Raw genomic sequence first — 141,933 nt, forward strand, 5'->3', positions numbered from 1 at the left:
AAACCTTTTAAACTGAGCAGGGAGAGGAGCTCAAGCTAGAGTCAATCTATCAACCTCAGCTGCGGCAGTGGCAATCCCTTGGGTAACTTGGTCCCATACCATTTAGGGCTTTATAGGTTACAATCAAAGTGATGCATAGCTATAGAAGTTTTAAGTTACGGTTGTTACAATTTAACTATTTCTATGACTGTCCTTCTATTAAGTTATTACTGTGGTGCCTAGAGGCCCCAACCAGGACTGAGGTTCCACAGGCCAGAATTTCTACATACACATGCTAAAAGACAGACCCCGCAGGCCGCAAAGAGCTTACAGTCTAAAATGACAAGACAGACAAAGGATGGGACAAAGAATCCAGTTTTAGCAACAGGAAGTGAGGCATAGAGAGATGAAGTGACACGCCCAAGGCCACTTTGGAAGTATATGGCATTGCTGGGAATTGAACCCAGATCTTCTGGCTTTCTGTACATTTCAAGGGTACCAGATCACTTGCATATTTCAAGCAGAGTGCAACTCTGTTAATAGTGGCAACTGTGCAGAACTTACAACAACTCCCAATGGTTTCAGTAGAAGTGTTTCTCTCGCTTCCACCCAGCTCCACTTTTTAAAGAGAGAGAGAACTAGGAAACTAAATGCAAAAGGCCACATTAATGCAATAATGAAGTTAAAAATCAGTCAGACAAGGCAAAAAATGAAGGCTTCTATAACAGTGTTATCTCTGCCACGCTGCATATATGTAGTATTTTCTTTTCCTCTTTTCTTCAAAGGCTCATTCCCGTTAACTTCAAAACGAGGCACTGTTGTGGCCACTATTTAATGTAATCTTTATATGTTCAATGCATAACAAAATACACATATTGCACAAGGGGCAGGGGGACAAGTTAATGTTGTGGAATCCTTTGACCGTTTTCAAACAGTGCTAATTTAATGTGGTATTAAAGTAGCTTTTGCATTTTTAAAAAAACTGTATAATATTTTATTACATATTTATGTTATTTGTCTTTATTAATTATGTTTATGTTTATAACCATTATATTTTAAGAATGGTTGATAATTATTTGTAGAACCACTCCTCCCTCTAGCTCAGCCTTTAAAAGTCCAAAGACTATGCATTTCTTATGAAAGAATCCCACACGCAAGGTACTGACCCCATCATACTAACCACCCTTCATTAAAAATAAAAAGTTATTTCAAGGTTTGTCACCAAGCATTTCAATAAGAATAATGAAAGCAGAGAGGGGTATAACTAGACTGCAGTTGGTAGGAAATCACCAACCAAAGAAGGTTCATGTCAGGAACAATGGAGACTTCAAAGCATGGAGATCAACATGAAGGGTGAAATGCACTGTGTGCGTTGGGGAGGCTCTCGCAGATGGAGATTTTATTCCAAGGTTTCCATTTCTATGTCATTGGTGTAAGCACTGGTGAAATCCTCATGCTCACCAGGACAAGATCCAGCATCTTCCCAAAGGGAGGGGAGCTCAAACTCATACCAGGCTTTATAATTCTTTTTAATTGCTGCAAGGATGGCCACCATGGAAAAGCCAAACTCAACGATGCTGTGCAGCTGCTTATTCTTTTTATATTTATAACCAGCGGTGTGCATGGCCACCAGCTGGCCATCTGCATTGAACACCGGTGAGCCGGAAGACCCAAAGAAGAAGCTGGTGTCATAGGTGACTACATTGGGATTGTTGATCACATGCTGGAAACTTCTTTGGGTGAACATGTGGATGCACTGCCTGTCCTCTGGGCCACATTTGACATTGTTGCACACCCCCTTCTGACCACGCTGGATATGACAATGGCACTCCCGTTTCCGCTTAAATACAGGGACCACAGTACAGCCATCTGCAGATTTCGCTTGCCCATCCGGGTGGCCAATTATATAGATTAGACCATTAAATGGCAATGGGTAAGAAAATTGCACTAGACCTGCTGGGAACAAGCTTCTATCTCCTTCCAGTTTCAGGACAGCAAAATCAAGATGCTTGTCAGATATTTCAAACCAAGGAGCTAGTGAAAACCAGCTGTTTTCCTTTGGGTATTTATCTTCATAAGAGAAAGTCACACGGGCAGAGTGACTGATTATCGATGCCCAGCCCTTCTCCTCCACTCCTTCACCAACAATATGCCCTACCACATGATGACAGGTAAGTACATACTTATCACGCAAGACAAAGCAAGTGGCAGAGCCATCATTTCCATTGTTGGCCCACTCTATAAACCCCCCAGAATCACTGAGAACACCAAGGCGTTTGTGCACCTTAATAAGAGTGGAGTTCTTAGTCTCCTTCCCGAAGTTCTCCCTGTACAGTTTGAACACAGCACTGTTCAATTTCCCTTGCTTCAAGGCTTCTGCAAAGGCTTTTGCGAAGAGCTCGTCAATCACTGCACTTTGTTTCTTCAAGTCAGAATACAGGGCCAGGATAGCACGTTTAAAGTAATGGTAAGTCTTCCCCTGCCCCTCCTCGGAGGCCATGCAGGATTGTTCATTCCTTGAACAATCAACCTTCCAAGGCAGGGGCTTAGTTTTAACCACCACCTCAAATGACCTGTTGGCTAGATTATCGACACAGTAATCACTAGGTCTGTACTTCTTGTTCTCCACCAACTGCCACTCTTTTTTCTCCAGGCAAGAATAAAACCGGCCATCTTTGTACAAGGCATCCTTGATGGTCTCCCCTTCTGGGGCAAAGACACACAACTTGCTCTGGTCTTTAGCAAGCTGCTGGCACCAAAGAATTCTGTATCAAGCATTGTTCTCCCATCTACTGCCAAGAGAGGAGACATAAAATGTTATGCATTTCTTTCCCTTGCTCTCATACTGTCGGTGTCCCACCGCACCTATTTTCTGATTCAAATTCACTTTGTAAAATTTCATTTCAAAGTGGGAATTCTCAGGAATGTACTTGAGAGGCATCCCCAAGTTAACATACCCCTCAATCCCTTTATTCCCCAGTAGATGCATCTCCTTGCCCTTCTCTTTTTTCATCCGAGCACAGATGTCTGGTAGCGCCGTCAGGGCTTTGTAGATGCTGTCATGGGTTCTGCCTTTCACCACATGCTCCTTGCCACCATCACCCAAGTTGACGGTGAATTCTTGCTCCTCTTCAGTGGATTTCTGACTGATTAAAAGGCTCTCTCTTGTCTGTCTCTTACTGGTGTCACGCAGAGGAGGTGTGCTGTTCACAGATCTCTTCCTTTTGGGAGGTGGGTTTTTCAAGGGAGAGTTTTGCTTATTCCTCTCATTGCGCTAAACAAAACAGAACAAAAATAACTGAAATAGCACCTTTCTGTGGGGACACCTGGTAAGGACTCCATCCCACTACTGCCCAAAACTCCATCCCAAAATTGTTGATCAAACAGCCCTCTGCCCAGCCACATGGAGCTACAGGTTCCTCACCCTACCGCCACCTAGGAGCAGCTGAGAGAAGGAACCATCAGATCCTCATGTGTCACTGTGACAGGACTTTTAAAAATAACAAGGACTTGGATAATGGCAGCATTTGAACCTAGTAAGAGATAAATGGGGATAAATGGGGAACTGTTAAGTTTTTCCATCTTTTGACAGGCAGCACTGGAGGAGTACGTGTATATATATATATACACATTTATATCCCTTTTCAAGCCTTGCCCAGACTACAGCTAAGCTTTGTTTTGAGCAGTGGTCCCCAAACTGTGGGATGCACCCTCCCTAGGGGTCACAGAGGAACGTTTGGGGAGGCACAGTGGGACCGGGCATGGCCCAGACCCTACTCGGGGGGAGGGGTGGGGCAAGGAAGAGAGTGCCACCCATCCCAGCTCTGCCCCTGCCCCCCCGCCCAGCCCTCATTCTCTCTCAGTCCCCATCGCCAGTTCTGCCTTCAGCCCAAGCTCCTCTGCTGAGCCAACTGTGCAGTAAGGGGGGGGCGCGCAGACAGATTCCATTACTGGTAAGTGGGGGCGCAACTGGAAAAGTTTGGGCACTACTGGTTTTGAGTCTAAGCCAGCCCGGGCTCAAGGAATCCTCAAACATGGCTACAGATGTAGATTCTTGCGTGAGAAGTACTGTGAGATATAGGGAGTGGGGGAGCCACAGAACATGCTGAGGCAGGGAAAGGGACAAAAAGAATAAGCAGAAATAGCGTAACATCCAAGGTTGTTGAAAAGCTAGCACTGAGCGTGGAAAGACTCCAGCATTCAACTGCTCATTCCCTGTGCTGCTGGGACTGCCTCACTGCAGTGGAAAATAAATCTGGCATCCAAGAATCAAAGTACAGTTTGAGAACCACCTCAGTTCTTTAAGAACTCAGGTTTAATGATGACCTGCAGAGTAAGTTTAGAAAAATGGACTTCTGTTTTGCTTCCTTAGGAGTCACAAGGGCAGCCTGATTAGAAAAATAAAAAATGTAAAGTTCAGTCTTTCCTGGAAGAAATATTGGGACTCTTACAGCATGTGTATTTCAATTGCTCATATCTTAGGTGAAAAAACAAGGCTTCCCGCTCTCTGTGGGGTTGGTACAGCATATGGAGAGAGCACACATGCACACCATCTGACAACAGCAGCCAAAGCAGGGAGCACCTTTCACAGCTGCATAAGTGGCTTTGTGGGGAACTCCTCACCAACCCTCCCCGCTCCATCCTTCCTCACTGAAGGCGAGAGGTCTATGATCTAGACTGTGCAGAAAAGCCATGGCGGGTGGCTGATGTGCTCTCTGCTCTGGGGACCACCCTCTTTGCAGACCAGCAATTCACACACGCACATGTCTCTGAATCAAAGCCAGGGGAGATTGTTTTCATCCAGCTGCATCACAGACAATAGCCTGGTTGTTCAGTGGGCCATGGGAAGCTCTTGAAATGTAGCAAGAAGGTCAGGGGCTGTGCTGGAGAGAATGAGTGAGGCCACCGGACAGGAGGGAGGGTGAGCAATTTCCTGTGGGGTAAGCCTTAGAGCAGATCTGAGTTAATGACGCCACCTTTCCAGCCTGACCGACCCTCGGCCACATTCAGGCTCTGGCTGCACTGGGATGCTTTCACCTGCCACCCTAAAACAAAACTGTTGTTGTTCTGGGGGAGCAATTGCACAGTCATAAAAGAGATCTCCAGCTGGTATCAATCGGCCATAGCTCCATTGGAGTCCATGGGCCAGAACCCAGCTGGAGTCAATCAGTGAAGTCTGTTGGATTCATTGCAGCTGAGCTGCAGTGGAACTATGTTGAATTACACCAGCTGAGGATCTGGTCCCCAGTTTTACTTTTCTGTTGGAAGCTTCATTTTAGATCCCCCCGCTTCACACCTATGCATGCGCACACATAAATCTCCAGATAAACCCCCTTTCACCTTCAAATGTCTTTTAACCAAAGCTGAGCAGGGTCGGGTCCAGTGATGTGGCTCAGACACACCATAGTTGCTCATCAGAGTTTGGACAATTCTTGTACCACAGCTGGGCCACATCTTATTCACAAAGCCACTCAGCCTGCAGAGGATGTTGCTGATACGAGGCTCTCAGAAGGACTTTTCCCTCTCAGGACTCAGTGCTGCACTCACAATCTTTCCTCGACTTTTTTCAGTTCCAGCCAATGAGACTCTATCGGCAGCAGGAGCCAGACCAGTGGTGACAAAGTGTAAGAACAAGGCTATGCTACCATGTTAGGATATAGCTATTCAGGCCTGTCTAGAAAGGCCTATACTTTAAGAATTTAGATGTATTCTTATCACTTAGCTAGTTATAGAGGTACAAAACAAGAATTAAAATCACTGTCTGCCTGTGTAAGGACCTTTTCTCACTGTGACAGTCTGAGGCCCTGTTCTTAAACTAAGGCCTTTGGCTAAGCAGCAGGGGCAGCCATAAGCTGGGAAATTTATGGTCACATCCTCACATTTCAAACTAGTCACATGGAAATAAGGCAATCTGGGGCTGTTAGAAAGGTGATTCGATTTATCACCTTCAGAGAAAGGGGAGAGCCTAAAAGATTTAAAGAAAACTTAGTTTGATAGCATCCTGCTGGCAAGAACTTACTTATCGATAGCTAAGCTCTGAAATCCTTATTTCTTTGTTGTTCTACCACTGTAGTCCCCACTTCTTTAGCCCACAGAAGCTTATGCTCAAATAAATTTGTTAGTCTTTAAGGTGCCACAAGTTCTCCTCCTTTTCATTTCTCTATTGTTTGTCTGAATAATCTCTGCCTGGTTCTGTGATTGTTTCTGTCTGCTGTATAATTACTTTTGTTGGGTGTAAACCAATTAAGGTGGTGGGATATAATTGGTTAGATAATCATGTTACAATATGTTAGGATTGGTTAGTTAAATTTCAATAAAATGATTGGTTAAGGTATAGCTAAGCAGAACTCAACGTTTTACTGTATAGTCTGCAGTCAATCAGGAAGTAAGGGGGGGAATTGGAATAACGTTTTGCTAAGGTGGTGGGAATGGGAAGAGGGCCACAGGTAAGGCTCTGTGGTGTCAGAGCTGGGAAGGGGGACACTAAGGAAGGAAATTGGAATCATTGCTTGCTGGAAGTTCACCCCAATAAACATTGAATTGTTTGCACCTTTGGACTTTGGGTATTTTTGCTCTCTGTTCATGTGAGAAGAACCAGGAAAGTGAGAGGGTGAAGGAATAAGCCCCCTAACATACCACCCTCTGGTGTCTCTGCTAAGCCACCTCCAGCCCCCAGGACTGGAGATGGGGGAGGTTTGCAGAATGTGACCCCATGTCTGTTCCAGTCACAGGTCGCTGTGGAAAATACACTGTGTTTTTAGCTTGAGACTTTACTGAAAACAGCAGGTTGGAAATCCACACAGGAGTTACCATATTGATTATTTTAGGGCTCTCTCACTGGACTATTGAGGGGCACCAGCAGAGCTGGGGAAGGGAAGCCAAAGGTTGGGCTAGCAGGGAGCTGTGGGTTGGGATTGAGGGGCACCGTTAGAGCTCTGTGTGTGGAGAGGCCAGGGCTGGGATAGCAGGGGGCTGCGGATCAGAATTGAGAGGCACTGTTAGAGCTGTGGAGTAGATCAGCAAGGCCAGGAAATTCCCCGGCAATGGCTGTCCTAGGGTCAGGCTCGTGCACCAGTCTGCCCCTCAGTGCTCACCTCCCCAGCAATTGTTTGCACCGCGTTCTCCCTCGCTGGCCCCGGACCCAGGGCCTCTCACCCGCGGCCCCATGCAGCCATGTGCAAGGAAACCCAACTGCTCTTTCACACTAAGGCACAGCCCATGACCTCTGGGCCAGGCCTTGATTGTCTGCCAGAAAGAGGCAGCTGTGGGGAGGAGGGGAGCAAGGAAAGGGTGTGTGGCCTGGGCCCCACTCTGGACAGCCATGGGAGATATTACTGAGCAGGAGGTCTGCTCCCCAGGACTCCTCTTCTACCCATGCTCAGCGCAGGAGAAGGGTAGAATTTTGTTAGCTATCCACGTCCCTTTAGGGCGCAGGCACTCCCCCTTTGGGGCTTAACCCCTCCACAGGCAGAGCCCAGGGCGCACTGTGCTCAAGGTGGGCAGAGATCTGGGGCACTGCCCTAGTGGGTAGGGTCAGAGCAAGGCAGTGGACAACTGAGCCTGCAACATCACACTTTCCCATCTTCCTCCTCCCCCCTGCAGCCCTACAGGAGCCCCCCCATCCCCCTCAGCTGACATCAGCAAAGGGCTGCCAGATGCCTCCCCACCCTCTGCTTCCCAGCCCCACAGCTCTAGGTCTTCCTGCTCCAGGCGTGGCTGCTCCACACTGTGCAACTCTTTCAGTTTTGCTCTGGCATGGGGCCTCCTCAGCCTAGGGAAATTCCTCAGCTGGAAAAGCCAAGGCAGGCTGAGTTTGCAGCAGCCAGGGAATCCCCTTTTCTCTGTGTCCCAGCCACAGGCAGGTTCCGACTGGCCTATGATGGGGGCTGGAAATTCCAAGGACTGACACCAGTCTATTTTCATCTGCTCTTCAGGGGATGGTGCTGTGGGGAACTTTCTGAAAGCATCTGTGGCAGGGCTGGTGAGTGTGGATGGGCAGGGGAGTGTGTGGGCTGGGGATGCAGAGATCGTTGTGTTTTCGCTGGGGAACTTTTCAGGGGTAGGTTTCTCTTCCTCTTTTGTGGGGATGGTAAGTCAGATGATGACTCTGGTGACTTAGCTCTGGGCACGCCCAGAGGCCTTGCCTCCACGAAGGCCATTGGACAGTCTAACAGTTCCTTCTTTTTGGTGCACATTTAAAAATCAGAGACTTCCTGGAAAAGGAACCTCACTGGGGAAAGAGTCAAGCCAGCGTTTGGGAGAGAGAGGAGCCGGGAGAGAACACAAGAGGAGCAGGGGCCGCGTCCCACTGAAGGAAGCTCGGCTACAGGACGGCGCAGCCATGGTGCCTTGGCTCTGGGCTCTGCTGGTGGCAGCTGGGGTGGGCGCCTTGGAGGACGGCTTCCAAGCTTGCAAGAGGGCCCTGAACGTAAGTGTGCTGGAGGTGCTGCCAGGCGGGGGCTGGGACAACCTGCGCAACATGGAGGTGGGGCGAGTGATGAGCCTCAACTATTCGCAATGCCGCACCACAGAGGATGGCGAGTACCTGCTGCCGGATGAGGTGGAAGTGGTGCCACTCCGGGAGAGCAGGGTGGAGGTGAATGCCGAGCTGATCGAGGACTGGCTCTCCTACACCGACGCTTTTGCCCACTCCATCAATGCTGAGGCCTCCTTCCTGGGCATCCTCAATGGAAAGTTCTCTTCTGGGTGCCAGGAGACCAAGACCCACAATGTCTATGACCAGACGGTCACCACCCGGGTGCAAGTGCGGCACCACATCTACTCGGTGAAGGCCCAGCCGGCCTTCACCCTCCACCCCAGCTTCCGGCACCAGCTCCTGGCCATCGGCAACCAGCTGGAGAACAACCACAGCCAGGCGGCCACGTACCTCGCTGAGCTGCTGGTGCTGAACTATGGCACCCATGTCCTGACCAGGCTGGAGGCTGGAGCCAGCCTGATCCAGGAGGACCAGGTCAAACTGACCTTCCTGCAGGACAAGGTAGCCGAGAAGGCGAGCATCACTGCCTCGGCCTCCGCTTCCTTTTTTGGCAAGGTCAACGTGGGGATCGGTGCCGCTGCGCAGGTCCAGGATGAGCTGACCAAGAGCTATCTAGAAAACACGGTGGACTCGCGCATCGAGAGCCGGGGCAGCATGCCCTTCTACCCGGGCATCACGCTCCAGAAGTGGCAGGAGGGGATCCCCAACCACCTAGTGGCCATCGGTAGGGCTGGCCTGCCCCTGCCCTTCTTCATCAGCCCGGAAGCCCTGCCGGAGCTGCCGGCACCCACAGCCAAGAGGGTGACAGCTGTGGTGGACAAGGCCATTCATCTTTATTACGCCATCAACACCCACCCAGGCTGTGTCAAGGCCGACGCCAGCAACTTCAACTTCCAGGCCAACGTGGATGATGGCTCGTGCCTGGGGGCCAGCACCAACTTCACCTTCGGGGGTGTCTTCCAAGAATGCCGCGGGGTGTCGGGCCTGGACGGGGAGGAGATGTGCCAGCCATATAGCACCCAGAACCCACTGACGGGGGGCTTCTCCTGCCCAGAAGGCTTCACACCCATCCCGCTGCACAGCGAGGAGCGCACGGCCAGTAAGCCCCAAGCTGAGTGCCACGAGCAGTGCCACTCCTGCTGGCTCTTCTTCTCCTGCTGCCATAAGGAGTGCGGCGTCCGCTACTACTCCACCACTGTGCGCTTCACAGCCTACTGGTGTGCTGCCACCGGCCCTGTGCCCCAAGACTCTGGCTTCCTCTTCGGGGGGCTGTACAGCGCCGGGGAGGAGAATCCACTCACCGGGGCCCATGCCTGCCCATCCTACTTCTACCCGCTCTCGCTCTTCGGTGGGCTGAAGGTGTGCGTGAGCGATGACTACGAGATGGGCGCCCGCTTCGGCCTGCCCTTCGGTGGCTTCTTCAGCTGCCAGGCCGGCAACCCCTTGGCTGGGCCCCTGAAGGGACAGAGCCCTGGGCTCCTCCAGGATTTCTTCTACCAGGATTCTGACACTGCCTACCCCATGAAGTGCCCCCAGGGGTACAGCCAGCACAAAGCCTATCTGAGTGACGGCTGCCAGATCCTCTACTGCCTTCAGGCTGGGAGCCTCTTTGCCCAGCAGCTGGCTCCCATCAAGCTCCCGCCCTTCCTCCGCCGGCCGTCCCCCAATGTCAGTGTGGCCGAGACCATCCTGGTTCTGGGAGAGGGCAGCCAGGCCTGGGTGAAGCTGCAGGGCAGTGGACGCTGGCGGCCAGCCAATGTCACCGATGAAAGGGAGATGGCCCAGATCTTCCAGGCTCAGTCCAGCGCGGGGCCCACAGGGGGCGCTGTGGCTGGCATCTCAGTGGCTGTGACGCTTGTCCTGGCAGCGGCTATTGCGGGGGCTGTCTATGGCACCCGGAGGTACAAGAGCAGGGGGTACCAGGAGGTACAGCCCCCCAGCCATCTAGCAGAAGAGCAAGGGACCTACGGATCCACCACAATGTCTCTTGGGACTAGCTTAGCCTGAGACCCTGGGAACTGGGCCAAGGACTCTCCCTGGGGTGAGTTGTGAATGGCTCACACCTCCTGGGTGAGGGGTATGGGGCGTGGCAAGGCTGGGGGAGCAGTAGCTTTTAATCACATGAATGCATTAGTGTTGCAGGCTGCGTTCAGGCAGCTCTCTGATGCACCCAGGGACGGTAGCGGCATCTTTAAGAGAAGCCCCATCTGTCTAGAACAGCCCTAGGAACCCCCTATCAACTGGAAGGAAGTTCCTATGTTTAGCGGAAGGGGGGCACTGTTCCACCCACCAACAGGGACAAAGGAAAGTAGGTGTCTACCAGTGAGAAAATCTCTCTCTTAAAGGGGAAGGGGCCACATATGGATCCCAGGATTGCCAAGCCCCCAGGTTCAAAAATCATGAGATTGATTAAAATAATGTTTTGAGGGATTTGTTTTTCTTTTGTCTTCCTGGGGGTTGCCAGCGTTGTGGGGTCACGGTTCTGAGCACTTCCCTGCCACCCTCAGGGCTGGAAACGTCATTAAAAAACAAAAGCTGAGAATCTCAGGGACTCTTGGGCCTCCAGGAGCTGGGCCTTGATAAATGTACTAAATAGCGTAATGAAACCAGTGAGCGTTGGCCATGTGGGGATCCCGCCCGCCCCCACCAGTCCAGAACAGCCTCTAGGGGATTCTGAGCCTGGCCAGAGACCTTCACCCCAGCTCAGAACTTCACCATCTCTCTTGGGGCTGCCATTCTGCACAACAGCTGCCCACAAGCCTCTGCTGTAGGGCAGGGCTGAGCCTGCAGACACTTACAGCAATGCTGAGGTTCCAGATGGAGGAAAACTGGGCGGATTTGGCAGCTGGGGGGAAATTGTGGGATGGTCGGGATGGGGGATCAAGGTTACTTGTCAGCAGTTTACAGGAAGATTGGGACAGTGCTGGGGAGAGGAGGGGGTTAGGGGCTGTGATGGAGGTTGCATTTTGTGGGGGAGGGGGAGGTGGTGGGGAACAGAAGGATTTTCAGTTGCTTGCTGATAACCGGAGGAGGTAATGGCGTGGCAGGGAGGTGGGGGGATATGAGCGGCCAGTAACAGAAGAGCCATCAGCTTGAGGTAGGTGGCAACCAGCTATGGGGGCTTGGTAGGGAAACGGGAAGGGGGGAGTTTGCAGCAGGGGATGTTGGAAGACATGGGCCCTGGTGGGATGGGGGTGGGGAGCAAGTTAGCAAGCCTGAGGAGGCCAAACTGCAGCAGTCTAATGGTTAATGTTCCAGGCTCACCCCACCAAGCAGTTTCAGGGCTTTCATTATAGTTCTCTCTCTTCCTTTTATGTTTGGTTGTTTTTTCTTGTGTGTGGGCAGCAGGGACAAATGGATGCTGTGGTGTAATTTGGGGGTGGGGGGGACAGCTCAAAGCCAATTACATTGCCATACACCCGCCCTTATACCTCTTCCCCCACAGAGTAGAGTGTGTGTGTCTGTCTCTCTCTCTCTCTCAAACCCGTCCTTGGGTCATGCATGGTTGGTTTTTTGCTAACCAAATAAATGCTGCACACATATGGATGTATCCCTTTACATTACTGCCCCCTGTGCTAAGGGAGGGTCTGACAGAGGCCCCAACCACAAGCAGGCAGCACAGGTCCTGGCCCCCTGCCAAACCCTTTCCAGGAGGCTGCACAGGCTAGTGGTTAGTGCTGAGAGCTGGGAAGCAGGAGTTTCCTTCTGGTCCCAGCTCTGAGTTGCTCAGCAGCCCCTTGACCACTAACCTTTGTGTCTCAGTTTTCCCCATTAACCATGGGGTGATACTTGGGCAGGGCTGTGAGGCAGATTCACTCCTTGTATTTGTAAAGTGTTTTGAGAGGTTGCGCTGCAGAAATATTCATCTTTTCCCCAGCACCCACCAGGACAGTGATCCTGGGGGAGTATATCCCTGTGAATATGGCGCAGGGTAGAAAATTTTAGGAACCACTGTTCTAGGCTGACTATTCTGCATTCCCATGTGTAGACAGGGGACATGGTGGGCTAAGGCAGGCCCAGCACTGCGGTCCAGGGGAGGTATTAAGACCCCGCCCACCTGTATTTTCCCCACCTTCCTTTCCCCAAGCCACCAAAAGTTTTGTTTGGTACATTCCATGTCTTATTTCTCCAGTATGAAACAGCTGACAGCAATGATCTCCCCAAACTACACTAAACATTTCAACTCCTGCTAAGTCTAAAATATTGTATGTGTCCACAAAAACTAAACAAACCCCCCCCAAAAAATAAAAGTACTCTGTCTCTAACAAAAATTGGTAAAGCAATGTTTTGGGGAGTGAAAAAGCAAAATCATGATATGCCATTTAGGTTCAATTTCTTTCTGCATCTGTTTGTTACATTCAGGAAAATATAAGAAAACATTCTACAGGCCAAAACAAATCACTCCAAGATCCCCTCTACGAGAAGCAGAGATCGTGAAGTGAGATTGTAAAATTACAGAGCGCCAAGTTTCATGGGTCATTATTAAAATATCGCCAGTCACAGATTAAATTATTCCTTCTAATTTTTTGAAAGCAAAAAGCCAAAAACCAGTCAGATCTAGACCATCTCACATGTGTCAAAATATTTCATAGAACAGTTCAACCACATAGTACAAACCCAGCCATGGTAGAAGGATAGTGGTTAAAGGTGAGAGGAGGAGGAGGAGAGTGGGCGAGTGAATGTGTGGCAAGGTGGTATGGTCTCTTTTACTTCTTTGTAGAAAAACACATTGGTAGCACATTGTAAGAGATGAAAACTAGAGAAAACCCTTTGTTAGCTACATAGATTTAAAGGCCTGAAAGGGCTGTTTTTCCATATAAAGAAACAATGCAAAGTTTATTTTTCTGCTTGTGTTTTACATTCCAAATATCAGGATCAAAGTGGTGTATCTGGTTGGGCACGATAGCTGGAAGGAAGGCGCAGATCTGGATTTCCAGCTCTCAGCCCTCAGTTGAATTTATTTTTAACAGAGCTCTTCTCTCCCACCTGTTTGCAAAGCGCTTGAGTTAAATGCATGCTTAAAACAACAACCCACAGTCTGGATAAAAGTCATTTCTTTTCATGATTAATCTGGATCTTTCATGCCAGATCCTACCACTGTTCACCATCTGTTCAAGGAGGCAGTCAGGAAAACCAGGGCAAACGAAACAGAACATGCTTTTCAAGCCTTCTCTACACATTGGGAGGCTGCTCTTGCCCCGTCTCCAGAGCAGATGCAGGAGGGTGTGTGTGGGGGTGGGGTGGGGAGGGGTATAGGCTGAGAACAGTCTTCCTGGGAGCCTCAATGGAATTTACTGAGGGCTACACCCACTTTGGGACCCTGAGGGTTGCCCAAAACAAACACAGCAGGGCTCTCCTGGCAGTTGCTCCTCCCTGTTCACAGATCCCACGTGGGAGTGTCTGACCCCAAAGCAGCCAGATCAATCAGTCCAGTTTTGTGGGTCACATGGTTAAGGGGCAGGACAGGTGGGCAGATCTCAGCTCCCCTCCTGTGGCTGATGCAAGCTTCTTGTGTGACCTTGCCCAATGCCATGCCTCAGTTTTCTCACCTGGAAAATGGGGATCAGAGTCTGGAAAGGGCTTAAGGTCCTAGCCAGACAGTTCTCACGGTTCAGCGAGCCAGCTCCTATAGCATCTTCAACCACCTGCCCTACGTCAGGCAGAATGGGTCAGCTGCTCACTTGACTTTCACATCCTTGAAGCATCCACCTCTGGGTTTTATCCTGCTGTCCATCACCATAGCATCTGGGCATCATGTCAAACCAACAGCAACAGCACAGGCCCTAGTGGGTTTCATGGAGTATCTGCTGCAGCCGCACGTGGCCCCCAGCTCAGGAGCGCCACCAGTCTTGGGCCCCCGTCTCCGCGTTAAGCAGGAGCCATTACTTCCTGGTAGCTCTCCAAGTGCCAATACACTGGTTAAATGCAGCCAAGGCTGGGAGGGGCGGGAGAGGAGACCCCAACTTCCATGGTCGGGGGGGCAGTGAGATGAAGAAGCTTGTCTGGCCTTCTTCCCTTAAGAGCTCAGCCCCCGGTAGCAAGACCATCAAATAGAGCAACTGTAATCTCAGGGCAGGGAACACGTGGTGCTAGGTGGGTACTCGGTGATGGCCTCAGCTGGCCTCAAACCATGTGGGAGGTGGGTAGAACGCCCTGCAACAGCTCCAGGTTCCTCCCCAACCTTCTACCCTTCTCCCTCTGTCTCAGAGAAGCCCCCCATTTCCCTTTCACTGCCCTGGAAGACATTGCTTCCCACCCCCCCCCCCCAAGTAGAGATTTCACTCCACTCCCGCCTACATCCGATCTGCTCTGAGCTGTGTCCCCCTCTCATGCCTGCCTCCCCAGTGCCAGGGCTCAGCCTGAGCCCATGGCTGGGATCAGCTGCGGGGCAAGCTGTGTTTTCCCCCAGGAATTGAAATAGGGTGGGGGGGTCAGAGCTGATGAGGGGTGAGACCGTGAGGGTGAAGGGGGGCTGTATGGCACCATAGTAAAAACTGAAAAATGTTTCATGACCATTTTATTAGATTTTAAAATCATCACACAAATTAAAGCTGGCTACTCAAGCCTTCCATGAAGCACGACATCTACATCCTTCTTGGTTTCTTGTTATAATTTTGCACAACTCTTATTGAACTTCTTGAATGCAATGCATTCATCTTTGGTGGCTTCTCCGGTACTTCCATTCCTTCATAGAATCATAGAATATCAGGGTTGGAAGGGACCTCAGGAGATCATCTAGTCCAACCCCCTGCTCAAAGCAGGACAAATCCCCAATTTTTGCCCCAGAACCCTAAATGCAATCTGGTCCTGAAGCCTTTCCCCCCAGCCCCCAACGCATCACTAGCTGTCAGGGAGAACTCATTTAGACTTTGCTTATAAATCATAATTTGAAATTATTAGGTTGGCCAACATCACTAAAATGAATGCTCTGACATGGTCATAAAAAACAAGAGCTGTATAAAGAAGCTAGTCTATGTTCATACTTTTCAAATCTATTATACTTTTTCAGATACACATATTTTATGATACACGTTCTATGCTTTTAAAGTGTGTATTAATGTTTCAATTTTAATTCAAATTTCCAAAAATCACTGCATGTAACTAGTTCACAAAACTGTGGGGGGTGTTGGGGAAATTGGGGTGGGGGGGTAAACACCCCTGTGGGGGGTGTAGGGAAATCCCTGAGAGGGAGGCAGCTCAGTGGGAGAGGGAAGAGGGGGATCCCAGCTGGGACATATGGGGGATCCCTGCAGCAGCCCTGCCTCCTCTTCCCAGCAGGGCAGCCCCTGCCCCCACCCCTGAGGAGCTCCAGGCTCCAGCCACTTCACAGCTCCCTCCCCACAGTGAGCAAATGGGGCCATCGGCTTCTAAGCTGAGAAGTGGGAGTCAGGAGACGCCTCCTGTCCCCCTCTCTCCACACACATATCCTTCCCCACCCTGTGCTGAGCCACCCCAGGTCCAGAGCCATCCCACCTTCCCATCTGAAGAGGAGGGGGGAATGGACAGAGCAGGCACATCAGGGATTTGAGCTCCCCCACCCCCACCTGGCCATCCTGCCTCTTGCCACAGCAGCCCATTAGCCCTTTGGCACTGGCCAGTGCCCACTTGGTGCCTGCCCCCCCCCACGAAGAGCCAGCTGGCTTGCAGAGCTAGCAGGGATGGTTTGGGAATAGGTTCCGCCTATGGCCCAGCTGGCCACGCTGTCGAGGAGGCTGAGCGGGATGCCAGAGTCTAGACTTGGCCCTTGGGTGGCAGAGCACCCCTCCCCCCCTGCCAAACCAGCTCTTGGCTTGCTGAAGGGAGGGGGGATGGGGAGGCACCATCTACCCCAGTGGCAGGGAGGCAGACAGCCTCATTCCTTCTGGGACTGGTTCCCATGGGCAGTGCCAGAGCCCTGGCTGTGCTTGGCAACCTGGCGCAGGTCTCGCACGGACCGCACAGTCCAGTGAGCCAGCTCCTGCAGCACCTTCAGCCCCCACAGCTTCATCTCAAACAAGCTGCGATGGCCTGGGGCCGGCTGCCTCCCAGGCTGGCCTGCCGTGACTCAGCAGCGCCAGCAGCTCCTCCAGCTGGTAGGCCAGGGCCGCCACCTGCAGCAGGATGGACTGGATGGAGGCGTGGAAGTCCATGTCCAGCGGGGTCAGGTGAAACCCCTGCTCTTCCAGGACCTCACCCAGCAATGTCTGGAGTGCCCGGTAGGCCTGCAGGTTGGCGCCCAACCGCACAGCCACCGTCAGCTCGCCCCCTTGCTCCATGGCCGGACCTGGCACACCCTCCACCGAGTCCAGGCTGATGGTCCTGTCTAGCCCCTGCCTCTCCACCTGAGGGGGGAGGTTCAGTAACAGAAAGATCAGCCCTCCACTCTCCCCTATTAGCCCCACCCACTCCCCTCCCTTCTCCACCTCATCAGCTCCCCTTTTCCCCACACCATCACCCCAGAACCACCCACTCCACCTCACCAGCCCCCGCAGCCAAACCCACTCACTTGTCCTCACCACGCCAACCACTCACTCCTTTCCTCATAACCAGAATCCATGCCAGGGAGAAGAGAAATCCCAGTGTCACTGAGACAGACTGTACCCCAAGTTCACCCTTTTCACAAGACCATGATAAATTTTGTACAAAGTCTGCCTTGTGAGATGGTATTTAAAAATCAATCTGCTGAACATTATTGTCCAGGTAAAATGTGTGGCAACATTGTATGTAAAGTTATAAGATTCTACTGTGTAACATTGCTGTGATATGTTCCAGAGTTAGAAATGCAGGCCCAAACCAGTTCTACAGAGACAAAGACACACTGGCACCCCGGCCACGTGTCAGCATAATCAATTGGACAGTCACCTAGTTAAATGGCCATTCTGTGGCTGGAAGAAGGGTGTAAGCATACTTTACATATTGACAATAGGACAACTGGGAACTTCCATGTAAACAGACTGCCTGTTGCCTGAACCCCAGTTAGAGGTAATCCTCCAAGAGGGGAGACGGGTATAAGAATGGAGAGGACACACAACACAAATCACCTCTCTCCCCCACATCTCTACTCAGGACAGCTACAAAGCTTGAAAGACAAAGGAAACATCTTTGAACTGGGGGAAGGGTCCTGGCTGGGAGGCTTTTCAGCCAAACCAGACTGCTGTAAGCATATACTGAGAAAAATCTTTTGTTTTTAAGTTCACTCCATTTGTTAGGTATTAGCTGGTGTTACGTTTTTATTTTCTTTGTAACCAATTCTGAATTCTATGCCTCATTACTTGTAATCACTGAAAATCTCTCTCTTTCTTTAGTTAATAAACTTGTTTTATCTAAACCATTGTTGTTTGGATTGAAGTGTTTGGGAACATCTACTTGAGATAGCAGGGTCTGTGCATATCATTGTCCTTTGATGAAATTACAACCTTTCTATGAGCTTGTATCATCCAGTGGGTGTTGGGCTGTACAAGATGTACATTTCTGGTGAAAGGTCTGCCACTAGGAATTGGCTGGTGTTACCCTGTATGTAATTCATGAGTGGCTGGCCAGAGCAATCATGTAATACAGCTGGGGGTGATTTTGTATGCTAAAGGCTGTGTGTGAACAGACCAGGAGTGGTGGCTCTCACATCAAAACAGTGTAAAAGGCACCCCAGGCTGGAGTATTGAGGGGAAACAATTGTTTAGCAGTCCAAATTGTACCCTGGGCAATGGCACAGTCACCAATCACTCGTACACCAAGGCAGACCACAGTAGGGCCAGTGAACGAAGAGGAATCTTTATTATGAACCAGCTTGCTACCATCATTGCCCTGGGCCTTTGCTGCTCCACATTGTCTGAATAATGGAGAACTGAGCAAGGAGGAGACAAGAGTTTGCAAAATTGTTGCTAGTGAACCCAGCAGAAGGGACAGAATAGCCTGCCCTTGGCCTAGCTTCTGCTGTTCTGGGTTTGCTTTAGTCAGCCCTTAGATGGGACAGCTAGGAGGTAGCCACTGGCCAGTGTTGTGTGTCCCTCTGTCTCTGATTCACAGAGGAGATGGGTCTGCTACAGTCTCCACCTACCCAGGCTGGTTCTTTAGCTGAAGATGTAGCAGGTCACGGGTTTAGCTCTGGAAGTCTCTGTTTCAAGGCCTATTGTCAGAGAAAACAGTAGCCAGCCCCTAGGTGCTGCCCATGGCGGTACTGGCCATACATACAGGATAGAGGCCTCTGAAAAAAATTTGTGGAGTGGTGCTGGATAATCAACTGAATAGAAGCTCCCAGGGCGACGCTGTGTCCACAAGAGGTAATGCAAGCCTGGGATGTACAAATGGACTCTCGAGGAGAGGGGTTATTTTACTTCTGTATTTGACACTGGTACAATCATTGCTGGAATACCATGTCTGGTTCCAGAGCCCACAATTCAAGAAGGATGTTGATAAATTGGAGAGGGATTAAAGAGGAGCCAAGAGAATGATTAAGGGACTGGAAAACCTGCCTTACAGTGAGCAAGGAGTAAGACTCCAGGAGCAAGATCTATTTAGCTTAACAAAAAGAAGATTAAGGGGTGACTTGATCACAGTCTAAGTACCCACATGGAGAACAAATACTAAATAATGGGCTCTTAAATCTAGCAGAGAAAGGTCTAACAACGGCTGCAAGTTGAAGCTAGACAAATTCAGGCTGGAAATAAGGAGTACATTTTTACTGATTAGAGTAATTAACCACTGGAACAATTTACCAAGGGTTGTGGTGGATTCTCCATCACCGACAGTTTTTAAATCAAGACGGGATATTTTTCTCAAAGCTCTGCTCCAGGAATGATTTCGGGGCAGTCCTCTGGCCTGTGTTTTGCAGGAGTCCGACTAAATGATCACAATGGTCCCTTCCAGTGTAATCTATGAATTTGGGGGTCACTCCTCTCCTAAGCAAGCACCAAACCAATGGAAAAGCAGAATTGCCGGAGCTCTGCAGGAGTTGCCCTCTAGAACTTGCTAGAAAATCCCTGCTGGAAAGCTCTCTGATGAAAAGTCAGGAGCATTCAAGGAAGGTGTGAGGATTAGGGAAATTTACACCAGGGCTTTTCCAGAGCTTGGCACCCCGTGCTCCTGTGATAGTACCAGCCCAGATCACCAATGTGCTGGTGGAAAGCGGATTCAGGACTGACGCAGATTCCATGAACCATCAGCACTGTTTCTTTCTCTAGCGGCGCCCACAAGGAGGTGCCATGCCTGAGGCACCTTGAATATTAGCATCGACCTTCCCCCCCACCAAGCTCTACCATCTGTTGAGAAAAACTCAAGGTCCTTCGCCTCCCCCCCACCAAACCTCCCACTGCATTTTGGGGTGAAGGGCAGGAACTTTAACCCATACCCTACCTGAATTTCCACATCGCCCACAGATGTACATTCCCTCCCACTGAGGGGTCAATTGGAGACCGCTTCAACTTCTGCGCAAGGGAAACATGTGACGTGTCCTCTCTCCCTGATCCAGAGGGTGGTGATGAGGCCGTAGCAATCTTTATCTCGCTAGTTCAGTCCCCAGAAGGGTGTCGTGATGCTTGCTTTTAAGCATCAGTCACATTCCACCTTAGAGGTGGCTGTGTTTCTGCTTCAGGGGTGATAAAAAAGAACAGAACCTGCACTAGAGGTGCAGTAGGACAAAGGAGAAGAGCCTGGATTCTCTGCAACAGGTGGAAGAGACATTGATTACTCATCTCCCTACCAACAGGGAGAGGGGAAAAGCACAGGAGGAATTCAGTCTACACCCTACCTCTATGAGGCTGCACAAGGATTCTTTTGCTCACCTGGCAAATCCCATCCACTGGCTGAGCTGATTGACTGAATACCCCGCGCCCCAGCTCATTATAAACCTGTACCCAACATGCATCCGTATCCAGTATGGGAAGATGACCTCCCTGTCTGGGGGTTGGGTGTAAACTAGAGCCACTCCCTTTGCTTTTAAAGACCGTGTTGGAGCAAGGTGCCACCGTGCTCAGCTGCCAGGCGAGATGTCGCAGTTTGAGCAGCTGACGGATCGGCCTAAGAGGAAGAGACTCACGTAGGACTCCAAGAGGCTGGCCACGTTGGAGCGGATCTTCCCAGCCAGGAGGATGGCGTGGCTGCAGAGGTTGTGGTGTTGGAGGGTCACAGGGGGTTGCTCGGCCAAAGCCGGCTGTCCCAGATGCAGATGGCAGCTAAGCCACAGAGCTCACACAGGGCTGTTTGTGCCACGGCCAAGCCAGAAAAATCCCTTGCTCAGCTCACACATTCCAGCTCTAGAGAGCATTAGTCACTCACACGCCTCTCTCCCCCCCTCTTCTGTCTCTGGGGCCTGGGGAGAGACTGAACACATCTGCATTGGACAAAGGCAGATTTTTCATCTCTTACCATGTCCCTCCTCCACGCACCTTCAAGTTGTCTGGCCCAGAATCAGTCTCCCACTCACTCCACCCTTCCTCCCCCACAGCCCGTCTCCCTACAGCTCTAGTCCACTCATCTGCAACTACATCCGTCCCTCACAACTTGTATGAGGGGTAGTCTATTTTTTGTCAAGGTCCAAATTTCTTGGTCAAGGTAAAGTCAAGGTCCAAACTCCAGAGAAAAGAATAAAAAAAGTAAATAAAAAGATTCTGGAGTCTGTTCAAAAGCATCTGGCAATTGGGAGTTGGCCCACGGTCCTATTGACTACCCCTGTTGTATACAGTTGCCAAATGGGATTCCTGATAATCCCCCACTGAGATGTGAGACAAAGCCTGATACGATCTGTTATTTCCTGCATCCTCCTGGTTCTGTCTGGGAAGTTCTCACTCTTTTCTAGCTGAGCCAGGTCTAGTGCCCATAACCCTCTTCCCAGACCTGTAGTCATTTCACTAGCTAATGTTAAGCAACGACAAATCACAGCCAGATAAATGAATACAAGAGAAAATAAGCGTGCATGCTGCATCCACACTTGAATTTTCTTGTTCAGCAAAGGTGGTCTGATCAACAGCCAGAGACCACAACCATTACACAGGGACCAAGATTTGCAAATATAGGTATCTAAATAAGTGACTTGATTTTCCAAAATGCTGAGCACCTTATAACTTCCCATGGCAGTCCACAGGAGCTAGTGGCTGCTCAGCAGTTTGAAAAACCAAGCCATCCCTTTTAGGCTGGTTTTACAATCTTGGCCAGTGCTCCCCACTAGGTTCTTCTCCTGAGCCCGTCATTGCAGAGGCAAGGTATGTTTTCTATCACCATGGGCTGCTTCCCTCTCCTTGAGCTGAGACTGGAGAGCACCACTCACATTGTGGGAGCTCAGGCCCAGAGCCCCCAGCTGAGGGCTCGCAAATCCAGGACAGCATGTGCAGCTCTGTTTCTGCACACCTGCAGGAGTTTATTTGCACCCAGATATGCACTTGGAAAGCTTGTCTCTCTCCTGAGATTCAAAGGGCCCCAATGCTTTTAGTGGTGACTGTGTCCTTCCAGGCAGAAGACAGCCCCTGCACACTCATGTCACCAAATAGACAGCTCAACCCGATTTCCAGACTTTTGACCATGATGCAAAGGGAGAAAGCCCCATCCAGCAGGCATGGTACTAGTGTCATCCATCCTTACCACCCACATCCCTGCTTATCTGCAGTCCTCTGGGAATTGAATCAGGTATTTACCCTGCTCAAATGTAACTGAAAACTAATGGCTCCCACACTGCTTATACATAACCATGCCCTACCCCTGTGATCCCAGGATAATCCACTACAACCACTGCAGACAAGCTGCATGCACCAAGACAAAACTTTTATTGTGTTTTCCTTTATACATTTATTTTGGTTATGTCTTACCCAGATTAAGAGAAAACGAGTTGAAAAGCAGAGTATTCCTTTATTATTACATTTTACATTACCCTTTCCCCAAGTTGGGTTCAGGTAGCTACCTGGGCTCCCCCTCTCCCTGTGGAGATTGCTGTGGGACAAGACTTATAGCAATCAAAGGTTTGTCAGCTTATGCATCTCCTCTCCCCAGCTTCCCCCTCCCCCCCACTAGAGGGGTGTGCCAATGCAACAGCTGTGTTGCCACCTGGTGGCTACTGCAGGTAGTGCTGCTAAGCAGTATCAAGTTTAACCCCCCTCCCCATTGGCAGGTTTCATGCAAATCAAGGTTGTGTCCCCTGCCTCCCCTCCTGTCCCAGGAGCTGAAGAATGCCCAGCCAGCTTTCAGGAAGCATCAATGCCAGATGGAGTGGCAGCAGAGTGACAGCAGGCCGCTGACGCCCCATGCACAAAGCAAAAGCCCCTCTGCGCAATTCCGTGTCCCGCTATCAAGGTTAAGCTTGCGCGGAAGAGGCAACTCCAATTGCGGAGAGTGCAGCTTACATGAGCGCCCACACTGAATACTAAAAGGAAGGGGTGGGGAGTGATGTTAAGTCAGTCACCACAAACCAGTTTACGTGAAAGGGGAAAGAAGCACCCTAAGCCCAGCTCCCCAACGTGCTCCCACCGCCGGAGAAAAAATAAATACATGGGGAAAAAATACAAAAATGTTTATTGCAAACTACTACAATAATTTATTGAAGCAAACTGCATGCGAGTGGTGGGAGAGACATGGAGGGGGAGAAGCAGCAGGAAGGCATTGAGTGTCAGTTTTCATTTTTTAAACCCGGGGCTGGAAGTTACACAGGTCTCTCCTGCCCTGGAGGTTAGAAGGCTGTGTTTAAGGACAGAAACAATTGGATGAGACCAAAGGGGGAGGGAGGGAGGGAGAAAGGCTAAAACCAGGAGAGTGTGTGGGATGACAGCAAGGAAGTGACAGGGATAGGAAGGACTTCAGAGGTGAATTACCCACTCATTGCTGCCTGCTGGAAATGTGAGAAACTTTCCCTCTACTGGAGAAGTTGAGCAGCCCACATTCTTATTTCCCATGCTAGGTGACTGGGCTGCATCATTCTGTAGGTAAGTCATGGGGCAGTCTCCACAGCACGCTGTCTAGCTATTGCACCACCCCAGAGTGAGATTTCCACCCAAACACAGCATTTTAGTGCCATCCTTAGAAATAAAAGGAAATTGATAAGGCTAAGTTCTCCTTTTAGTGTTCCCTGGAAGGCCCGGTCTACACCAGACTTCAAACCAAGTGATGGAGGGTTTCCACAGAGTTCCCGCAGAACTGGTCTGTAGCAGGGTCTGGCTGGCTGACCAGCTAGCCAAAGCTAACCTGCACCACAACAGCTTTTAATCATGCAAAGTCAGGACCTAGACTAGAAGAGTTTTGAACACAGGTGTCAGGAATTGGCCACAGCCGTGCTGGCCAGCAAAACCACATATCTAGGGCTAGTTGAAAGCTCTCCATCAAAACTGGTTTTGAGCAAATTATTTAGTTCAATTTTCTGCAGAAAATTTCAGCTTCCTGCTCAAAATCCAAAATCATCAATTTGGAAATGTTAAAATTGTTTTGATATTTATAACTGAAATGAGACATTTCAACATTCCAAATGAAAGTTGGTTTGGTCTCATTTCAACATTAAAGCACATCTTCCTGGGCTGCTGCAAATTGTAGGTCTGATGCCTTAAGCCCTCATTCCATTCTTAACTACTTATGTTCTCAGCTGGACTACATCTCCCATGATGCACCACAATCATGTCACTAGATGACACACAACCAATCAATCAGAAAGAGGGAAGAACATGGTGCATCAAGGGAGATTACTAGTCTGACCAGGGAACCAAGCCCATAGGGTGACCTGCAGCAGCTCAGGTAAACAGTTTAATGTTGAACTGACCCAAACTGAAGTGAATTGTTTCACAATATGTTTGACATATGTGGGTCGACCTGACCAGAAACAAGACAGTTTGCTGTGATTTTTCCAAAAGATTTCAGCGGTCAGCCTGTTTCCAGTTTTCAGACAAAATCAAAACGTTCTGTGGTAAATCTCCAATGCAAATGAAATTCTTCTAGTTCGTCAAAATTTTCTGCAGAAAAACTCCATTTTCCAACCAGCTCTACAACAAACAAGTTTTACTGGCTCGGTGTTTAAACAGGGTATTGTAACTTCCTTCCAAACCACATTGATATGACCAAACAGATTCCTTGCTTTTTCCAAAAAGCAAACAACTGTAAGGTCATTGGGTCACTGCACAAAGTTTGACAACGGACAGAGCAAAGATCTGCGCTCAAAACTTAAGATACATTATGTCCTAAACCTTTCTGAGGGACAACAGCTGTCTTAATTACAAGGCTATGCATGCCCATCTCTCGCTCTTGGGCAAAACCACACCACCATGTCTCATAGAAACAAAGAACATTTGCGAAAGCTGGCCTTGTAAGGAGCATGTGTAGAGGGAACACACCTCATGCTCTGTCCCCAGGGGTGTCCATGCAGGGAGACAAGTTGCCATTCCCGCAACCAGATGTCAGTCAGTCTGCCTCTATTCAAATCAAGTGCAAGATAACTAAGCCCAGTTTCTTCCCCCTATAGCTGTATCTCTTTCAGGAAAGGAGAGGCAGAATTGGATGGGGAATGTGATATCCTGCACCACTTAGTTACACATCTGTCAAAAGACTGGAACAAGTTCCTTGGCTAACAGCGCTAATTCTTCCAACGGCAGGGAGTGAGGATGAATCAGTGAGAAAAAAGGGTTAATGCAAGGAGCTTGGAATAAACTGGGGAGGGAGACACACCACTATATAAGTTGTTTCTGCAGTTCAGAGCCCTAAACTAAGCTAGTCATTCCTCACCGCCTACCCCACCCCAAAGCAAACAACTGCTCCAAAACTCCACAATACAAATGGAGTTCCTCCCATGGGGTCTATCACTCTGACCTGTTTACAAACAACTACTCGGCTTCCCTAGTGCTTTCTTCACCCTGATTATCTTTGTGGTGGGGATCAGCCCTACAGCTGCTGCTCCAGCATGGCTTACCCCTATGAGTTCCACTGATGTAAAGGAGCCCCCTCTGGAATAGCCCAATCCACCCCAAATGTAATTAAAAATACCAGACCCTCTGATCAATAAATAAGGACTTTCGTTACCACCACACAAAAACGAAACATGTTCAAAGTGCAAATGACTGTCACCAATTGGAGACTTCTCACTGCCTCTCCAACACAGGGCTCTCGTACAGAGCCAAGCCCCAGCATTTCAGCAAGCGAGCACCATCTGAGCGCCAGGGCGTGCCCTCTACTTCCCATCAGTGACAGAGAGGAAGGGTGTGAGAGGCGGGGACAGGTGCTGTTTTACAGCTCACCCTGCTGAGGGGCCCTAAAGTGCCAAGCCAAACTCCCAGACCCAGGAGGAAGAAGACAAGACTGCAAGGATCAGAATGCAGCAATGCATAGAAGTTGGGCAGAGGGAGTCCTAGGAACGAGAAGCTGGTCCACAGCCCAAACTCCTTCAAGTTTGCAAACAGGGATTTGTTGAGGAGCAGGGAAGGCGCCTGGGTTTGGGGTGAGTGAGGGCCTCTGGCTGCTTCCCTTCACTCGGAGAATTCCTTTGCTCTGTCTCACTCCAGTAACTGTGGCATCCCTTTCTGAAAAGGGACAGGAGGACAGAGAAGGGGTCAGGAAGAGGGGGATGCTGTGATCCACACTGGAGAGGAGCAGGCCCTTCTCTTATTTACTAGTATTTTAAATTTGTTTAACTTCTCTCTCTTTTTTTTTAATAAGTTTCTCCATTTTTTCTTTTAAATACAAAGTCCGAGCTGTCCCAACAACCACGTGCTCCCTGCCTGCTAAGGTCCGGTAGAGTCAGAATCTTCAATCAGAACCTCTGTGGTGGCTCCCAGAATCTCTGTGTTCATGACCAGCCCTTCCGTGCTCCCGCTGCTACCGCCACCAACGAAGAGCTTGCCATCGGCCATCAGGCTCATGCGCTCAGCCCCACTGCAGTACGCCTTTGGCATCCCGTCGGGGTTCAGCAGTAGGCACTCGCCAGGAGCAGTGCTTCCCAGGGGGTCAGGGAGGAGGGGAAGGCCCTGGCCATCGGTGGGTGGGGCAATGGACTCTGGACTAGTGCCTAGGATGTCGGTGCTGGTGATTAGGGCGCCTGCATTGGCGGCTAGTGCTTCAGCAATAAGCACCTCTGGGTGGCTCTTGGCCTTATGTGCCACCACGCTGTCCTTCTTCTCAAACTTCTTGCCACAAATGTTGCAGGAGAACTGGTAGAAAGAGTCTGCATCATGCTTTTTCATGTGCCAGTTCAGAGAGGCCTTCTGCCGGCAGGTGAAGCCGCAGATCTCACACCTGGTGAGTGGGAGAGAAAAAAAGAAACGTCAATATGAGAACAGGACACACAAGGAGGTGCAACAGAGAATGCAGGCATATGATTCTATGATATGAAACAGAATCACAGACAGGCACATGAGGCAGAGTCAGCTGTGGCCAGGGAAATGTGGCCAGCTGAAGGAGGAAGAGGCATATTTCAAAAGGCAAGACAATGCAGGACTATACTCACTGTAAAGGCTTCTCGCCTGTGTGGATCATCCGGTGCACAGCCAAGTTGTGGGAACTCTTAAATGCCCGGGCACAGTATTCACAGATATAATCCCTTTGATCTGTAAAGCAGCACACACATCTCATCTTAATACTTGCATCTGGATCAGAACCACATGCTTGGGTTGAAAGTCCACTCATCTGAAAGTTGCCCTATGACCCCACTTTTAATTTTGAAGGTTCTTGGGTGAAGCTACCTGAAAGCGAGGCAGCAATTTGAGTGTTAAGAACTGTCTGATCCCACCAGGACTAATGAAGGAGGAAGCATCTCAGGCAGAGCTGATGGGCTTGAATGGGAGTCCTGACCAATCCCACATGCTTGACAAGGTGAAGCTTGAAAAGAGCATCTTAAATGTGGAGAAAACAAGATGACACTGTTGCAAAAAGGCAACCTATATGCCAATAAAATACTGCTACAGTACAATCGCAGAGGCTTATTTCCACCTACTTGCACTGTCTAATGGGTGTGCACAAGCAATTCGACAGCAGTCCCAGCAGGAAGGGAATAACCACCAGCCACATGCGCTCCCTAGGTTAGACTCTTCCTCACCTCAGGAGAGGTGAGTGTTTTCCCCTCTCCATCCATCCATGGGATGATGGGTTGGATTCAAGTCTCCCCATCTTTCCCAGTACCTGTGTGGTGTTTGGCATGCCGTAGCAGCTGCTTCTGGAGCCGGAAAAGCCGTCCACAGGAGGGATGGGGACACACATATTTCTTCTTCAGCAGATGCTGGTATTTGATGTGATGCTAGGAAAGACGACGAAAAAGTTACAAACCCTCTCCCTGTCTGACTAAAGGAACTGCTGAAAATCAGATCCCAGGTTACAAGGTAAGTTAAGCAATGTGACAGACCGTAAGGGCTACAATCTACCTCCTTGTGCATTGCAGGAGAGCTAACAGGATGCAATTATACCAGGCTCTGAGGTCTGATGAAAAGCAGAAATTATAGAATCATAGAATATCAGGGTTGGAAGGGACCTCAGGAGGTCATCTAGTCCAACCCCCTGCTCAAAGCAGGACCAATCCCCAATTAAATCATCCCAGCCAGGGCTTTGTCAAGCCTGACCTTAAAAACTTCTGAGGAAGGAGATTCTACCACCTCCCTAGGCAACGCATTCCAGTGTTAATACAGGTAAAGAGGCACATATGGTACAGTTACAACTGGGCTGGGCTTAGCTTCATTACTTGTTACTGGCTAGTAATAACACCTAAAAAGAAAAGGAGTACTTGTGGCACCTACAGCTCACAAAAGCTCATGCTCAAATAAATTGGTTAGTCTCTAAGGTGCCACAAGTACTCCTTTTCTTTTTCAAATACAGAATAACACCTAGCTCTTCTATAGTGCTTTTCATCAGTAGATCTCAAAGCACTTTACAAAAAGAGGTCAGCATATTATCCCCATTTTACAGACAGGGAAACTGAGGCACAGGGAGGGAAAGTGACTTGCCCAAGGTCACCCAATGGGCCTCTGCCAGAGCTAGGAACAGAACCCAAAACTCCTGAGTCCCAGTGCAGTGCACCACCTCCTAAACCAGTGCCTCCCTTAGCAAACTACATTAAAAAGGAACACTGCAGTGAAAGATGAAAGAGTGGCAGCTCCTTGACCCCAGATCCAAACGAGTGGAAGAGCCTGACTGACCTGCAAATAGCGAGGGTGGGCGAGGACTGTGCCGCAGCCTTCCATCTCACACCGTACATACTGTATTGGAGGCTTCTTCCTAAGAAGTACATGGGAGAGTAATGCACAGGGAGGTTAGTTGGAAAATGTGAAGTAGATGCAGTACTAGATTAAACAAGAAAGCCATTGCAGCTCACCAAAAATGTGGAAGTGACATGGTCTCCGGATCAACCATCTTGTGAGTCAGCACATTTCAGCTTGTGCTCTCCCCTGTAGCTCTCCACCCCTAGGACTGCTCATGGGTTTTAGCCACGTGCTCATCACCCAAGAGATGACAGTGACAGAGCACCTGTAGCCTTATCATTGGCTTCTGCCATGCTACCGACCAACTCAAAATGACCTGACTGCAAGAATCCATCATGGTGGTTTTAGAGAGAGCTACAATTATTTCTAAACTATGCCCAATAAAAACATGTATGAAAATAGCTGGTTCTGAGGGGGTTCTCCACACAAGAAATGGAAAGGACTAAAATGTATAGTAAGGAAGGTGGAGAAAAGTCAGTCACACTCACCTTCTTTTAGGCAGCCGTGGGCTCTTGTCATCTTTTCTCCTCCTTCCCCTCCTGTGACAGGATTACAGAGATAGGATTAAAAATTATTCTCCTTTGCAAGGCACACCTGAGATGGAATAGGGAAGCCTTCTCCACATGAGCAATCCAGAGCACGGCTCTGTGTCATGGAAGAAATACACCATTTCAAAGCCCCAGAAAGTCACAGTCGGGGGGGGGGGGGGGGGGGGGAGCAGGGAATAGCTTCCACAGGCCTGATCTAAAGCCCACAGAGGTCAATGAGAGTCTTTGCACTTACCTCCACAGCCTTTGGATATAGCGTATATGACCTCAGATAACCAGCATCTATCCAAACTTTAAGACATGTTTCAGCCCCCAGCATGCTACACTAGAGGATCTCCAAGTGATAGGGGTTTTTCTTCCAGTGGGAATGTCCCACTCACACAGGGATGTTCCCTCCATAAGAACTATTAACAAGAACTTTGGTTTTTGTATTCTTATGCCACCAGAGGGTGCCAAACCCACCAATCCAGCTATGTTCAGTCCGTGTAGCTAGCTTCTATACCCACTGCTCTGGATCTCAAGCAGAATGAAGGGTTGAAAGATCAAAAAAGGTCCTCAGGAAATTGTGCTTTTTCCATCTGTTTTTCCCTGCAGCCAAGTATTCATGTCATACAGATCAATTATTTGTTGTGTAGCACTCAGAGGCCATCAAGATGCTAGATACCGTACAAACACGTAGAAAAGACTGTGCCTGTACCGAAGAGCTCACAGAGAAACTTTAAAACATATATGAATAGTCACAAAACATTTCTGTGTAGTGAAAAAGAAATAAAAGCTGTTAACACACAGGCACCACAGAGAAGCAACGAAATCAGAGCCTGCACTGACAGTGGTGAAGGGTATGGCTTAGATGACCTAACAGAAGAGGTCGCTCTGATTCAGGATTCTCTGATGTGACAGTACCTGGGACCGACAAGCTTCTCAATGACACTATTAAGTTTGCTCAGTTTATAGGAGGTGTTTTTAACTGTCCAGAAAACAAGTTGGGATCTGAAAGTTAAGTAAGGTCCCTTTTGGCTTGTATATAAGCACAAGAGCTTCTGCTCTCAGTGAATGTTAATAGCCAAGCTAATCTACAGAAGCCAGCTCACTCTTCATTGCTATCTGCTCCGCACAGCTAATAGTCATAAAAAAAATAGCAAAAACCTTGTCTCAGAAAAGCAATCAGGTGTGACTTGGACACAAGAAGATTTGGAGTAAGACAGCTCTTTTGTGAAAGAGATATATTGAAGGATTGATATGATGTATGTCGTAAGAATCTTTTCATCTCTAATGGTGTTTTGTTGCTTTTCTCTCAGCACCCTCTAGTTTACAATAATCGAGCACTCAAGAATTGAACACTGTTGCTCGCATGATTGTCCAACTGGGACGAAGTGGGGTTTTATTCACCTTGTTATGTTGTACGTGAGTCTTACTGTCGTATACTAATACTGTGTGTACCTCAGTTTCCCTGTTTACTGCACCGATACTGCCGTGGTGGGAATTGGGTGTGTGATTTTTACTGAGGCCCTCAGGACAGGTGAGGCTGCCCAGCTGTTTGCACCTATGTAATCTGAGACCCAGGAGCGGGGATGCAACCAGGTGACAAAGAGAAGGAGGAGGAGCAACAAGGGGGTTGTCGGGAGGTCAGGTCACTGAAAGTCTGCATAGGGGGACTGGAAGAGGGGGAATTTAGGGCATCTGGCCCAGGATTTCCAAGATGGACTTGCCTGAAAGTCACTGATTTCCATCATAGCAAAATCTATTCTATGCTGTGTTCTTGTTGACTGATAAACCTTCTGTTTACCGGCTGGCTGAGAGTCACAGCTGACTGCGGAGTTGAGGTGCAGGGCCCTCTGGCTTCCCCAGGAGCCCTGTCTGTGCGGACTCGCTACGGGAAGCGAACGGCGTGCAAGGGGATGCTGAATGCTCCAAGGTCAGACCTAGGAAGGTCAAAGCTGTGCAAGCTTCTTGCTCTGGAGACAGTATGTTCAGAGAGAGGAGGCATGCTCCCCCAGAGTCCCGACTGGCTACATACAGAGTAGTTCCAGGGGCATTGACCCGGTGACTCCGTGACACCAACACACATCCAGACACAAAAAGCTTTAAGTGTGGTTCTGCTCTGAAGAACAACTGTATAAAAACGGCACCACCTTATGCAACAGACCTGCCTAAAGTAACTTGTTACTTCTGTTAACACTGCAGCACAAGCACATTTATAGCAGCGAGATGGATTCTTTCCTGGCTCACAAAGCAGAATTGTTAATAACATTGTGTTTGCTGAATTTTTATTGTTGGTGATATGTGAGCTAGTAAGAACCCACAGGGACTGTTAGATCTCAGAATGAGCTCACAGGAATGGCATAATTTTAATTCCTCAAACTGAGCATATTTGATCTGGAGTCACTGAAGATATCAGGGAGCCACACAAAGCCAGGGTTTAGAAGAGTTACTTTTCTGAGGCCTACTGTACTTCAATATTAGAGTTGCAGAAATATAATCAACCACAGCTTAATAGATACCACAGCTGGGGACTAAACTCCACATACAGCTGATTTTTTGGCAGTGTAGTCCAGCAGAGGGAGACCTGCTCTTCTTCCTCTCCCATCTAGAAGTTCTCTCGAGATTACGTCATGCTAGAGCAGGGGTCGGCATCCTTTCAGAAGTAGTGTGCCGAGTCTTCATTTATTCACTCTAATTTAAGGTTTTGCGTGCCAGTAATACATTTTAATGTTTTTAGGTCTCTTTCTATAAGTCTATAATATACAACTAAACGATTCTTGTATGTAAAGTAAATAAGGTTTTTAAAATGTTTAAGAAGCTTCATTTAAAATTACATTAAAACGCAGAGCCCCCCGGACTGGTGACCAGGACCGGGGCAGTGTGAATGCCACTGAAAATCAGCTTGTGTGCCGCTTTTGGCACATATGACATAGGTTGCCTACCCCTGTGCTAAAGTGAGGCCTTGACTTAGACCAGCGGATCCCAAATTTATTGGTTCATGTACCACCTTCTTAAATTGTTGGGAAGTGAACTGATGGAACACTAAGCTCGCGTACCTCCAGTGGCACATACACTCCAGTTTGGAAACCCCTAAACCTAGATCAGTGGTTTTCAACCTGTGGTCTGCGGACCCCTGGGGGTCTGCAGACTATGTCAATTTCTAAAGGGGTCTGGCACTTCCATTCAAAATTTTTTAGGGGTCTGCAAATTCAAGGGAAAAAAAGGTTGCAAACCACAGCCCTAGATGCATCCCAGCTGATTTCACTCAGTTGCTAAAGAGAAGAGCTTCTTAATGTTTAGCTGAAGAAGCCACAGGGCAAGGAAAACAATTCTTGAAGCTTCTGAGGTTCCACACAGAGTGCTTGCAAGTTACTTTTATGTTTACTTTTTTTAAACAACGGGATCCTGCCTGCTTGTTGCGAAATTTTATTTGCCTCAAGACAATTTGGAAAAGTCTAGACAAACAGTGCATGGCAAGCAGGGGTGTAAATCTACAGCATACCAGCCTTCTGAGCACTAACTGGCCATAGAGACCCAGGTGCCATGTACTAAAAGTTCCCTAGTGCATTCTGATTTACCCCACTTTGAAAATGGAGTCAATCAAAGTGCACTAGAACTGTTAGTGCACTGCAGCTGGGTCCGTGCAGCTGACTAGTGCAAAGGAGATTTATACCCTAGCTTGATACAAACTATTTGTTCATCTAGGGCAGTGGTTTTCAATCTTTTTTCATTTGCGGATCCCTAAAAAAATTTAGGCCATGAATACTACGTGCAGTTCTGGTTGCCCCAACTTGAAAAAGATACATTAGAAATGGAAAACGTACAGAGAAAAGCTACAAAAATGATTAAGGGTATGGAACAGCTTCCATATGAAGAAAATTTAAAAAGACTGGGACTATTCACCTATGACAGAGGTCTGTGAAACCACGGTGTGGAGAAAGTTAATAAGGAAATATTTACCCCTTCACAGGAATCACCTAATGAAATTCATAGACAGCAGGTTTAAAACAAACAAAAGGAAGTATTTCACATAACACAGTGTTAACCGGTGGAACTCATTGCTGGGGATGCTGTGAAGGCCAAAAGTATAACTGGATTAAAAGAAGAATTAGATAAATTCATGGAGGATAGGTCCATCAGTGGCTATTAGCCACAATGGTCAGGGATACAACCGCATGCTCTGTCCCCCTAAGCCTCTGATTGCCAACTTCTGGGACTGGATGACAGAGGATGGATCACCTGATGATTGCTCTGTTCTGTTTATTCCCTTTAAAGCACCTGGCATTGGCCACTGTTGGAAGACAGGATATTGGGCTAGATGGACCATTGGTCTTACCCAGTACGGTCACTGTTATGTTCTCTGCTTTCCCACATCCAAGCATGCCTGCCTCAGATATGAAAGAGGGGCACCTCTCCCATAGCAGTGTGTAAACAATACTCATGTCTTCCTGGATGCACATTACAGAAATAGATCGGACTCTTCCAGACTAGTTTCTTTAGGCAGTCTCTTCTGCATTGGGCTTAAAAATGAGCTAAGGAGCCACTGAATAACTGCTCCATCTAACATGGCTTCTAATATAGTTTAGATGACCAGCAAAGACGGGGCCAATAGAAATGTGTTTAAAAACCACACAACTTAAAAAAACAATAAGCCACTTTTCATACTATGCTGCCTCATCCAGACTGTCTGTTAACATGGCGTGGCCAGCCAATTTAGCTTGAACCATACTGAAATAGTGTTCTTTAATGCCTCCTTGCCTAGCAGAGACAAGATCTTAGAAGAGGTGATTCCCCAACCATGGTAAGGAATTTTGATCCTTTCATCCTACTGATTTCAATCACTTTTCAGGTGAAGGGGAAAGAACCACTCCTGCCTCCCACAAAACTCTGAGGGGAAGCATAAGACACTGGCCAGAATGCCTAGGCAAAAACATACATGCAGGAATAGCTGTTCCTGGAATCCTTTACTCACTTCCTGGGTGGCTCCTCATCTCCCCGAAACTCACTTTCTTCTTTCACCTCCACCTCCACTTTAATCTCCTTCTGTTTCTCTTTTTCTTCCTTCCCCTTGCCCGCTTTCCTCCTTGGCTTTGGAGCATCCCTGCAAAGATACAAATATGATACACTCTAGCACTCAGCAGAAATCCTCCATCTGTCTTAATGCCCTCTGCATTTACACTGCAACACCACTGCTCTCCCTCTCGCCCCACCTGAGCAATCCCTGGAAACTGCACAACTTTAGTAAAAACAATGAGGAGTCCAGTGGCACCTAAAGACTAAGATTTATTTGGGCATAAGCTTTCGTGGGTAAAAAAAACTTCTTCAGATGCATGGAATGAAAATTACAGATACAGGCATAAATATATATTGGCACATGAAGAGTTACCTTACAAGTGGAGAACCAATGTTGAAGGCCAATTTATTAGCCAGGGTGGATGTAGTCCACTCCCAATAATTGATGAGGAGGTGTCAATACCAAGAGAGGGAAAATTGCTTTTGCAGTGAGCCAGCCACTTCCAGTCCCTATTCAAGCCCAAATTGATGGTGTTAACTTTTCATATGAATTGTAGTAACCATACCTAGTGCCTCCCCCTGTCATATTCCTTCTGACCTATGCTTTTAATTAAGGATGATGAGGGGAGGGAGTTCAATAGGCAACTTTGGACTCCTATACAAAATGTTACATACACCTCCCTGCAGAGACAGGGATATCTCAAACCAAGGTTCAGGGACAGGCTGGTAGACAGCGGCACTCAAACCCAAGTCACCTGAGCTGTTCAATAAGATAACTGTCCTGTTAGCTCTAAGCAGTGGAGACTCATCAATCTGGACTAAAAGAGAACCATCTTTCTTTCAAAATATATGCTATAGCTCGAATAAAGTTCTAGACTTGATGTAGATACTATGTGGTGAGGTTCTTTGGCCTGTTTTCTGCAGGATGTCAGAGTAGATGATCATAATGGTCCCTTCTGGTCTTGCAAACTATGCATGTATATAATCCAGCATACCTTTCTAAATGGGGTTTGTAGGTTTCGTCTCTTGGGTCATCTTTGAAGGGAATCTCTTCTTCACTGATCAGCATCTCCTCCTCTTCATCACTGCTATGATGGAGAAGTCAAAAGAAGAGGTAGTAGAACGGCTTATATATGAAATAAGTCATTGTATGACACTCCCTGGAATAGGGGAGGATATCCTTCAGCCAAGACTGTTTAGGGAAAATGAACAGACTATACAGAATAAGGAAGGGGACATGTGACACGACAATTTCCTCCTATATCCTGGCCAAACCTTATGGAATTAAGTTGAACCTTACTGAATTAGGTTTAAGTATCTTAGGAGTTCACCGTGTTGAAAATACACCTGTATTATTATGAAACGTCTCTGCGGGGGGGTGGGGAATGGGAGGCGGGATGACTAATTGAAGCTCAGAACCCCTCCCAGAGCTTACAAGGACTATCTGAAATAATGTGAATTTTTTAAAGTGGGTTTCCCAGGAAGTCCCTAGGGGGACGTGTGTGCAACTGTAAACTCCTCTGGAGATGCACTGAACTCATGCACTGGGGGGAGAAGACCTTTTGTCTGCTGACCACTTATGTGAGGACAGATTAAAAGGCCCAAAGTGGATAAGAGAATGACTCTTAGATTCATGGGAGTCCTTGTTCTGAGTCAATGTGGTTATGAATTTGTAACCACTGGGGGAAAAAAAAATAATCCTGGTGTGGTCTGAAGAACTGCCAGAGCCCTTGTTGGGGTTGGGGAATCTCTGGCAAGCTTGTTAGCATGCATGTAAGTTCTCCTATTGTTTTCATGTTCTAGGGAATGCTTTTAACTGAAGAATATATGTGGCTGCTTAGAAAGAGCAATGTGGTAACTTAATTGTGGCAGTGACATTGCTTACAACCTCTGAAGAGAAAGCCAAAGCGGCCTGCTAAGGCAGTCTGCCTTTGGGGGAAATTCAGTGTAGTCAGGGAGCTGTGCAGCCTGGGAATACCCCAGAGTTGGGAGGGAAAGCAATATGGGTCTCCTGCAGGAGAGATGACAGATGGGGAGCCAAAAGCCTGAGAGTGCATTCCCTTTGTGGACCATGGAGGGGGACTAGAGATGCAGTTGCCCTGCACTGTGACAGTATGCAGAGACAGCTTCAAAATAGACCCTCTAGGTACAGCACATCAGACTCTGACTAACAGCCTGATGGGAACATGACCCTGCTTTACCTTTTCAAGATTTACTAGGCTCTAGCAACAATGGGCCACCAAGCAACCTGATTATAGGATCTATTGAAGAAGGAGCCCCATTGCTATGTAGTAAGCCTGGATAAAATCCACACTGTATTATTTACATCCCCACACCATCACCTCGTCCTCTACGTCAGTGGTTTTAAAACTGCGGGTTGCAACCCAGTACTGGATCATGGAATGTAAGGCACTGGGTCACGGCGGCTCTGGTCAGCACCACCGACCGGGCCGTTAAAAGTCCTGTGGGTGGTGCTGACAGGCAAAGGCAGGCTAGTCCCTACCTGTTTTCACAATGTGCTGTGCCCCGGAAGTATCCAGCAGCAGGTCTGGCTCCTAGGTGGGGGGACACGGGGCTCTGCATGCTGCCCCCGCCCCGAGCACCGGCTCAGAGTTTGGGAGCGGGCGGGGGAGAGAGTGTCTGCGGGTGAGAGCTGAGCAGAGCTACTTGCGCACCTCCACATAGGAGCCAGACCTGCTGCTGGCCACTTCCAGGGCACAGTGTGGTCTGCAGAGCCAGGATAGGCAGAAAGCCTGCCTTAGCACCCCCACTATGCCACTGACTGGGAGCCGCCCAAGGTAACCCCGCACTCCAACCCCGTGCCCCAGCCCTGAACCCCCAACCCAGAGCCCCTTCCTGCACACCAAACTCCTCATCCCTGGCCCCACTCCAGAGCCTGCACCCCCAGCCCAGACCCCACCCCCTGCCCCAGCCCTGAGCCTCCCCAAACCGAGCCCCCTCCTGCAACCCAAACGCCTCATCCCTGGCCCCAACCCAGAGTCCTGACCTCCTCCTGCAACCCAACCCCCTGCCCTAGCCCTGAGCACCTCCCACACCCCAAACCCCTCATCCCAGCTCTGTTGGGTCACAGGGATCAATAATTTTCTTCAACCTTGTTGCCAGAAAAAAGCTTGAAAACCACTGCTCCACTTTATAAAGATGTCACCACCAATCCAGGGAAGTGAGGAAAGATGCAAAATTGAATGAAAATGGAAACTGAACAGGTCCTTCCACAGAAAGCTCAGGATCCTTTAGATTGAAGAGTTATCACTTTGAATGGTTCCAAAGTTACCACATCTTCTCCCATAGCCTTAACCAAAAAGAAAAAGGCCCAAACCAGAGTATCCTACCTGATTCCAGTTGGAGACTGATGCTCTTCCGTGATCTCTGAAAAGAAAAGCCATTAGGTTTTTAATCACTGTTCACAAGGGACACAGACCAGACTGCAATGTGCATATCCATTTGGAAGTATTTCTGCCAATCTTCAGCACTAGGATGTGCTGCAGTTTATGAGAATATGCTCAGGATAGCAAGGCACCATGCTTTTTGCCAGTGGTCTCTAATACATTGCTTGTGTTTTGGCACCAGTCTCCCACACTTAACTTATCAGCCTCAAACTGTCCTGCTGGCATTGTTCACACTTTAATCCCAATATTTCCCACTCCCCTAATTGCTACATACCATACTCAAGCTGATCAGTGTTTGGTTCTGACTTGCAGATGAGCTGCAGGGATCCAGTCTTGGACCTGGAGCTGCGTGAATTTTCTGTGTCACGTTGGCGAGCAGCAGCAGCTGTCCTGCTGCTGCGCCAGCCTCGGCCGGGCCTGGCTGTACTGACGGGAGACCCGTGGGTGAGGATGGTGGAAACCTCTTCCTCCTCCCTCTCTTCTTTGGGATCTATGAGGGAAACACACAAAACAATTCCTAGGTTAACAATGAACACAAACCCATCTCTACACTTTGCTGGCCATATCTCCACCAGTTTGTTGCTTATTCTATAATGGAGATGTCCCTCTATGTTCAGTAAGTGGGTGGAAGGCTGAGGATCTGGACTGTAACACTGCAAAGTGATACAGATAGGCTACAGGCCAGATCCTTCACCTCACAGAGAAGAACTCTTTGCACAGCATATAAACAGAGTCTTATCACACTTTTCTACCCATAAAAAGAAAAGGAGTACTTGTGGCACCTTAGAGACTACCAAATTTAGTTGAGCATAAGCTTTTGTTTTTTGTTTGTTTGCTTTTTCCACTATATGCATCCGATGAAGTGAGTTGTAGCTCACGAAAGCTTATGCTGAAATAAATGTGTTAGTCTCTAAGGTGCCACAAGTACTCCTTTTCTTTTTGTGGATACAGACTAACATGGCTGCTACTCAAACTTTTCTACCCATGTATTTTCTCTGGAAGCCATCCTGATCTCTAACTCAGACTAAAGAAAACAAAATAATCTGATGTTTTTAAAAATTAAGTTTCTCAAGCTAAGGCTCACATGAAAAAGACTTAACACAAAACCTGCCACACTGGGTCAGAAAAATCATCCATCTAGACCAGTATCCTGTCTCTGACAGTACCAGAGCTTCAAGGTGAGTGTACAGAACAGGGAAATTTTGGAGAGATCCACCGATCTTCCACTCCCAGCTTCTGACAGTCAGAGGTTTAGGGTCACGCAAAGCATAAGGTTGGGGTACCTGACCACCTTGGCTAATACCCATTGATGGGCCTATCCTCCATGAACTTATCTAGTTCTTTTTTTAACCCAGTTATACTTTTTGGCCACTACAGCATCCCCTGGTAATGAGTTCCACAGTGTAACTGTGCATTGTATGAAAAGTACCTCCTCCTGTTTGTATTAAAATCGCTGCCTATTAATTTCACTGGGTGGCCTGTGGTTTTTGTATTGAGGGAAAGGGTAAACAAAACCCCTCTATTTACTTTTTCAAAACCATTCATGATGTTAGAAACCGCTATCATATGCCTCCTTAGTTGTGTCTTTTCTAAGCCAAACAGCCTTAGGTCTTTTTAGTTTCTCCTCGTATGGAAGCCATTCCATGCCCATGATCATCTTTGTTGCCCTTTGTCCTCAACCATCACTCTATAATTTATTATAAAGCACTAAAATAACAGATTTCAGTAAGCAAGTTTTATGAAAGACCTGCAAAAGTTTGGCCCACATTGAAAATCTTATTCATAGAATGCCCAAACACTGCTGTTTAAACTGAAATTTACACATTGCAAACATCGAAGAATCTGAGCTGAGTGAGACTTGCTGGTTTCTATGCAAAAACAAGCAACAACAAAATCACCTGTAACAATTTTAACAAGCCCTCACATTCTTAACCTGCATTTTCACTCCTTTATAACTACTACAAGTTGTTCCTTTTGGGCTGATGCATTTCAGATTGATCCCCATATGTAAATGTTTGGGAAGTCAATAAAACTGGTAGAACAGTTGTGGGAGCAACTTTCAGAAAAACCTTTTGTGCCCCAGTAACTCAAAGATTTTTTTTTTTTCATTTCCCACTTGCCATCAGATTAGCCCCATTGAAGCCATGTGCTTCTTCACAATTAGTAAATCCTGATGTGCAGAAGAAACGAATTGCTGGCTATGCTCAGGTATTGTATTACTATTTTAGAACAAAGTGCAGCTCTCCAAGAGACCTGCAATCCAAATTGAGCATCCATCCTTTCCTTTTTACTTGTCCATTTTAGCTGATTTGTACGTACTGTCTTTTCTAGGAAAGTCTGGCAAAGCAAGTAAATAACCTAGCTAAGTATGTAATTTAGTTGCCCAACTATAAATACCTAAAAGTGTTTTCCATTTGGACCTGCAGAAGAGGCAGTCCTAATTTTGTAACGATAGGCCGAGACAGGATACCTGATCGAATTGGCCCTGTCAACACTGGTTCTCCACTTGTGAGGTAACTCCTTTCTCTTCATGTGTCAGTATAATAATGCCTGCATCTGTAATTTTCACTCCATGCACCTGAAGTGGGTTTTTTACCCACGAAAGCTTATACCCAAATAAAACTGTTAGTCTTTAAAATGCCACTGAACTCCTTGTTGTTTTTGTGGATACAGACTAACATGGCTACCCCCCAATACTTGACAGTTATTAAGTGCATCTCTCCCTGACAGTCAGCCTCTCTTGATATGAGGGCTGAATTCTAATAGGAAAACAGCAGCCCATATGCATGTGGGTGTGAAAACCATCAAAAGCACCATTCTGATATCTTAATTCAGAGTCCCAGAATTAATGAAGTCTGATGGGCAAAGTGAACCAACTATTATATCATTGTCCCCCCACCCAACCATCATGGATCTTCAATATATTCGTGTTCTTCTGCACTGCAACAGATTTGTCCAATAATTCAAGAGAGTCAGGTCTCCGGTGAGAAACCTGTGTTCCATAAGCACCAGCTGGGATTTCTACCAGGATGCTGTCTCTGGAGTCCCTATGTGAGGTATTATCTGTTATATCAGCCTCTGGCTAAGAGTGGTCTGATAAAACTTGAAGCTCTACTCCTCTCCAGATATTCGAAAAAGGCACTTACTGATTTCTCCTATTCCAGGGCCTCCTTCTTGTTGTAGAGGAGGTTTGTAGGAGTACTTCTCTACTGTATTCATTTTGCAGTCTCTTTTTTGGAGTCCTCCACAGTTAATAGCTCAAATGCTTGCCTCTACTGCTACTCAGAAAGCTTTCTTGACAACAGCAGTACTGTTAAACTGACCTGATTCTTGACAGTTTCACTGCTGTCCAGAAGTAGGGAATAGCAACTGTGAAACAGACAAGTGTTGGTAATTTCACTCTGCTGCTGGTTAAAGTTTAAGCAGCAACACAATAGTTCCCTCTGCATCCTTAGGATACAGCCCCACAGAGAGTCATATTCAAAAGTCCCCACCTAGCCACCCAGACATAAGGTTGAGAAATACTTTTTTTCCTAAAAGGATGAAGACTTGGATTCTGCAGAAATTGTGGCTTAACACTTCCACCCCGACCAGGCAAAATTTCCCTTGATCTCTGGCAAGCGGATTTTTCAAGCCCCGCCGCCAATGGTTAGAATAAGTAATCAATGACTGGGGCTTAGACCTGTATGAAGTATTGCAAGTTTACTCTGAAACAGTGAAAAAGATTTATCTATGGTTTTACATATATTGAGCAAGCTATAATTTCAGACCTACCCCATTTCTCTGCTGCTCAGTTTATGTTAAGATCTCTAGCCCTATTCTGCTTTACTTCTGTCTCAATTCAAAACGCTCTCATTTTGGTGCAGTTACCAAACAGTCCCTTCATTTGAATACTTTAGGGGAATCTCAAATTATTCCATATCAAGTGCCATTTCTATATAAATGTTAACCCTTGTTCTGCTGCTTGAAAAATGTTTAACCACATTGTAGATTGGACATATGTCCTACACATTTATTTGGCTGGCAGGCTAGCAAAAGCTAGTATTTTAAACTTTAATCCAGTGAATCAAGTTGAAACAGGCCTCAGAGTTACCATGTATAAAGTACACTCAAAACAACACATGTGGCAATTTCATGGCACTTGTTCAAAATAAAAAATGTTTAATAAGCCATTTCCTGATTTCTCATTTCCATACGGTCCTCTGCTTTGGTATCACTTTGTCTAGCAAATTCATTGCTCTTTGCATGTTAAGCTGGCTTCTGTACAGACAAAACACAAATATTTGATGAATACTGGGAAATTATGATAAGTCAAATATTCTGTTTTATATTAAAAGCTGTTGTGAACTAATGTACATCTATTAGTTTAAAATCATTATAAACCCCAGAATTCACTATCCTGGATACATACAGAGCCATGTGTGTAAAAGTCACAGTTGTGTCATGCAAGGTGCAGCTGCAACAAACATTCAGCCTTACTAATAGATGAACTCAGAACAGATGTTCACTGCAATTCATCAATCCTAAAGAAGAGATCCCAATGAACCACAGTAGGAGTAAGCGTTTTCTCCTCACAGTGCTTAGCCATTTCTGTAGAGGAAAAGAGTGGTTCTTTTGAAGAAGCCAGCCTTTCAATTCAGTATTCATGTGCCCCTAACAATTACAACTCTGCAATCAGTGTCTATAGATCTGAGAATCCTTTAAAGGAAAAAGCAGCACCTTCTTCCACTATCATATTGTTGTCTAGCTCACATAACCCAATGTGTTAGAGGAAGCTATTACCTTTTCTCTGGAGGTGCTGCAGATATATTACAACTCCACCTGGTACTCCTTCTCTGCTTTGAGATTCACCTACCCCTGGACTGGGCCCTGGGCTACAGCATCCTGTGTATCAACCATGCTTACCAGGCAGGTCTGAGTGAGTTTGGCACCCATGGTTCTTCCCTTCCGGAGTCTATGACCATTTGTGTATAGTGACCAAACAGCCTTTTTAAACTAAAAGATTGTTTATTTTAACAGTAGGAACAAAGCATTTAGAGAAAATTTTTTTAAAACAAACAGTCTATACTCGTGTTTAGTCTTACCCAAAGGCTTCCCATCTCCTGATGCTGACCTGGGCACACGGTGACCTTCTTCAGACACCTCCACAGGTGCCTTACTTTGGTTCTCCTGGACAACTACCCCAAACACCTATCCTTGTCTCCTGACAGAGTCCCTTGTTTAAATTCTGTCTCAGTTTTTTTGGTTTCCAGGTCTTTCCCTATCCTGGCATTATCTCTTAAGTGTTTGCTGAGAAGCAGCTTTCACCTTGAGCCATTCCTCCCTTTCCACTTGTTTACCCTTACAGTCCCCTATTACAAATACATTCACATAGTAAACATCCCAATAATCAGGTCAACATACTGCATTTGTAATTTACTGAGTAGCTCCACTTCCATCACAATAACCATTAAACTGTTTTAAATATTACTACAAGCAAAGAAAATGCCATCCACTGAAAATAAGGGAGTTAGCTGCACAGATTTGTTATGAAATTTTTATTGTTCCATGCCATGCTAACAAAGTGGACAGAGCTCTGGACATTCAGTGTTTCACTTCTCTCAACTGAATGCGCTCAAATAACCCTCCATACTCAATACAACATCTGCTGGGCATCATGAGTCCCAACTCTAGATGCACAAGGTAAACAGTTTTCTTCACTGTGCAAGTTCTGATTTTGGGGCATTTTTCACAGAGATCAGGAAGTCCTCTCCTTCAAACCCCAAATCATAGAGTTATTCATTTTCTTTTAAATGTATGTAAGGATAGCTGAAGCAGCCAGATATCAAAAGGGTTAAATGCTGAAGTACTTCTGGCAGCCCTCCACTCTGCTATTGCTTGAGACAACTTTTTCCTTCTGAACTTCAGCTTTCTGCAGCATGGCAAAAAAAAAAAAAAAAAAAAAAAAATCTAATTCCCACAGCTCTCATGACAATTCACTGGAAGGCAACAGTGAAATTTCCACAAGTTTAGTACACTCTCTTATCCATCAGTAGCGTACCATTGTCCGATACCAGCTTTTTCCTTAAGAGGAGTTTTCCAGGAGCTTGGTCTATCTACATTCTTGATCTCTTCAGCCATGTCTAGTTGGCAGCCGGTGTCAAGTGGAGTGCCCCAGGGGTCGGTCCTGGGGCCGGTTTTGTTCAATATCTTCATAAATGATCTGGAGGATGGTGTGGACTGCACTCTCAGCAAATTTGCGGATGATACTAAACTGGGAGGAGTGGTAGATACGCTGGAGGGCAGGGATAGGATACAGAGGGACCTAGACAAATTGGAGGATTGGGCCAAAAGAAATCTGATGAGGTTCAATAAGGATAAGTGCAGGGTCCTGCACTTAGGAATGAAGAACCCAATGCACAGCTACAGACTAGGGACCGAATGGCTAGGCAGCAGTTCTGCGGAAAAGGACCTAGGGGTGACAGTGGACGAGAAGCTGGATGAGAGTCAGCAGTGTGCCCTTGTTGCCAAGAAGGCCAATGGCATTTTGGGATGTATAAGTAGGGGCATAGCGAGCAGATCGAGGGACGTGATCGTTCCCCTCTATTCGACATTGGTGAGGCCTCATCTGGAGTACTGTGTCCAGTTTTGGGCCCCACACTACAAGAAGGATGTGGATAAACTGGAGAGAGTCCAGCGAAGGGCAACAAAAATAATTAGGGGTCTGGAACACATGACTTATGAGGAGAGGCTGAGGGAACTGGGATTGTTTAGTCTGCGGAAGAGAAGAATGAGGGGGGATTTGATAGCTGCTTTCAACTACCTGAGAGGTGGTTCCAGAGAGGATGGTTCTAGACTATTCTCAGTGGTGGAAGAGGACAGGACAAGGAGTAATGGTCTCAAGTTGCAGTGGGGGAGGTTTAGGTTGGATATTAGGAAAAACTTTTTCACTAGGAGGGTGGTGAAACACTGGAATGTGTTGCCTAGGGAGGTGGAGACTTCCTTAGAAGTTTTTAAGGTCAGGCTTGACAAAGCCCTGGCTGGGATGATTTAATTGGGGATGGGTCCTGCTTTTGAGCAGGGGGTTGGACTAGATGACCTCCTGAGGTCCCTTCCAACCCTGATATTCTATGATTCTATGAATTATGTAAGAGTACCATAGTGCATCTGTATTTTAGCATGCTGGCTGACCAAAGAGTCCCAGCAGAAGAGAAAGACATTCCACAGACAAGTGCTCCTTGAAGTGAATGCACCAGAACATTGGAGAAAAAGGAAAGTGAAATTCTGGAGAGGTATCAGATACTGGACAGGAAAAAGACATAATTCATCATAAAGACCAAAAATGGGTCAAAACCTTTATTACATTTGTCTTCTGAAAAGCCAATGTAACTTGCTCCATTGTTAAGAGTCACAGTCTCCTGTGGAATCTGCAACTGAAGCTTTAGCTTGACTTCCAAAGTGCACTAGAAATGTATCATTGCTAAAACTTTTCAGCTGCTGTTAGCCAGTGACAATAAGCAGGTTCAATGAATCATGTGATGAGGGAAGAGTCTAAAACAGTATTTTACAAGTGACTGATTCAAGGGATATTTGCACATTAGAACTGGCTGAGGACAAACATGCCAAGTCACATTCTGCTTAGCTTGGTGGGCTATTTTGATGGTGTCATCCCCATGCACCAGCTCCCAAGAGTGCACAGTTGAGATTCCATCAATTAAAAACAAAAATTCCAATCCTCCCATTAAACAGAAGGATGACAAGAGTCAGTGGAAGGGGGAGGGGTTAAAGAAACAGACAGGGAAGAAAAAGGAACGAAGAAAGTGAGTTTTAAGTTGCTCCTTTCCCTCAGTGTGGCATGGTACCTTTTCAGCAGCAGTTTGGGGACCCTTTCAACCACTATCACTGTAAGAACTAAAATGGCAATTGTTTAATTTGCTATATTTACTTTTTACAACAGTGTTCTTTTTTAATCTTGAATTGCTGATTTCACTGCCAGTGGAAGCTATATAAAGTTTGCAGACCTTCCCATTATAGACCCATTTTCAGATGTTCATGAACTTTTATTTATGACTCCTATTTAGGATAGGAGCATTTTATGCTCCACCTCAGCCCAAAGGTAATTTTGTTGCAAAAATCCATTTTTCTTTCTTTCTTTTTTTTTTTTTTAAAGTTGCAACAGTATAACAAATATGCCATTTATCTATTTGTTTCCCACCTCCCCAGGTACAAAAAACCCGAACCATCTAAACTTGGTTTTTAAGTGAGGGGCAGAACCTCTGTTAAATTTTGAAAATTTCATCTTTATATTATGAGTGTTTGAAAGTGACATTCTATGCATACACAGTAGACAATCAGAAATTAACCATGGACAATTAAGTGTAAATGAAAAAAGACTCACTTGTGCTTTAGAGTTTCAAGTGAGATATTAATCTGAAGACAAAACTGTATTAACATAAGTTAGCTTTCTGGGATGTACGTTTAGACTTTTAATTAGTACAATCACCTGACTATGAAGTTGCATTAAATACGATTTCACTCTACTGCTGGGGCACAGCTAGGAAATGAGGCTGAAAATGAGGCTAGGGTAAGCCCCTGGTTTGCACTTTAGAAACTTTACTTTTTTGGATGCAACATAAAGTGTACTTTAGGGAAGTTCAAGAATGAGTCTGGCTACTGGAGTTATTCAAGTCCAATACACTTTTTCAGGCTTAACTCATAGTTTAAATTTCAGTTTTCAAATCTGTGATGACTAACTCCTAATGAGACCAGTCATCATTCATAAGTAAGTTATAAGCATCTGAATATTCCAGTGGTCCTTAAGCTTCATTGCAACCGCAACCCCCTTCTGAGAACAAAAATTACTACACCCCACCTCTAACAGGTCAAATCCTCATACAATGTCCATACATGTACTTCACGTGTCCTTTTTCATTTTTGACTGAAAAATCCAAGGAAATCCCATTAATGCAGTGGTTCTCAGCCTGTGGGCCCCCTGCAGCCCAATCTGCACACAGCTACAGCCCATGTGACATCCTCAGGGCCATAAAGGTAGTATATATATTGTGTGGATGGGACCCACATAAAACATAGTGAGCTGCATATGTGAACCAGAATGATAAATAGATTGAGAACCACTGCATTAATGCAATGTGAAGGCTGCAGAGTTAAACACAAAGATATAGAAAATGCAGAGTTAAACTACACACTCAACCATAAAGGTGACCTGCAAAGGAAATAAAGTGGCCTGAAGCCCCTTTTTTCTTCTTTTTGTAATGTACAAAGACTCAAAAGGTTTCCCAAGACGACTTTGGCTTGTTTTTTCAGTTAGAAATTTAGATCTTGTCCACACTGACAGACCATAGTAACTAGAGAACTATGACATCACAGGAGAACTGAGATAGGAAGGGATTTTTAGTCAGGTTGTTTTAAAATTTATCATCCCTTTAACTCCAATATGTAATGAACACTTTGGAGAAAAGATACATTTGTAATAAGATTTGCCATTCTTCAGTGGTAGTAAACAAGAATCTCATTAACACCTTAATTCTAGGCCTACGTCCCCACCCCTCTAGCAGTATACTCACCACTTCACCTAAGACATAAGCATATAATATATATCTGAGAGCCTCCAGCAAAACACAGAGACCAGACTTGATATTTCTGATCGTTCTAAGGTTAAAAAAATCAGACTACACCCTTCTTTCAGGCCTTCATTATACATCATAAGCAAGGCTATGTTTTAGTCATGGGTACTTTTAGTAAAAGTCATGGACAGGTAATGGGGCAGTAAAGAAAAATTCACGGCCTGTGACACATCCATGACTTTTACTATATACCCCTAAGTAAAACTTGGGCCGGTGCAGTCCAGGGGCACCACAGGTGATGGCCCAGGCCCAGGCCCGGCTCCCCAACCACTGCTGGCACGGGGGGGGGGAAGGGAGGCATGCGACCTGGGACCCCCTGCTAGTACTGGGGGAGGGGTGGGTGCCAGGCAGCAGTGTGTGGCCTGGGACCCCAGCTGGCGCTAGGGTCGGGGAGGGGGGGGGTTGGTGGGGCTGGCAGGCTCCCTACCCAGCTCCAACCAGCATGTCCCTGCAGCTCCTAGGCAGAGGGACCAGAGAGCGCAGCGCGCTGCTCCCGCCACATGCACTGGCTCTGCAGCTCCCATTGGCCAGGAACCGCATCCAATGGGAGTGGCACCTGTGGGCGCAGTTAGCGTGCTAAGCCCCCAGTCCCTAAAACATAAGAACGGCCATACTGGGTCAGACCAAAGGTCCATCTATCCCAGTATCCTGTCTTCCGACAGGGGTCAATGCTAGGTGCCCCAGAGGGAATGAACAGAACAGGTAATCATCAAGTGATCCATCCCCTGTGGTCCATTCCCGGCTTCTGGCAAACAGACGCTAAGGACACCATCCCTGTCCATCCTGGCTAATAGCCATTGATGAACCTATGCTCCATGAACTTATCTTGTTCTTTTTTGAACCCTGTTATAGCCTTGACCTTCACAACATCCTCTGGCAAGGAGTTCCACAGGTTGACTGTGCAATGTGTGAAAAAATACTTCCTTTTGCTTGTTTTAAACCTGCTGCCTATTAATTTCATTAATAGGAGCTGCAGGGACATGCTGGTGCGAGCCCAGGAAGCCCGCCCCTGCCCGAGGTAAATGTCACCCCACACACCAACACCCTGCAGAAGTCACGGAATCTGTGACAGACACACAGCCTTGATCATAAGTAAAAAAGGACAAACCCAGTTTTTAAAAATATCCTACAGGTCACCTTTAACTATTCCCTCTTGTTTCTAGCATTATAATACTGTCTTTTGTAGCCCCACTCTATTTCTCAAACAGAATAAGTCTTCTCTGTGCAACTTTAGAAACACAGATGTAGCAAGTTGTAGTACTGTGTACTGTAGTAATACAATTAGGAAGTATCTGTACACAAAGTAATTTCTGTATTAAATGCAAAAAAGTAACAATGTGAAATTAAAGTTGCAATATCAGGGCACTCAAGTCACACTCTGGAAAAGTTAACTGTCATATTAAACATCTTGTATGTTTCATGGAATACCTTAAGAATGCTATCTTTGGGGGGAGAGGGGTGCAATGAAAAAGGGAAAGAATAGAAAACTGTACAAACATTGAATGTGGTTGTGATAACACTGGCAGAGCAACATTAACTTTGGGGATTTTGTGACTCAAGTGTCTGATCTTCCAAAGTTAATATTGCATGAATGCTAGTTTCTTTTTCCAAAGGCAAAAAGAAAAGTAGGCTTCTTGTACAGTTTACAAGCACTAATGACTGAAGGCAAAGCATATGTATTTTGTGAACCAGTAACTGAAACTTAGGCTACATACAACTGCAGAGAATCAATCATTAAATGCGAAGTTACCATCTTCACACATTTCCACTACAAGCACTTTGTCTTGAAGTTTCAGATATTCATGTCTTTTCCCCCCAAACTTAGCAAAGCACTTCCTGCTCATTTAAGGCCTTATTTACACATGTAAAGTTTTAAAGTTCAGCTGCTATTCCCTCCCCCCCACACACACCCAAATTAGCCCACACAGAAGAATCTTTCTTTTAGGATAAGAAAAGGACTTAAAAAGAAAACGAACACTTTTCAGAACTTCTTACTGGTGAAAGGCTTTTACTCAAATTTTCCAAAACATTCAGCTTCTGGCAGAAACTAGAGGTAAAATTTTAGCTGAAAATATATCAATGACTAATGCCAGATCAATGGCGGGACAGGGTTTAGAAAGAAAGCTACTTTGTAACTTTAAAGGGGTCTTAAATAATAATAATAAACCCTGCATGACTGACAGGTTCAATGTATGAGGTCAATTTTCAATTCAGAGATGATGGAAAAGCAAGAATCAAAATTTAATCATTAAATCTACAACCCAGTAGCATTTTAGTTAGAACTGCAGTTTTAACATTTTTTCATGAGAAGAATATCTAAACCCGTGTGAAACTGCACATGAACTATAGTACACAGTTTGTCTAGAACTTTATGGATATTAGGTTTATGAAAACGGACAGAATTTAACAGCTATATAAAAAGGACTTACTAATTATACTGAAAAAAACAGTTAATAAAACTAAAGTAGTACTTGTACAAGAACATCTGAAAATACAATCATCCCATAAAATATATTAGGATTCTATTACAGTTGCATGATAAAGCACACAAGCCAGGAAATACAACAATTAAGGCTGACTTTGTAACTTTAACTGCCTTCTTATGTGCTAGTTTTGTATGTGTGATTGATATCAACCATGAAATACAATACACACCTTTTTCAACCTTAACCTTCACAATCTTGCTATCAGGAGCACATAGGCAGACCTTTGTGCCTAAGCACTGAAGTAAATGAGCCCATAGATACACATTACACTAACGTTTTTTATTCTTTTACCCAATACTAGTTTTACTGGCATAGCAATTCCTTATGTTTTTTATTGATAGTGTAAGTTCACTTGTTTTATTTTAATAATTCTGCCATCCCATGGTTCACCCTGCTGGTGTGCGATATCCCTTCTCCCACCCTTTGTAAACTCTGCAGGGTAGCAGTCAACTACTCCTCTACATTTGTGCAATGCCTAGCACAAATGAGGCCCTTATCTTGGTTGGTCTGGAGGCACTATTGATAGAAACATATTAAATAATTATAATAATTCTGTCTGTCCCATTAACTATACATTTTCTTGGCAAGCTGCAGCACAGATGCTTGCACCTCTCAGTACAATTCCAAGTATAAAGAGCTTTTTGAGCTAAACATTTTGATGACCTATACACTGCAGAAAATTTACACTTCTGCTCAGTTGAATACCTAAGATGCTTGTTGTATACATATGGTTTACTGTGTACTTTTCAACTAAGTGATTTTCATGAACTGTTTGTCTGTGTATGGCAGACAAGCAGTCATTACAAGATGCTGTACGCATTTATCTAAATCAGTAGTTTTCAACCTGTGGCCCGCAGACCCCTGGGGATACAGACTATGTCTAAGATTTCCAAAGGGGTCTGCACCACTATTTGAAATTTTTTAGGGGTCCACAAATGAAAAATGGTAGAAAACAACTGATCTAAATAAAAAAACCTATGTACAGTATTGTATTTAATAGTATGTGATAATTAAATACCACCATAATGCAAGTACATAAGGACGCACAGTTAAATTCCACATATAAACTTAATGTTAGCATTTATTGACTTAAATCTTTAAACATGCAACAGCTTCACTCTCCAGGACTTCAGAGGTCTGCTGGCTAGCAAAAACTGCCACTATACCATGTAAGTTACACAATCTGATACTGTTTGAATAGATGTCACCAAAATATTCTAATAAACACATCTTAGGTGGGAGCCTCTCTCCTGCACACTCTGTGTGGCTGAGAAGGATGCTGGCATCTTCCTATACTATAAAGCTAAGGTGAAATAGACTATGGTAATTTCCCCAGCCCCAAGCATCCCTGTCAATGCACAGTAATATAGCTGACTGGACATTTCCATGTACTCCCAGGTTCACTCAGTAGAAACATGCAAGTGTATAGTATTTGTACTATCATAGGGTCTGGGGTCCCAGCCCTGCAGTAGAAACTCATTATGCTAGGTGCTGTTCAATCACTGAACATAGTTACTTTCATGCATGCTTTGAGCTACAAAAGGATTTTAAGAGGCAAAAAACTCAAAGCAAGTTTTCCTATCAAACAAGGCTAGGCACAGCTCTTCAGTTAGCTCTATTTCCATGCCAAATTTCAAGCTATCCATTTTGGCTTTAGGGCTGGTTCATAAAGAAAAAACAGAAGAATTTCAATATGGAGAATTTTCCCACCGTTTTCACATTCCAGGGCAGCTAAAGCATTCATCACACAAAGTTTAAAAACAAACTTTAGAAAGAGACTAAACTTGGGAAATTTCTATCGGAAACATGGAAAAGTTTCAGAAAGTTTTAAGTACCTGAAAAAAGTGACAGGCTTCAGAGTAACAGCCGTGTCAGTCTGTATTTGCAAAAAGAAAAGGAGTACTTGTGGCACCTTAGAGACTAACCGATTTATTTGAGCATAAGCTTTCGTGAGCTACAGCTCACTTCTGAAGTGAGCTGTAGCTCACGAAAGCTTATGCTCAAATAAATCGGTTAGTCTCTAAGGTGCCACAAGTACTCCTTTTCTTTTTGAAAAAAAGTGGAATCTTTAGGCCAACTTAGCATGATCACTTAAAAAAGCCTAAACATTTAATAGATTGGGAGTGACTAGATAAAATAATTTACATAAATGTTCAATTATGCTTCATACATTCAGAAAACAGCAATGATATTCCCGTTACACATTCCAGCAACCTTAACTCTGACCTAGAAGGCACTAACTCAACGCACATCACTAGTTATGTTCTTTACATAGTAAAATGTGAACATGTATTAGTGGTATATACGCTAAATGAATTCATAAGAACACACTGCAAACCAGCACAGAATTAATTTACCGCATGGTAGGTAGAAGAGTGACTTATTTTAACACCCAGCTGGACTGAACTCTGAAGAGGCCCCTGGTTTCTCCCTTCTTAAGGTCTCACTATACGCCTGGGATCTAAGGCTCATATTGCTTGTTAATAACATTGCATCTTACAATCCTTCCTTTTCCTCCTTGGCTATTTATTTGTCTGTCTACAAATGGCAACACAGACTACTGCCAATAGAAAGTTGCAGCACATCATTTGACTAGAGATGCCCCAAGGTTCTTTGGGCACAAATGCCTACAAATCAAAATTAAACTGAACGCTGCAGCAGAGAAAACTGAGCTGTTTGTGCATGTATACAGTCTCTGCAGTCTGAGTTTGCTGGGAGATTTTCCATTCTGTGAGGCTCTGTCCATTTCAGCCTGCCAAACACTACACAATACTTTGTTTTATAAACTGCTTCAAGAGGAAGAAGGAGTAAGCCTCTATCATACCCCTGCTCCACCATTGTCAGCCCTGTGTATCCATTTGTCAGCTTTTTGCACATAATGTTTCTACTCCTCCCATGCTGCCCCTTACACACTGAATGCTCTCCATGATTTGATCCACAAGGCCACTACATTCTCCTCCAAATCTCTCCTCAGTCATTACTGCTGCAGAACCTAGAAGAAACCTACTGTCGTCCATGGAGAAGCAGATGCGGCTAGATGACAACATTTACAATAGAAGGCAAATACATATGCATATACAAATATATATATATTGGAATGCATCCATCTCCCTTTCAAGTGTCACACTAGGGCCTGATCCTGTATTATGATGTTCACAGAGACTGTTGAGAACCAGGGCCTTGTAGCTCTTCAGGTCCAGGACTATGTTTATATGGAGCCTACCAAAATGGGACCCCAATCTTGAATGGAACTCAATTAATTGCAATATTAAACACCAAACAAACAAGAAATGTTATCTTAAAATGGAAGATACATCAGATGGAAGGCTGCCTTAGGAAAAGTCTCCCTTTCTCTGACGCCACATGTTAATCATAAGGAACAAATCAGAATGAAGGAGGCATTCAGATCTTACCTTTACCAGCTACTTTATGCTCACATCTGAAAGAAATGAAAAGTAAATATAAGTGACAGATTTCTGCTGCCATATTACACAAACTAACGTTTAACCCCATTAAATTGGAAGATGAGCTCAATTTCCAAACTGTGTGGGCAGTTCCTAGAAAAATAAATAAATAAAGGTTCCCTTATCTTGAAATGCTGGTTTTTAACCACTTTCAAATAAAACTCCATGGCATCCCTCCCTCACTGAATAACATCTATGGCTTTCTTAGGTTGATACAAAAATGCTTTTTGAAAACCATCCTAACAAGAGAACTCTTACAGCTATAAAGGCTTGTCCACATGAAAAAGTCATACACTTCTATCCAAGGCATGAACTGAAGCCTCAACCAGTGCAATCTTCTCACACAGACAAGGCCTAAGAGTCTTCATGCATCTTTCAAGCCAGTGTACCCCTCCTCCCCAGCACTACACAAGTATCTGCCAAATTATCACCATCTTCATTCAATGCCTTTGACTAGCAATGCAGTTTTTGAAGAATGGCAAAGGCTGCACTCTTCCAAGGAGAAGACCCTCTTGTATTGTGAGTGCAAATGAACACAGAAAAGTGAAGTACAAGTAAATTATGATAAGGCTGAAGAACAGAGTCTCCCCGTCTCCCCCAGTATGTGCGCGAGAGCGAAGGGGAGACCCAGAGCCGCCCCCCCCCCGCCAGTATGTGTGTGAGAGAGAAGGGGAGACCCAGAGCCCCGTGTCTCCCCCCCGCCCGAGTGTGTGTGTGAAGGTCCAAAGTCTCCCCACCCCCACACCCGCGTCAGTGTGAGAGGGAGGCGATGTCCCGGTTTCTCCTCCGGGCCCGGTACTCACACGGGGCGCGAGGTCCCCTTCTTGCCCCCGGCTCCCTGCGGGGCGGCAGCTGCCGGCGGCAGCTCGGGCGGGCGGGCGCCGGGGCTGCTTCTCCGGCGGCGGGGGTACTCAGCCTTCCTGCGGCGGGACGCGGCGGCGGCGGCGGCTCCCCCCACAGCCTCCCCGGCGGCGGCCCGGCTCCGCTCTCGGCCTCCCCTCAGCACTCGGCTGCCCCCGGACTCCTCCCCCTGCTCGGGGGCGGGGGCGCGTCGGCGGCCGACCGCAGCGGAGGGTGGCCCCTGGGTCTCCACCTGCTCCGCTGCGCCCCCCGGCAGCTCAGTCCCCCCCGGCATCGGGGCGGCGAGCGGAGGGGGCCGCGGCGGTTGCTCCTCCTTGCTCCTCCCCGACGGCGCACCGCCCCCCCCCCCACCCTACGCAGCCGCGCCCGCTCAACTACAGCCAATTAGGAGGCGCCGTCGGCTTCAGGCTGGAAGCAAGACTCCACCCTTTCCCCGCCACCCACCAATCAAGCAGCAAGGGCTGGGGCACGCCACACCCCTCTCCAGAGCCGGCCAATCAGCAGCCTCACCTAGCTCAGTCCGCGCGCAGCTCCCTTTACCAATCGGCGAGCGCAGCTCCCCGGGAACGCGCGCGCTGTCGGTGTGCCCAACCGTGGCGCGCGCCCCTCCCCCCAGCCGATTAACAGTCGCGTCTCGCGCCCAACTCGGTGACCTTTTCACCCACTCTGCCCGGGAGCCCTTGTCGCGCGCGGCTCCGGGGAGGGTGGGCGCGCACCGCGCAGGCGTAATCGCTTCGCCCAGTCTCTGCTGTTACGATCGTGGTTCCTACCGCCCCCGCCGCAGCCTGGGCCCCTCTGGTCCCCCCGAGTCCCTGGTCCGTGGGAGAGGCCGCGAGGGAGCCGGTTGCCCCCGAGACCCTCCCTCTCTGGCTCCCACACCGTCCCCGCCACTCGCGGTGCCGGAGCGGGGGAGGAGTTTTTTTGGCTGTCGCTTCTCCTTTAAGAAAAAAAAAAAAAAGCCCTGTCGGGCGGCGGGTGAAAGTCGGTTACAAAATGGCGGCCAGCGCAGGGGGGCGCGGCTTGCTGAACGTTTGTCCACTTCCGCTCCCGCTCGCGCATGCACCCTGGCTCCAAGGTAGGGCATTGTGGGAGTTGTAGTCTAAGAATTCAAAGGCTGGGAGTCGGCTCGTAGGAGAAATTAACCGGGAAGCTGCCCCGAAGGCTGCTGGGAAATGCTCCTCCTGAGGTCATCCTTGCGCAAGGTCTGCCCACTGTGGGCAGTGGTAGCTCCCAGAGCGTGTCTAACCTCCTTTGGCTGCAGTCCCCGGGGCCTCCCACCTGGTATCGTCCTGGGCACAGGGTTAATGTGGGCGGGGGAGGCAGCTTCCCCTGGCAGTGCCTTTGCGACGGGAATATCTTGGTGACAAATGAGCACGACTGCTGCGGCCTGGCCCAGGGCATGGGGCACAAGACTTGCACAATGGTGCCCTCGGGCAGCCAGCTCCACAGAGAGCACCTTCAAGCCCTCCAACAGCTGCTCTCAGAGAGAGACTCTCCTCAGAAGCTGGCCAATGGGGCCATGAAGGGGAAATCCACCAAGCACAGGCTTGAGCTGGCCTCTGCCACTGAGCACTAGCACTGTGTGTCAGCAATACTACCCATGCTGGTGTAGCACCGACAGACCCCCGTCGTTGGTGGGCGGGATCGAACCTGGGACCTCTGGAGCTAAATGCCAACTGACTGTTATCTAAGGCTGTAGAGCAAACTCATTAATCTCTCTCTGTAAGTGGTCTCAGTGCCATTAGGTGGGACAGAACACCACTCCCAGGAGGTGTGTGGGTTACACTGGCACAGGCTTGGCTTCCAACTAGGCCCAGTAGGGCAGCTCCATGGAAGTGCCCCTTGGCAATATCTTTCAAGGCTCAGACCTCAGCACAACCTCAACGCTTTCCAGGTCTCAGCTCTTGCAGTAAATGGAACCAAGCTCTGGGTTGTGTGACAAGGCATCACTTCCCTTGAAGCGGTGTTAGGTGAGCACAAGAGTCAGTTAGCAGCCTTCAGACCTATTTCTGCTGAAGACCCAACTCCAGGCAGCTTTGTGCCAAAGTCTCCACTGTCTTCCTTCCATGTAGGTTCAGGACAGGAAGACCAATCCAAAGAGACTCAATGGCAGCGTATGCTCTTGGACCTTCGGTTAATTGCTAAGGCTGCATTGAGAACCATCCTTTGTCCTCAGTTCAGACCCTTTGTTGAACTCCAGTGTGCTTGGGACACTTTTTGGACCAAATTTGACTTCTGCACCCCAAAAGCCAGCTCACTCATCACATGAAGCATTGGGTTAGATGCTAGTGCCTCCTGTGCAATCGTTATCAACATCCTTTAAGGCAGTGTCAACTATCCCAACTTCGCAAAAAGAAAAGGAGTACTTGTGGCACCTTAGAGACTAACCAATTTATTTGAGCATGAGCTTTCGTGAGCTACAGCTATCCCAACTTCCTCATCAGTGTAGCATGCTCAGTCAACTGACTGGAAGCCAGGTGACATTCTGGGGCTGTTGCTGTGACACATCTGCAACAGATGATTCATCTGATATTGAGTACTTCTCTAGTGCAGAGAAACAGCAGGACAGTTATTTTGCATTAGAAAAATGTGACTTTCCCCCAGTTTTTGAAAAAGCTGGCTAAACTAGCTGATTTTGATTTGATTCTGCTGCAGGAATCTCCAAGGAGCATCACTGATAGGTACCTGGATCACAAGCCTCCCTCCAACGTTGTTGCCATGCCCTTGCCCGCTATCTTGGACAAGCTGGTGAAGAGAGTGTGACAGACACCTCACACTGCAGCCCCTGTCTCAGACCGTGAGAGAAAATACTTACTCTTTGAGGACACTGTTGGTTACAACTCTCAGCTCCCACATGAGCATATGGTAGTTGGGGCAGTGATGGTTAGAGAGACGATTGATCAAATGAATGGTGCCATGACCCAGAACCCTGCACTTTGATGCTTGGAACCATTTGGATAAAGCATGTAGCATTCTGCAGCCACAACTCTTTGTATTATGAATTACCAGATAAACATGGCCAAAGAGCAAGTTGAGCTTTGGAAAAAGGCTTCTACCCTGGCTAAGTCCCTTCTCCAGGATCAACACCAGGAGTTTCAAAATGAGGGCATGGACCTGACTTGGCATCAGGTCTGAGCAACATTTGATACAGGCAATACAATAGCAAGAGCTGCTGCCTCTGGAGTGGCCACTCATCAATCTGCTTGGCTCCAGGCCTCTGGCTTCCACCACGAGATCCAGAAAAATAATGAGAACCTACCCTACACAGGAGAGAACATTTTTGGGGAACAGGTGGAGGTCACTTTACAAAAGTCAAAGGAGAGGCAGGCCGCCCTGCAGCTTCTTAGGTTTGTGTACTGCTCCTGAGGGCCCCCACCCTTTGCTCCATGGGGGTCAGAAAGGGGAGGCTCCTCTTTGTAAGCCAGTTTTTACTGCCACATTTGGTTTCAAGGGTGTGCAGTACCCCTCTATGCAGGGTGCCAAACCTCAGAAGCAGAATTTGTAAGGTACAGCATCCCCTTTCTACAGACATCAAAAACCAAAGGGAATTTGAAGAATTCCAGAGCATTTAGCCAGCTAACCACTTTCAATAGCCTGGCAGGATCTTTGTTTGGTGGTAGCAGAGTTGATAGCCTTTTATTCCCAAAGGTCTCTGGTCACTTTGGATGCATAGATCCTGTTCTGTTCATTCTCCCTGAAGCACCTGACATGATACTGGGCTAGCTGGACCACTGGTCTGACCCAGTATGGTCGTTCTTATGTCCTGAGCATTGTTTGGTGAAGCTACTTTGTCAGGTTTTCAAAAACCCTCCAGCTTTCTTCCCTTGAGAATGCTCTGGGGTACCGTCTTATTATGAAGAGCTACTGCGTAAAATCCAGTCCCTCCTGGAAAAGAGAGCGCTCGAGGCCATGCCATTGTATGAAAGAGGGAAGGGGCTTTATTTCTTGTGATCCCTAAATATCAAAAAGTACATCTGAGGACCCAAATCTGTATCCAGCCAAAAGACTTTAAGATAGTCATCCTGGAAACCATCCCACTACTTACAAGCAGTTACCTTCTGTTAGATGATCAGGACCTTGCAGAAGCTCTGGCTCTGTCTGTGCCAGGGCAGTTTTCTGGCTCCACTTGTGTCAGCAATGTTGGGAGCCCTTATATAGAGGATGGATCACTGGCATTTTTATAAGTAATCTGCAAAGTTTTTTCTTAGTTTGTTTATGTTTTCAGTTTGAGACTCATGGTCCATAAAGATCCACTTCTGTCCTCATTTTTTTAACAAAATCCTTCCTGTCACACATTTTGAAATTCAAAAATTTTCTCCCTCTCAAGGAAAATCTTAAGTGAGAAGCACTTAAGTTACAGTTATCTCTGGCATCACTGTTGTTTTCCAAGCAGATACAAATAACATGTCTTTCTCTAAAGGTTTGTGGGGGAAATTGACCAGTACAGCTATTTTAAAATAATATTCTGCTATAGCTGTTCTGGAATAACTCCCCCATGCGAATACTCTCTATACCGAAATAAGTGACTTCTAGAATAATTACTCTGTTCTGGTTGCAGAGTAATTATTCCAGAATAAAATCACTCATTTGAGAATAGAATGTCTACAAAGGGATGTTATTCCAGAATAGCTAAACTATACTGGACTAGCTCTGCCGATCAATTTCCCCTACCTAGATAAGATCTAGGAAAACACTTTCTACTTAACACACAGCTACATTGTCCCGCTTAAAGCTGTTACAATGCTGCCTCTCAGCAGATTGGGGGTGGAAAAAAGATTCAAATTGCAGCTCAGTAATTCACATGTCCATAGGATCTGTGATGTCTTTATTTTGCAGTAAACCAAGTTGCTTGAGCTGCTGAGGGCAAAAGGGGGTATCAAAAGGCAAACTTCAAGGAGGAATAAAAGACAGACTAAACTTCTTTTTGCCTTGTTTTTAATGTATTAGGACTTTAACACAGGCTAATGTATGAGAGTTAGAAACATTCCAAAGAGCTTTGTGTGTCACCTTTTACACTGTTTTGAATGTCAATTAAACCTACCTATGGTTTCATAACATGGTGTTATAAATGCCTACAGCATCTGATCTACACTACAGCTCCCAAAATTTCTAACATCAGTTAGACACAATAGGGACATTTTTAGAAAATATCCCTAGTATAAACAGGGCCTTACTTACACACAGGGATACTTCTCAGCCAATGGATGTCTCTCCAGATTCATGGTAGGAAAACAACACAACCAATTTCATGTCTGGTGTTTGTTAGCACCTAATGTGTTGACATGAATGCTTGAGTAGTTGTAGCCTGTCTGCGCAGAGGGGGAATGCATGTGTTCTTCTGTTTAGACAATTGGCTGGTCAAGGTCACCATTCTGGAAAGAATCAAAAGATAAAACCACTGTTAGAGACACTAGATAGTTTAACACAAACCCCGGGGTACCAACTCATCCCCAACAGGAACCTACCCAAAACCTTCCCATCCCAGGATAGAATCGAAGGCAGTAGCAGCCTAGGAGAGAGGATATCATAGAATATCAGGGTTGGAAGGGACCTCAGGAGGTCATCTAGTCCAACCCCCTGCTCAAAGAAGGACCAATCCCCAACAAAATCATCCCAGCCAGGGCTTTGTCAAGCCTGACCTTAAAAACCTCAAAGGAAGGAGATTCCACCATCTCCCTAGGTAACGCATTCCAGTGCTTCACCACCCTCCTTGTGAAAATGTTTTTCCTAATTTCCAACCTAAACCTCCCCCCACTGAAACTTGAGACCATTGCTCCTAGTACTGTCATCTGCCACCACTGAGAACAGTCTAGATCCATCCTCTTTGGAACCCCCTTTCAGGTAGTTGAAAGCAGCTATCAAATCCCCCCTCATTCTTCTCTGCTGCAGATTAAACAATCCCAGTTCCCTCAGCCTCTCCTCATAAGTCATGTGTTCCAGTCCCCTAATCATTTTTCTTGCCCTCCCGCTGGACGCGTCCCAATTTTTCCACATCCTTCGTATAGTGTAGGGCCCAAACCTCGACACATTATTCCATATGAGGCCTCACCAATGTTGAATAGAGGGGAACAATCATGTTCCTCGATCTGCTGGCAATGCCCCTACTTATGCATCCCAAAATGCCATTAGCCTTCTTGGCAACAAGGGCACACTGTTGACTCATATCCAGCTTCTCGTCCACTAGGTCCTTTTCTGCAGAACTGCTGCCTAGCTATTCGGTCCCTAGTCTGTAGCAGTACATGGGATTCTTCCGTCCTAAATGCAGGACTCTGCACTTGTCCTTGTTAATTCTCATCAGATTTCTTTTGGCCCAATCCTCTAATCAGTCTAGGTCCCTCTGTATCCTATCCCTACCCTCCAGTGTACACTACCAGTTTAGTGTCATCTGCAAACTTGCTGAGGGTGCAGTCCACGCCATCCTCCAGAACATTAATGAAGATATTGAACAAAACAACTCCTTTAGGACTCTTGGATGCAGCGCATCCAGACCCATGGACTTGTGCTCATCCAGCTTTTCTAAATAGTCCTGAACCACTTCTTTCTCCACAGAGGGCTGGTCACCTCCCCATGCTGTGCTGCCCAGTACAGTAGTCTGGGAGCTGACCTTGTTCGTGAAGACAGAGGCAAAAAAAGCATTAAGTACATTAGCTTTTTGCACCTCGTCTGTCACTAGGTTGCCTCCCTCATTCAGTAAGGGGCCCACACTTTCCTTGACTTTCTTCTTGTTGCTAACATACCTGAAGAAACCCTTCTTGTTACTCTTAACATCTCTTGCTAGCTGCAACTCAAAGTGTGATTTGGCCTTCCTGATTTCACTCCTGCATGCCTGAGCAATATTTTTATACTCCTCCCTGGTCATTTGTCCAATCTTCCACTTCTTGTAAGCTTTTTTGTGTTTAAGGTCAGCAAGGATTTCACTGGTAAGCCAAGCTGGTCGCCTGCCATATTTACTAGTCTTTCTACACATCGAGATGGTTTGTCCCTGTAACCTCAATAAGGATTCTTTAAAATACAGCCAGCTCCCCTGGACTCCTTTCCTTCCCCTTCATGTTATTCTCCCAGGGGAGTCTGCCCATCAGTTCCCTGAGGGAGTTAGTCTGCTTTTCTGAAGTCCAGGGTCCATATTCTGCTGCTCTCCTTTCTTCCTTGTGTCAGGATCCTGAACTCGACCATCTCATGGTCACTGCCTCCCAGGTTCCCATCCACTTTTGCTTCCCCTACTAATTCTTCCCGGTTTGTGAGCAGCAGTTCAAGTAGAGCTCTGCCCCTAGTTGGTTCCTCCAGCACTTGCACCAGGAAATTGTCCCCTCACATTCCAAAAACTTCTTGGATTGTCTGTGCACCGCTGTATTGCTCTCCCAGCAGATATCGGGGTGATTGAAGTCCCCCATGAGAACTAGGGTCTGCGATCTAGTAACTTCCTTTAGTTGCTGGAAGAAAGCCTCGTCCACCTCATCCCCCTGGTCTGGTGGTCTATAGCAGACTCCTACCATGACATCACCCTTGTTGCTCACACTTCTAAACTTAATCCAGAGACTCTCAGGTTTTTCTTCAGTTTCCTACCGGAGCTCTGAGCAGTCATACTGCTCTCTTACATACAATGCAATTTCCCCACCTTTTCTGCCCTGCCTGTCCTTCCTAAACAGTTTCTATCCATCCATGACAGTACTCCAGTCATGTGAGTTATCCCACCAAGTCTCTGTTATTCCAATCACATGCAAGGGCTGGTGTCAGCTTGAACCATGCAACAAATATTGAGTCTTGTGGCTGCAACAATATTGTAGTGCCCATGGTACGTGTCCATGTAAGAACACTTCAGCGGACCCTGAGATCCCAGTAGAATGTGAACTTTCATATCACATCCAGGTGATGGACTGTCTCCGGGCCTCTCTGGCCTGGTGGGGGTCTAGGCCCATTACTTAATCAGGAAGATCTTTCAAACTCCTGACTTTCAAACTGTAGTGACCATGTATTCATCAAAGCTGAGAGGCGGAGCCTATGCCTGCCAAGAAAACTCAATCTCTGTAGGAAGAAAGTCTACATGATAGTGTTTTGGAGACAGGCATTAAGGGCTTTCAGAGATGCCAAAAGGTGATCCCACTTCATATGGACAATAGATGGCTAAACTGTGCCTTAATGAGACAGTCATCATCCTGCCATTCTCTCCATGCCTTTAAAACCAATGAGGGTCGTCTTCTCCTACCTGCTGTTTAAAAGGGCCTTCTGTGGCAGATTCCATTAGGACTCTTCTAAAGGCCATAGCCCAGCCTTTTGCTTATTTTCACATCATTTCCCTTGGCATCCTTCTCACTAAGAAGACAATGACTAAATGGCGGATTACATTTGGCACTGCTGTGACCTGGCTTGAAGTTAAAGGGTCATATCAAGACTCAAAGATGATTCAGAAATAGATGTATTCGAAGTAGCCCCACAGGCCTTTTTTCATATTCGTACAAAGCACTGTTGCTTGGATTTGTCCTCTAGTAGGAATTGCACATGGTCCTCTACTCCCTTCAGAACTGGGTTGCAAAATAGGGCAGCCCCAACTATCCTGCCGTCTAGCGTCTTTGGGTCTTTCAGCACATCTGATGATCCCGTGCTGTATGCAACTTCCTGAAACTGAGGTTGTATCTGATGACGTGGGTTTTAGCCCACAAAAGGTTATGTCCAAATAAATTTGTTCGTCTCTAAGGTGCCACAATGACTCCTCGATAGTCTTGTCAGTGTTAGTTTCTTCTTTGTTGCCACTGAAAGTCTGGCTGTGGGCATTTCCCACTTACCACGTATTTCAGTAACAAATATATAGCAATACTTCAAAGCTTCACATACAATGATAGAACAGACAATCCAACAGGATAGTAATGTTCAACAGATCAAGACTTTTTAAATGATACCTCTCATGGCGTACTTTTTACAAAACATATGAATATGGGCTTGCCAGGGTGCTATTCTGAGGTACAGAGTGTCACATCTGGGCCTTACATTTAAACCTCCCGCCACCTTCAAGGGGTGCCCTCTGCCAGCCTGGGTTTGTTCAGATGGGCTGCGTAGAAACCTGCCATGAAGTTAGGGGAATGGACTTGAGACACTGGTTCACAGAATCGCTCCTCTGAGCCATAGCCCTCCTAATCTACAAGGTACCCCAGTGGTACCTGTGTTTGATTTTTCGAGTCCAACATCTTGTGGCTCTCATACTCCTTGGATCCACGCTGGAGGGGGTGGTAGTTGGGCCTGGTGTGTGAAGGGGTTGTCCATGTAGGGTTTTAGCAAGGGTTCATGGAACATTGAGTGTATTTTGAGGGATCTTCGTAATTGAAGCCGCAGGATCACTGGTTTGATTATCTATGGCTCAAGGTATCAGTAATCCAGTTTATGACATGGCCTGTGTTTGTGGAGGTGTTGGGCTGGGAGCCACGCTTTTTCCCTGCTGGGGAATGCCAGGCCTTCCCGGTGTATCAGCGTATTGCTTGTAATCTTCCTTGGTCCTGTTCAGATATGCCTTCAGTTCTTCTTGGACCTGGTTGATCTGGCATACCCAGTCGGCAGCCACAGGATTGGTGAAGGTGACATGTATGGCAGGGGGAGATGGGGGTGGAAGCCACAGTTTGCATAGAACACACACTGCCTAGATTTCAGAGCAGCAGCCATGTTAGTCTGTATTCGCAAAAAGAAAAGGAGTACTAGTGGCACCTTAGAGACTAACCAATTTATTTGAGCATAAGCTTTCGTGAGCGAGGTAGCTCATGAAAGCTTATGCTCAAATAAATTGGTTAGTCTCTAAGGTGCCACTAGTACTCCTTTTCTTTTTGTCTAGATTTCTTGGCTTGGACTGACCATCAGTTTATGGGTGATAGGCGATGGATATATAAGCATGAACCCGGAGCTAACATAGGGTTTTGCGCCAAAATCATGACAAAAACTGTGGACCCCAATCAGCTGTGTCTGCTCCATGAGTCCATGAAGATGGATGACCTGAGTCACCAGGAGCTGGGCCGTTTCTTCGACAGGTGTGCAATAGGAATGAAGTGGCCATTTTTGGCAATTGGTCAATCATGGTAAGGACTACAATATGTCCATTAGATACAGGGAGCTCGACTTTAAAGGCTTCCCAGGGTCTGTATGACACTGTGGAAAAAGAAAGATGACCATGCTGCTGCGTGGGCCGAGGGATGTGCTGGCCGCTGCTTCCTGCAGCCCCCATTGGCCTGGAATGGCGAACCGTGGCTATTGGGAGCTGCGATCGGCTGAACCTGCGGACGCTGCAAGTAAACAAACCATCCTGGCCTGCCAGCGGATTTCCCTGATGGGCCGCGTGCCAAATGTTGCCAATCCCTGCACTAAGGTATCACCACTGATGTATCAACACTGTTGCAAACATGATGTATCAACACTGTTGCACATTGTGATAAATCTCATAGGAAGTATGTCTTGTAAGGTAACATTGGAAAAGTTGTAATCTGTTGAACAATGTTATTCTGTTTATATGTATGTATTATCATTGTACATGAAGTTATAAATCTTTGCTGTGTGTTTGTACCTCAAACGTGTTCATGGGTAACACCCACAAGACAGATTTACATCAAGACCAGCCAGCCATGGCTGATGGGCCATTAAGGAGAATCAACTCTTCCAATGGACGCCTCCTGAGAACACACCAAAGAGTATATGGACAATGGAGGCTCAGTGACTCAGCAGGGCACATTGATGATGGGATCCTTGACTCCATGTTTGAGACAGTAACTTTTCATGCACATGGGCTGAGGATATAAATGGTGAGATCATCCCCTAACCTCTTTATTGCTCCACAACTCTGGACTATGATTTCTAACAAAGGGAAGATTTGAACAGTGAACTGAGGACCCCCAGTCTTTTGGGTGATCAAGAGAAACTTACTGCAAGCTAGCAGATTTAACAGCACTGCTATTATCCTGATCCACAAATTCTGAGATCACCTGTAATGTGAGATCACCTATTATGATTCATTTAATAACTTTCTTCTCTCTTATAATAATAAAACTTTAGTTTAGTTTACTAAAGGATTAGTGACTAGCATGGTTTTGGGGTGAGATCCAGAAGTACATATTGATCTGGGGTGAATGTCTGGTTCTTTGGAACTGGAAGAACCTAATATATGTAATTTCTTGTTTTAATAATAATTTATCACAGAAATCTGGTTTGTCTGGGTGGTGCATGAAGGGCTAAAGGGCCTGAAGGGGACTGTCTATGACTGCATAACTAGTACAGTATTTTGGAAGCACACATTTGTTACTGGCTTGGTGAAATCTTATGGTAGAATATACCACCAGTTTTGGGTACATGCCCTGTTTTCTGGCAGTCTGACCTGAGATTGGTGCTCTTAGATGTGTCCCATATCAGGCAGCATGACAGTCTGGATGAGGTTTCAGAAGGCATTAGGGCACTGAGCAGTTTTGAGTGTGGCATCTCTGATAAGAATCAACATATGAGTGGATCATGTGCATTTGAGGCCACCAGAAGGAGTAGTTGGCCAAATGGAAGGTCTTGAGATGACCCAGATGATGGCTAACAGTGAATCATGTGACAACCATAGGGCCTCTAACTGAGTGGGTCCCAGCAGAACATACAAGTGGCCCTTGACATCCTGGACCTGGTGTTGCCCATGGTTTGCTGCCTCAAGTTCCTTGGGAGGGAGCTTCTTCCCTGCAGCTGAGTGGATCAGTGACATGAGGTCTTGGGGAATCACAGCATCCAGGAAGTTCTAGGGTTTAAGAATGTGTGGGGCTCAGCTTGGGGGAGGGGAGAGGGGTGCCTTGGCTGGTGAGATATTCCTCTTCTTGGGACAAGGCATTAGTGATTTTGTTCTGGGCCCCCAATTGTTACATGATGATGCAACTGAAGTATGTAAAGAGTAAGGCCCAGCGTAGCTTCCTCTGGATCAGCACCTTGGCTTGGAAGAGGTACTTTAAGTTCCTATGGTCTGTGTAAATCTCACCTGTACTGGGTACAGAGCACCCTCCAGACAGTAGCATGACTCTTTGAAGTCTGCTTTGATGGCTAGAAGCTCCTTATCTATAATTTTATAATTCTGTTGGGCTGGAATGAGCTGCTGTGAATAGTAGGTGCAAGGGAGGAGGTGCTGTTGGGGACCACGTCTCTGGGAGACTATGGCCCCAATTGTTACATTGGAGGTGTTGCTCTTGATGACAGAGTCATGCCAGGTCAGGATGGGCCAGGAATGAGGTACTGGTAAAGAGAAAAGGAGGACTTGTGGCACCTTAGAGACTAACCAATTTATTTGAGCATAAGCTTTCGTGAGCTACAGCTCATGTCATCGGATGCATCCGATGAAGTGAGCTGTAGCTTACGAAAGCTTATGCTCAAATAAATTGGTTAGTCTCTAAGGTGCCACAAGTCCTCCTTTTCTTTTTGTGGATACAGACTAACACGGCTGCAACTCTGAAACCTGTACTGGTAAAGATCATCTTGAGTTGTTCAAATGCTCATTGTACCTCCCGAGACCAGGTGAAGGTGGTGTTTTTACAAAGAAGTGCTGTCAGTGGGACAGTTTGGCCTGAAAACCTACAGATGAATTGCCTATAAAAGTTAGCAAACCCAAGAAAGCATTGTAGCTGCTTGATGTTTGGGGGTGGGTGGGGTGCCCAGGTCTGTTCCGCCTCCACCTTCTAGGGGTTCATTTGGAGTCCCTCAGAGGACAGAATGTAGCCCAGGAACTTCATGGAAAACTGCTTGAAGCTGCACTTTTCTCAGCTTTGCATATAGGCTATGTTGGCTGAACTATTCCAAGACAAACCAGATGTGCTAGGTGTGTTGCTTGAGATCCTCGGAAAAGATGAGGATATCATCTAGATAGACTACAATGTATTGGTCTAGGACAGGGATTGGCAACCTTTGGCACATGACCTGTCAGACAAATCTGCTGGTGGGCTGGGCCAGTTTGTTTACCTGCAGCATCCGCAGGTTCAGCCGATTGCAGCTCCCACTGGCCGCAGTTCACCATTCCAGACTAATGGGGGCTGCAGGAAGCAGCGGCCAGCACATCCCTCGGCCCACACTGCTTCCTGCAGCCCCCATTGACCTGGAATGGTGAACTACGGCCATTGGGAGCTGCGATCGGCCAAACCTGCGGACGCTGCAGGTAAACAAACCATCCCGGCCCACCAGCGGATTTCCCTGATGGGCCACGTGCCAAAGGTTGCCGATCCCTGGTCTAGGATGCCAGGGAAAACCTCATTCACAAAGTGCTAGAACATTGCAGGGACGTTTGTGAGGACAAAAGGCATTGCCAGGTAATTGTAGTGGCTATACCGGGTTCAAAAAGCTGTCTTCCACTCATCCCCAGTTAGAATCCAAACCAGGTTGTAAGCTCCCCACAGGTCAAGTTTTGTGAACCTGGTCCATTCGTACACAATCCAGTAGTTCCAGGATAAGTGGAAGGGGGTACAGATTCCTGATTGTTGCCTGATTGAGGGCCCAGTAATCCACATATAGGCGCAAGGTTCCATCCTTTTTGACAAAAAGAATCAGAGCCCTACCCAGAGAGGAAGATGGCTGGATGAAACCCTTGGCCAGGTTCTCCTGGAGATAGGAACACAGGGCTGTCAGCTCAGGTTCCATCATTGTGTAAATACAACCGAATGGCACCTTGGCAGTCATAATGTCAGTGTGATGGTAGGGTGTCAGCATTCTTCTTCTCAAAGATGTCGGACTCACTGTACTAGGGGACAGTGTCAAAGTCTACTCTGGTCTCATCTTTCCCATGTCCAGGGCCTGGTGTGTAGTGTCTTGGTTCTGGGGTTTGTTAGGTGGTGCACGTAGGCAGACTTGCTGGCAGAATTTGGAGCAGAAGCTAACCTGGCGTTCACACTGAAGGATGTGCAGATCATGAGTGCCCGCCACAAAATGCCAAGGATTATGGGAAAGTGTGGCAAGTGAATCATCCCAAACTGAAGCGTTTCCCAATGGTCCCAAATGGCAACTTCCAGAGGAACTGTCTTCTGTGTCACTGGCCTCATTGACAGGAGTGAACCATCTATAGTTTCTACTAGGTTGGGGACCATTTTTTGTTGTACCAGACTATCCAAGGCTTGGACTGTATTGGCATCTGTGAAGTTGTCTGCTGCACCAGAATCCATCAGTGCCCACCATGGGGGAATTCAGTAATGCTCCCATGGAACATGGAGGCAGACCTGGACTTTGAGGTGCGGGAAATGTTCACTGTGTCTGGAGTGTGCCTTGGTGAGGAGTAGGAGGGCTTATCTCAGGGCTTGCCCAGGTCAACCCCTTCTACTGGGCCTGAGCATGGTCATTTCCCAAACTAAGTCATGCTAGAGCTTGTGATGGGCTGTTGACAAGAGTGTGGCCAGATCCTCCACAGTAGAAACACAGCCTGTGTTGGTGACAGCACGTTTTTCCTCAGAGGTCACATAGCAGCAGGTGTTATCCAGTTGGATGGGTTTGGGGTCTAGGTCAGAGACAAATAAAAGGGATGCCGGGGGGGGGGGGTGACAGCCCAGCTCCTTTCATTTCCTCATAAGGCATCTAGGTTGATTGAAACCTCCACATGAGCTAGCTCATCCTTAATCTCCTTGCATAGTCCCCACCAGAACTGGTAGAGCTGGGCTGCTTCGGTCCACTCAGTGTTGAAGACTAGTTGCCGAAAGAGACCTGTATAGGAGAAGACCAATCCCTGCCCCTCCTGGGGTTTGCACAGGGCTGGCTCCACCAAGTGAGCATGATGGGGATCATCAAATATGGCAGAAAATGCTTGAGGAACGCATCCCCATCAAGCAGGGTAGGGCTTGCTCATTTGAACAGGGGTGAGGCTCAGTCCAGCGCATCTCACATCAGAAGGCTAATAAGTTGCTTGGTCAGTGGGGTAGGACCAGGGGTGGAGCAGAAACAGCAGGCAGCACTGACTAATAAACCCCCTGAATTTTTGATTTTCACCATTAAAATATTCTGGGAGGGGGCCTGGGGTCCTGAGTCCAGGCACGTAGCCACAGCACATGCCTGGAATGTAGTGTTCTTGTCCCACAGCCATACTTCCTGTGTAGCATCTGGTTATCTGCAGCAAGCTGTGCCAGTTGGCCACACACTGCCATGTTTTCATCATGGAGCTGGGTGGATTGCCGGCACGGAGCTTGGTTCTCTGTTGCGACCTGTGATACTTGGGCTTGCAGCGTGGGAACTGCTTTCTGGGAGTAGTCAACCCATTAAGGAGTCTTCAGTACCCTCTGGAGTATGCCAGAAAGGGAGTGCCATGCTGCCTCCATGCTCCCCCAGGATAGGCCTTCATCATGGGCTAGGTTGGTCCAGACACACTAAAGGATTAGTGACTAGCATGGTTTTAGTGGGGGTGGTCCAGACAAACTGTCAAGATCCTTACAAGGACAGTCAGGACCAAAGGTCGAAACAGGGTCAAACCTGAGGTCAAGAATAGCGGAGAAATTAATAGTTAAGTTCCAGGCTGGGGTTAATACCAAGGATCAGAGTCCGAGTCTGGTTTCTGAGTCAAGGTCAGGAGGTGAGGTCGAAATCAAGCCGAAGTTGAAGTGAAGATTTCAGGAGCTGAAAGCAGGAATGGTCATGTCAGCTACAGAAGATCCCCACTGTTGCCTGGACACTGCGTGGAACAACCCTTGGGTTTATATAGAGCAGGGTCAAGAGCCAGGAGGCTGCAGCCTGTCGGACTCCTTGAGATGGGGCTTCCTGGGGTCTGTGTCCTCAATGGGCTGTGGGTGGTGAAGTTGTTTTGGGGGGAAGGTAAAGAAGGTAAAGTTAGGGGGGAGGGATAGCTCAAGGGTTTGAGCATTGGCCTGCTAAACCCAGGGTTGTGAGTTCAATCCTTGAGGGGGCCATTTAGGGATCTGGGGCAAAAATTGGTGATTGGTCCTGCTTTGAGCAGGGGGTTGGACTAGATGGCCTCCTGAGGTCCCTTCCAACCTTGATATTCTATTATTCTATGATTACAGCAGCTGTTGGGTGGCAGTGTGGAGGTGTTCACTGCCTGGTAGCTTTGTAGGCCTGGGTTGGAGTCCTGCTGGGCCTTGTACCATTGGGGACGACAGCTGAATGGAGCTATGACATGAGCAGCCATGGAATGGTAGAGAGACTCGGTTCCATGGCATTTGTGAAGGGTGGAGCTATCCCAGGAGTGGGGTGGAGATTCCATAGCAGCCAGAGAGTGACAGCTGAGCAGGGGTGGGAATGGAATGCTGGGGTCTGAGGCTGTGGTGAGGCTGAACGGTTTGTGAGGGGAATGCACAGTTCTCTGCTCTAAGTTCAATTTTCTCCTCCCCATTCAGCCCCTGGTTGCTGTGCATCTTAAGGGATTACCTTTCCCCCACCTAAAACCCTGTTCTTCCCCTGGCTGGGAACTTGATTAGGGGCTCAGGCCTGGGATCTCATGGGGGAGAGAAACTCATTGCTTTAGACTGGGGTGAAAAGTTTAGAGCAGGGGATTGGGTAGCATTTGATCTGGGAACGAGGAGCGCTGATTGTGCTTCAATGAACCATTCATGCATTGGGTTTTGAGGGGGTTGCTGGGTTGTTGTACGGAGTTGTGGATGACTCTAGCACTAGATCTCAGGTAAGGATGGTCATGACACTAGATTGGGAGTGACCTTGATCTTGAGGAACCCAGGGTCCAGGATTAAGAGTGCCTTTGGCCCTAGAGCTTGGGGTTTGGAGTACTGATTCAGCAAGCACTCTAGCATTGTATTGGAGGGGACCAGGACCTTCGAGGGTGGAGGCTTAAGCTCCAGGTTTAATGTAAAATGACTAGATAAATTTGAGATACATTTAATAAAGTCACACTGAGTGTTGGGGTGATGTTTGAGCTTCAGGGCAGAATTTGGTTTCAGAGCAGAATTGGCTTCAGGGCAGAATTTGGTTACAAGAATCATGAATTTGACATTCCCTCGTGCCCCTTTCTTATCCACAGTCTCAGCTCATTATCTATTCATCCCTATTGCAGCAAATTGTACACACAGCTCAGCGTGAAGAGGGAGTAAAATCAGGAAAGCATTTTTCTGAGATCCTAGTCTTTCTTGTGGTGCTACCCTGACACCCCGTGGCTAGTTCAGGTAATGCAAAGTGCATTCCCTGTTAAAATGCAATAAATAGAATAAATAGTATGCACTGCTCCTCCTACTGACCTGGAACAATAAAATGAAGAAACATTTAGGGAGAGGGAGGTAAATTGTTCTTGTTAACTTCTGAGGATAGGACAAGAAGTAATGGGCTTACATTAAAACAAGGGTGGTTTAGGTTGGATATTAGGAAAAACTACCTACTTGTCAGGGTAGTTTAGCACTGGAATAAATTGCCTAGGGAGGTTGTGGATCTCTGTCATTGGAGATTTTTAAGAGCAGGTTAGATAAACACCTGTCAAGGATGGTCTAAATGTTACGTAGTCCTGGCATGAGTGCCGGGGGCGGGATTAGATGACCTCTTGAGGTCCCTTCCAGTCCTACGATTCTAATGTAAGCAGGGTCTGAATGAGCTCTCCCCTGACAGCTAGCTGGGAAGCTGAAAGGCTTCAGGACCAGTATCCAGCAGACAGAGCTGTGCTGCCAAAGTGGTCAGCTCTGGCTGATGTTGGGTTACAAATCATGTAAGTACTGAATGCAGGGGTAGTGAAATGTTATCAGTGTTGTTATCTTTGTTGTATGAGTAAAGGGAAGCAGAACTGTGCTTAGCCTGTCCTGACTGATTTCAGAGTAACAGCCGTGTTAGTCTGTATTCGCAAAAAGAAAAGGAGTACTTGTGGCACCTTAGAGACTAACCAATTTATTTGAGCATGAGCTTTCGTGAGCTACAGCTCACTTCATCAGATGCATACCGTGGAAACTGCAGCAGACTTTATATATACACAGAGAATATGAAACAATACCTCCTCCCACCCCACTGTCCTGCTGGTAATAGCTTATCTAAAGTGATCATCAGGTGGGCCATTTCCAGCACAAATCCAGGTTTTCTCACCCTCCACCCCCCCACACAAATTCACTCTCCTGCTGGTGCTAGCCCATCCAAAGTGACAACTCTTTACATAATCAAGTCGGGCTATTTCCTGCATAAATCCAGGTTTTCTCACATCCCCCCCACCCCCATACACACACAAACTCGTTGTTGTTTCAGAACAATGTTGTTTCAGAACAATGGTCTTCAGTATTAAATCAGGAGGCTAGCCCATATTTATCCAACAATTGCAAAAACATACCCATCTATCTGGAAAATAACATCCCCGACCTGTGGGGACAGTTCTTGTGTAATTGTTACTATGATACCATGGGAAGGAAATGCAAATAAGGTGCTCCCCTTGAACCCTATGGGAGTAACTAGGGAAGGGGGAGCGTATTGGGAGCCACTAGGAAATAGGTGGGAGGTAGGGTGGAATGGGGTAAATTGGACTGTCATCACATTAAGCAGTTGTATATACAGAGGAGGAATATGGATGTGCCCCCTCCTATGACTATGGAGGAGCAGGATCAATGGCCTATTGCAAAGGGTGGGGGAGCATTTAGGAGTAATGTATATGGGGTATGGTGTACTCTGTTGGGAATGTATGCAATCCTGCAATATAACACTAGGAGGCAATATTTTTTCACTATATGACCAAATTATGAACTTCTATACACTGCCACCTGAACTATGGTGCATCAATGGATCAGTGGACTTAATCGTAGTAAACAATCGAACCAGCACCTACTACCCCATGCAGTACCAAGTAGTTGAATTGGTTTGGACAATACCAAATTTCACTGTGGATATTCAATGGACACACAATATAGACAAGAGTACACAAAGATTACAAGAGCAACTTGCTGCAAGCGCCAACAGTTGGACACACTTACAAAACACTACAGGATGGCACTGACAAAATTTTTACCCTATCAAAGAAGGAAAAGCAGTGTTTTTGGTGGTGGCCAGGATGCTGGACCGTACTGCAGTGGTCAGGACTCTCAGTGTTGCTGTGGATTATCATAGCAGCTGGTGTATTGTTCACTGTATTTGTGTTACGTTGCATATGGAAACCATCAAGGGGGGCAAAACCCCCTAGAGAACAGTCACTAATTATAACCTATAAGTAATGTAGTAAGCCCTCCCCCACAGTGTACTATACAACCCGGACCCAACCTTCTCAGGCACACTATAATGGGAAGTCTGGAACACTAATTGGAATAGGTGTGGTGTGCCCATACAAGAGAAGGTGCAGGGCACGGTACTACACAAAGGGCAGTGGGACAGATGGAGCATCGACGCCTCCACCTTGATGCCTGGCCCTATCAGGAAGTGTGTCACCATATGCCTTATGCTTTTCCAGGGATACCTGGGCAGGAGGATCCAAAAAGGAAAAAGAAAAAAAGGGGGTGGGGTGGAGTGTTAGGATATAGATATTCAGGCCTGTCTGCAAAGGCCTATACTCTAAGAATTTAGGTATATGTTTATCATTTAGCTAGTTATAGAGGTATAAAAGAAAGAATCAAAATCACTGTCTGCCTGTGTAAGGGCCTTCTCTCACTGTGCCAGTCTGAGGCCCTGTTCTTAAGCTAAGGCCTCTGGCTAAGCAGTGGGAGCAGCCATAAGCTGGGAAGCGACTGGTCACATCCTCACACATTTCAAACCAGTCATATTGAAATAAGGCAATCTGGGGCTGTTAGCAAGGTGATCCGATCTATCATCTCCAGATAAAGGGAAGAGCCTAGAAGATGTAAAAGGAAATTTAGTCTGATAGTTTTCTGTTTGGTAAAAACTCAGTTATCAATAGACATAGTTGGGAAACCCTTATGTCTTTATAGATGTAGTTGTGAAATCCTCACTTCTGCATTGTTTTGTCATTATAGTTCCTACTTTGCTATTGTTTATTTGCATGGTCTCTGCCTGGTTCTGTGATTGTTTTTGTCTGCTGTATAATTAATTTTGCTGGGTGTAAACTAATTAAGGTGGTGGGATATAACTGGTTAGCTAATCATGTTACAATATGTTAGGATTGGTTAGGTAAATTTCAGTAAAATGATTGGTTAAGGTATAGCTGAGAATATTACTATATAAATTGGGGGCAAACAGGAAGTAAGTTAAGGAGTACTTGTGGCACCTTAGAGACTAACCAATTTATTTGAGCATGAGCTTTCGATGAAGCATCCGATGAAGTGAGCTGTAGCTCACGAAAGCTCCTGCTCAAATAAATTGGTTAGTCTCTAAGGTGCCACAAGTACTCCTTTTCTTTTTGCGAATACAGACTAACATGGCTGTTACTCTGAAACAGGAAGTAAGTTGGGATTTGAAAATAAGGAAAAAGGAACTTGGATTTAAACTTGCTGGAAGTTCACCCCAATAAACACTGAATTGTTTGCACCTTCGGACTTTGGGTATTGTTGCTCTCTGTTCACATGAGAAGGACTAGGGAAGTGGGAGGGTGAAGGAATAAGCCCTCTAACACCCCAGCCCCCTAATCATTTTTGTTGCCCTCCGCTGGACTCTCTCCAATTTGTCCACATCCTTTCTGTAGTGGGGGGGACCAAAAATGGACACAATACTCCAGGTGTGGCCTCACCAGTGCCAAATAGAGGAGAATAATCACTTCCCTTGATCAGCTGGCAATGCTCCTACTAATACAGCCCAATATGCCGTTGGCCTTCTTGGCAACAAGGGTACACTCCTGACTCATGGAGACCCTACTCCATTGAGAAAGCAGGCTGCTTCTGCTACAATTTCTGCATGGCTTTGAAGAGCAGTCCTAAGCAGAGCATGATACAGTAATCTAACCTGGAAGTGACAAAGGCCTTGCACGTTAGTAGAGAAATTTGCATTATTAAGAAAAGGTTGCATCTTTTAACTACATGAAGGTGGATTCACTGGTACCTCGTGTGACAGATACCCTCCAGCCTCCAGGGTGCCACCTGATGTACTGGGTACCACTGAGCCCTCCTGCTCCACCAGTCTGAGCACCCTTACACTGTCCTGCTGAGCCAGGCCCTCAAGCCTCCTCCAGCACACACACAGGTAAGGACACACCCAGCTGCAGAAAGACACAGATGCTAAAATCAGCTCTGCATGGAAAGGTCAGCTAGGGACTTGCCCAGCACTCAAGTGCACACTCCCTCTGGAGTGTAAACCCAAAATGGTATCGTCTTGTGCTGCACAGAGAACTGTACAACGTAAGCTCATGAAATTTGCTCCCTCCCTCAATGTGGAGGAAGATATGCACAGCTTTTTGCCCCCAGTTATGAAGTCCACAAACTGGTTTTAGAGAAAACAAAAACAAGTTTATTAACTACAAAAGATAGATTTTAAGTGAATATAAGGGATAGCAAACAAATCAAAGCAGATTAACCAGCAAATGAAAAAATATGCAAGCTAAACTTAATACTAAAGAAACTAGTTATAACTAAGTTTCAGAGGGGTTGCCGTGTTAGTCTGTATCAGCAAAAACAATGAAGAATCCCTGTGGCACCTTAGAGACTAACAAATTTAAGTAATTTTCCCTCTGTTGATATTCACCCCTTCTGGCCAACTTGAGAATAGGCCACTTCCACCTTGACTGAATTGGCCTTGTTAGCTCTGACCCCCTACCTGGTAAGGTAACTCCCATCTTTTCATGTGCTGTATATATATACTGCTTATTGTATTTTTCACTCCATGCATCTGATGAAGTGGGTTTTAGCCCACAAAAGCTTATGGCCAAATAAATTTGTTAGTCTCTAAGGTGCACAAGGACTCCTCCTTGTTCTAGGCTATAACTAACAATTTCTCACCCTAAATGTTGTTTTAGGTTGCAGAGTATCTTGAAGGCAAGCTGCTTTTGCTTGCACCTTAAAACTCCCAGTATTTCTTTCACAGGCCAAACACCCTCTCACCTGGGCTCAGTCCTTCTCCCACATCCCCCTGTGTCTTTGTTTCTTATATGTTTTCAGCAGTCTTCCTGGGCAGGGATTGAGTGAATAACGAACCCCAATCATCTCACTCCCCTGTCTTAAAAGTTAGGAATATTGACTATACATCTGTACTACAAAAATGTTTGCATCTGGGGAAGGCCCACCAGACAGAATCCTGCAGTGTCAAAGCAGCCATGAGTCAAAGGAAGGTGGGAGATTAGCATCTTCAAAGACCTATTGTTCTCCTTAATGGTTCATTGATTTGTCCCCAGCTAACCAGCCAGACAGGTTGCATTCTGTCTGGTGGGCGTTCCCCAGATGCAAACATTTCTGCAGTACAGATGTATAGTCAATATTCCTAACTTTAGATACAAAAATTATACATGCCTACAAATAGGATAATCATATTCAGTGAATCATAACCTTTCCAATGATATCTCACAAGAGTCATCTTGCATAAAATACATCTTAAATATGCTAAAATAATATTATAACAATATTTCTATGAAGAATAAGGGGTGTAGTGTCACACCTGGGAATCCAAGGGCAGATTGGTGGCCGAAAAAAAGTTCTCTGAAATTGCAGACCTTTCTGGGGAGGTAACTGCTGATGGATGGAGCAGTGCAATCCTTGCCAGTTTCTCTAGTTGCTCCCCTTTGTTAACCTAGTGGTCTCCAAAGTGGGGTACGCGCACCCCAAGGGGTGCGCAAGACCATCCCTGGGGGTGCGTGGCAGGAGGAGCACCACTGAAGGAGTGCTGCTGGCATGACGGCAGCAGCGCTCCTGGACCTCTGATTCTTCGGCAGCACACCAGCGGCAGCAGCTTGGCTCTTCCCCGCTCCGTCTTTGGCGGCACGCGGGCGGCAGCTCAGCTCTCCCCGCTCCGTCTTCGGCGGCACACCAGCAGCAGCTCAGCTCTCCCCGCTCCATCTTCGGCGGCACGCCGGCGGCACGCCGGCGGCACGCCAGCGGCAGCTCGGCTCTCCCTGCTCCGTCTTCGGCGGCACGCCGGCGGCACGCCGGCGGCAGCTCGGCTCTCCCCGCTCCGTCTTCGGCGGCATGCCGGTGGCAGCTCTTCTTTTTTTTGCTTCCCTAGAGCTGGCCCTGGGGGTGCGCGATCCAAAAAGTTTGGAGTCCACTGTGCTAACCAATATTTTCATCTTTCCCAAATGAGTGCCTCTTGACTTGTTTGTATCCAACATCTCAGGCAACTTTGCTGCAGAGCCTTATCTCAACGAGGCACTGGGAAAGCAAGGAAACTGCACGGTCCAGTTCTGATGGAAAGGAGACATAGAGAAGAGCATACTGAAGCCACTGCAGCCCTAAACACCTCCATATCCTTGGGCAGTCTGGAGCAGGAAGGAGCCTTGTTGGGGCCTCACCAGAGAGGGCTGGATGAAAAGCTGCCTGATGCTCCCAGAAAGCATCCAGTGCCCCATCCCTCCCTGCTAGATGTCACAGGCTTGTCAGCAACACCTCATGCTGAAAGGTATCAAAGGCTGATGCTAGATCTCTTATAATCTACATGGCCCCATGACCCTTGTTCATCTCCAGAAGGAAATCGGTGATGAAGAAGGCTGATGCTGCCTCTGAACCATGTGTCAGCTGAAAACTAGTTTTGTGCAGATTCCTCCAGCTTTCTGAATGTTTTTAAGCTGGAGCTTCCGTCCCATGACCTAAGCAGTGAACTTCCCCAGAAAGGGTAGGCTTGGGACAAAATAGTAACAGATAAAGATATTAACATTATAGGGTGGTTTCTTGAGCAATTAACAATCCCCATCAATAATGGATCTTTGCTGGCTTTCAACAGCCATGAGGAGTTTTTCACCCATTAACTCCCACCAGAATGGGTTCAGAGATAGTGTCACTGTGTACAATTGCTCTCCTGGATATAGGGTCAGCAGAGTGCCCTGATCACATGGAAGAAAGCAGCCACATCACCTTTGTGGTACATCTGTAAGACTCTACCTGGGCCAGTCCTCCCTGCTTTCCCTTCTCAGTGATTTGGGTTCATTATGCTTTAGTTGAAACATGTGACTCACGAAAAAAGTCCCCGGCCTCTGAAGAGAGGAAGTGCAGCTGAAGAGAGGAACTGAAAGAGTCTGCAGGAGCCTCTCGCTCATTGCCTCGCTCATTTCCCCTGTGATCCTGCCACCCCATACATCTTGGCTCTCCTCCTTGGAGCAAAGGGGAGAGAGGACTTAGTGCAATGGATGACTTGGGTAAGTGAACCCCCCTTCCAATGGAAGAGCAAGGAGTGGACTCTTGAGTTAGGCCCCCAAATTGGGTTTGATGCTGACACCACCTAGTCCAGCCCTGGATCTGTCGCAGCCAGAGCGGCCCGGCCCTAGGCGTGGCTGGGGTGGCACAGCACGGCCTGACCCCGGAGCGGCCCAGACCCAGGTGTGGCCGGAGCAGGCCAGCCGTGCCTGGGGCTGGGCTGCTCAGGCCACAGCTGCTCCAGGCCACAGACTGAGTTGGGGCCAGGGGAGGGGCACCCCTTCTGTGGCAGGTTGGGGCCCCGGTGCTGGTGTGGGGAGAGAGCACTGGGGGGAGTGTTGTGTGTCCTGTGTGGCAGGCGCAGTTTATATTGTTTGTCTCTAACCGGTTTTCTTGTTCAGATGCTTTGCTGGCAGAACTGGAAGAAAGCTCTAAGGAGCCCAAAGGGAACTACTCCCTTCTAACACACGGCTCCAGTGAGCAGAGACCAGCCGTAGCAGTGCCTGAGACAGACGCTGTCCAGAACGAGAAACTAGTCACCTCAGGGACCCATAAGGTATTCCCTTCAGTGCCTGTTGGGGCTGCCTACACACAAGGTACCCGGCAGAAATCCATCCTCTACAACAGGGAGGTTGAGACCCTGCAGAACTCAGCACATGAAGGTTGTCCCATGCAGACAGTTACATCTGTGCCCTAGAGATGTTACAGGCCCATCCAGCCCCTCCTGACTATAATTTAGGAGAATGCCGAGAGTGGAGAAGCGATTTCCAGATGATCAATTAACCACTAATTCTCCTTAATTAGCCATATTCACAGTAAGGCAGGATCTGGAAATACAGTATAACTGGACTGGGTATAAGGAAATGGGCTGCTTTCTTTGTATATCCCTTGTTCTTTCTGTTTCCAGGTACAGCCTGCATTAAGTACTTGGCTCCAGGAATCAGATGACAAAAATGTCTACAGGTAAATGCTGTACCGGGGAGGGAAAGCTGTTTTATTGATCCTTCCAGTACACCCATCTGTATCTCCTCAGCACTGCTTCCTATAAATGCCTGCTCCCCCATGATGCTTAATGAAAAATTAACCTACCCTGATCCCCCACCACGGCAGGACAGAGCCGGTTTGAGGTGGTACTGCCCATACCAGCCTTTCTCTGGTGGCCTCGTCAGTTTCTGCAGGGTCTAACCGTGGGTCAAAAAGAAGTTTCCAACCCTTCTGGTTGCGCCCATCTCAGTCTGAACAGGACCCAATTCAGGGCTGAGGCTGCAGGCAGGCAGGGGGTAATAATAAATAATGAATAATGCCCCATCCCAGGGCATAGAAAGGCCTAAACATGGCAGAACTGCCAGCGTGGAGAAGGGGGTTGGTGACACGGTGGTGCAGAGGAGTTACCTGTGGATCTGCCAGTATGAAAATCAACACCCCCCACAGGAGGTGGAGAGAATCCACAACCTCTGCTTACAACCAGTGGACTGGTAGTAGTGACCACAGAGCAGCAAAACTGCACCAAGCTACCAGTTGGTGCCTGTGTGCCCAAGTCTCCTCGGCTCCCCTGTGTGCCCAAGTGTCCTCGGCTCCCTGGTGTGAAGTGTGGCACAGGGTGGGCTAGGAGGGGGCTGTACTAGTGGGTTAATTATATATTTGTATTGGGGTAGCAGAGGTTTCAATCAGGATCGCCTCATTGCGCTAACTGCTGTACACATGGCAAAAAGGCCTCTAGCTTGAAGGCCTTACAATCTTTGATTAAAACAGTTGAATCGGGAGCTTAATAATGATTTAAATGTCATATTGTTCTTTACGTCATTGCTGATCGTTGTACAAGAAATATCCAGTTACTGGAAGTCTGTGGGTGGTACTTAGGGTGTGAGAGGGGTTTGGTTAAGGGGGTGGTGGCTGGGGAGTCTGTAGGCCTGGTTGGGCAAAGGGATGGTCTCTGGATTGGTAAGGGGATGGTATCTGGATGTGTGGGAGTCGCTTGGATAAGGGATTGGTACCTGGGTGTGTGGGCATGGTTTGGCTAAAGGAAGGGCAGCTGGGTGTGTGGGAGTGTCTTGGCTAAGGGGGTGGTACCTGGGTATGTGGGTGTGGCTTGGCTAAGGGGATGGTACCTGGGTGTGTGGGTGTGGCTTGGCTAAGGGGATGGTACCTGGGTGTGTGGGTGTGGCTTGGCTAAGGGGAAGGTACCTGGGTGTGTAGGAATGGCTTGGCTAAGGGGGTGGTACCTGGGTAGAATACCCCCGAACCTCTCCACTGACCCTCTCTCCAGTTACTAATCCTTTCCTCTCCTTCGTCCTCCAGTAGTTGCTGGTTATACTCCGCCCCCTCCAAACACCCAGATCTGGCTCCACCCCTGCCTCCCTGCCACTAGTTCAGTGGGCCGTTGCTCACTGACTGGCTATTGGGGGAAACCTTCCCTAAACTCCACAGCTCCCTCCCCAGACACATCCCCACCTGCCCTGCCCTCCACTCACAAGTCCCTGACTGTATTTAGTGCCTGTCTACGTGGGGACACTTAGGAAAGCTCATCTAAATGACCTTTTAAAGTGGGTTAGTTAAACCTCATTAAACCCCTGTGTGGATCGTCTCATTCAGAATTAAAGTGCCCTTAATTCAGTTTATCTTAATTCTGTTCCTGAACAGGAACACCCAGCATCTGCTCTGGGGATCAGACGATAACTGATGATGGGGAGATGCGTTTGTTTCCCTTCTCTAGGGGTGTCCCTCACACCCTGCTCTACTTCCATGCTCACTGGGGTGAGCACCATGCTTCCAGTGAACGCTTTGGTGTTCCTGTGGTCTGGTGGTGGCAGGGTGGGTCTGGCTGCTGGGAGCTGAGTAAAGGGGGCTCATGGTGGGGTTGAAGCAGTGACCTACTCTCTTTGACACGGACGTCTCTCTTCTACCCGCAGTGAGGTTCCAACTCCGCAGCTGTCGCTTCTTTCCCCTCCCCCCCCGACGGCTGCTCAGCAGCTGGATGAGCTTTTATCCCATTTGGGCCAGATGCAGTCCAAGGTGAGTCCTGGCCATGCAACCCCCTCCTCCAGAAGAACCAGGGGCACCACTTTGCAAAGCTTCAGTTGAGATGCAGGCCTTGGGCTCTTCCTTGGGAATGGCCCCTGCCCACGGCTGAATTAAACTTGTGAGCCCAGCACTGCTGGGCCATGGCCCACCCTCCCATTCTGCCCCTCGCTCTGCCCTGAGACCACACCCCCACTCAAGACTCATCCCCTGAGGCTCCGCCCACCACGTGCACAGGGCGGGAGGGGGTGGAGAGGAATGGGTGGCAGGCGGGGCCTGCGGTGGGGAAGAGGCCAAGTGGGGACAGGGCATCGGGATGGCACGCAGGTGGAGTGGGGGAGCAGGGTCATGGTCTGGGCGCTGGGGCCCCTTCTGAGTGTGGGCCCAGCACCATGGCACCATTGGTGCCATTGGCAACCTGGCACTGCCCCTGTCCCACGTTCCAGCTGGCAATGGCAAAGCCTGGCGTTCTTCTGTTGGTGCAGTAGAAACAGCTCCCTAGGTGAGGGGGAAAGGGGGAAGCTGTAGGGCCAAGCCCCTGGCGGGAACATGAAGCCAAACATTCTCACGGCGTGGTCTCCTCCTTTCTGGCAGATCTCAGCGGTGGGTTCTGCTGTAGAACCGGAACGTGCCAGGGGGCCATCAGCAGTGGGGCCAAGTCCCGGCAGCACTCTTGAGAGCATGCTGGGGGACCTGACGCAAGAGCTGCAGGACCTCGGCATCACGGCCGTGCCTAAGGGCAACTGTGCTTCCTGCCGCAAACCCATCGCTGGAAAGGTGAGAGGGGATGGCATGGACCCTGCAGCTGTCTGTCAGTCTATATGCGTGTCCCTCTGTCTCACCAGGGTTGGCTCCTTCCACTCTTGATTGCTCAGAGCTATAAGATCTGCTTGGTCAGACAGTATGTTTCCCCCAGTCCCTCCTTTAGGTGAGGGGATCTCTTTCTCCCCAAAAAGTCCTATAACAGCTGAGTCTCCTGCTGTCTCAGCCACCATCTCTAGGACCATGCGAGGATCCCTATTCCTATCATGGCTTCCCCAAACTGCTGGGTCCCCCATGTACCAATGGGCTCAGTGGCGGAGATTCTCTGGGCAAAGACTTCCTGGGTTTTGTCCTGTCTCTAGATGATCACTGCTCTGGGAAAGACGTGGCATCCCGAGCACTTCACCTGCACCCAATGCGGACAGGAGATGGGCTCCAGTGCTTTCTACGAGCGAGGCGGCCTGGCGTACTGCCAGGAGGATTATCACCAGCTCTTCTCCCCCCGCTGTGCCTACTGTGCCGGGCCCATCCTGGAGGTAAATAGAGCTGACTCTGCCCTCCTGGTTCTAACTCCTGCCAGCGAAGGTTCCTGGTTGGATTAACCAGGAGGCTGCTTTTTCTTGCCCCTCTCCTCTCGTAGCTCTCTGCCGATAGTGCACACCCCAGTCACTTCGTTCTCTTTGCAGAAAGTTCTGACGGCCATGGACAAGACTTGGCACCCGGAGCACTTCTTCTGTGCTCACTGTGGGAAGGTGTTCAGCAATGATGGTGCGTCCCCTGCTCTTCTCCTGCCATACGTAGAAAGTCGGGATTCCACGGGGATCTAGGCCTCTGTCTTGACCCACAGTCCCGCTGCTGTTCCAGCCCTGGCCTCTCCCCAAAAGCTCCCCCCCTCAATTCCAACCTGCAGGCCCCTGTTATCCCCTCCCTCAACTCCCTCTCACCCCCGCCTCCGCTCTGCCCATGCCCCTGAATCCTGACAGCAGCTGCCTACTATCTTAGCTCTGGGCTTCCCCCTACACCTCTGCCAGTTCCCCATATTCCTTACTTGGGTTCCCCACCCTCCTGCTATTCCAACCCTGGGCCTCCAGTCGTGAGTTGTGATTCTGTCAGGTGCACAGATCAGGGACAATTCTGGAAGGGAGCAGTCATTTCGCTGGGCACTCACTGCTAAAGTGCTCAGTCATATGAATAGATTCCCTCCCTCTGAGGCCCTAAGGGATACAGACTTTGGGGCCAGAGCTCCGGCCGTTAGCACCAGTGTGGAGTGCTGGTTACTATTTCCTATAGTTGTCACACAGACAGTGTTTAACTGTGTCATGGTGGCACAGCGGCACCTGTAACAACCCCGGTGACCACTTGCTCACAGCCCAGACAGTGGCACAAAATCCCCACAGTAGCAGCAATTGTCCATCTATGCATTTTGCCATCAGTTCCCCTTTAAGGCCCCATCCTGTCCCTGTGCAGTGTGCGTGTGTGTTAATTGCTTGCTTGCTGGGCCGCCCATGGTAGGTGCTCATTAATTTCCCCAGGCAGCCAGAGCAAAAACACTCCGTTCCTGCCAGGGGATTGTTCGCTGTGTTCTCGCCAGCCCTGCTCAGTAATTGACACCTGAGAGAGAGCCGGTGCTGAGGGCCTCGCTCATTCCCACTCGCTCATTCCCACGCTGCTAATTATAGCAGTGTTGTGGAAAGTTTAACTGATGAGTTCAGGCCCCAGCCCCTCTTGGGGCCTGTTCTTTCTTTGTCCCCTCCTGCATCCTGTCTTTGTTCTCTGGGGGCCTCTCTCCCCACATCAGTGACTTCTTGTTAGTGCTAAGTTTGAGGAGTTTGGCTAGCGATAGGCTGCTTATTCACCGGAGCAGGGACTGTGCACAGTATTGTATGATGCCCAGTACAGTGGGGCCATGATGCTAACTCGGACCTCTTCCATGATCCCAATACTATTCCTGGCACAGTGATCTTGTCTTATGGGGTCAGTCCCTACAGGTGGCAGCCAGTTCTGCCTGCACCCGTCTCTTGTAGCACACTCCGTTGTCACGAGATTGTCTAACTCAGCTCCTTGACTGCTGGGTTGAATTTGAATTCCTGCTTTTAGGGATGTCTGGTTTGTTCTAGGAATCCACCTTCTGCCTTTACTATTATTTATTATTATGGTAACACCTAGAGATTCCAGCTGAGATCAGGGCCCCATCGTGCCAGGCACTGCCCAGACACAGCGAGAGACAGGCCCTGCCCCAGCTGAGATCAGGGCCCTATCATGCCAGGAACTGCCCAGACACACAGCGAGAGACAGGCCCTGCCCCAGCTGAGACCAGGGTCCCATTGCATTGGGCACTGCACAGACACAGTGAGAGAAAGTCCTGGCCCTAAAGAGCTTCTTGGCTAAGTAGACAAGACAAAGGTTGGGAGAATGGAAGGTTCGTTATCTTCATTTTATAGAAGGGTAACTCAGGTCCGTAGAGAAGTGACATGTCAAGGTCACACAGCGAGTCTGTGACAGAGCTGGGCACTGGATCCAAATTTGAGGGCCCAGTGCAAGGCTGTAAGCACAAACCCAGCCTTCCTCTGCAAGACAGGGCAATTCTCTGAGAGAGTTCTCAGCAACGACAGGAAAAGTCATAAAGCAACATCCCATGGGCTCAGATTTTTAAAGGTATTTCAGGCATTGCTGTGCTCAGTGTTCATGAAATCCTAGAAGATCAGGGTTGGAAGAGGCCTCAGGAGGTCATCTAGTCCAACCCCCTGCCAGGGCTGGCCCACAACATTTTGGCACCTGAGGCGGGGAGCTCAAATGATGCCCCCATACCTCCTCGCTTGGGCCAAAACTTTGAAAAGTCTCAGTTCTGCCTTCTTCCTGTTCTACTCCACTCATGGTACTGCTCTGCTACCTACCCCAATAAAGGAGAACTAACAACTTAAAATGCCTTGTTCAAAAATTTTAAGTAACACTTAACTTTCAAATGCCTGAACAGCAAATGTAACTTTTCTTGTCTGCATAGTAAACACTGGCATTTTTATCTGTTTGAATAATCAAAGTGGTGCTTTCCGTGCCTTCTTGGTTGCAAAGATTTGAACTGCTTCCTGAAGGTCCACAGTCTGGGCCAGCTCATGCTCTATTGAGATGGTTGCAAGGCCGACCCGCCTCTCCTGTGTCATTGTGGAGCATAGATGTGTTTTTATTAACTTTAAGAAGTTCTTCACTGGCAACTGTTACAGGAAGTGTTAGAAGTATGTGCAGAGCAACAAAAGTATTTAGAAAGAGGGTGGTCATCTTATTTGTGCACATATATTCCAGAACAGCCTTTGGAGTTGATCCTGCTGAAATGTATATTGAAAGGGCTTTCAGGTCATCACCTAAATCACTTGCATCAATATCACGCATGTCATCATGTGTCAACTCTGTCTAGTGCCCTGTATTGCTGGTGTAGGTCTTCTTCAGGTATAGTGAGGAGTTTTGGAATATCATACAATATCCCAAATATACTACTGTGTTCCTTGAGCTGCATGAAACGTTCTTCAACTGACTGTATTGCACAATCTAGCACCTGGTTAAAGAATTCAACTTGGAATTGTTGTTTGGGGTCTCTTATGGGATTATCCCATGCCTCATAATCAAAATGTCGTCTTCTTTGGTGACTGTTGTATTCTTGAATGGGTGGGAAAATAGCTTCAGTGTGAAGTTCCTCTGCCAACTTCTGTGCACTCTTCAGAACATTTTGAAATCCCTCATCTGACCGGTAGGACTGTAGGTATGACTTTGCTTTGTCCAGTTGTTCCATTGCTCCAGATATATCAAGGTCAACACCTTGGAGTTTCTTGCTTACAATATTTATTTTAAACAGTATGATGTCATGCCACAACACTAAGCCACACACAAATTTGGAATTATGTGTGTTTCTGGTGATTCCATTCCCCTCTGCCACCGTTCTCCCACAAACAGTTCCTGTCATAGCATTAGCCTCCATAATGGCAACTATGGCGTCATCTATCTTCCAAATTTGGTGTTTGATAGGCTTTATCGCCTCCACTCAACTTTCCTGAGATCATGTGGCACTCAGTGGTTTCAGTGTCAGAGAGGATGTTCCCAGACGTTGCTTCAAAATTTGCCATCGATGAGTTGATGCAGAGAAAAATACATAGATGCTTTGAATTACAGTAAAAAATTCAGCAGCCTCACTAGAAACTGATGCTGCACCACTGACCACCAAGTTCAATGAATGAGAACTGCATGGGACAAAAAAAGTTCGAGGGTTTAACTCTCGGATCTGTGTCTGCACTCCTCTGTTCTTTCCTCTCATATTGGCACCATTATCATAGCCCGGACCTCTCAGCTATCGCAATTCCCTGTCATACCAGATCTTGTAGTATCATCAATGTAAATAAATTCTAGAGAATGCTCTCTGACAGTCACCATTGTAGGGACATTTTCACTAGGTTCTGTTGTTGTTACAAAACACACCATTAAAGTAAATTGTTCCGTATGGCTGATGTAAGGTGTGCAGTCCAGAATAACAGAGTAATATCTTGCTGACTTCAGATCTGCCACAATCTTCTGTTTGACTTTTGTTGCCAGTAACTGTATGATCTCATTTTGAATTGTTTTTTCAAGGTAGTGGTGTGTGTACATTTCTTGGGTGGTGACTCTTCTTAGATGCTCCGGGAGTACAGCATCAAACTCAGCCATCAGCTCCACAATTTTAAGGACGTTTCCATTGTTTGGCACCTACAGCTGATCTGAAGTGCCACGCAGTGCTAGGTTTTTGGTAGCAAGCATTCCCACAATGGCAATGAGCCTTTTCAGAACATTTTGCCAGTAAAGAGACGCTGATGCAATCTTCTCTTGATGCTGATCATCTATGGTGGCCTTTAACCTTAGTCTCATCACAAGCTCTTTCCACCTATGGAATGCTCTCTAGTGATTTGCTGCCTTCTCATGGCATGCCAGATTTCTAGCCAGATTTTTCCAGTCCTTTGTTCCTATAGAACCCAATGTGGCTGGAACATTAGACTGGAAGAGTTTGCAACAAAAACAGCATGCAGCATTCTGGGGTTTTGAGTACATAAGCCATGGCCCCTCCACTTTGTCACCATTGGGGATTTCACGCCAGTAATGTGTTGGATGGAAACTTCTATTTTCATTGTCTTTGGGGAACATGAAGTTTTTCACTTGCTGTGGCCCATGCAGTACAAGGAAGTCCCTCAGGCTACTGCTCAAGTGGGTCCACTGTCCTGGATCATCTAAACTTAAGAAACTAAACTCAGCAGCAGCTGTTTCTTGCACCTCCTCCACACTCTTCTCTGATCTACACTTTTCTTCAGGAATGTGAATGGTTACATCCATTTGAGATGGAGATATGGATGCTGCAGTAGCTGCCAGGTCACCTGCACTCTGACTAACTGGAAGATCAGGCATCTCCTCACCACTCACATCCTCACTGGGGCCGGAAGGCTCACCGTGAACGTTTGTGTCTATGTATCTCAGGAGAGCTCCTTCCTGCTTAGATAGAAAAGCTTCCTTTGCTTGCTTTATTTTTCTGAATGCTGCCCCAGAGGGGCGTTTTCTTCTTTCATTCTTGACTGCTATTCTGTGCCAACTATAGTGGCTCTCAACACTCAATTGAAGGGGACAAATAAGCAGGCTGGTAGCAGGGCCTGAGTGAGGAAAGTGAGGAAAGTCGTAAGGGCCTAACTGGCTCCTGCTACTTCAGTTGACTGCCTGTTCTCCTCAAGTGGGTTCAGGGAAGCAGCAGGAAACAGGAAACTCCCTGAGAAGGTGGTGTTAATCAGTCCAGGTTCCTGGGGGTGCTAAAGAGATACATAAGAGGCTCCTTCTCCTCTCTCTCTCTCTGCAGCTCCTGCTGCTTTCTGTTGTTCCCTCTCACCTTCTCTCTTGCCTGCCTGTTATGCCTCTAGTGCCCTCCTTCCTCCAGCACAGCACTCCACCATCTCTGTGCATCTAGAGCAGAGAGAATACACATGCACCAGCAGCAGACACAATTTTCTACACTCGGGGTCCTAGTGGCACCCTCCCCTCCCTGCCACAGTCTGGCACCTGAGGCAGCCGCCTCAGTTCGCCTCATGGTAAGGCCAGCCCTGCCCCCTGCTCAAAGAAGGACCAACACCAACTAAATCATCCCAGCCAAGGCTTTGTTAAGGCGGGCCTTAAAAACCTCGAAGGATGGAGATTCCACCACCTCCCTAGGGAACCCATTCCACTGCTTCGCCACCCTCCTAGTGAAATAGGTTTCCTAATATTCAACCTAAACCTCCCCCACTGCAACTTGAGACCATTGCTCCTTGTTCTGGCATCTGCCGCCACTGAGAACAGCTGAGCTCCATCCTCTTTGGAACCCCCCTTCAGATAGTTGAAGGCTGCTATCAAATCCCCCTCACTCTTCTCTTCTGCAGACTAAATAACCCCAGTTCCCTCAGCCTCTCCTCATAAGTCATGTGCCCCAGCCCCCTAATCATTTTGGTTGCCCTCCACTGGACTCTCTCCAATTTGTCCCCATCCCTTCTGTAGTGGGGGCCCAAAACTGGACACACTACTCCAGATGTGACCTCACCAGTGCCGAATAGAGGGGAATAATCACTTCCCTCGATCTGCTGCAATGTTCCTACTAATGCAGCCCAATATGCCGTTTGCCTTCTTGGCAACAAGGGCACACTGCTGACTCATATCCAGCTTCTTGTCCACTGTAATCCCCAGGTCCTTTTCTGCAGAACTGCTGCTTAGCCAGTCGGTCCCCAGCCTGTAGCGGTGCATGGGATTCTTCCGTCCTAAGTGCAGTCCTCTGCACTTGTCCTTGTTGAACCTCAACAGATTTCTTTTGGCCCAATCGTCCAATTTGTCTAGGTCACTCTGGATCCTATCCCTACCCTCCAGCATATCTACCTATACCTCCAGCTTAGTGTCATCTGTGAGCTTGCTGGGGGTGCAATCCATCTCATCATCCAGATCATTAATAAAGATGTTGAACAAAACTGGCCCCACGACTGACCCCTGGGGCACTCCGCTTGATACCGGCTGCCAACTAGACATTGAGCCGTTGATGACTACCTGTTGAGCCCGACAATCTATCCACCTTATAGTCCATTCATCCAATCCATACTTTAACTTGCTGACAAGAATACTGTGGGAGACCGTAACAAAAGCTTTGCTAAAGTCAAGATATATCATGTCCACTGTTTTCCCCATATCCACAGAGCCAGTTATCTCATCATAGAAGGGAATCAGGTTGATCAGGCATGACTTGCCCTTGGTGAATCCATGTTGACTGTTCCTGATCACCTTTCTCTCCTCTAAGTGCTTCAAAATGGATTCCTTGAGGATCTGCTCCATGATTTTTCTAGGGACTGAGGTGAGGCTGACCAGTCTGTAGTTCCCTGGATTCTCCTTCTTCCCTTTTTTAAAGATGGGCACTATATTTGCCTTTTTCCAATCATTCGGCACCTCACCCGATCACCACAAGTTTTCAAATATAATGGCCAATGGCTCTGCAATCATATCGGCCAATTCCCTCGGCACCCGTGGATGCATTATATCTGGATCCATGGACTTGTGCATGTCCAGATTTTCTAAATAGTCCTTAACCTGTTCTTTCACCACTGAGGGCTGCTCACCTCCTCCCCACAGTGTGTTGCCCAGGACAGCAGTGTGGGAGCTGACCTTGTCTGTGAAAACAGAGGCAAAAAAAACATTGAGTACTTCAGCTTTTTCCACATCATCTGTCACTAGGTTGCCTCCCCCATTCATTAAGGGTACCACACTTTCCCTGACCTTTTTCTTGTTGCTAACATACCTGTAGAAACCCTTCTTGTTACGCTTCACATCCCTTGCTAGCTGCAACTCCAGTTGTGTTTGGCCTTCCTGATTTCACCCCTGTATGCTCAAGCAATATTTTTATACTCCTCCATAGTCATCTGCCCAAGTTTCCACTTCTTGTGTGCTTCCTTTTTGTGTTTAAGCTCACCAAAGATTTCACTGTTAAGCCAGGCTCGTTGCCTGCCATATTTGCTATTCTTTCTGCACATCAGGATGGTTTGTTCCTGCACCCTCAATAAGGCTTCTTTAAAATACAGCCAGCTTTCCTGGACTCCTTTCCCCCTCATATTAGCCCCATAGTGTGCAATGCCTAACTGATTTAGGAACTAAAATATCATTTTCAAAAGGCATTTAGGCTCCTAAATCAGTTAGTCATCACAACACTGAAGACAACAATGTCTAAATGCCTTTGAAAATCTGGGCCCTGGGGACTAGTGAGCATTTCTCCCTGTAATTCCCAAGTTTGGCCACAGGGGGAGCAAATGAGAAGGAAAGCAGGAGTGTGGCTGTGAGAAATTTGCATCTTAAAGAGGAATATCCGTGCACAGTGTTTGTTGTCCAGGCCCAGCATGAATCAGAGTGGGCAGTGTAACTCAGGTATGTTCTCCGGCTCCCTGGGGTAGGTTTGGAGCTTGGCAGGAAGGGTCCCTGTCTGTGTCCTCCCATTGGGATTCAGGTGCACTTCATGGATGTCTTCTTCCTGCTTGCCTCTGCAGGTTTCCATGAGAAGAATGGGAAGCCGTACTGCCAGAAGGACTTCCTGGCCATGTTCTCTCCTAAATGCAGAGCCTGTGAGCGGCCTGTGATGGATAACTACCTGTCCGCGCTCCAGGGCGTCTGGCACCCCGAGTGCTTTGTGTGTGGGGTGAGTGTGCGGAGTCCCATGCAGGGGGCTGGAGGGACACCTGGGCTTTAATCTTCAGGAAGGTGATGCAGGGCATGGCCAGGTGAGGGTCAGGAGGTTCTTTCCTATAGATCACTAAGAACCTCTCTAGCAGCTGAGTGTGATTCCAGCTCCCTTATCGGGGATGGCTGGGTGAAGCACCAGGGTAGAGGGGCCAGGGGCTAGATAGGTGAGGGGACTGGGTCCCATATGGTGGCTGGATGGGCAAGGGAGCAGGGCCCATATGGGGGCCAGATGGGTGAGGGGCAGAACACCATATGCAGGTTGGCAAGGTGCTTAGTTAGGGATGAGGTCTCAATGCTCCTTCCCCCTCCCTTAGGACTGTTTCAGCAGCTTCACCACCGGCTCCTTCTTTGAGCTAGACGGCCGCCCCTACTGCGAGCTTCACTTCCACCAGCGCCAGGGCTCGGTGTGTCACGGCTGTGGGAAGCCCATCACCGGGCGCTGCATCAGTGCCATGGGGCACCGGTTCCACCCCGAGCACTTCATCTGCGCCTTCTGCCTTAGCCAGCTGCAGAAGGGCACCTTCCGGGACCATGGTGACAAAGCCTACTGCCACGCCTGCTACGGCAAGCTTTTTGTGTGACTTCTGCGCTGGCCCAAGGGGAGGGGGCTAAGTACCAAAACTGGCTCTGTGGGACAGCCCCCTCTGGCATCCTTAGCCAGAGGCTGAGATACAGGGAGAGGGACCACAGGCCAGAGTCAACAAAGAGCAGCCTCCTTCAATGGGCCTGAACCACTGATTGTTTAAATCAATAGCACTCCATTGATGTCCTTTCTGGTAAATATTAGCTGAAGGTCTGGCCCAATATGTTTGGAGAGAGCGGGGTTCCCTCCCCAGTGACAGCCACTGCGGTCTCCTTCCCAGGAACCTGCCCCTGCCCCTTGATCATCCCTTCCTGGACGTTCTGCTCCTTCAGGCTGTGCTCTGCTTCTCTCCCCTCCAGTGCACGATTTCACCTGCTCCTCTGTTCTCACCTTTGAGCTATACTCATGGTAAATGTAACTGGATGAGGGCGCTGCCCAGAAATAAACATCTTAGTATTCTCTGTGGTTGGTTCTGCATATAGGTTTGGACAGGGATGTGGGGGGAGGGGAGGGATTGATTCTGAGACTTCCGAAGCGGCATCCCTGGATTTCACCTCAGAGGAGAACAATAAGGATAAAGAACAAACACAGTGGGGTCAAGAGGTGGGATAGAACCTTTCAGTTTTGGGGGAGCAGGTTAACATAGAACAAGCTCATTGCTACATGTAAAGGCTTGGGTCCATCCAGCAGCTGACATGTCCCTTTCATTAGCAAAATCCTTCTTTATTTTCTGTTCCCGAGCCATCACATACACATTTCCATTTTGGGCTCCTCTAGAAACGGCCCAACCTGATCAGACTCCCACATCCATCTAGCCCAGTCTCCTGTCTCCAACATTGGCAGTACTAGATGCTGCAAAGGAAAGTGTAAGAACCCTGCAGTAGAAGCTATGGGATAATCTGCCCCTTGCATTAGAATCATAGAAATTAGGGTTGGCAGAGACCTCAGGAGGTCATCTAGTCCAATCCCCTGCTCAAAGCAGGTTTCATTCTGGTCTCTAATAGTCAGAGATCAGCTTAAACCAATGTGTTCCACAATATTTTTGTAATCATGAATTAGTCTAACTCTGGATATTCTTGTTATCTGTGTAAATATCCACTCCCTTTTTTAATCTAATTACGTTCTTGGTATCAGTGACTTCCTATGGCAGTGAGTTCCACAGTCTAATTCCGCATTGTATGAAAAAGTATTTCCCTTTTGAATTTCCCACTTTTCAGTTTCACTGACTGTCCCTTTGTTCTTGTGTTAGGAGACAGGAAGAATAGAAACTCCCAATCTACCTTCTCCAAACCATTGATTATTTTATACAGTTCCATCCAGTCCCCTCTTACCTGGCTCCTCATTAAAGTAACAATCCCCATCTTTTCAGTCTCCCTTCCTAAGAGATTGTTTCCAGGCCCTTGATCATTCTTGTCACCCTTCTCTGAATCCCTCTAGTTTGGCAACATCCTTCTGGAGATGGGTTGCCCAGTGCTGCACACAATAATCAGATGAGACCACCCAGGGCTTTATAGAATGGTGTTATAATGTTCTCCTCACAGGGAAAGACAGAGGTATGGTTTGCATGTGAGCTTTTGGGGGGATATTAAAACAAAACATCCACCTACCAAAATAAACAGTAAACAGGGTCCGTCAGCTTCTTCCATCATTGTCTTTCCCTCTTTGGAGAGGTTAACGCTTGACTCTAGCACCAACTGAGCACCTCGTCCTGCTCCCAGTGAAGCCACGGTGTCTCATGGAATCTGTAGTTCAGGGTATCTCCTGCTCCCATCCTCTTCTACAGACTGGGCTCCTGGTTGGACTTATATCTCCCAAGATCTCCACAATCTCCCCTCTTGGTGAGGGGAGGTGGTTGCATCCTAGCAGTTGCGTTGCCATGGTGCATCATGGGAGATGAAGTCCTGCTTAGGTCCTGCTTTGAGCAAGGAGGGGTTGGACTAGATGACCTCCTGAGGTCTCTTCCAACCCTAATCCTCTATGCCCTGGTCTACACTAGGACTTTAGGTCGAATTTAGCAGCATTAAATCGATGTAAACCTGCACCTGTCCACACAATGAAGTCCTTTATTTCGACTTAAAGGGCTCTTAAAATCGATTTCCTTACTCCACCCCTGACAAGTGGATTAGCGCTTAAATCGGCCTTGCCGGCTCGAATTTGGGGTACTGTGGACACAATTCGACAGTATTGGCCTCTGGGAGCTATCCCAGAGTGCTCCATTGTGACCGCTCTGGACAGCACTCTCAACTCAGATGCACTGGCCAGGTAGACAGGAAAACAACCGCGAACTTTTGAATCTCATTTCCTGTTTGGCCAGCGTGGCAAGCTGCAGGTGACCATGCAGAGCTCATCAGCAGAGGTGACCATGATGGAGTCCCAGAATCGCAAAAGAGCTCCAGCATGGACCGAACGGGAGGTACGGGATCTGATCGCTGTATGGGGAGAGGAATCCGTGCTATCAGAACTCTGTTCCAGTTTTCAAAATGCCAAAACCTTTGTCAAAATCTCCCAGGGTATGAAGGACAGAGGCCATAACAGGGACCCGAAGCTGTGTCGAGTGAAACTGAAGGAGCTGAGGCAAGCCTACCAGAAAACCAGAGAGGCGAACGGCCGCTCCGGGTCAGAGCCCCAAACATGCCGCTTCTATGATGAGCTGCATGCCATTTTAGGGGGTTCAGCCACCACTACCCCAGCCATGTTGTTTGACTCCTTCAATGGAGATGGAGGCAATACGGAAGCAGGTTTTGGGGACGAAGAAGATGATGAGGAGGAGGAGGTTGTAGATAGCTCACAGCAAGCAAGTGGAGAAACCGGTTTTCCCGACAGCCAGGAACTGTTTCTCACCCTGGACTTGGAGCCAGTACCCCCCGAACCCACCCAAGGCTGCCTCCTGGACCCAGCAGGTGGAGAAGGGACCTCCGGTGAGTGTACCTTTTAAAATACTACACATGGTTTAAAAGCAAGCATGTGAAAGGATTACTTTGCCCTGGCATTCGCGGTTCTCCTGGATGTACTCCCAAAGCCTTTGCAAAAGGTTTCTGGGGAGGGCAGCCTTATTGCATCCTTCATGGTAGGACACTTTACCACTCCAGGCCAGTAGCACGTACTCGGGAATCATTGTAGAACAAAGCATTGCAGTGTATGTTTGCTGGCATTCAAACAACATCCATTCTTTATCTCTCTGTGTTATCCTCAGGAGAGTGAGATATAATTCATGGTCACCTGGTTGAAATAGAGTGGTTTTCTTCAGGGGACACTCAGAGGAGCCCATTTCTGCTGGGCTGTTTGCCTGTGGCTAAACAGAAATGTTCCCCACTGTTAGCCACAGGGAGGGGGGAGGGTTGAGGGGGTAGCCACGCGGTGGGGGGAGGCAAAATGCGACCTTGTAACGAAAGCACATGTGCTATGTATGTAATGTTAACAGCAAGGTTTACCCTGAAAGAGTATAGCCACTGTTTTATAAAATGTGTCTTTTTAAATACCGCTGTCCCTTTTTTTTTCTCCACCAGCTGCATGTGTTTCAATGATCACAGGATCTTCTCCTTCCCAGAGGCTAATGAAGCTTAGAAAGAAAAAAAACCGCACTCGAGATGAAATGTTCTCTAAGCTTATGCTGTCCTCCCACACTGACAGAGCACAGACGAATGCGTGGAGGCAAAAAATGTCAGAGTGCAGGAAAGCACAAAATGACCGGGAGGAGAGGTGGCGGGCTGAAGAGAGTAAGTGGTGGGCTGAAGACAGGGCTGAAGCTCAAATGTGGCGGCAGCGTGATGAGAGGAGGCAGGATTCAATGCTGAGGCTGCTGGAGGACCAAACCAGTATGCTCCAATGTATGGTTGAGCTGCAGCAAAGGCAGCTGGAGCACAGACTGCCACTACAGCCCCTGTGTAACCAACCGCCCTCCTCCCCAAGTTCCATAGCCTCCACACCCAGACGCCCAAGAACGTGGTGGGGGGGCCACCGGACAACCAGCCACTCCGTCACAGAGGATTGCCCAAAAAAAAGAAGTCTGTCATTCAATAAATTTTAAAGTTGTAAACTTTTAAAGTGCTGTGTGGCATATTCCTTCCCTCCTCCACCACCCCTCCTGGGCTACCTTGGTAGTCATCCCCCTATTTGTGTGATGAATGAATAAAGAATGCATGAATGTGAAACAACAATGACTTTATTGCCTCTGCAAGCGGTGATCGAAGGGAGGAGGGGAGGGTGGTTAGCTTACAGGGAAGTAGAGTGAACCAAGGGGCGGGGGGTTTCATCAAGGAGAAACAAAGAGAACTTTCACACCGTAGCCTGGCCAGTCATGAAACTGGTTTTCAAAGCTTCTCTGATGCGTACCGCGCCCTCCTGTGCTCTTCTAACTGCCCTGGTGTTTGGCTGCGCGTAACCAGCGGCCAGGCGATTTGCCTCAACCTCCCACCCCGCCATAAACGTCTCCCCCTTACTCTCACAGAGATTGTGGAGCGCACAGCAAGCAGTAATAACAGTGGGAATATTGGTTTCGCTGAGGTCTAAGCGAGTCAGTAAACTGCGCCAGCGCGCCTTTAAACGTCCAAATGCACATTCTACCACCATTCTGCACTTGCTCAGCCTGAAGTTGAACAGCTCCTGACTACTGTCCAGGCTGCCTGTGTACGGCTTCATGAGCCATGGCATTAAGGGGTAGGCTGGGTCCCCAAGGAGAACTATAGGCATTTCAACATCTGTAACGGGTTATTTTCTGGTCTGGGAATAAAGTCCCTTCTTGCAGCTTTTGACACAGACCAGAGTTCCTGAAGATGCGAGCGTCATGTACCTTTCCTGGCCATCCCACGTTGATGTTGGTGAAACGTCCCTTGTGATCCACCAGAGCTTGCAGCACTATTGAAAAGTACCCCTTGCGGTTTTTACTTGGCGTACTTGGCGGCTTGGTGCTCCGGTGCCAAGATAGGGATATGGGTTCCGTCTATGGCCCCACCACAGGGAATCCCATTGCAGCAAAGCCATCCACTATGACCTGCACATATCCCAGGGTCACTACCCTTGACATCAGCAGATCTTTGATTGCGTGGGCTACTTGCATCACAGCAGCCCCCACAGTAGATTTGCCCACTCCAAATTGATTCCCAATTGACCGGTAGCTGTCTGGCATTGCAAGCTTCCACAGAGCTATTGCCACTCGCTTCTCAACTGTGAGGGCTGCTCTCATCTTGGTATTCTTGCACCTCAGGGCAGGGGAAAGCAAGTCACAAAGTTCCATGAAAGTGCCCTTACGCATGCGAAAGTTTCGCAGCCACTGGGAATCATCCCAGACCTGCAACACTATGCGGTCCCACCAGTCTGTGCTTGTTTCCCGAGCCCAGAATCGGTGTTCCACGGCATGAACCTGCCCCATTGGCACCATGATGCAAGCATTGGCAGGGCCCATGCTTTCAGAGAAATCTGTGTCAATGTCCTGATCACTCACGTGACCGTGCTGACGTCGCCTCCTCGCCCGGTATCGCTTTGCCAGGTTCTGGTGCTGCATATACTGCTGGATAATGCGTGTGGTGTTTAAAGTGCTCCTAATTGCCAAAGTGAGCTGAGCGGCCTCCATGCTTGCCTTGGTATGGCGTCCGCACAGAAAAAAGGCGCGGAACGATTGTCTGCCGTTGCTCTGACGGAGGGAGGGGCGACTGACGACACGGCTTACAGGGTTGGCTTCAGGGAGCTAAAATCAACAAAGGGGGTGTCTTTACATCAAGGAGTATTTCAGGCAGGACTTCACGGAGGGTTCCAATAAGAAATGGTGCACCTAAGTTATTGTTCTTATTGGAACAAGGAGGTTAGCCTGGCCTCTGATTGATACATGGCTAGATTTACCTCGCTGCACCTTCTCTGTGAGTGACTGCAGTGTGACCTAGAGGAATGAGTCCCCTAGACAGGGGAGGGGGGGAAGCAAATGAGTACAAAACAAATCTGGTCTAGTTCTTGTTTTGATCCACTCCATCTATCTTTTACATCTTTGGCTGGCAGCAGACGGTGCAGAAGGACTGCATGCCATCCACATCTCATGGCTGCTCGGCAGAAGATGGTACAGTACGACTGCTAGCCATCTTCAGCTCTTGCCTGCCCGGCAGAAGATGGTACAATATGACTGCTAGCAATCCGTATCGCCTGCCTGCTCACCATAAGACGGTTCAATAGGACTGACTGAAGGACTAAAGAGAATGACCTGGTCAAGTCACTCCAAATTTAGTCCCTGCGCCCATGTCTGCCCAGGCGCTCCCAGCCGACGTGGCCAGGAGCACCTCGGACACGACGAGGACGGCTACCAGTCATATTGCACCGTCTGTGCCAGAAGGCAATGGTTGCTGCTACTGTGTAGCAATGCCATACCGCGTCTGCCAGCACCCAGGAGACATAGGGTGACGGTTACCTGAGCGGGCTCCATGCTTGCCGTGGTATGGCGTCTGCACAGATAACTCAGGAAAAAAGGCGCGAAACGATTGTTTGCCCTTGCTTTCACGGAGGGAGGGAGGGAGGGAAGGGGGGCCTGACGATATGTACCCAGAACCACCCGCGACAATGTTTTAGCCCCATCAGGCATTGGGATCTCAACCCAGAATTCCAATGGGCAGCGGAGACTGTGGGAACTGTGGGATAGCTACCCACAGTGCAACGCTCCGGAAGTCGACTCTAGCCTCGGTACTGTGGAAGCACTCCACCGAGTTAATGCACTTAATGCACTTAGAGCATTTTCTGTGGGGACACACACACTCGAATATATAAAACCGATTTCTAAAAAACTGACTTCTATAAATTCGACCTTATTCTGTAGTGTAGACATACCCTCTGATTCTATGAAGTCCAGCTGGGGAGCCCAACCTGCAGAGAAGAATGGTGGCATGAGGTACCCACTCTACAACTCCCATGAGGCACCACAGCGGCTTTTCAGAATCAAATTATTTGGGGGATTGGAAGTTTTTAGACAAAAAATTGTGAGGAAAGCAAATCCTTGGGGCGGGGGGGGGCAGTAAAGGCTAGTTAAAAACCCAAATTTTCATGTTGATGGAAAATTTCTGCCTGTTGTAACTGCCCTGGGTATCAGAGTTCTCTGTAATTGTGTCTTTCTGACACAGCACAACCTGGCCAACTGCCATCCCACAGGCCTATGCTGCTCATATAAACAGGAAATGCCTTGGTAGGTGTTACCAGCTAGCGCTTGCTGCACCAAACCACAGCAGGCTGCCTCCTCCTTGCTGCTAGCCACTTTGCATGCCTCAGAACAACTGTTGTAGCTAGCTGCTCTCCTGAAAGGTGCTGTTTGTGGTCTGGCATGACTAATCCATTCTGGCTGATGGTAATTTAGCAGAATGCAATCAACAGCCATGGAAGCAGATTGCAGCCAAAATCACTGAGCACAGTTCTCCACTTGCCATGCCCCCTGCATAAGCATTTAGGCACCAGATCCTCCCATGGGAGTGGGGCACCTAAATGCCTTTGAGGATCTGGGCTTCCCCTTGCTGACATTCTGCTCTGGTGGCTTCTCAGCCCTCCTTTGCAGAAGGCTCAGGATTGGAGAATCAGGCCAGATCTAGGCTTGCCCAGTTGGACTAACCATGCTGTGGAGAGAGAAGAACACCCGTAGGTCCAAAATCCCTGAGCAAGGATGGCAATGGCCATTCTGGTTATGGACAGGCCATGTGCCGATGTTACAGCTTCTCAGCACCAGGGCCCCATACCCTCCATCAGTGAGAACAGCTCTTACTGCTTAGGTTGCAGTAGAACCTCCAGTGGGGGAAAGGGATGGTGCTCTGGGGAAGAAGAGCGGTTCCATCACAGCATGGATGCTTCAGGCTTTTAATGAGATTGGACATGTGGAGAAGGATTGAGCACTCGGGCTGGGGGTGGGGGCATGGGTCTTGGCCCACCATGACAGGGTCTGGGAGCCAAAGCTGGTGGCCACCATGGCTGGGTGGTCAACTCCTTTAGAAGCTACACAAAGACCCTGTCATTTGTTGCATCTCCAGCCCTCCTTCCCTGGATACCATCCTAGCTGCTGTAACCTTGCTGCCAGAAGCAGCCCAGCAATAAGCACTGGGGCCTCTGCCCATGTGTATACATTGCCTTTTACCAGCCTAGCTGCCCTGCAGGTGCAGTAAAACACAAATCCCTGCTCAGGCCTCTCTGGGTCAGGTCACAACAGCTCTGTGGCTACCCACTGTTAGTGCACAAGTGACCATGCCTCAGAGAGGAATTCTGCTGGCAGCCCTGAGCTCCTGTGAGCTGGATTTGAGATTTGGCTGCCTGTAAATAATAGAGGTAACCAAATTAGAAGGTCTAGTTATGATAGGGGCAGCAAATGAGAGACCTGGGAGATCTGGGTTCAAGTTCAGCTCCGCTGCTGACCTGCTGGGTGACTATGGGCAAGTCATTGCATCGCCCTCTGCCTCAGTTTCCCTTTTGTCTGTTTAGACTGTATGCTCTTCAGGGCAGGGAGAACCTTATACTAGGTGTCTGCACAGTGCCTGGCACAATGAGGGTCTGTGCAGTGTCTGGCATAATGGGGGTCCCTGATCGGGTCTGTCCAGCACCTAGTGCAATGGGGACCCAGCCTTGGTGGGGATCTGTGCAGCGCCTGTCACAGTGGGATCTGGATCTCAGCTGGGGCCTTTAGGTGTCCTGTGCTGCAAACAATAAAAGCTGTTAGTTTCATTCCACTGATTGCTGCAGGGGAGGTGGGTCTGGGCTATAAAGGCACAGGCCCAGCCAGCCCATACTGAAATGAGTGCAGTGAACCCTTGTCTTTTCAGAGATCATCTTGAGAGAAGAGTTTCTATGAGCTTCTCATTTGCTGATCTGCAACACAACGGATTCTGATGCCCACGCATCTGCTTCCTGCACCCAGCTAAGGGGAAACAGCTGGTGGAAGCCGCAATAGAAGGCTTGTATCACTGCTGCTCTTCTAGTGCCCACAGTGCTGAACCTTCCTGCCCCACTAGCAGGGAAAGACATGACCTTTCTGTAGCCTGCTGTCTTCGATTCCCTGTGCTCTCGCCACTATTGGACAATAAGCAGCGTGCAGCAACCGCCACAGAGATGTACATAACAGGGATGGGGTGGGGACATCTCCATTGTCCCTGTGTTCCGAAGGCAGATCCCACCACGCGTAGTTGCTGTGGCAGTCAATGAAAAGTCGTTAGCCAGAGCACATTCAGCATTACAACAGAACCATCACCCCTGGTGACTTAGGGAAAGGACCCCATTCTGCCTCAGTGAGATTATTGAGCATTACCCATCATTCATGGACCAAGATCAGCACCCCAGGGCAACCTGCATGACATCATATAAGAGCATCTTTAATGGAAAAGCTGCTGGACAGCTCATGGGAATGTGCACTACAGCTATGTGAGATCAAGGGCAGCCATGTGGATAGGGGACTGGCCCGAGAGGCTGAAGAGCTGGCTTCATTTCTGGGCTCTGCCCAGACTCTCTGTATGTCCTTGGTCAAATCCCTTAGCATCAGCTCCCCATCTTTAACTGGGGATAATGATCCTTCCATTGTGTATTTGGAGTGTGAGCTCTTTGGGGGAGGGATTGTCATGTGCTCTGGGTATGTCTAGACTGCAATCATGGCATGTAATGGCAGCTTGAGCTAACGTACCTGAGCTAGTTTTAATATGGATTGTCTAGATCGCAATCACTGGGTGTGACTGCCGCTCAAGCTAGCTTGGGTCCCAGAGCAGTGAAGGTGCAGCAGTGTGGGCTGGGCATACCTGCCTGGACCCCTGGGTAATTACAGATGGGGCCAGCCCATTGCTTGTGTGACTCTGTATAGAAAAGAATGATGTCCAGGTGTACACTACTGTTCCAATCATTAATGTATCACTACTGTTGCATAATTGCACTAAATTTGATACCAAGTATGTCATGTAAGGTATCAATGAAAAAGTTGCAATCTGCTAAATATGACAATCCTGTTTATATGCATGTATCATCTGTGTATCTGAAGTTATGAATACTTGCTATGTATTTGTATCGCAAACATGTGTTGTGTTGCTGGATGACACTCTCCAGGCAAATTTTCATTCAGACTAGCCATCACTGATTGGTGGGCCATCCGTGTGATGATGGGCCATTAAGGGAAATCAGCTCTTCAATGAGCCCTTCCTGAAAATGCCTCAGACAGTGTGGGGCCATTGGCCACCCCTAATGGTATCTTTGTGATTCAGCAAAGCATGTAAGGATATGTGATGAATACATGTGACCTAAGACACCATCTTTTACAAGTAACTTTCCATGATCATGTGACCCTGGACTCCATGTTGGCCAGTAAGTTTCCATGCACATGGGCTGAGTAATAAATTGCAAGCTATGACATCACTGCTTTGTCTTCATTTCTTCTTCTCATCTCTGGACTGTGATTTTCTAAGGAAGCTTTGAACAAAGGACTGGATGACCCCCAATCTACTTGGGTGAACCAGAGACTTATTACAAGGTAACAGATTTAATATCACTGCTGCTATCCTGACCTGCAAACTCTGAAAATCAATTGTAATGTATATGATTCTTTTAAACATTTAACAACTCTCTTCTTTTTTTCATAGATTCATAGACATTAAGGTCTGAAGGGACCATTATGATCATCTAGTCTGACCTCCTGCACAATGCAGGCCACAGAATCTCACCCACCCACTCCTGCAATAAACCTCTCACCTATGTCTGAGCTATTGAAGTCCTCAAATTGTGGTTTAAAGACTTCAAGGTGCAGACAATCCTCCAGCAAGTGACCCATGCCCCATGCTACAGAGGAAGGCGAAAACCCCCCAGGGCCTCTTCCAATCTGCTCTGGAGGAAAATTCCTTCCCAACCCCTAATATGGCGATCAGCTGAACCCTGAGCATGTGGGCAAGATTCACCAGCCAGATACCCAGGAAAGAATTCTCTGTAGTAGCTCAGATCCCACCCCATCTAACATCCCATCACAGGCCATTGGGCCTATTTACCATGAATAGTTAAAGATCAATTAATTGCCAAAATCATGTTATCCCATCATACCATCTCCTCCATAAACTTATCGAGTTTAAGCTTGAAGCCAGATTGGTCTTTTGCCCCCACTGCTTCCCTTGGAAGGCTATTCCAGAACTTCACTCCTCTGATGGTTAGAAACCTTCATCTAATTTCAAGTCTAAACTTCCCGATGGCCAGTTTATATCCATTTGTTCTTGTGTCCACATTGGTACTGAGATTAAATAATTCCTCTCCCTCTCCAGTATTTATCCCTCTGATATATTTATAGAGAGCAATTATATCTCCCCTCAACCTTCTTTTGGTTAGGCTAAACAAGCCAAGCTCTTTGAGTCTCCTTTCATAAGACAGGTTTCCCATTCCTTGGATCATCCTAGTAGCCCTTCTCTGTACCTGTTCAAGTTTGAATTCATCCTTCTTAAACATCTTTTATGTTATTAAACTTTTAATTTTTAGTTACTGAAGGATTGGCATCAGTGTGATTTGTGGGTAAGATCTGAGTTATATACTGACCTGGTGAAGTGGCTGATCTTTTGGGATTGGACAAATTCTCTATATGATAAATCTGGTTTTCAGTATCCTCTCATCATAAAGACCAGATGTCTGGGTGGTGATATAAAGGGCTGGATTGCCTAAGAGGGACTGTATTTTGGCTTCTTGTTAATCAATGTGGTTACAGAAGCTCATTTTGTTATTGGTTTGGTGAATCTAATATTAGAATCACCACCAGTTTGGGGTGTGTCTGCCCAATCTTTAACAGTCTGTCCTGAATTTGGCATTCTCAGCTGTGACCCACATCAGGCACTGGTCCACAGTTTGTGTCACCACAAGTGATAGATCCCAGGAACAATGACTCTTGATTGTCTGTCATATGAGTCAACTCCCTGACTGCTTTGGTGCAGCAAACAGTTCCAAAATGTCCATATTTCATGTATGTATTACACCATGCACCTCTGGCTGGACATGCATAATCTCTTGGGAAATGACTTTTTCCACACCTTGTGCACGGAAGCTGGAATTTGTCCCTTCCTTGTGAAGCTTGGTAGCAATGCGAAATCTTACAAAATTTTGTTTCCAGTTTCTCCAGTCTGAATATTTGTCAAAGCTGAAGTTCCCTGGGGCATTGAAGAATGGCATGTTGATGAGATCCTGCAACCTTTGTTGCTTTGTTCCTTCCATTTGCAACCTTCCTTTTTGTTTCTGTTCTTAGCTTACTCCTAACACCTTGTCATGTTCCTGTACCAGAGACAGACTGGCTACAGAGGTTACTTATGCATGCCAGATGTGTTCACCATCAGATCTTTTAATGCTCTGCCATGTATGCTCTGCCTTTAATGCACTGCCTAGTGGCTGAACAGTGTAATACAGATTAGCATTCCATTACAGGATATGTCTACTCAAGCTACAATCACACCCAGTGATTGCAGTCTAGACATACTCTGTGGGTGTGTGCACTCATGCATGCGTTCACCACCTGGCACAATGGGGCCCTTGCTAGCATCATAATAACTATCACGCTCCCCACCACTCCATACTCACATGATTGGGGAAACTCTTTATTTCCCCATCTAGTGGGGGTTGGGTCACAGACAGAAGCTAATGAGCCTGCTGCAGCCTCAAGATATGTCCACACCACTGCTGAAGGTTTAATTTTCAGATTGTACCCTCATTGTGCTAAAAATAGCAGTGCAGTGAGCAGTGGGAAGGGCCAGACATCCTGTGTAGGTGCCAAGGATTTCAGACAGGATTATACTTGTGGCCACTCCCCCGCCCCTGCTTGTGCTACTGTGACTACACTGTTATTTTTATTACACATATAGTGCTGGCTCATTGTTCATGTTCCCTGCTGAGAGGAACAGAACAGCTTGGAGGGGAGATGAGCAAAGGGGGCTGTGAGTACACAAGCCAGGATGGAGGTCTGTTCTGGTGGGCTGCGATGTTATGACTGCAGACGTCCCTAAAATAACGCTCTGTAGCAACCCCCACATGCACACACACACACACGCAGGCATGGGAACTTATACCCACTTGTCTTTAAACATTCCACTGTCAAAATCCCTTTCTAAATGCAAAACAGTGGTTGCAAGAGTTGGTTGACGCAGCCCTGTTATGTGGGCCTGGGATGTGGTGCTAAATAGGAAGGGGACGGTTTGCCCAGGGGCTAGGTTTGACAGTGCTCCAGCTGCTGTGCTGAGCCAAGAGTTTGTGAGCTAAACAGTAAAGGTCAGAGCCTCAGCTGGTGTAAATCAGCATCGTTCCATTGACTTCAAAAGAGCAGCACTTTACATCAGCGGGGGACCTGGCCCCATTGACCCCAATGAAGTGACACCAATTGACTCCAGCTGGGGATCTGGCTCATTGATTCCAAAGCCGCTATGGTGCATTGATTCCAATGGCACATTGACACCACCTGGGGATCTGTCCCATTGGCTCAAATTTGTCAGTGCATCCAATAACTTTGGGAGCCTCCATAAATACATAGTATGTTTATACAAATAGTAAAAGAAATACTGTGACACTTTTGGGGTTCCCAAGGCTCAGGGGTGAATCATTGCTACTTCCTCACAGCAGAAAGAAGCCATATTTGCGCTCACTGGAGGAAACTCTCCCCAGCTACCAGGTGCTGGCAACACAGATTTTCCATGCCAGGCTCCCTGAGCCCTGCTTTTTCCCAGTTTAGGCTAGCAATTGCCACACCCCACTTTGTTACACTTGGGTGCCCAGTCCCCTGTCTTCTGGACATCCACAATACACACAGATCTGCTGCCTCCCTGGAGACAGTGCACTGGATTTAGTTCAATGCTCTCCTGAGCATAAGGCACGTAGACAGGTTTATAGTAGAACCAAACCAAAGTCTCTTTAACTGAACTTGAGGGAAAGAGTCAAATAAAAGCAAGTAAAAGGGTTTGGAAACAAGGTTGTAGGTAAAAGAAAAACATAAAGTGCAATCTAGAGCCTGTACTTATTAACAAATGACTTTCCTCTATACAGTGTTGGTGTAGCCACTTCACCTTGATTGGTCCCTTGAAATGTGTGTTAACTACTTATGCTAAACAATCTCTCCCACCTTGTATTTAGCTGAGACACTGAGTACCTTTCCCACACCTGAAGAAGAGCTTGGTGTAAGCTCAAAAGCTTGTCTCTCTCACCAACAGAAGTTGGTCTAACAAAAGATATTACCTCACCCACCTTGTCTCACTAAGTGACCTTCACATGTACTAAGGTATATCTCACCCAGTGGTTAGGTCTGGCAGCTCTTGACCGGGGTGCTGGAACAATTTGTATAGTGGGGGTGCTGAGAGCCACTGAACCAAACTGTAACCCCTGTATATACTGGAAACCACTTCAAGGCAGGGGGTACAGCAGCATCCCTAGTTCCAGCACCTAAGCTCTTGACCAGACCAAAAAGCGGGGACCCACTTTTCACTAATGACCCCTGCTGACAGAGAGCCCCCTCCATGAATAGATCACCAACCTTCTGCTCCCGTGCAATCCTAGAATGCTTGGGTTTTTCTTTGTAACGCTCCCCCCTGCATCTACTCCAGACAGTAAACAGCAGCTGTCTCCAGGGGTGTCCCTGGTTATCAAATTGATTGGATCCGTTCTCAGACCTCCCCTCTTCAGGTGTTAATGTAACCCATGTGCCCACTAATTCTTTGAGAAACCCATTTGGGGGGTAAGCGTGAGTTGTGTCTGGGTCATTGTTGCTAGGCAGATTTAGCACTCCACATCCAGAAGCTTCTGGATGTTGGGTGTGGTAGTTTTGGGTCTGCTCCAATAGGTTCCCTGTTGCTGGGGTCAGATTCCATGAGGGCGAGCAGTCAGGGCAGCTGCTTTACAAAAGACCATGTGCCCTGTGTGAGCTGGGAGACGCTGAGCCCAGGAACAGAAAGCAGGCTCTTTCCCCTAACTCTGAAGCATTTTGCAACAAGTTAGTGATATTGTTACCCTCCAACAGAGAAGGCTGGGCAATGTTAATTATAGCAAGGGGAAATTGGGAGGGAAAATAACTTCTATTTTAATTGTATGCTTTGAATGTGGTTTTGATTTTAGCCAAACTGTTTTAGTTAAATTGTCTCAACTAGTGCGATTTACCCACTTTTCTTTAAATGTAGTAATGGGGAAAGAGTCATTTATATTTTGCTAGTCTCCGTTCTTGTATTTTCTTGTAACAGGGTTTTAAAAAAATCTATATGGTTAACTGAGGGGTTGGTTACTCAGTTACAGTAGCTGGCTAACAGTGATTTCAGCAAAGGAAGAGGAAGAGTCTTCATGGATTCCAACTAAAGATTCCTACAAGCAAGTGGAGGAAAATTTTTATTTTAGACTCAGCAGACTGTATAGATTTGATGATCAAAGACTCTAACTGAGGGTATGTCTACACTACGAAATTAGGTTGAATTTATAGAAGTCGGTTTTGTAGAAAGCGGTTTTATACAGTTGATTGTGTGTGTCCCCACACAAGTGCTCTAAGTGCATGTAGTCGGCGGAGTGTGTCCATAATACCGAGGCAACCGTCGACTTCCGGAGCGTTGCACTGTGGGTAGCTATCCCACAGTTCCTGCAGTCTCTGCCACCCATCTGAATTCTGGGTAGAAATCCCAGTGCCTGATGGGGCTAAAACATTCTCGCGGGTGGTTCTGGGTACATATCGTCAGGCCCCCATTCCCTCCCTCCCTCCGTGAAAGCAAGGACAGACAATCGTTTTGAGCCTTTTTTCTTGAGTTACCTGTGCAGACGCCATACCACGGCAAGCATGGAGCCCGCTCGGCAAACCATCACCGTATGTCTCCTGGGTGCTGGCAGACGTGGTACTGCATTGCTACACAGCAGCAGTTAATTGCCTTTTGGCAGCAGACAATGCAGTATGACTGGTAGCCGTCATCAACATAGTCCTGGGTGTTCTTTTAATCGAGCGCCTGGTCAAACATGGGAGTGACTCAGCCAGGTCATTTCCCTTTTAAGTTTCATCTCGTGGCGATTCAGTCCTACCGGCAGTGCACTGTCTTTTAACCTCCAGCCAGTAGAAGATGATGGCTAGTCGTCATACTGCACCGTCTTCTGCTAAGCACCCAGGAGATGATGACGGCTAGCGGTCATACTGCACAGTCTGCTGCCAGCAAGATGTATAAAGAGAGATGAAGTGGCTCAAAACAAGAAATAGACCAGATTTGTTTTGTATTCATTTTCTCCTCCTTCTCTCTGTGAAATCAACGGCCTGCCAAACCCAGTTTTGAGTTCTATCCTTGAGGTTTTGAGTTCTATCCTTGAGGGGGCCATTCAGTTTCTCGCAAAGCCACCCCCTTTGTTGATTTTAATTCCCTGTAAGCCAACCCTGTAAGCCATGTCGTCAGTTGCCCCTCCCTCCATCAGGGCAACGGCAGACAATCGTTCCGCGCCTTTTTTCTGTGCAGACGCCATAGCATGGCAAGCATGGAGCCCGCTCAGATCACTTTGGCAGTTAGGAGCACATTAAACACCATGCGCATTATCCTGCAGTATATGCAGCACCAGAACCTGGCAAAGCAAAACTGGGCGAGTAGGCGATGTCAGCGCGGTAACGTGAGTGATGAGGACATGGACACAGACTTCTCTCAAAGCAGGGGCCCTGGCAATGTGCGCATCACGGTGCTAATGGGCCAGGTTCATGCGGTGGAACGCCGATTCTGGGCTCGGGAAACAAGCACAGACTGGTGGGACCGCATAGTGTTGCAGGTCTGGGACGATTCCCAGTGGTTGCGAAACTTTTGCATGCGTAAGGGCACTTTTATGGAACTTTGTGACTTGCTTTCCCCTGCCCTGAGGTGCAAGAATACCAAGATGAGAGCAGCCCTCACAGTTGAGAAGCGAGTGGCAATAGCCCTGTGGAAGCTTGCAACGCCAGACAGCTACCGGTCAGTCAGGAATCAATTTGGAGTGGGCAAATCTACTGTGGGGACTGCTGTGATACAAGTAGCCAATGCAGTCAAAGATCTGCTGATATCAAGGGTAGTGATCCTGGGAAATGTGCAGGTCGTAGTGGATGGCTTTGCTGCAATGAGATTCCCTAACTGTGGTGGGGGCCATAGACAGAACCCATATCCCTATCTTGGCACCGGAGCACCAAGCCGCCGAGTACATAAACCGCAAGGGGTACGTTTCAATAGTGCTGCAAGCACTGGTGGATCACAAGGGACGTTTCACCAACATCAACGTGGGATGGCCGGGAAAGGTACATGATGTTCGCATCTTCAGGAACTCTGATCTGTTTCAAAAGCTGCAAGAAGGGACTTTATTCCCAGACCAGAAAATAATCATTGGGGATGTTGAAATGCCTATATGTATCCTTGGGGACCCAGCCTACCCCTTAATGCCATGGCTCATGAAGCCATACACAGGCAGCCTGGACAGTAGTCAGGAGCTGTTCAACTACAGGCTGAGCAAGTGCAGAATGGTGGTAGAATGTGCATTTGGACGTTTAAAAGTACGCTGGCGCAATTTACTGACTTGGTTAGACCTCAGCGAAACCAATATTCCCACTGTTATTACTGCTTGCTGTGCGCTCCACAATATCTGTGAGAGTAAGGGGGAGATGTTTATGGCGGGGTGGGAGGTTGAGGCAAATCGCCTGGCTGCTGGTTTCGCACAGCCAGACACCAGGGCAGTTAGAAGAGCACAGGAGGGCACGGTGCGCATGAGAGAAGCTTTGAAAACCAGTTTCATGACTGGCCAGGCTACGGTGTGAAAGTTCTGTTTGTTTCTCCATGATGAAACCCATCACTCCTTGGTTCACTCTACTTCCCTGTAAGCTAACCACCCTCCCCTCCTCCCTTCGATCACCACTGTCAGAGGCAATAAAGTCATTGTTGCTTCACATTCATGCATTCTTTATTCATTCATCACACAAGTAGGGGGATAACTACCAAGGTAGCCCAGAAGTGGTCGTGGAGGAGAGAAGCACCAGGAGGGGTGGTGGAGGAGGGAAGGACAAGGCCACACAGCACTTTAAAAGTTTAAAACTTTAAAACTTATTGAATGCCAGCCTTCTGTTGCTTGGGCAATCCTCTGGGGTGGAGAGACCGGAGGCCCCCACACTGCATTCTTGGGCGTCTGGGTGAGGAGGCTATGGAACTTGGGGAGGAGGGCGGTTGGTTACATAGGGGCTGTAGCGGCGGTTTGTGCTCCTGCTGCCTTTCCTGCAGCTCAACCATACACTGTAGCATATTGGTTTGATCCTCCAGCAGCCTCAGCATTGAATCCTGCCTCCTCTCATCACACTGCCGCCACATTTGAGCTTCAGCCCTGTCTTCAGCCCACCACTTACTCTCTTCAGCCCGCCACCTCTTCTCCCGGTCATATTGTGCTTTCCTGCACTCTGTCAGGAAAACCGGTTTCTCCACTTGCTTGCTGTGAGCTATCTATAACTTCATCATCATCTTCCTCGTCCCCAAAACCTGCTTCTGTGTTGCCTCCATCTCCACTGAAGGAGTCAAACAACACGGCTGGGGCAGTGGTGGCTGAACCCCCTAAAATGGCATGTAGCTCATCATAGAAGCGGCATGTTTGGGGCTCTGACCTGGAGCAGCCGTTTGCCTCTCTGGTTTTCTGGTAGGCTTGCCTCAGCTCCTTAACTTTCACGCGGCACTGCTTCAGGTCCCTGTTATGGCCTCTGTCCTTCATGCCCTGGGAGATTTTGACAAAGGTTTTGGCATTTCGAAAACTGGAATGGAGTTCTGATAGCACGGATTCCTCTCCCCATACAGCGATCAGATCCCGTACCTCCCGTTCGGTCCATGCTGGAGCTCTTTTGTGATTCTGGGACTCCATCATGGTCACCTCTGCTGATGAGCTCTGGCCAGCGTGGCAAGCTGCAGGTGACCATGCAAACAGGAAATTGAAATTCAAAAGTTTGCGGGCCTTTTCCTGTCTACCTGGCCAGTGCATCTGAGTTGAGAGTGCTGGCCAGAGCGGTCACAATAGAGCACTCTGGGATAGCTCCCGGAGGCCAATACCATCTAATTGCATCCACAGTACCCCAAATTCGACCCAGCAAGGCTGATTTAAGTGCTAATCCACTTGTCAGAGGTGGATTAAGGAAATTGATTTTAAGAGCCCTTTAAGTCGAAAAAAAGGGCTTCATCATGTGGATGGGTGCAGGTTTACATTGATTTGATGCTGCTAAATTCGACCTAAACTCCTAGTGTAGACCAGGGCTGAGACTCAGGCAAACTCAACCTAAGCTTTTGGGAACTTTAAGTTTCTTCTCACTGTGTTTCTGTGGGGACTGACCTGGTTAGATTTAATTTGTTTTCTTTATTTGTGTATAACTGTAAAGATAATGTATGTGGATTATAAGGTAACCATGTTACGTTGTAAACATAAGAACGGCCACACTGGGTCAGACCAAAGGTCCATCTAGCCCAGTATCCTGTCTTCCGACAGTGGCCTATGCCAGGTACTTCAAAGGGAATGAACAGAACAGGTAAAATCATCAAGTGATGCATTTCCTGTCACCCATTCCCAGCTTCTGGCAACAGAGGCTAGGGACACCATCCCTGCCCATCCTGGCTAGTAGACATTGATGGACCTATCCTCCATGAACTTATCTAGTTCCTTTTTTAACCCTGTTATGGTCTTGGCCTTCACAACATCCTCTGGCAAAGAGTTCCCCCAGGTTGACTGTGCATTATGTGAAGAAATACTTCCTTTTGTAACCCTTCTGCCCGTCAGAGTTGGCAGCAACAAGGGCCGGGTTCAATATCTAGGGAATCCATTCCAATAATACAATGCAAACCGGCTCGAGCCCCCACCCAGTGACCTGGGACAAATATATACCACCCCCGCTGGGCGCCTCCAAGAGGCAATACTTCCCCTCTCACAAGCACATAGTCTGAGTGTAGCAAAAAGCCTTTTAATAACAGAGAGAAACAATATGGCATTATGTTGGGGAAACACCACCAACAGGATTCATAACACAACCCATGAGCAAAAAACCCACCCCAAGCAAATTGGGGCATGCCCTTTCCCTTTGGTTCTTGAATCCAGCAACCCCAAATCACCCAAAGTCCCAAAAGTCCAATGACCGAAAAGTCTCTGTCCCTGGTCAGGGCAGCCCCAGAGTTCAAAAGTTTATCTGCAGAGCTTTACTTCCCAACCTGGGTGGAGATGGGGACAGGGGTAAAAGGCACCTTTCATGATCTGAAGCTGAGCGCCCCACAGCTCCATAGGCCTTCGCTCCGCTCCGCTCCACCAGCCGCCCCACGAACTGATTTGCTCAGCTCTGCAGCCCACCAGCAGCTCCCGCCGTCCTATGAACTGCTCCACCAGCCTGTCCACAAGGCACTCCAGCCGTCCCACAAACTGCTCCACAATATATCTTCAGGCTCCCCCACTACTTAACACAACACTCAGTGATTTCAGCTCTTAGGTGAATTCAGCTTGTAGTAGGGGAGCCTCAGTGCTGGTGCACCATTAGCCCAAAGTGAGCTCAGCAGCCTATAACTAGACTCCTGATTAAATCAAAATTAGCTCTGATATTCCACAGTGGAGAGAGGAGGAAGTGCAATTAGCATGTAAAACCCTCACCAAGGGGCCCATGCCACCAAGTATTAATACTTATCCCCAACCTCTCTCAATTCACAGAGTTTTGGAACCCATGACCCTTGCCTAGCAAGTGCTACTTAGTTGATGGTGAGTCCCTCCATCATATCAAAAGGCCAAGTACAGTTCCAAGCACAGTTCCCATAATCAGGGTAATAACAATTTATTCTTCCTGCCCCAATAACAGAGACACTGGGGATCCCACAGCAGCCAAAGTGACCATTTGGGCAGCTATGGCCTCATTCTAGGCAGGGTGGGTGTGCCTATGCAAATGAGATCAGCCCCTGAAGTTCTTTTCCACAACTTGCCACACCTCACCACCAGATGTCAGGGTGGAGCTCATCCTGACACTGCTTACATCTTTGTTTGTTTAAACCTACCTCCTATTAATTTCATTGGGTGATCCCTAGTTCTTGTGTTATGAGAAGGAGTAAATAACACTTCCTTCCTTACTTTCTCCACACCAGTCATGACATTATAGACCTCTATCATATGGCCCCTTAGTCATCTCTTTTCCAAGCTGAAAAGTCCCAGTCTTCTAATCTTTCCCCATATAGAAGCTGTTCCAAACCCTTAATCATTTTTGTTAAAAATTAAATTATCATAGAATCATAGAATCACAGAATCATAGAATATCAGGGTTGGAAGGGACCTCAGGAGGTCATCAGGTCCAACCCCCTGCTCAAAGCAGGACCAATTCCCAATTAAATCATCCCAGCCAGGGCTTTGTCAAGCCTGACCTTAAAAACTTCTAAGGAAGGAGATTCTACCACCTCCATAGGTAACGCATTCCAGTGAAATTCCACCACCCTCCTAGTGAAAAAGTTTTTCCTAATATCCAACCTAAACCTCCCCCACTGCAACTTGAGACCATTACTCCTTGTCCTGTCCTCTTCTACCACTGAGAATAGTCTAGAACCATCCTCTTTGGAACCACCTCTCAGGTAGTTGAAAGCAGCTATCAAATCCCCTCTCATTCTTCTCTTCTGCAGGCTAAACAATCCCAGTTCCCTCAGCCTCTCCTCATAAGTCATGTGTTCCAGACCCCTAATCATTTTTGTTGCCCTTCGCTGGACTCTCTCCAATTTATCCACATCCTTCTTGTAGTGTGGGGCCCAAAGCTGGACACAGTACTCCAGATGAGGCCTCACCAATGTCGAATAAAAAGGGACGATCACGTCCCTCGATCTGCTCGCTATGCCCCTACTTATACATCCCAAAATGCCATTGGCCTTCTTGGCAACAAGGGCACACTGCTGACTCATATCCAGCTTCTCGTCCACTGTCACCCCTAGGTCCTTTTCCGCAGAACTGCTGCCTAGCCATTCGGTCCCTAGTCTGTAGCGGTGCATTGGGTTCTTCCGTCCTAAGTGCAGGACCCTGCACTTATCCTTATTGAACCTCATCAGATTTCTTTTGGCCCAATCCTCCAAGTTGTCTAGGTCCCTCTGTATCCTATCCCTGCCCTCTAGCGTATCTACCATTCCTCCCAGTTTAGTATCATCCGCAAATTTGCTGAGAGTGCAATCCACACCATCCTCCAGATCATTTATGAAGATATTGAACAAAACCGGTCCAAGGACCGACCCCTGGGGCACTCCACTTGACACCGGCTGCCAACTAGACATGGAGCCATTGATCACTACCCATTGAGCCCGACAATCTAGCCAACTTTCAACTCACCTTATAGTGCATTCATCCAGCCCATACTTCTTTAACTTGCTGGCAAGAATACTGTGGGAGACCGTGTCAAAAGCTTTGCTAAAGTCAAGAAACAATACATTCATTGCTTTCCCTTCATCCACAGAACCAGTAATCTCATCATAGAAGGCGATTAGATTAGTCAAGCATGACCTTCCCTTGGTGAATCCATGCTGACTGTTCCTGATCACTTTCCTCCCATGTAAGTGTTTCAGGATTGATTCCTTGAGGACCTGCTCCATGATTTTTTCGGGGACTGAGGTGAGGCTGACTGGCCTGTAGTTCCCAGGATCCGCCTTCTTCCCTTTTTTAAAGATTGGCACTACATTAGCCTTTTTCCAGTCATCTGGGACTTCCCCCGTTCGCCACGAGTTTTCAAAGATAATGGCCAATGGCTCTGCAATCACAGCCGCCAGGTCCTTTAGCACTCTCGGATGCAACTCGTCCGGCCCCATGGACTTGTGCACGTCCAGCTTTTCTAAATAGTCCCTAACCACCTCTTTCTCCACAGAGGGCTGGCCATCTACTCCCCATGCTGTGATGCCCAGCACAGCAGTCTGGGAGCTGACCTTGTTAGTGAAGACAGAGGCAAAAAAAGCATTGAGTACATTAGCTTTTTCCACATCCTCTGTCACTAGGTTGCCTCCCTCATTCAGTAAGGGGCCCACACTTTCCTTGGCTTTCTTCTTGTTGCCAACATACCTGAAGAAACCCTTCTTGTTACTCTTGACATCTCTTGCTAGCTGCAGCTCCAGGTGCGATTTGGCCTTCCTGATTTCATTCCTACATGCCCGAGCAATATTTTTATACTCTTCCCTGGTCATATGTCCAACCTTCCACTTCTTGTAAGCTTCTTTTTTATGTTTAAGATCCGCTAGGATTTCACCGTTAAGCCAAGCTGGTCGCCTGCCATATTTACTATTCTTTCGACTCATCGGGATGGTTCGTCCCTGTAACCTCAACAGGGATTCCTTGAAATACAGCCAGCTCTCCTGGACTCCTTTCCCCTTCATGTTAGTCCCCCAGGGGATCCTACCCATCCGTTCCCTGAGGGAGTCGAAGTCTGCTTTCCTGAAGTCCAGGGTCCGTATCCTGCTGCTTACCTTTCTTCCCTGTGTCAGGATCCTGAACTCAACCAACTCATGGTCACTGCCTCCCAAATTCCCATCCACTTTTCCTTCCCCCACTAATTCTTCCCGGTTTGTGAGCAGCAGGTCAAGAAAAGCTCCCCCCCTAGTTGGCTCCTCTAGCACTTGCACTAGGAAATTGTCCCCTACGTTTTCCAAAAACTTTCTGGATTGTCTATGCACCGCTGTATTGCTCTCCCAGCAGATATCAGGAAAATTAAAGTCACCCATGAGAACCAGTGCGTGCGATCTAGTAGCTTCTGCGAGTTGCCGGAAGAAAGCCTCATCCACCTCATCCCCCTGGTCCGGTGGTCTATAGCAGACTCCCACCACTACATCACTCTTGTTGCTCACACTTCTAAACTTAATCCAGAGACACTCAGGTTTTTCTGCAGTTTCGTACCGGAGCTCTGAGCAGTCATACTGCTCCCTTACATACAGTGCTACTCCCCCACCTTTTCTGCCCTGCCTGTCCTTCCTAAACAGTTTATAACCATCCATGACAGTACTCCAGTCATGTGAGTTATCCCACCAAGTCTCTGTTATTCCAGTCACGTCATAATTCCTTGACATCACCAGGACCTCCAGTTCTCCCTGCTTGTTTCCAAGGGTTTGTGCATTTGTATATAAGCACTTGAGATAACCTGCTGATCGCCCCTCATTCTCAGTATGAGGCAGGAGCCCTCCCCTCACAGACGTTCCTGCCTGTGCTTCCTCCCGGTATCCCGCTTTCCCACTTACCTCAGGACTTTGGTCTCCTTCCCCCGGTGAACCTAATTTAAAGCCCTCCTCACTAGGTTAGCCAGCCTGCTCGCAAAGATGCTCTTCCCTCTCTTCGTAGGGTGGAGCCCATCTCTGCCCAGCACTCCTCCTTCATGGAACACCATCCCATGGGCAAAGAATCCAAAGCCTTCTCTCTGACACAACCTGCATAGCCATTCGTTGACTTCCACGATTCGACGGTCCCTACCCAGGCCTTTTCCTACCACGGGGAGGATGGATGAGAACACCACTTGCACCTCAAACTCCATTATCCTTCTTCCCAGAGCCACGTAGTTCCTTAACTATCCCCCAGCTCTCCTGGTCCCTTTCCTTAAACATTTCTTTCAAAATTGTGAAATCACCACAATATCACTCACAAAAAATACTACATTGCCCAAACTCCTATATCCTTCAGAGTTTGGTTTAACAGAGCAAGATCTGTTTAAAAGGAGTAATCTCTTGAACAAAGTATCATCCTTGGATTGTTCCTTTTACACATTTCCTACAGAGGTGCTACCACTATTTGCCCACACTCCTGTGTCCTTCAGAGTTGGGTCTCATATAGAAAATACCGCCTGAACATATTTCTTTTTAAATCTCTTTTACCTTTGTAACTCTTCCGTGCTCACGCTTGTACAAAACACAAAAGTCTATACCAATCCCACAGCTGCCCCCAAGTTTTTACCCTTGTGCCTTTCACACTCGGCATACAGGTCTAACAAATCCTGCCAAGTGTGCACAAGTTTCTGAAGCTCCGCTATGGAATCCCAGGGATTATGACCCAACTTGGTGAGAGCCCTCTCCAACTGGGAGAGGTCCTCACTCCCCTTTGAAAGACGCAACAGGGTCCTGTCCCTTTTTGTCACTCCTTCTGTGACTTGGGCATCAGGTCCACCAGCCTCCCATGACACCAGCGGGCCAGGAAGCGGGACTCCCATGTCTGCACTACCTAATGCCCGTGTGTCCAGCCTTGAACCCATTGTGGATGCCGTCACCCACGACTGTGGGACTCCCAAGTCCGCAATCATTAACATTCGTTTCCTGAACATGCCGACATAATTCGTCAATACAGCCAGTTAGAACAATTGGTACGCTCTCACAACCCCTCCCCACACACTTCTCCACTAAAAATGTGACAGATTTATGTTACCAATCTGCCTGGGGCTTCAGGTGATCAGGCTGAGGCCACAGGATCTTTAGGGGAGGAGATGAGGGACCACACCAAGTAACTAAGTTTAAAGCTTTATTAACCAAATAACAGCTGTGAGTGCTGGGCGTGCTCCACGTCACTCAGAGGGAGGAAGAAAGCGTTAGTGCCCAAGCCCTAACCCACTTTCATACTTACACATGCACAACCAAAGGCTGGCCAAGTCTGGGTGTAACGTAAGAAGAAGAGCAGGGGAAGGGTAGACGAGAGTTCTGTCCTGTGCACAGGTCATCTAGGGTCTGTTGTAAATCTCCAACTTGCTTCAGCTCTCAGGAGGGTTTTAAGCCCTGGGTTCTTCCAGGGGCATTTTCATTCAGGGACTCTCGTCCCCCATGCTCTCGGTACCAGTCCAAACCGGCCTTCCGCAGCTCCCTTAGTTTCCCCAAAACACACCGGTTTCTGTTGTTTTTCCACTCACTGACTTTTTCAATCTTACTAGTTTTGCAACCCCTTCAATTCTGTCTGGCTCAGGTCTCCTTTTTCACAGCTGGCTGGGGTTGAGACACAGGCATCTGGCTGTTTGGCAGCAGAGAGCTTATTTGTGTGCACTCGCCTTGCGCTGCAGTTTCGTTTCTTATCTTCGGGCCTAGCTGGATCATTGAGTTAACCTGTTCCTTTCTTCCTTCCTCCCCCTTCGGCCTCTCGTAACATCCAATGGAATCTTTCACTCCACACTCATACCTTCAACCCTTTCCAAGATACTTTCCAATGCATATAAAGGCGTTAGCAATATGCAACGCTGGTGCTTACCCAGGGGACCCTGGGGGGGGGGGGGGGAATTTTATTGTGACAGCATCATAGGAGCTATATTGCTGTGATGCATCATGGGAGATGTAGTCCAGCTGGGGAGCCCAGCCCAAAGAAGAGAAAAAAATTGATTTTCAGCCAAAATTTCTCAGTTTTTGCAAAAATATTTTGTTGAGATAAACCAAAGTTGCCTTCAAAAACAGTTTTGACAGAATTTTTTTGATATTTTTATGGCTATCAAGAATATTATCATAGTTAATACTAAAAAACTTGTGGCAGGATAGTAAACCTACTGCTTCAGGACTTAAGCTGATCTCTACTAGACACCAGGATGAGACTTGATGCTGGCTGATTAGTGTTGCCCCTCAACCTCAGCAGTTTGCCAATATTTGGGATTTTGCTGCATTGTTTCCCTCCTCCTTGTAGTTGTAACAAGCTTTTATGTATTTAAAAACTGTTACCATGTCCCCTCTCAGTCTTCTCTTCTCTAGACTAAACAAACCCTATTTTTTCAATCTTCCCTCATAGGTCACATTCTAGACCTTTAACCATGTTTGTTGTTCTTCTCTGGACTTTCTCCAATTCGTCCACATCTTTCCTGAAATGTGGTGCCCAGAACTGGACACAATACTCCAGCTGAGGCCTAATCAGTGCAGAGTAGAGCAGAAGAATTACTTCTCGTGTCTTGCTTACAACACTCTTGCTAATACATCCCAGAATGATGTTTGCTTTTTTTTCAACAGTGTTACACTGTTGACTCATATTTGGCTTGTGATCCACTATAGCCCCCAGATCCCTTCTGCAGTACTCCTTCCGAGGCAGTCGTTTCCCATTTTGTCTGCGTGCAATTGATTGTTCCCTCCTAAGTGGAGTACTTTGCATTTGTCCTATTGAATTTCATCCAATTTACTTCAGACCATTTCTCCAGTTTGTCCAGATCATTACGAATTTTAATCCTATCCTCCAAAGCACTTGCAACCCCTCCCAGCTTGGTACCATCTGCAAACTTTAAAATTGTATTGTCTATGTCATTATCTAAATCATCAGTGAAGATATTGAACAGAGCCGGATGCAGAACTGATCCTTGCGGGACCCCACTCAATATGCCCTTCCAGCTTGACTGTGAACCACTGTTAACTACTCTCTGGGAACGGTTTTCCACCCACTTATGCATCCACCTTATAGTAGCTCCATTGGTCCGTCCATCCAGTGGTTGGTCCATCCAGTGGTCCATCCATTGGTCCATCCATCCATCCATCCACTCATTCATCCATTGGTCCACCCTTCCATACAGTGGGTCATCTGGTGTCCATATTTACAGTCATAAATGTTAAGACCAGAAGGGTACCTTCCTTTGTATCCATCCTTTCATCGAAACTTATTCACCCAGAGCAATGATTTGTTCTCTCTCCTTCCAGTCCATTGCCTCTGTCTTCTAGAGTTGTTTGGAAAATGGGGTTTTATTCCCCCAGAAAATTTCAAGGAAAATGGGGAAAAATTGTCAAAATTTTCAGCTGAAAATTTCAACTTTTTGGTAACCCTTATCCCCCCCCAAAAACCCCTTCCAAATTGAATTTTTAGAAAATTGCAGTCCCACTTCCTTGCACTCCCAGGCTCCATGGCTGCACACCCAGTGAACTGGAGAGGAGTTAGGGCTTCCAGGCTCTCAACTCCTGGGACAGTCTTGGCCTCACCTGTCTGATAACAGCATGGTTTTTCAAGCAGACCCTTTTCCATAATTCTGACAGAGTAGAGGGGCCTTAAAGTCTCTCTGAGAATCCCCCAGAGCAGGGGCCTCTCTGGCTGGTGTGGAATTGACATAAGAACCTGCATCAGCCCTGTTCTCCTCCAGCATAAGGGATGTATCAGTGGCATGGCCGGAGTGCATGGAGCTCTAGGTCTTCTCTGCTCCCCACGGCCTGCAGAGCAGAGACTAAGTTGGAGCAGTCCCGACACTGCTCTAACTCATATTCTTTGCATTCGGGAATGGAGAGCTTCTGTTGGGGCTGGGCAGTGCCATGGATGGCCATGGAAGGAATCATAGAATCATAGAATCATAGAATATAAGGGTTGGAAGGGACCCCAGAAGGTCATCTAGTCCAACCCCCTGCTCGAAGCAGGACCAAATCCCAGTTAAATCATCCCAGCCAGGGCTTTGTCAAGCCTGACCTTAAAAACCTCTAAGGAAGGAGATTCTACCACCTCCATAGGTAACGCATTCCAGTGTTTCACCACCCTCTTAGCGAAAAAGTTTTTCCTAATACCCAATCTAAACCTCCCCCACTGCAACTTGAGACCATTACTCCTCGTTCTGTCATCTGCTACCATTGAGAACAGTCTAGAGCCATCCTCTTTGGAACCCCCTTTCAGGTAGTTGAAAGCAGCTATCAAAGCAGCTTCTCTTCTGCAGGCTAAACAATCCCAGCTCCCTCAGCCTCTCCTCATAAGTCATGTGTTCCAGACCCCTAATCATTTTTGTTGCCCTTCGCTGGACTCTCTCCAATTTATCCACATCCTTCTTGAAGTGTGGGGCCCAAAACTGGACACAGTACTCTAGATGAGGCCTCACCAATGTCGAATAGAGGGGAACGATCACGTCCCTCGATCTGCTCGCTATGCCCCTACTTATACATCCCAAAATGCCATTGGCCTTCTTGGCAACAAGGGCACACTGCTGACTCATATCCAGCTTCTCGTCCACTGTCACCCCTAGGTCCTTTTCCGCAGAACTGCTGCCTAGCCATTCGGTCCCTAGTCTGTAGCTGTGCATTGGGTTCTTCCGTCCTAAGTGCAGGACCCTGCACTTATCCTTATTGAACCTCATCAGATTTCTTTTGGCCCAATCCTCCAATTTGTCTAGGTCCTTCTGTATCCTATCCCTCCCCTCCAGCGTATCTACCACTCCTCCCAGTTTAGTATCATCTGCAAATTTGCTGAGAGTGCAATCCACACCATCCTCCAGATCATTTATGAAGATATTGAACAAAACCGGCCCCAGGACCGACCCTTGGGGCACTCCACTTGATACCGGCTGCCAACTAGACATGGAGCCATTGATCACTACCCGTTGAGCCCGACAATCTAGCCAGCTTTCTACCCACCTTATAGTGCATTCTTCCAGCCCATACTTCCTTAACTTGCTGACAAGAATACTGTGGGAGACCGTGTCAAAAGCTTTGCTAAAGTCAAGAAACAATACATCCACTGCTTTCCCTTCATCCACAGAACCAGTAATCTCATCATAAAAGGCGATTAGATTAGTCAGGCATGACCTTCCCTTGGTGAATCCATGCTGGCTGTTCCTGATCACTTTCCTCTCATGCAAGTGCTTCAGGATTGATTCTTTTGAGGACCTGCTCCATGATTTTTCCAGGGACTGAGGAAGGGAGGTCATAGGTGGCTTAGTACTACCTCTGTCCTGGGAACAGGAACAGGGCAGCTGAGAACATGGCTCAGGGTCTGACCTTAGAGCATCTGGAACAGCCATCTACCTTGGCCAATATGGTTCTGGTGGAGAGCAGGAGGTGCCAAGGTGCTGGGTGGCAGACGGGGGGAGTGACCAATAAAAAGGCAGTGGAGCTGCTATCTGGAGCACTGTTAGAGACACATGAAGACTGATATGATTCAGGAAATAGCCCTAATGTCCAGCCTGGGTGGGTAGTGCTCATTGTGGTGGGTGACATGAGAATAGCATGTTGCAGTGGCTGGAGGGGATGGACTGGTTGTGACTGGCACAGCCTGGCACAGGAGCTACCTGGGATTGGCTGCTAGGGGACAGATTCTATCTGGCATAAAATACCCTGAAATCCAACACAGGGCAGATTTATGGATGTAGGTACCCCTCCACTCCCAATGCAACCAGGCCCCCATGATTTCTATTGGGGTTAAATGTTGCCAGCAGTCCCTGAAGTGCCTATGGGTGGCAGAGGATCAGAGGATTCTGAGGCCCAATGGAGATACCCAGTGCCATTCATTTGCATATTCCACTACTATTGCCAACTCTTGGCTAGGGAGCTGAGTGGGACTAAGGAATTTGGATACCAAATGGGGATGCCCACGTGCTGCTCATTTGCATATACCCTACCCATAATGCTTTGCCTACTCACAGCTAGGGAGCTCAGGGGAACTAGGAGAAATGAATTCAGTTGCCAAATTGGGGGGCCTGCCATGTGATGCTCATTTGAATATACCATGACCCACAATGCTCTGGTGGCACACAGCAAGTGCACTGAGAGAGCTTTGGACCGCACTGGAGATTCAGAAGAAAGCATTGGTTGTACAGAGAAGATGGGGAGGGGGTGTAGAGATTTTGCTGGGATCGGAGCTGTAGCATCCAGTGACTGTGGAGATTTAGGTGGTGAGTAGCCAATAGACGCACTTCCATGAAGAAGGCGCTGGTTAGCCTAAGAGGGCACTGGCAAAGATTCCTTGAGTAGTTGGTGCCCATCAAAGGCAAAGGTGTGGTGTGGGCAATCTGAGGCCCCTGTCAAATTTCTGATCCATTGAGCCTTGTTGTTGGGTACTCCACAGTGAGAAAAGCTTAAGAGCTGACACACTAGGTCAGACCACGGTCTCATCCAGTATCCTGTCTCCAACTGTGGCCCATACCAGAGCTCCAGGGCAAGTGTACAGAGCAGGGCAGTTAGACCGATCCCCTTCTGGCAGGCAGAGGTTTCAGTTCACCCTGGGCATGGGATTGCATCCTGACCACTGTGGCTAACAGCCATGGGTGGACCTATACTCCATGAAATTATCCAGCTCTTCTTTGAACCCAGAGTGAGTCCCTGGCAGAGACCCTGCTGGGGGGCAGGTGGGGGGTGGATGTGTGGGCTCCATACCCAGAATGGCACAGGTAGTCTGGCACCAGGATCAATTGCTTCTGACTGAGGAAGTGCATGTCAGTGCTGGATGAGGTGGGGGGGGGGATGGCAGCCCCCCTAGGGACAGATCTTGGGGAGGAAGCTAAATACCCCAGCTGCATCAGGGTGGAGGCGGAGGCAGCCACGGGAGAGGGGGACACTTTGATGTTGTCTCCTGTTGCTGCTAGAGAAAGACACTCCCCCTTTCTAAGATCCCTATACCGGCTCCCTCTGCAGCCAGAGCCCGTTGTCAAGGAGCCTTTGGACACTGCCAGACTCACTAGCTCTCTGCCCTCCATTGTCCAATAGTCTCCGAGGCCTCAGCTGGGCCATGAGCCATCCTCAGCCTTTGGGACTGGCCTCCTAGCCAGGTGACAGCATGCAGCTCAGCCCATCACCACCCCAAGCGGCTCCAGGAACCTGACAGGACTCGGCAGGGTAAGGACATCATTTCAACCCCTGTGCTTAGCCAGCAAACACCTGCTTCAGCGTCCCATGGAGCCCCGGGGCCTGGAATTAGGAAGCCCAGAATGTGTGTGGGGGGAGATGCTCAGCATGCTCATTTGCATATGTATTTACCCAGAATGTACCAGTTTCGTGGTGGTGTCTTAGCTTGGGGTGGGGGTGGGGTGGACAATGACTTAGTGGCAGTCCCTCCCCACCCCCCATTTCTTGTCTCTGGGCTTTCCTGGCTGTGATTGGAACGGATGGGGGCTCTCTCCCCATGGCTGCTCCATCCAGCTCCAGGCTGCACTGTGATGTTTAATATAAGCCTCTCCCCAGTCTTAGTGGGTAGTAGGAAAATGCCCTAAGCCTCAGCACAGAGGGCACTGGGAGTAGGTCAGGGCTGGCTTGTTTCAGTACAACTGCAGCAGCACTGCTGGCGAAGTGGTGTCTGACTAGCATGGGGTGAGCTCGCTCAGAAATTTCCTAGCTGGAGCAGAGCAATGATCTCTATGGTCTTATAATTTGACTCAGTCAGTAGCTGCAGCCTGGATGCTTCTGTAACCCTGGCTTACTCCATGTAGCACTCTGTCCTCTGCTAGCGACCGCACCACTGAGAGATTGATGAGTCTGCTGGAGCCGTGGGGGGCAGGATCCTCCTTTGGATCCTGGGTTTGATCTCCATGATGACAACCCATCCAGGGGGAAAGGGGTCCCTAACTACTCACCCACCCTCCTTCCCTGAAAGGCTGTATGTACCATGGGTTCCTGTGAGTGAAGCCCACTGGGTCCCGCAGAGCCAGTTTGGGGTTCCTCTCTAAGGTGTGTTCCCAAATCTCACCCTGCCATGGCTGATGTCTCCCCTGTTAGCTTTCTGGGATTCTCTGCTGATATCAAAGAGCTGCACAGACTGACAGGGTGAAGGGAAGGGGGCCACAGCAACTGCCAGCCTGGATCAGACCATCTGGCCAGGTGTCCAACAGCAGCTGATGCAGGACTCCTCCCCGCTCAGCTTGAGTGCTGAAGCAAGCGGCTGGAGACTCACTGACCCCGTGCCACGGTCAGCTGCCCACACTGGAGAAGAAGAGGCGGCCAGGGATAGAGATTTCCTTGAGAACTGATTTATCGCTGTCATTTATTGGACCAATGCCGTGGCTCACTACCCCAGGATGGTCAATCCTGCAGCACCTCCATCCGTTCCCTTCAGCCAGCTATCACGGGCACTTAGCCACCCACAGAGAATGTGGGTGCCTCTCAGATCCCTTGTGCAGTAGGGCAGTTATCCCCATTGGGCAGAGGAGGTAGTGAAGCCCAGAGAGACTGTGGGCACACCTATGTTTGAGCTGGGAGGGGTGAGTCACACCCATGCTAGCTCTGCTCATGCTAGTGCCTAAAGATAGCAGCGAGTGCACAGTGGCTTGGTCAGATGCTCCGAGTACAATCCAACCCCGCCCCTGGGTGTATAACTCGGGCCACTAGCCCATGCGACAGCAGACATGCAACTATTTCTAGGCACTAGCTCGAGCAGGTGCAGCTACCCAAGGTGGGAATCGCACCTCCTTGCTCAAAGGCGGACGTACCCTGAGTGACTTGGGCAGGATGGGTGTGGCAGAATGGGGACTGGAAGCCAGGCTAGGGGTCTAACCACTGGGCCATCCTCCTTCCCTACAAGGGTGGATGTACCATCCGCTCTTGTAGGTGAACCCCACTGGGTTTCCCCCTAGCTAGTTCAGGGCTGCTGCCTACAGTGCATTCCCCAGCTCTCGCCCCATCATGGTAACCGTTGGGTTACTGGAGCCCTCCACTGGTGTCAACGAGCTGCATCACTGTTGTGGTGATTTAGACCAACCCAGCGTCTGTTGGTGAGATTGGGGACTGGGACGTCCGGCCTGCAGACGTGCCTTGTGCTGCCCAGAGATGGGGATAATAATGAGGAGGCAGGTAACTCTGTCCTGGCCGCTAGGACACCGTGCCCCTGCTTACCTGTGTCCTCAGTGATGGGAATGGGCACAACACCAACCACAAGGCTCCCCCATAGGGCTGGAGGGGAGTCAGGCCATGTGTTAGGCAAGGTTGGCTCTCACTGTGGGCTGGGTGTCCTGAGAGGAACTAAACCTGCCAGGGATGGTCCCTCCTGGCAGCTGGGATTCCTGTGTATGTGTGCACATGCATGAGAGTGTGTATATGTGTATGTGCATGCATGTGGGCCTCCATGTGTGCATTTATATGCGTGTGTACATGTGCATGTCTTTGTATCCACGTGTGTGTATACACCTATATGTGTATATTCATGTGCATGCATGTGTGTTCCATGCCTGTTCCCATGACGCTCATCCAAGGGGATGGTTGGTTGTGTCCTATCCTGTCCTCTCTCCGCTGCAGGCCTGGAGGGGAGGGATCCAGGCAGAGAGCTGGCTGAACCCAGGCATCTGTGACTCTGTCTCTTCCCACAGGGATCAGGGGTACTGTGCCAACCTGCCCCGATCTGTGTGCCCTGCAAACACTCCCTGCCCTCGTCTGGGGACTGAACTGTTGGATCCACTGGCCAGTATACCCTGCAGACAGGACCTGACTGATCTCCAATGTGAACCCACTGACTTCCCTGGAGTCACTCTTGATTCTCACCAGGGTGCGTGAGAACAGGGACAGGCCCAGGGCAGGCAATGGCCCGTGGGGCTGCAATAACTACTAGGCAGCAGCTTCACTGCTGCTCTTCAATCTAGGGGGGCAAAGACACCTCCCCAGCCTCCAGGATGTGGGGGGATACAAGCAACCTGGCCATTCCGATCAGGATCCAGGGCTTAGAGACGGGGGGGGGGGGGCAATCCATCAGAAGGAACTGCCCTTCTGGTCTGAACCCAGCTGCAACAAAAGGCCCCATCACTGCCCTCACGTGTGAGACTGGCTAATTTCCATAAACTCCCAGATCTGGGGTGCTTGCTTCAGGCTAGCTAGCTCCATACACCCAATCTAATCTAATCTAATCTAATCTAATCTAATCTAATCTAATCTAATCTATCTCTCTGTCTATCCATCCATGACAGCAGTGCTTGGGCACGACTGATCTAGAGTCCTGGTTTCCATTCTAACCCCATATTTCCAGATACTCAGAATTTCTCCAGGTCCTTGCGGGAGGCGATCATTCCATTTGCTGGGAACATGATCGTTTTAGGAGCGTGGGAGCCTCTTCAGAACGCCACGAGGGTGGAGCGACGCACTGATTCCTTCCCACATTGTAAGTGGCATCTGCACTCAGCTAACTCACCCACGGAAGAAGCTGGGCCACTTTTGAGTTCCGCTGGCCTTGTAGCCCTGCCCCGGAACGGTAAAAACCAAGCCAAGGTGAAAGACAGGTCAGGAAATATCACAATGATGGGATCCACATTTTCAAAGTGACTTGTGATTTTGGGTGCCCAGTCTGGGACAGCACAAGTGAGGGTGATTTTAATAAAGTCCTGAGTACTCAGGCCCAGATCCTCAAAGGTATTCAGCCCTCGTTCCCATTGAAATCAATGGAAGTTGGGTGCCTTTGAGGATCTGGCTCCACCCTCTAAAAAACAGGCTCCTTTAAGAGACATCCATTTGGGTCCCAAAACCCACAGTTGCTTTTGAAACTCTTAGCTGTGAAAGTCCAAAGTTGCCCTATGAGCTGAGATGATGCCACTGGGCTCATACAGTAACGTAGGGATGAGGGCCTAGGGCTGCAGGCTCCCAGCAAGGTGCTGTATCCAGGTGCATTGTTGCAGAGTACCCTAAACGCAGTGCCTAAGCATGAGGAGTCTGAGTGTGGTGCACAGTGAGAGCCAGGAGACGCAGTGAGACATACATCCCCTTGTGTAACTCTTGGTTCTGTGGTTTCCCAGCAGGTGAGGTGAATCTGGGGCACATGGGCCACACCAACCAGTCTTTCGCCACCGAGTTTGTCTTCCACCCCTTTTCGTCTGTGTCTACGACACAGCAGCTCCTCTTCGTGCTCTTCCTTCTGCTCTACCTGACCATCATCATCAGCAACGCCTGCATTCTCTGGGTGGTCTGCACCGACCACACCCTCCACTCCCCCATGTACTTCTTTCTGGGCAGCCTCTCAGGGCTGGAGGTGTGCTACACCACTGCAGTAGTACCCCAGACGCTGGTCAGTGTCTGGGATGCCCACACCACCATCACCGTGGCCAGCTGCGGGGCCCAAATGTTCTTCTTTGTGGCACTCGGCAGTGCTGACTGCTTCCTGCTGGCAGTCATGGCCTACGACCGGTACGTGGCCATCCGGCACCCGCTGCGCTACGCCCTCATCGTGACACGACAGCTCTGCCGGTGGCTGGTGGTTGCCTCACTGTGCCTCGGGGGGCTTCTCTCACTGGGGCTGACAGCCCTGGTCTTTGCCCTGCCCTTCTGCGGTCTCCGGATCAACCACTTCCTGTGCGATGTGCCACCCGTGCTGCGTCTAGCCTGCGGCGACACGCGCCTCCACCAGACTGCGCTGTTCAGCGTGGGCGTGGCTGTGCTGGCCGTCCCCTTCCTCCTCATCTGCCTCTCCTACGCCCTCATCACAGCTGCCGTGCTGCGCATCCGCTCGGCCGAGGGCCGGCGCCGCGCCTTCCGCACCTGTTCCTCCCACCTGACGGTGGTGCTGCTGCAATACGGCTGCTGTGGCCTGGTCTACCTGCGCCCCAAGGCCGACTCAACAGAGGAGGAGGACCGACAGATCGCTCTGATCTACACCTTTGTCACACCACTGCTCAACCCCCTCATCTACAGCCTGAGGAACAAGGACATCAAGCAGGCCCTGAGCAGAGCCATGAGGCGGGCACTGGCATCCCAGCCTCGGTGAGGGGCCAGAGGGCCATGTCTCTGCAACCAGTCCCTGCCCCCCAGACCCAGGCTATGCCTGTCAGCCCCATTCCTGCCTCCCCTGCCCCTCTGCAATGTGGAGTTCCAATCCAGGTTCCACTCTTAGGCCTGGTCGCTCCATGCAGCAGAAGCCACCTATTTCTATGCCACAGGCAGGAAGGAGGCAGGGATGCCCGATTTGGGAGTGGAACGTACGCGGGCTCTGAAATGCAGCCCTAGTTGCTGCAGTGCATGAAGTGTAAACCTGTGGAGGCCAAGAGAAATCAGAGGATCAAGGTGAAAACGAGCCGTCAGCCTGTGGCTGCTATAGGGAAGGAGCTCTCTGCCGCCATCTCTTGGTGAACTGGAGGAAAAGGCACAATGCCTGACCTCGTTCGCATGTTTGTTAGCTGCCCTTCCAATGTGAACAATTAACTTTGGGGGATAAGGATATGAAATGTTTTCATCCTTTCTGTGTGGCAAAAAGACAGTGGGACTGTACTTAGTGTGTACTAACCAAAATCTCCATCTGGCACTCCTGGGTAATGGAAGTGGGGCTACAATTGGTGTTTTCGTTTGGTTTGTTGAGCAAATGCATGTATGCATGCAAACAAACATGCAAGGATTATGCCCAAGCCTCATCTTAGCTCTTTAACTTCTTCTGTGAATGGGGGAAGGGGTGTGGGTTAGGATCCTGAGAATATGAATCTACCATTGTGCTGACAGATAGTCCTCTGTAGCAAGATGCCCTTATTCAGTACCACTAGAGTTATAACAGCAATAGCTGTGTTTGGCACTTCAGGCTGCAGATCTGGCATTCAGGCTACAAGTGATGGTGTGGTGTGAGGTGACACAAAGCTAGCATTGCAGCTAGAAGAGGGTACATGATAGAGAGGCAGAGGCAAATCATTTCTTCATAGAAATCAAGCACCACGCCCCCACCCCCGGGGGCTTGGGATGGACCTGTCTGACTGCACTCTGGGCTGGACTATGCTAACCATGGACTGGAGGGGAAGGGAAGAAAGGGGTGCGTGAAAGGGACATTTGTCCATCAGACAGGCACACTGGCCTCTGGGAAAACTGAGGCAAAGGACTACTGCCCATGATATTATGTTTTACTTACTATTCACGTAAATATACAGTTGATTTGTTGTGTTTTCCCAAATCAATGCTGTGTTCCTTTCCCACTTAATAACATTTCCTTGTTTCTATACACAGACTCATGGCTCGTGAGAGGGGAAGTGTTGCCTGTTAAGGGCTCACAGGGAAGGGTTTTCCCAGGTTTCTTGTGGGTGCTTGAGCTGGTGTGTTTGTTGATTTTAAGGGGAACCCTGAGATATTTGACCCAGCCCTTTTTGCTGCTGACAACACCTGGCTGAAGGGTCACAATACACCAGAACCAAGTGATCATTGATTTTCCTGTTCTTGTTGTCTCTTACTGGACTGGTTGTGTGGGAAGGGGGAAATAAAAAAGGGGCAGGCCAAGAATCCTCTTAGAGTCAGCTCCGGATAGCGATGCCAGGGAATTGCTTCACCCTGGAGAAAAAATTATTGGTTATGTGGCACCCTGGTTAATAAAATATATGACAAATGATTCTCCTTTCTCTGGCATCATGTGTTACTAAAACCTATGATTAAGGTGTCTGGGTTGTTAAAAGTGGCAACTAATATTTGATCTCTACATGTCTGGGTGCCCAATCTGAGTGGTATTGGGTTGATTTTCAGAGGTGCTGAGCATCCACAGCTCCCAGGGACACTGACTGGCATTACGGGTGCTCAGCTTCGCTGAAAAGCCCTTTTTAAGTTGGGCACCAGCCATGGAAGCACCCAAAGTTAGTGGCTAATAATTAAGAATAATGAGCTGGGGGTCAAAAAATTGGAATTTCCATCCTGTGGGAGAGTCCAATATTTTGATCATTGTTTTTGTCCTAAATTGGGATAAATGTGAACACAAAAACTTTTCACACAACAAAAAGTACCGAAAATGTTGATTCAGAAATATCAAAATGTTTTGTTCTGGGTTGACAGTGATCTCCCCAGCTGAAGGAAAAGCCTGGAAGCGCTGCCCCAGAGGCGGGAGCCAAGAAATCCTGGGATGCCCAGTGCTGGGCAGTCTACTCCATAACAAATATCCCTTCACAAACAGACACACAGAGGCAGGCACCTCATTCACCTGAAATAATACCAATATTGCCCAGTCTGTCCTGTGGAGACACTATTCATTTACAGAAAACTTTGTGGAGGGGAGTTAAAGTTGTGGCTGCCTTCCAGAACATTGGTTAATAAGCATTTATGTGGGCAACAAATATTTGCCAATGGGCTTTTCAATCTAGCTGCCAAAAGTCCAGTGGCTGGAAGCTGAAGCTAGACAAATTCAGACTGGAAATATGGTGCAACATTTTAAGTGTTAGTCCTGCTTTGAGCAGGGGGTTGGACTAGACAACCTCTGGAGGTCTCTTCCAACCCTGATACTCTATGATTCTAAGTAAGGATAATGAACCAAGGGTTGTGGTGGATTTTCCATCACTGGCAATTTTTAAATCAAGATTGAATGTTTTTCTTTGCTTGCCCAACTAGGAATTAAGTCAAGGAAGTTCTCTGGTCTGTGATATGCAGAAGGTCAGATTAGATGATCACAATGGTCTCTTATGGTCACTTAATCTATGAATCTTTTGGTCTCCTCTCATAAAATAGGCTCTCCACTACCCTGCTCATCCTGGTAGCCCTTCCCTGCACCTGTTCCAGTTTGAATTCTGGCCATATGATCTATGAATATATCAGTGTGAAACTTCTGTACCCCAGACGCAGCTGCTGGAAAATCTCCCTGGAGAAAATGCTCCATCATGGTGTCCCCTCTACACTTTAAAGAAACAGTAATGTTACAACAACAGCAAAACCCAAACCACACAGGTAAGAAAAGCAGGGAATGTAGTCAAAGTAATGCTGCCTGCAGACCGGTCCAAGCTGCTAGGTCCTTCTCTTCATGGGCAAAAAATGTGTTTTTCCACTCTGCTAGCTTAAAGGAGTTCCCTTAGCACATGGGCTGCCGTGTGCAGCCATGTTAGCTGGCCATTTCATAGCCTACAAGGGAGCTAGCCATCAAATAGGAAAATAGGACTGAATCTTGGGTCTTTGAGTCCTGTCCCCTGCTCTCACAGGAAGCTCCGTCATATAGGCCCGTTCAAAAATGTATCAAACTCTACCTTAAAACTCATAGAATCATAGAATATCAGGGTTGGAAGGGACCTCAGGATGTCATCTAGTCCAACCCCCTGCTCAAAGCAGGACCAGTCCCCAACTAAATCATCCCAGCCAGGGCTTTGTCAAGCCTGACCTTAAAAACTTCTAAGGAAGGAGATTCCACCACCTCCCTAGGTAACGCATTCCAGTGTTTCACCACCCTCCTACTGAAAAAGTTTTTCTAATATCCAACCTAAACCTCCCCCACTGAAACTTGAGACCATTAGTCCTCGTTCTGTCATCTGCTATCACTGAGAACAGTCTAGATCCATCCTCTTTGAACCCCCGTTCAGGTAGTTGAAAGCAGCTATCAAATCCCCCCTCATTCTTCTCTTCCGCAGACTAAACAATCCCAGTTCCCTCAGCCTCTCCTCATAACTCATGTGTTCCAGTCCCCTAATCATTTTTGTTGCCCTCCGCTGGACGCTTTCCAGTTTTTCCACACCCTTCTTGTAGTGTGGGGCCCAAAGCTGGACACAGCACTCCAGATGAGGCCTCACCAATGTCGAATAGAGGAGAACGATTATGTCCCTCGATCTGCTGGCAATGCCCCTACTTATACAGCCCAAAATGTCATTGGTCTTCTTGGCAACAAGGGCACACTGTTGACTATTATCCAGCTTCTCGTCCACTGTAACCCCTAGGTCCTTTTCTGCAGAACTGCTGCCTAGCCATTCAGTCCCTAGTCTGTAGCAGTACATGGGATTCTTCCGTCCTAAATGCAGGACTCTGCACTTGTCCTTGTTAATCCTCATCAGATTTCTTTTGGCCCAATCCTCTAATCAGTCTAGGTCCCTCTGTATCCTATCCCTACCCTCCAGAGTATCTACCTCTCCGCCCAGTTTAGTTTCATCTGCAAACTTGCTGAGGGTGCAATCCACACCATCCTGCAGATCATTAATGAAGATATTGAACAAAATCGGCCCCAGGACCGACCCTTGGGGCACTCCGCTTGATACCGGCTGCCAACTAGACATGGAGCCATTGATTGCTACCCGTTGAACCCGACAATCTAGCCAGCTTTCTATCCACCTAATAGTCCATTCATCCAGCCCATACTTCTTTAACTTGCTGGCAAGAATACTGTGGGAGACTGTGTCAAAAGCTTTGCTAAAGTCAAGGAATAACACGTCCACTGCTTTCCCCTCATCCACAGAGCCAGTTATCTCGTCATAGAAGGCAATTAGATTAGTCAGGCATGACTTGCCCTTGGTGAATCCATGCTGACTGTTCCCGATCACTTTCCTCTCCTCTAAGTGCTTCAGAATTGATTCCTTGAGGACATGCTCCATGATTTTTCCAGGGACTGAGGTGAGGCTGACTGGCCTGTAGTTCCCTGGATCCTCCTTTTTCCCTTTTTTAAAGATGGGCACTACATTAGCCTTTTTCCAAACTAGTTAGGTTGTTTGTCCCTGCTACTTTTCCTGGGAGGCTGCTCCAGAATTTCCCTCCTCTGATGGTTTGAAACAGATTTCCAAATTCCAGCCTGAAGTAACTCAAGGCCAGTTTCATCTCCATGTGTTCTTGTGCCAACGCTATCCTTTAGCTTAAACAGCTCTTCTCCCTCCCTGGTGTATTTAGAGAGAGCAATCAGATCCCCTCTCAGCTGCCGATTTGCTAGGCTGTCAGAGACCCACAGCTGAGCCCAGACACAGCTCATTGCCCTCAGCTGATTCATCGAACACACGTGGCCCTCTCATTGGCCAATGACTCCAGTAGGCACATTCTTAAACACTACCACAGCCATGGGTCTCTGGCTGTTCAGTGGCATTCCACACCTGCAGCTGTGTTTCTGGTCTTGCGTTTCACTCCTGGTTTTCTTCCCACGGGTCCAGGATCCTGGCTTCCACTCCTATTCCTGCTACAACTGATACTCTGGCTCCAACCCTGGGCTCCTGATTCCTGGCTCCAGATCACTCCCTGGGCTTGGTAATATGGCTCCTGATTTGGGCTCTGGTCACCCCTGCTCCAACCACTAGGCCAGCCTCCCGCCCTGACCATTAGGCAAGACCACCCATGTCCTGGTCCTTAACATGGGCTTAACAAACGAGCCAAGTGCCTTTAGTCACCTCTCATATGTCGGCCTATCTCCTAATGAGCTTTTCCAGTCAAGCCAAGACAATGCCACTGAGCTAGACCCACACTCTCGGCCCATCAAGGCAGGGCCTAACGAGATCTGGATGACGGCTCGGCCTGGCGTGTGTCAGACCATTAAGCCTGGTCAATCTTCAATGACTGACTCTGACTGATCAGGAGGAAGATTGTAATAGAGAGGATGAGGATGATGGGGTAGAGCTGCGTGTGTGGGTGAGGGACAGGACTGAAGTAGCACAAGGTGCTGCAGGGAAAAGGGACCAAGAGGAACTGCTGGAGCTGGGAGGGGTGGAGAAGTGGACTGGCAGGAGTGTTGCAGGCTAGGAGCTGTGGGTGTACTTGTTGTGGGACTGTACTAGCAGTGGGAATGGAGGTGCAGCGTCAGAGCTGTGTGTGGGGAGCTGACCCTGCACCTAATGGAGTTACTTCCCTCCCACTCATGGTGGTCCCTTTGTCTCTGCTGGCACAACCCTAGTCCGTGTCTTACCTGTCATTTTGCCAAGTTCGCGTCTCTCAGATCAGACCTGTCATCTCTCCCTAACGAGCCCCTTTGCCACCTAAATCATTTCCCAGTGGCAAAGGGAACATTTTCCAGGGGACTCAGAGGGATATATTAAAATGGGCACAGTGCTAGGTGCAGGGAAAGCTGCAATGAGATTCCATAAGAGAAAAGCCAAATAGGTTGCCCTGGGATGGTCAATTTCCCACCTTTCTTTCATACACCCCCGACCTCTCCAAGGGTTTGCACAGGAAATGCCCCAGGGCTCCAAAGGATTCAGCACTGATGCCCTCACAGATGTAACATCACCTTCTCCGTCCTTCTACTTCACTTGTAGCTCAGTGGTTTGCATGTAGGCTAGGGCAGGGAGAATGGGTTGCTCAGGAGACTGAGGCAGGATCTCTTGAGCTCTAAGTCACTGGTTTTAACCTGGCCTGAGGCTGGATAACCCCGGGTATGGGAGAACGGGATCCATAGTTTCTCACCTCCATTGTTATTTGTGTTCTGCTGTTGCCCAGGAACCCCAGACCCAGAGCAGGCCCCCCTGGGTTAGGTGCTGTACAAACACAGAACAAAAAGACACCCCAAAGATTTTACAATCCACCAAACTCGATTGAGGGGGAGGGGCTGGTCCAGGGAGGTGAGAGGATGTGGAACCTTTCATCTTTGGGGCCTCAGTTCCACATCAGAGGAATGAGCTCTGGGGCTCTTGAAACAACTCCAGTCAAAGTGCTAGCTGATGTGGCTGGAATGTCCCGGGTAGTGGTGGGGGGAGCCGTTAGCATGAACTGCACCTTTTCCCCAGCTCCTGAGACAGGGTTAGTTCAGCCGCTGGGCCCTTTTAACCAGCCCATTGACATTGGAGTGACAGCAGGCCTTCCCTAGCATCCTTCTGAGCCTCATGGAATGTAGATGGGAGAACAAGTCCTCCCAAGGGGAGCCTGGCACAGGATTCACTCCAGGGGCTGAGACCGTACGCTCCAGGGAGCCAGGCCCTCCAGCCCTCTCCTATTCTCAGCCCAGCTCCTCCTGACAGCTCAGAGGGGAGGAGCTCTTTGTCTCGCCTGGCAGATAAAAACCCCTCCCTGCTGGGCAGCTCCAGTTTTCCTCACCATCTCTACTTGCTGAGCTCCAGGTTGAGCCATCTGACCCCTGTGCTGGTCCCCCTGACTCCCATGTCCCCTCCTGGTGGCTGGGATCCAATGGAGATGCCCATCTGTGCAGGCTGGACCGCTCGGGAGAAGCCACCCATCTAGATAAGGCAGGTACCTTCAGAGTCCTGCTGTGCAGACTTATCCCCTCTGGCTTGAAGACATTGTTTCCCCATTGCCACCCTTCCCTCCTCAGGAGGTGGTGAATGCTGGGAAGCCCATGCAGGGAGTGGGCAAAGGGTATTGGTGGAAGGATGTGGGGCTATTAATTTTTCTTCTCCGTGCCTCAGTTTCCCCATCTTACAGAGAAGGATAATGATACTGGCCTACTTTGTGGAGCACTTTGAGATCTCCTGATCAAAAGGGCTACAAAAGACCTAGGGATTGTTATTATCGGGGATCCTGCTGCCAATTTAGCTATTTTAAAATATGACTCTGGATAGAGTTCCACAGATATGCCCGCAGATCCATCTGCATGCTCAGGGTCCAACAATCCATGCCATACAACGTGTAAAACTGCCTAGGTGGGCACAGGAACTCGCCTATAAACAAATGGGCCCTTTATCTGCCACTTTGTTTGCAATCCAGTTACACCTCACCAGCGTGGCTGTCAATGGTTAGACGTCAGGGGATGCGCTATGTGCCATTCCCCCCCCCCCGCCAACTTAGTGATTTTGTCACTAGATTTAGAGACTTTTTGGTTTCCCTAGCGAGGAAATAAGTTCAAAGCGACAAGTGACAAATCTAGAGACTTTCACTGCCAATTACAGTGATATTCAGAGAAAGAAGTTGCCAATTTGTATAGTCACAAAATCATTCACAAGTAGCTCAATAGTATTAATAAAATCCATTCCATGCTCTTCTTACTGCATTCTTTTACATACCAATGAATGTCAAAGCTCACTTGGGCATGGCCTCAGAAGGAAGTGCATTCCAGGGTTTCTTGGGCTTAGAGGCTGCTAATGAGAGGCTGGGTTTGACCAGAGCGCCCGGTGGCAGAATAAATGCTTAGCACATAACTGGGACTCAGCTTTGATTCCTTGGTGGCGGGGAGGGGATGAAAAGCCAGATTTAATGGGGAGGGGAGGCTGGAAGAGGGGAGGATACAACTGCCTCTAAGGGGAAAAGTCATGATCTTCTGCTTAATAAAAACTGTTAGTGACCAGGGCAGGCACCACTCCCTGGGTGAGGTTGACGCAGGAAAAAACATTTGTCAACAGATCTTTGAGCCTTTGCCCACTGAAATGTTACCTGTTCAAAAACCCTCTCCAAGGAGTGGGAAGCTGGCTCGTCTAGCAGAGCAATTCCTTGGGATTCTGCAGAACCTGCCTTTGGTACTGGCTTCTGTGCTCACCGTGCCTGGGCAAAAGGATACTCCCAGCTGCTGAACAGAAAGCAGCAGCAATGCTGGGTGCTCTCTCTCCGGCTAGATCGTCTTGGCAGCTGAGTTTATTTTGTTATCATTGACCAGCTCTTTTGGTGTCTCTCAGCTGGTAGAGGGCTGACAGGGAGTTTCTGGCTGTCTTGGCTACACGGGGCAGGGCTGGGGTCCCCCTACTTCTTAACCTGGCATTTGGCTGCCCCTCCAGTCCTCCTTTTGGAGCTCTGCTGTCTGGGGGCACAGCCCAGATTCCCCTAGCCCCTGCGGGGTTGAGCTGTCTTGGGCAGCAAACCTGCCTCCCCCGGAGCAGATGTTGCCTTGAGAAAAAGCTTGTGTGGAATTCTTTCCATGCCACCCAAGAGGGGCAGTTTGGTCTCTCCAGCCATAGAACAGGTTATTCTTTGTGCCGATCAAATCCCACCAGAGGGTCACTGCTCCCCTAGATCCTAGGGCTCAGCTCCCAGCCAGCAAAACCCCCAAACCATGCCTGGGATCACTAGGGGCTTTGCTGCAATTGTTGACTCTGAATTCTCTGAACTTCCCTTCAATTCTCTCCATCAGCCTGTGTGCGCATTTTGTCTGCTTGGGATTTAGTTGTTTGGAGAGGAAGATGGTTGGAGGTGGGGGGGGGGGAATGGAACAGGGATCTGCAAGTTTCTAGACCACTCCAGCAACAGCAAACATTCAGAGGAGTGAGATGCAAAGGGACTTTGCTTCTCCATGAGATTCATTCAGAGGGAAACCGGAGAAAGAGAATAGCCCTTTACATAAAGGAGAGGGGGAATTAAAATTTAAAAAATGAAGAATGTTAAAAATAGGGGGAAGAAAGACAAGGAAAGATGATACACAGAAAAAAGAAGGCAAGGAAGAGAGCAAAAGGCTGGGCAATTTGGTGCCATGGAAATGATGACCCTGTAAAGTGACGTTTGATTCCTTGCACCAGGTCCCCAAGCCCTCTTTTATCTTGCCTGAAATCATCTTGTGTAGCCAGGACAGCCAGAAACCCCCTGCCAGCCCCCTGCCAGCTGAGAGACACCAACAGAGCCAGTCAGTGATAACTTCATAAACTCAGCTGCCAAGACGATCCAGCCGGAGAGGGAGCACCCAGCATTGCTGCAGCTTTCTGTTCAGCAGCTGGGAGTGTCCTCTTGCCCGGGCATGTGTATATAAATTCTCTTTTGAATTCTGTGGGAAGTTTGTTTACTGACAATGTTGACACTTTTTTAATGCCTAAATAGCGACATCTAGCGACTTTGCAGGGTTTCTCTGGTGACTTCCGACTATGTGGAGTTCGCACATGTGATATTTGCAGTTGTCGCACTGCAAATGGCTTCATGATGCAGCAGCTCCCAGGTATCATGGTGCCTGAAGTTAATCAGATTTTACTGCTACAGGCCCTGATTCAGCAAAACGTCCCTGTTCAGGACAGCACCTCTGCACATATTTAACTTCAAACCTGGGTGCAACTTTCAATGGAGTCGATGGGCCCCAGGCCTGCCCTACACTCAGATGTAAATATTTTGGCTGTGACCCTGTCATTCCAGACACCAAATATTCCCCACATGGCTCCCAAATCAACATAGTGCCAAGGACTCCAGCTGAGGGGCTGGCCCATGGGTCCCACTGGCTCCTGGGTACAGTGAAAGCTCCGTTAGTATGGGTACCTTCTTTCCCGATTTATCAGCATCTCACACTGTGTGCTGACCAACCCTTCCATCCCATCGCTGCCTGTGTATCCGCAGGGACTCTCATCCATGGCAGGTGCTATAACTCACATCCCGGGTGGGCTTCCTCCCCTCCAAACTCAGAGACCATTTTGAGAACACAGGTCGAAACCTCTCTAGGCCCCAGCTCCACCTCCGTGAGTGGGGTAACAATAACTGCTCCCTTCCTTGTGAGGAGTGTGGTGCCTCTGCGAATAATTAAGGCCACTCAGAGGAAAAGAGGAGCTAGAAGATCCTCAGTGCTAATACAGGTGTGATCCTCTAAGCCGAGGAGTCATTTTTAGGGAGTCATTTCTGGCCCACAGTCTCCTGAAATGTTTGAAAGAGAGACCAAGGTTCAATTCAGATCCAGGTCAGGGGACTCCGAGTGAGTAGCTAATTTAGCAAGGTCACCCAGGCTGCCCGAATTGAGCTGAAGCATGAATGATGCCTGGGAGGGAGAGGGGGGGTTGCTGAGGCGCAAATGATGCCGTGTGTGTGTGTGTGTGTGTGTGTGTGTGTGTGTGTGCGCGCGCGCCTCATGAGAGACAGTGACACCAGCCTTCATGTTTCCTCTTTTAAAACAGCTGCATTGGAGAGAACATGTCCTCTGAACCTGCGAGGTCTCCCAGGCTGGAAGAGGCAAGGTGGGAGGAGATTTGTGGGATTTGTGCAGGGAGGAGAGTTATGAGAAGCAATGGGGTAAAGGAGTGGCATTGGGTGCCTTGAGGAATCTGGCCCCATGGGTGGTGTCTTATCCATCTCACGATGTCGCTCATTGTCTCCCAGCAGAGCATGAGACAGTGGGACCAATGCCCCCAGGGAACTGCACAGTGGTGACGGAGTTTATATTCCTGGCCTTTCCCACCCACCCAGATCTTCAGACCCTGTTCTTCATGAGCATCAGCCTGGTCTTCACAGCCACTGTGACAAGGAACCTGCTCATCCTGGTGGCGATCCGGGGGGATGCCTGTCTGCACACCCCCATGTACTTCTTCCTGGAGGGCCTGTCCATTGTCGAGCTTGGCTATGCTGCAGCCATCTTCCCACAGATGCTGGTGAATGCCCTGCAGGAGAGGAAGAGAATCAGCTTTGGGGGCTGTGGGGCCCAGGTGTTCTTCTTTCTTGGTCTGGGAAGCTCAGATTGCTTCCTGCTGGTGGCCATAGCCTATGACCGGTACGTGGCCATCTGCCACCCACTGCACTACATGCTCATTATGACGTGGCGGCTCTGCCTGTGGCTGGTGGCCACTTCGCTGGCCCTTCGGGGGCTGCTCTCCCTTCTGATCGTGGGGCTGATCTTCCACCTGCCCTTTTATGACTCCAATGGGGTCAACCATTTCCTTTGGGTTGTCAACCAGGTGCTGAAGCTGGCCAAGACCGACACCCACTCCTAGGAGATTGCCCAGTTCATCGCCAGTGTCCTGATAGTTATCCTCCCCTTCCTCCTGATCTGTGTCTCCTGCATCTACATTATCACTGCTATCCTGCGCTTCCACTCAGCCAAGGGCCGGCGCCATGCCTTCCACACCTGCTCCTCCCACCTCATGGTGGTGCTGCTGCAGTACGGCTGCCTCCGCCTGGTCTACTTGCACTCAAAAGGCAGCTGGTCGGATGAACTGGACCGGTTGATCTCACTGGGATACACATTTGGAAGTCCCATCTTCATCTTCAACCGTTTGATATACAGCCTGAGAAACAAGGAGCTCAAGGAGGCCATTGCAAAAGTCCTCAGGAGACGCACAGGTTAACAGCTTTGCAGAGGATACAGGTCAAGATGGGAAATGACATCTTGGATCTCCCACAGTCAGTAGCTGCCCTTGGGGAGGGAGCTAAGAGTGAGTTGTGTCTGGGTCATTGTTACTAGGTAGATTTAGTACTACACATTCAGAAGCTGGATGTTTGGTGTGGTAGTTTTGAGTCTGTTCCCATAGGTTCCCTGTTGCTGGGATCAGACTCCATGAAGGCGAGCAGTCAGGGCAGCTGCTTTACAAAAGGCCATGTGTTCTGTGTGAGTTGGGAGAAGCTGAGCCAGGAGCAGAAAGCAGGCTCTTTCCCCTAATTCTGAAGCATTTTGTAGCAGGTTAGTGATATTGTTACCCTCCAACAGGGAAGGCTGGGCAATGTTAATTATAGCAAGGGGAAATTGGGAGGGAAAATTTCTTCTATTTTAATTGTATGCGTTGAATGTTGTTTGATTTTAGCCAAACTGTTTTAGTTAAATTTTCTCAACTAGTGCGATTCAGGCAGATGTGTGCAGGCAGATGCATCGGGGGAAGAGCCAGTCCATGCTATTACTGCGGGGGATCAATACAAGGTGGAAAGGAGTGGGTCAGCCTGGAGAGGAGGAGGTAGAGGGAGAGTTCGTGGCTTTGGGGGGCTAGTCAGGGACGAGCGGGCAGCTATAGAGCAACAGATCCAGAGACTGCAGGCTAAACTGACTACCCACGATCTTACCAGATCAGGGGGAAAGTGGTCCCGGAGGCCAAGGGACTGGGACTGCCTGAAATGCCAGACACACAATTTTGCATGGAGACAGGAATGCGTTCGGAGCCAGGACCCCCGGTCCTCTCATGAACCAGTGGGAGGGACAGAGGTGGGTGCTGCAACTTGGGGGTGCCCTGGGAGGCGTCCTGTCCATGTTCTCAGTTTAGGACGGGATGCGTCTGGTCGCCCTACGCTCCAGGGGGCAATCGAAGGGAGACCCATGAGGGATTTTTTGATAGACACTGGAGCAGCCATCAGTTTAACCACATGGGGGCAGGGGAGACCCTCAGAAGGGACTGTGACAATTGTAGGGGCAACGGGAGGGGAGACACAGTTAACCCTGAGGCGGGGACAAATCAAAGGAATCTGGGGGGAAGGGGAGATTATGTGGGGTTGTAATGATATGCTTAATCTGTTGGGGGCAGGAGATTTACACAAACTGGGACTCGTACTGGATTTAGCCAATTGGGTGTGTTTACTGGGGCAAACGCAGGACGGTCAGGGCTTTACCATTCCCATGGGGATAGCCACTATGACCATTAAGGCGGCACATGCCCTCCCACCCCCCCGGCTGGGTGGGAACACATCCCTGTGTGGGCGAAGGATAACCTGGATTGTGGGAGGGGCAGTATGGAGGTACTGATGGAGGGAGGGGACCCTCCCCCACAGAAACAGTATCCCATTCCTTGGGAGGCATTGGCAGAGGTGGGGGCAACTATTGGGGAGTTGGAACAAAGGGGACTGATTCGGGCAGTTGCATCCCCTTGTAATGCTGCTGTGTGGCCCGTGAGGAAGCCAAATGGTACCTGGCGCCTCACTGTGGGTTACAGGGCACTAAATGCTCTGGCCAATTCACCAGCCTCAGTGGTGGCAGCGGACCCTGAAATGTTGGCCCATATTGGACCCCAATTCCGAATTTTCACTGTTTTGGACATAGCTAATGGGTTTTGGTCTCTGCCACTAGCTACCTCATGTCTGTATAAAACTGCATTCACATGGGAGGGCAGACAGTTCTGCTGGACAGTCCTACCCCAGGGATATAGGGACTCCCCTGCAATTTTTCACAGATACATGAGACAGGCTCTGGAGGGGGTGGATTCAGCAAGGTGCATACAATATGTAGACGACCTGTTGCTAATGTCAGGGACAGAGGAAGAAGACAGGGAACTAACTGAGCAGGTCCTGCAAGCTTTGGCAAGAGCAGGATTGAAGGTCAATGGGAAAAAGGCTCAGATGGGACAGACAAGAGTGACCTACTTAGGAGTGGAAGTGTCTCAGATGGGAAGGGAAATCGATAAGGGATGGGTGCAACTGATCCAGTCCCTGCCACTGCCTACGGATGTTAAAAGCTTGCAAAGTTTTCTGGGTCTAACTGGATTTTGCAGGGATTTTGTGGCCAATTATGCAGAAATAGCCCAGCCTCTATTTGACCTAACCCGAGCCTCAACTTGGGAGTGGTCAGAAGAGTGTACTGAGGCAGTGAGAGTGCTAAAGGAAAACCTGGCCAGTGCTCCAGTGCTGGCCTCCCCAGATGGGGAGAAATTCTTTTATCTGTATCCTTTGGTATCAGACACTACCATTGGTTGTGCATTAACACAGGAGTATGGAGCAAAGGACCGACCTGTGGCCTTTGCCTCTCGACTTTTGAGTGCTGTGGAATTGAAGTATGGGTGGTGTGAAAAGGTGCTGTTGTGCTCCTACTGGGGGGTAGGGAAATTTAAATACCTTACGGGAATGCAGAAAGTCATAGTCCGATCTCATTATGACCCCCAGCGGCTGTTAAACATGCACAATATCTTACAGGGACAAGTGAGTGGGCAGCGTATTGCTAAATAGTTGCTGGCTCTACAGGCAGAAAACATTAAAGCAGAGGTGTTAAAGGAACCCATAGTCTGGGTAGCTGAATTACATCTGGCTGGCACCCCACACCAATGTGAAGCCAGCCCAGGTAAAACCCAACATCAGGTGTTTCGG

At 48.3% G+C, this 141,933-nt stretch overlaps 7 protein-coding genes and 1 pseudogene across 9 annotated transcripts; 5 read left to right on the forward strand and 3 right to left on the reverse strand.

Annotated features, from left to right (window-relative positions):
• Positions 1–922: 922 nt before the first annotated feature.
• Positions 923–7,146, reverse strand: LOC125638854 (serine protease FAM111A-like). The gene is given in 2 exon segments (XM_048855081.2): positions 923–3,253; positions 7,135–7,146. Coding segments are annotated over 2 exon segments (1,887 nt in total). The 3' UTR covers positions 923–1,378.
• An 859-nt stretch (positions 7,147–8,005) lies between these two features.
• On the forward strand, positions 8,006–10,906 carry LOC125638849 (macrophage-expressed gene 1 protein). Its single transcript, XM_048855074.2, has one exon. It carries the CDS (start codon positions 8,321–8,323, stop codon positions 10,481–10,483), a length of 2,163 nt encoding a protein of 720 aa, XP_048711031.2. The 5' UTR covers positions 8,006–8,320; the 3' UTR covers positions 10,484–10,906.
• A 4,449-nt stretch (positions 10,907–15,355) lies between these two features.
• Positions 15,356–22,018, reverse strand: CNTF (ciliary neurotrophic factor). Its single transcript, XM_075129082.1, is given in 4 exon segments — positions 15,356–16,488; positions 16,490–16,797; positions 20,487–20,635; positions 22,006–22,018. Coding segments are annotated over 4 exon segments (630 nt in total). The 3' UTR covers positions 15,356–16,328.
• A 913-nt stretch (positions 22,019–22,931) lies between these two features.
• Positions 22,932–54,646, reverse strand: ZFP91 (ZFP91 zinc finger protein, atypical E3 ubiquitin ligase). 3 transcript variants are annotated; one of them, XM_048855078.2, is made up of 11 exons: positions 54,628–54,646; positions 53,063–53,088; positions 37,815–38,030; positions 37,484–37,520; positions 35,129–35,221; positions 34,093–34,221; positions 29,079–29,129; positions 28,528–28,606; positions 27,521–27,635; positions 26,850–26,949; positions 22,932–26,638 (listed from the first exon to the last, which is right to left on the reverse strand). In XM_048855078.2, the coding sequence occupies exons 5-11, from the start codon at positions 35,200–35,202 to the stop codon at positions 26,128–26,130; spliced, it is 1,059 nt and encodes a 352-aa protein (XP_048711035.1). In that variant the 5' UTR covers positions 35,203–35,221; positions 37,484–37,520; positions 37,815–38,030; positions 53,063–53,088; positions 54,628–54,646; the 3' UTR covers positions 22,932–26,127. The 3 variants fall into 3 exon arrangements, with proteins under 3 accessions (XP_048711035.1, XP_048711034.2, XP_048711033.2); XM_048855077.2 differs by lacking the exon at positions 54,628–54,646 and adding an exon at positions 53,917–54,477 and having other exon boundaries at positions 35,129–35,218; XM_048855076.2 differs by lacking the exon at positions 54,628–54,646 and adding an exon at positions 53,917–54,476.
• A 23,281-nt stretch (positions 54,647–77,927) lies between these two features.
• Positions 77,928–91,629, forward strand: LPXN (leupaxin). The gene is made up of 9 exons (XM_048855080.2): positions 77,928–78,071; positions 78,471–78,625; positions 78,977–79,032; positions 80,979–81,081; positions 81,682–81,864; positions 82,212–82,385; positions 82,536–82,617; positions 90,393–90,541; positions 90,900–91,629. Exons 1-9 carry the CDS (start codon positions 78,059–78,061, stop codon positions 91,164–91,166), a joined length of 1,182 nt encoding a protein of 393 aa, XP_048711037.1. The 5' UTR covers positions 77,928–78,058; the 3' UTR covers positions 91,167–91,629.
• A 123-nt stretch (positions 91,630–91,752) lies between these two features.
• On the forward strand, positions 91,753–95,325 carry LOC142072460 (uncharacterized). The gene is made up of 2 exons (XM_075129217.1): positions 91,753–94,086; positions 94,675–95,325. Exons 1-2 carry the CDS (start codon positions 93,504–93,506, stop codon positions 95,193–95,195), a joined length of 1,104 nt encoding a protein of 367 aa, XP_074985318.1. The 5' UTR covers positions 91,753–93,503; the 3' UTR covers positions 95,196–95,325.
• A 31,133-nt stretch (positions 95,326–126,458) lies between these two features.
• LOC125638857 (olfactory receptor 10Q1-like) lies at positions 126,459–128,998 on the forward strand. Its single transcript, XM_048855086.2, has one exon. It carries the CDS (start codon positions 126,464–126,466, stop codon positions 127,403–127,405), a length of 942 nt encoding a protein of 313 aa, XP_048711043.2. The 5' UTR covers positions 126,459–126,463; the 3' UTR covers positions 127,406–128,998.
• Positions 128,999–138,284: 9,286 nt separating this feature from the next.
• Positions 138,285–139,223, forward strand: LOC125637895 (olfactory receptor 10W1-like; annotated as a pseudogene).
• Positions 139,224–141,933: the final 2,710 nt, after the last annotated feature.

Source organism: Caretta caretta, chromosome 6, assembly GCF_965140235.1.
Source record: "Caretta caretta isolate rCarCar2 chromosome 6, rCarCar1.hap1, whole genome shotgun sequence".
Taxonomy (NCBI): Eukaryota; Metazoa; Chordata; order Testudines; family Cheloniidae; genus Caretta; species Caretta caretta.

Bases quoted from the DNA above. Each gene is read 5' to 3' on its own strand.
- ZFP91 (XM_048855076.2), bottom strand. From the start codon at position 54,248: ATGCCGGGGGGGACTGAGCTGCCGGGGGGCGCAGCGGAGCAGGTGGAG. The intron at 34,222-35,128 runs GTATGCTGGATT...GTATCTTTGCAG, and splicing joins TACAAACCCCATTTAGAAAG to GGATGCTCCAAAGCCAAGGA. The intron at 27,636-28,527 runs GTCAGTCAGGCT...CGTCTTTCCTAG, and splicing joins CCCACCCTCGCTATTTGCAG to CATCACATCAAATACCAGCA.
- LPXN (XM_048855080.2), top strand. The intron at 78,626-78,976 runs GTATTCCCTTCA...TTCTGTTTCCAG, and splicing joins TCACCTCAGGGACCCATAAG to GTACAGCCTGCATTAAGTAC. The intron at 81,082-81,681 runs GTGAGTCCTGGC...CCTTTCTGGCAG, and splicing joins TGGGCCAGATGCAGTCCAAG to ATCTCAGCGGTGGGTTCTGC.
- LOC125638857 (XM_048855086.2), top strand. From the start codon at position 126,464: ATGGGCCACACCAACCAGTCTTTCGCCACCGAGTTTGTCTTCCACCCC.
- LOC142072460 (XM_075129217.1), top strand. From the start codon at position 93,504: ATGCAGAGCTCATCAGCAGAGGTGACCATGATGGAGTCCCAGAATCGC. The intron at 94,087-94,674 runs GTGAGTGTACCT...TTTCTCCACCAG, and splicing joins AGGTGGAGAAGGGACCTCCG to CTGCATGTGTTTCAATGATC.
- LOC125638849 (XM_048855074.2), top strand. From the start codon at position 8,321: ATGGTGCCTTGGCTCTGGGCTCTGCTGGTGGCAGCTGGGGTGGGCGCC.